We start from the raw sequence: 138086 nt of genomic DNA, 5'->3' as shown, positions 1-138086 counted from the left end.
ATTTTATGTTTTAACAATAATATTAACCAAGAGTAATTTAGGATTTTAACTACTACACTAATTGAAGGTAGTTTAAAATTTAAATTAAAACATATTTTTAATTGAGGGTAATTTGGGTTTTAAAAAGATATTTAATAGTAAAAATATAATTTAATGAAAAAAATTAACAGAAGGGAGGTTTTTGATAATTTTATTAGCTAAAATAGGAGATAAGTGATATTTATCTTAAACTAAATGGTAAAATCCAAATGCTCACCAACCCAAACATTGAACTCAACGCACCTACATGTGTCCAAAACACCAACCCACAAAAAGGAACTACATGTCATCATTATCGAAAGAATAAAGAAAAAGAAGAAGAAGAAGAAGAAGCATTATTCATGCATTAATCACATTCAAAATAAATTTAAATATGTATGGTTCATATGCAATTTCAAAACTTAATAAACTATTTGACGTATATAAGTTACATGTCTCCAAGAAGATGCATTATCCATCTCATTAATTAAAAATTGTTAATTAGGTCAATATTAAAATAAATGTTGTATGAGTGGATTTAGCCAACACAGAGCTGTTCTAGTGGTTGAAACCAACACCTTTTAGTGAAGAGGTCGTCAGTTCGACTCTCGCTCAGGCATATTAATATCCCCATCCGGTTTAATAAATTAAGTTGGTTGGCCTAAGGCCTCAACCCTAGCTTAGACAATCCCTGATTCCCAAGGTTTGCATTTATCAACCGTGATTCACCCTAAAAAAAAAAAAAAAAAAACTTTTTAATTGTTAATCTTAGAGAATCTAATTCTGTCCTTAAAACCTGAAAATAAGAGGACATGAAGTTAGTGAAATAAGAGAAAAATTCGTCTATATGGATGTGTCCATGTATTCTCCCATTAGTATTCTTTTTTGAGATATAGATTAATATTAATATAGTTTTTATTTTGAGATATGGATTAATAATATAGTCTTTAGTTTTCAAAGAAGGTTAGCTAACGTTTATCTATGATCCCTTCTGGGACAATCACAATTGCTGAGGTAACGGCTTCAAAGAAGATGTGGATAGGAGTGATAAACGCATCTAAATATGATATTTAAATTGATATTGGTGTTAGTATTGATCGATATCAATGTCATCATCAATCATATTTTACTGTTTTATTCTTATAAAAAAGAAATTAAACTTTTAGACAAATTTACCACTTTTCTCCCCCTCTTCGTTAACATCAATGACACTTGAACCCCCTCTTACTTAGATAATATCACTTACCTCCCATCGTACTTATTAAAGTTATCAAATACTTCCCTTATGTTAATTTTTTTCGTTAACTTTTAATTTTACTATTAAATATTTTTGAGAAAATTATAGGACACCCACTATTTTAGGGGTGAAACTATCGACCACCCATTATTATCTTTAAAATTACATGGCACCTACATACATAATTACAAATTACCCATAATTAAATTCTGCATTTAAATAGTTAGTAAAATTACTTAAATACCCTTACCCTTGTTTTACTCATTTAAAATGATCCTGCCCAAACCATAGCTTAACCCCTTCTACCCAAGGTTCAAAATATTGGCGATATATATCTCCGATATATCGCCATGTCGCTAGGTAGCGACATGATTCCCCCCACCAAAACGATAAATACCTTAAGTCAATGATACATCGTCGATAAATCATTGATATATCAAAATGATTTTCGACCAAATTTCTATTCGATTTTTTCATTTTTTGTCTTCTATCCAAAGCTCTCTAGAGCATCTCTCTCATATTTCTTGCATTTTTCACCCTATTTTGCTCCGATCTTCGATGTTACGAGTATATCTTGCTTTGTTACTGCCGAATATCATGTTGTTTTTGTCAATCAAGGCACAATATTTGGTATTGAGAGTTTGAGATTTGAGATGATTGGATGACTCTATGTACCTGTATTATGAATTGTAGACTTTAGTATTTCTCTTCATTAGTTGTGTACTTGTATTCTCTTTGCATCTTTATATTGGTTTATATGAGTTTTTCAGGCTTCTAGTTTCACCTGCATACAATTGGGATGTGTCGATCAAGAACATTAATTTTGGTGACGTTTTAGGTCAAAATAACACTTCCAATGTGTTTATTAGCCTTAAATTAGTTTACACGACAAAATTCAGGTCAAATGACCCCAAATACCCCTCGAAACTAGGGATCTATTTTTCATTGACACCCCTCCAAATGTCGCCCACCAACACGGCGACACAGGGCGACATTTCGAACTTTGCTTCTACCTACATCTCTCTTTGGCTATAAGATCAAATGTCTTCCGGGCAGCTTTTGTTTGTCGTTAGTGACTTATGAAAACCCGGATAATGGGAAAACTCAAATAAAAGGGAAAAGCAAGGGATTCCAGAAATGAGGATGAGGGATTTGTGGGATTATTGAAATTACCAGTGCTAGAAGGAGATTTCTAGGGCTATGAAACTTATCCCAGTCTCTTAGAGACAAGATCTTTACTGGGTAGCGAAGGAAATTTGATGAACAATACTACTAGGATCGGATTGGAGTAACAGCTACAGAAGGGACTTGAAAATCCCTAATCACAAACACGGAAAGGAAATAATTTGACTAAATGAAACAAAGAAAACGTACATTGTTAACATCAACAACGGCGACGAAAGCATAATCTTTAAGTTGGTTCTTTGAGAAAGAAGCATAAGTGTTGTGGAGGGTTGTTAACCCGAGAGCCCCTCATGAAGAACCACATACACCTCCAAGGGGAGTTGGAGAGCACTTCGGGAAGAATCCCTTACACCCCCTCGGGGAGTTGGAGAACCCTTTGGGAAGAATCCCTTATACCCCCTCAAGAATTTGGAGAACCCTTTGGGAAGAATCCCTTATAACCCCTCGGGGAGTTGGAGAATCCTTTAGGAAGAATCCCTTATACTCCCTCGGGGAGTTGGAGAACCCTTTGGGAAGAATCCCTTATACCCCTTGGGGAGTTGGAGAACCCTCGGGGAAGAATCCCTTCTACCCCCTGGGGAGTTGGAGAATCCTTTGGGAAGAATCCCTTACACCCCTTTGGGGAGTTGGAGAACCATTTGGGAAGAATTCTTTACACCCCCTCGGGGAGTTGGAGAACCCTTTGGGAAGAATCCTTATACCCCCTCGGGGAGTTGGAGAACCTACCCCTTAAATCCCTTGAGAATCACTCGCGATAGGCTCGGGCAATGAGAGAACCCCCAATATTAAGTCTGAAGAGGCACGTTGAAGACGACCAAGTCAAAAGGGTCAGTTAGAGATAACCACCCATCATGCCCACTCTGAAATGTGGGGAAGTGGATGATGGAGTAACGGTTCCATTAGTCCCACTAAGAAAAGGAACGTGCTTCCTAAGGCAACTCGCCCCACTCTTCAATCAGGGGTGAAATCGACGGAGGGGCTACCTTAGGTAACCACTATATAACCTCCATCCTAAGATGGGCAAGATACGAGACTCTACTCATTTTAATTCTCTACGCTTTGAGAACCCTTTCAGAGCCTTTTATTGTTTCCTAGACTAACTTGGGAGTCGGAGGCAGTCCCCCGACCAACACAAGTTCGGGCTGCTCTAATTTCTTTTGTGAGTGTAGGCATCACATCTACTCATATTACATTAGAGAAGCCCTCAAGATGTCATCCAACTACTCGGCTGACATGAAGAAGGTCAAGACGCAACAATAAGGAAATTTGATCTTTGTGGTAGCTTTTCTGAAACTCAAAGCTCCAACCATGGAAAATGATGTTGTCCTCTATTCTCTAGCTCCGACGACCCTTTTGACACAAAAAACCAAAAAAATTTAAGAGGTAGAGAATGGATGGTTCTCTTTCTGTACTTTTAGATCCTAAGAACACAACATGTCCAAGTTTGCAACATGCTCTTGGGATTATCCTTGAAGGAAGATCATAAAAGTTGGAACTAAGAACCTAACTATTGGGAAATGCCATGTCAGCATTGTCACATCAGCCTCCATTAATTTTGATGATAACAAACACAAATTACTAATGTCTACATTAAGTTATGATTATCCAGCTCAGTGGACCAAACTCACCGGATGCTTAAGCCCAAGTCAAGATCAAGTAACTTGGACAAGGAATTAAGGTCAAATAAACATCAAGTTCAAAGCACAAGAAGATGCGTAGATCAAGTCAAGTTCAAGACTTAGATGAATTTAGGATTTAGGATACATACACATGCACTCGTATGTCCGCATTAAATTATATGCATATCATATCACTAGATTGACCTAAGATATATTAGGAGTGTGTGAAGCTTAGGGTTGGCTAGAAATACCAAAAACCTAATCAAGTTCAAGTATAAACCTTCTTGTGCACTTTGTGCTGCAGACGGACATCCGTTTGGCTAAGGCAAGCTAGATGGACGACTGTCTTGTTCCCAACTTAGTCTAACTACTATATTTTTAACGGCTAAATTTGAGACAGACATCCGTCTGGTTAGACGGACGTCCGTCTAAATTAAAATTTCATAGAAATTTTATACCCATTGGGAGGTTGGGCCAAATAATTGAATGCCTTATTTATAAGATCAACCACCCCCATTTGAGAGTCACCACCTTGCCTATTGAGTATTTACTACCTCACAATTCTCGAAACTCTCAAATTGGTGAACAAGTATTGATCACTTGCCTTCCAACTTCACTCAACTTTGAAGAACATTCTAAAGTTGTCAAGTAAGCTCATTGGAGTCAAGCTTGAAGTGATTAAAGACCATTGGAACTTCATTAGTGGTGCATCTCTTCCATTGAGCATTCATATCATTGCATCACATTCACACAAGGGGTAAATGTCACACCCCTTATTAGGTAATATTGGTGCAACCTAAAGGGGGGGGGGTGATAGGTTGCAATTAGTGAAATTGCTCAATTTTTCGGTTTGATTGCAAAATCAAGATAAATTGAAAGTTCAAATGAATTTAAAGAATAACAAACAATCACAACACAATAATTTATAGTGATTCGACTTTACAAGTTTACGTCCATTTCTCTCTTAGTCTCAAGAGATATTTCCACTAATGATTCTCTTTCAATATAATGGGTAGAGATCAAACCCTTACAATCTTTGTTCAATAGGGCAAGAACACCCTTTATAATCTTTGTTCAATAGGGCAAGAGCACCATCTTCAATCTTTGTTCACGGGTAAGGGCACCCAAAACCAATTCTAGTCTACCTAGACTTAGAATTGAAGACAAGCAATATACAAGATAATGATGTTACCTAACAAGAGGTGTGACATTTTACATCTTGTGTGAGTGTGATGCAATGAGAATGTATGCTCAAATGAAAATGAATGCATCACCAACGCCTTCAATCACTTTGAGCTTGGTTTCCATAAGCTTGCTTAACACCTTGGTATGTTCTTCAAGGTTGAGTGAGGATGAGAGGCAAAACCTAATTGATTTCTTGTAATTTGAAAGCTTGAGAGTACTTGGAGAGTGGTTGATCAATTGGCAAGGTTCAAGGTCTCAAATAGAGTAAATTAGGCTTATATAGATGGTCTTTGAGTGCCTTAGCCCAACCCCCAACGGATAGAAAATAAACATATTTTAGTCTAAATTTTAGTCCGAACGGACATCCGTCTGACTTAGAATTTAAAATTTAGCTGTTAAAAATAGCCGTTGGGGCATTTTTAATCAGAAGGAGCTCCATCTGACCAGACGGTAGTCCGTCTTAGATGGATGTTCGACTGGTCAGACGAAAATTCCGTCTGAGCTACTGTGACCAGACGGACGTCCGTCTGAAGCACATATTGGATAGATAGGTGCAAACAGAGACTTGATTGGATTTTTTTTTTTTTTTTGTATTTTTAGCCAACCTTAAGCGTCATACACTCTCCTAATATGTCATAGGTAAATCTAGTGACATGATATGCGTATAATTTAGTGCGATTATATATGAGTACATGTGAAGGTGTCCTAAGACCCGAATTTATCTAAGTCTTGTACTTGACTTGATTTTTGCATTTTCTTGTGCTTTGATCTTGACGTTCATCTTGACTTTGGTTCCTTGTCCAAGTTTACTTGATATTGACTTAGGTTTTGAGCATTTGATGAGTTTGGTCCAATGAATTGGGTTTGGTCCACTAGCTTTCGTAATGAACTGGACAATCACAACTTAATATGGACATTAGTATTTTGTATTGGTATTATCAAAACTAATGAAGGCTGATGTAGCAATGTTGACATGACATTTCCCAATAGATAATATCTTCCAAATTCTCCATATTGTATTGATTGTTCAATTTTAGTATAGGTTGATTAGAATTGGTAGATGATGCTCTTGCTTTACTTAGAACAAAGATTGTAAACGATGCTCTTGCCCTACTAAGAACAAAAATTATAAAAGATGTTATTGTCCTATTAAACATATATTGTAAAAATTTTTATCTCTACCCATTGTGTCGAAAGAGAATTACAAGTGGAATACTCTCTTGAGGCAAAAGAAAAAAAGTGGACGTAGGCTTACAAAGTTGAACTACTATAAAATATTTGTCTTGTGAATTGATTGTATTATTTAATTATCATTGAAATCTATAATTTAGTTTGTATTTGCAATTAAACAAAAAATTAGGCAAATTCACTAGTTGCAACCTATTCACCCCCTCTAGGTTGTTTTAACACTAACAATTCTATAGAAGAGAAAGATCTAAAACAAAAATCCCTAGAACCTCTGTGAATGTAGTTACCCAATTTAATTTTGGATGGAGAAGCAAAGTTATTAAGAGAAAGGGTTTACAACCATCACCATTGAGTACTTAATTTTTTCCATTTAATCTTCATGGATAAGATGACCTTGAGAATAAGGACAGGAAATGGGTGAGCGTGGTAGACAGGTTGGTCAAGAATTGCGGTCCATGAACTTTAGATGCATAAGATATTGGCAACTGGTTAACAAGTTAGGTAACAAGTTAAGTGCAATTAGCATGCGTGATTAAGATTCAAAACCATCCATTTTGTTTTTAATTAATATTGTAACAAAGATTTGTCGCACAACATCTATCTTGCAGGGGATGATTATATACATACACCTACTACAATAACTGGATAAAGGATTGATTATTATTGCTTCTTGTACTAAAGCTAGCTTAATTACGAAATGGACTTTATTATTTATCAAATAATTATTCTCCTTTCTCACTTCTAACCGTTCTAATAATGTTAATAAGAAGTTAAGCTTAACAAAAGCAGCTTTATAACCCCTTAATACTGTTAGAAGTGACTAGGTAATGGTAATTTTACAAAGAGAAAGATCCAATTAGTAATTGAGCTATAGGACAATGAGGCAACAATAATTATTCTTAAATATCAATAAAAACTAAACATTATTTTGGAGTTATTGAAAAATACAAAGATGCCACGTCTCAATAATTTTAGGAAGTATAAGTTCCTGATAATACAACAACAATAGATAATAAATAATATATTTGAATCACTTCATTGTCAAGGGAGAATAATATGTTTCTTGACATTTCTTCACCCAAAAAACAAAAATAGTGGTGAGACTCACATAAAAATAATAATAAAAATTAATAAAAATCTCAAGGAATCTCATGTGGGTTTTTTTTGGGTTTTAATTATGGTGTTTTGGTTTTAATAATTATTTTAATTGAGGATGATTTAGTAGTTTAAGTGTTAGGGTGATTACAATAATTTAAGGTTTAAAATAAAAAATATTTTTAGCCAATAGTAGTTTGGGATTTTAAAAGAATATTTAACGGTAAAAGTTAAATTTAACCGAGAAAGTTAACAGATAGAGAGGTGTTTGATATATTTGCTAGGTAAGAGGGGAGGTAAGTGATATTATCCAACTAAGAGGGGGTGTAAGTGATATTTGTCCAGCTAAAAGGAGAGGTAAGTGATATTTACCCTATAATTTCTATCATTATATTAGAAAGACGATTGTACTCAAACCCTCGTATTTCTTTTTTTTTTTCCCAGAAAGATGATATTTTCCATAGTAGTACGGCAGTACTGGAGACACTTATTTTATCTATCTAGCTTAAGAGCCAAAATTAGTACACGAAATTAAGCATTGTTTAATTTTTCAAAACACATAAAACAAAATGATTATGAAACCAATCTTCTCTGTGGTTGCATGCATGTTAGAAAACGTTGATTGGATTTACTCTAAACTGAAAATCCTTTCTAATTTGACTTTCAATTAAATAACAAAACGTTGCTTTTATTATTAATAGTAACCGCTTCCTCCACAACACCTCTCTATTTTTAATTTTTCCCTCTTTCTCCTCGCCTTTGTTTTTCTATTATTATATCCCCCAACCCCACCAATTTTTATGTTGGATTAGAAATCTTAAGAGATTGATTTAGTTGGCAAAGACTGACATCTTACATCATGAGAGGTCAATGATTCAAATTACTGTTGAAGCAGTTGTTGAGGAATATGCAAAAACACTTTAACGCTTGTTCTCACAATACTTCTTTTGAGCTGAAACGTACCAGAGATACTTTCATTAAGGTATTTACACATCCCGATTTGTGCAATACGGGTTCTACAATGTCTTCACCTCAAGATCAGTCAACCCAACCTTTAAGGTTGCACCCCAGAAAGATTACTTAAAGTGTATTAGGTTATGTGCACTGTTTCACAGAACAACAACAGGGAAAGAGAGAAAGAAAGATGAGGAAAATTCAATGTCAATAATGAACACGAAAATGTGTTTATATAGAGCCCCAAAGGCTCTATAAGTGCAATGATTATGATATTCCATGACACAAGACTCCTAGGTGAATGTATTACATTAAAAATATCACTTGCCTTGTCGATAGATCCATGCTTTGTATACATACTATGCAAATTAATATGCATATTCATGTAACAACATAGTCCTTCCGCACAAGATTCAATATATATCTATATAATCCTTTGACATTTGCAATCAGATTTAGGCTCGGTTTGTATCGCACAAATTAATAAAATATGCACCCTACTATATATAAACTATATAATCAAATCCTCTCAACCCGATGTGGGACTAAATAAAACCATGAGATTCCAATACGATTAAAACATAAATTTATATAAAATAAAATTAATAAGTTTTAAACATATTTACAACAATTACCTTAGAATTAGAGGCAAAGCTTTGTAGTATACTTAAATTATACATTAAACTACCCTTTTAAGGACGTAGTCAAGGTGTGGATAAACTAGCCTAGATGAACCTCAACTATAAGTGCAATGATTATGATATTCTATGACACAAGACTCCTAGCAGTGTATTACATTAAAAATATCACCTGCCTTGTCGATAGATCCATGCTTTGTATACATAGTTTGCAACTTATGCATATTCATAATCACGAGGTCTTGTGTTTGCAAATGAGTAATAGTTATCCGTTTTGATATTTGTAATTTCAGATTTACAAGGTGCAAGGCTATTGTGCGAATAAGTTTGCTTCGGTTATAGGCACTATAGTTGAAGACGGAGAGTCAAGAGTTGAAATTTCCGTAGAATTCTAATTTTTTTTGGGAGCTGAGGTTCATCCGTATCCATCCGCTAAGCACCCGATTACATCCTCGGAGAATTGATTATCGGATCGGACTTACAACTATCTTTACGTAAGAGGCCTTTCAGATCAAATGAAGTCAACATATTTTGCAACTTATGCAAACCTAGTTATAATCATGAGGGTTCTGTGTTTGAAGATAAAAATGAGCGTTTTGTTGGCTGTAATAGTGGTAAAAAAATGACGATTATCAATTAATAATCGGATACTTTATCGGATATGATTATTATCGGATATCCGATAAAGTTTCGAATTCGAACTCGAATGCCTTCTCTAAATTTTTGATGAGAATCTTCTGTTCTAACCAATAAGAAAACAAGAGAATCTTCCTTATCAAATTATAATTTTTTTTTTCCTTCTAAAAAGTAAGGATTAAAATATCTCACGATACCATGGGATACTAGTCGATACGTATTCATATTTGACCCAACCGATACGATACATCTCGATATGTCTCTCCATTGAATTACACAAAATTCATGAGAATCTTCTGTTACAACCACTAGACGAGACATCTTAAGAGAATCCTTGCCTTATCAAATTATACCATTTTTTTTAACTTTGCAAAAAATATATTAAATCAATCAGGTTTCTAACCTTTTAAGTGACTGCTCTCAGATTCCTTTCAATAAAGTTGACTTAAGAACCATTCAGGGAATTGAAGAACTAATATCTTCAAACTGAGAGTTCTCCACCACCATTTAGAGTGAAGAGAGAATCTCTTCATCTAAGATGATCTTAACAGAGCCAATGTAATCATTACTTTCTAGTCAATATTTAGAAAGATTCAAATTATTATTATTTTTCAATCTACTACTTAATAAAGAGAGGTTATGTCTCTAACGCGTGTATGGATAGAATCAAAAGCCCATGTTGCGATATATCTTCACCACCAACATGATAAAAAGTATCAGTTGGGTCCCTCTCCATTGCATTATTAATTAATTGGATATTGCTTCGCAAAGTGATATACTTTTACCAAAAAAAGAGATATTTTTTTAAGGGTTTAGCCTTTGATCAACTCTTCGATCTAAAAAATAAATAAATAAAAATTGATCAACCCCAATTATAGACTCATGCAAATTAGTGATACAATGAATATTTTATTCATCCAAGTGGACCAAAAAAGATAGCCATTGATGCCGTGGGAAAAATTGGTGTGGGAGTGGATAGACCAGGGTTGCCATTAATGTTATTATTAGGTGTTTTTTTTTTTTCAATCTATCTATGATTGACCAACAAGCATATATGTAGATCTTTCTTTCAGGCTTGCAGATATTTAATAATAATAACGATGGTGTTCAACGGTACGAATTCATCAGATCCTCTCCATGAATATGTCTATTTGTTTTGTGGTGGTACACCAAGTTCTCCTAAGAGACTTGAACACTGGGAGGGAAGGAATAAGATGGCATATATGCATGTATGTCTATTTGTCCCAACCAACAGCCAACCTGCGTCCATGAGTTTGGCTTCAAAACGAGTTTGGGTAGGGTCCCATTGTACTCATCCACTACCAAAAACATGGGACATATGCACAAACAAGGAAGTCATACCAATATTAATTCTCAGTGGCAGCTGATCATCAGCGCAGAGAGAGAGGCAATAATATTGATCGATCTTGATCCTAGTTTTGATCTCAAGGCAATAATATTGATCGATCTTGATCCTAGTTTTGATCTCAATCATGCGCTGCACTATCTACACATTTATGCGCACCCCTGTAATTATTCCCTCAGAGGCGAGAGAGAGAGAGAGAGGAAACAATAATATTGATCGATCTTGATCCTAGTTTTGATCTCAATCATGCGCTGCACTATACTACACATTTAATGCGCAACACCCATATAATTAAATTCCCTCAAAAGGCGGAATCCATTCAATTCCTATCTAAACGATAGCTAGGGCAAGGAGGTCCGTAGGGCGTTTGTGTTAGCAAAAACAACTTTTAGAAATAGTTCGAAGGTTGCGCATCTGAAAGCGGAGAAATCTCAAATTTTTTTCTTTTGACAGAAAATCTCAGATCTGAAAAACCAAAAGATTCAAGATGAAACAAGAAAAAGAATAAGGGTTTTGCAGAGAGAAATTAAAAACAATAAAACAGAAAAAAGAGACAGAGAGAACGAAAGGTCGACTCTAGGTTTGAAATCGTAAATTTAAAAAATTAGAAGATCTCATGATGTAAATTAAAATATTAATATTTGCACTTTAACCTCACATGTTCATTCACAGTCATTGGTTTTTGTTGCATGTGTGGTGCAATCTTAATAGTTAAATGATGTAAGGGTATTTAAGTCACAAAAGTGATTATCCGTCCTTAACTGACTTTTTTGAATACTACAGGAGAGACATATGCAAAGTATGACTTTGTTTTGGACTAAATTTGATTTAAGTCAAACCTGAGGGGTCCAAGTGAAAATTACCCTATATTTATTACATGGACGCATGATGAGGTGGCAGGCAAAAGAAAAAGATCCGTTTGAATCTATGTCCCGACTCCCAAGTCCCAACATCGAATGGTGGGGTCAAATCTAGACTTACAATCTCATGGAAGGTCCTACCACATCCACATCATGAAAGGTACAGATCTATCTTCTTAATGTTCATGTGGGACCTCATCTGGATTCCGTTAAAATCGTCACCCTACCCTAACGTGCCATTTATTCGTTCTAGGGACAAAGACAACCCTCCAGACCCCAGTCTACATCAAAGTGGGCCCTCTTGCACATGTATTTCATACATACACGGATTTAAGTACGGAAGGCCTTTCCACTTTTAGCAATTCGGCCGCGTGTCTTTGCAAAGTTGGGGCGGGAGAAAAATAGTGTAAAAAAAAAAGAAAAAAATACAGTCCTACTCATGGTACCGTGTGTCGGCGATAAATCAAGGTGTTGCTGGGGAGCCACACGACACCTTCCAGCAATAAGATTTTTTTCTAAAAGTCAACGATTTCTCGGCAAAAAGTCGATATATCGCGATAAATTCTCAAAATATCAAATAAATTTAAAATTCAAATTTTGAAAATCTCACATTAAATACTCTCTCTCTCTCTCTCATTTAAAAATATTAAAATATCTTATCGACCTGCAATCTTCCGATTTCTTTCCTTTCTCTTTCTCTGCAGAAACGGAAACATGGCGGACTCAATTTATTTCCTTTCTCTTCTATTTCTTTCCTTTCTCTTTCTCTGCAAAAATGGAAACCATTGGAGCCAGCGAATCTCTTCTATTTCTTTCCTTTCTCTTTATCTGCAGAAACGGAAATCATGGCCAGCGATCTCTTCTATTTCTTTCCTTTCTCTTTTTTGTGATCTGCAGCGGAAACCATGGCATCTCACGACTCTCTCCCGCTCTCTGATCTCTCTCGGTCTCTCCCACACCTGCAGATCTCATCGATTTTTTTCTCAAAAAATCGACCGAAATGTCGCCGGTAATCGTTGTGTCGCCTGTGTCACCAGGCATCGACACGGCGACACCCGACGACATTTCGATCCTTGGTCCTACTCCTACATATAATGGAGTGGAAGAGAATTATTTATTTATTTATTTTGTATGATTTTGAAAACACATTCAGTGAAAAACTTAGCATGCCACCTCTTCAAACAAGTTTTCTTAGTTTAAAGAAGTTTGTTCTGTAATTGTGCTTGGTTTTTTTTTTTTTTTGGAATAAAAGGCGCGTATTATATATTATATAAATAAAATAGATTACAAACAATAGTAAACATGACCACTCCTATCATCATGAACGATGTCACTCAGATGGTGTGGTAGGTGGCTAACAAGCAAAGAAATCTAAGCGTCTTCTTGGACATGGTTAGCCAAGAAGATTGCTGCAGCATTAACCTCACGTAAATTATGAACAAAAACACAATTAACAAAAGCTTCACGAAGCTCCCAAATGTATTCCAAAAGATCACGAGCACACTAGAGACATCAGGATTGTTAACCGGAGTAAGATGGCTTGCAAGAGAAAGCTTATTCGGCTACAGCGTGCCCTAATCCTACTTATGGATTGAAGATAATTCCTTGTATATTGCGGATAATCATATCGAAGGATATCCATTTGCCAGGTTACCTCGGAGTCTCCATGTCCAATAGTACAATTATTGTTTCTACCCGAAGAAGGCTCAGTGCATCCGGGAGGGGGGGGGGGATTGCAAATAAAACTTTCCCATTTGAATCACGACCTATTGCACCATAGCCTCCATGGTTAGAGTGCACAGATCCATCACAGTTAATGGCCATCCATCCGTCTTGAGGCTTGGTCCAGACTAAGTGACGTTCTTGTGGGTGGAAATAAGACATATTAATATCCCACGATTAAAAAAATCGAGGATGCTCTGCACTGTTCATGACTTGTTGATTTTCGTTGCAAAAAAGATTCCGAGTATCTGATAATATACGACGAAGAACCCGTTGAGTACGAACCTCTTCATTATTAAAGATGACTCACTCTGTTTCTAGCCTCCCATATGCGGTAAACAGAGGCAGTAAAGCTGAACCTCCGGATTTGTGACATTAAGGATGAACCTATGAAATGGGTTTGCAACCAATCTATTTCATCTTGCACACTTTCAAATGGATCCCTATGATATCCGTTAACGCAAAGGATTGCCTTCCAAATATCACCCGAAAATTTCAAAGTGGAAGAAGAGACTGTGAGCATGACCTTCACAGTGGATTGCCTTCCAGATATCCGTTAATGAGCATGACCTTCAAGCTGAGATTTCGGACTGTTGGATTTTAATGGTCGAGATTTCGGACCTTTGAATTTCAATGGTTGAGATTATCTAGCTAATTGATTAGCTAGATAATATAGTATTTATTAATTTGGTGATTCTCATATTGTCATAATCTTATTACCATTTAAGTAATATTGATTGAGGTTACCAAAAATGAAAAATGAAAAATGAAAAATGAAAATGGAAAATGGAAAAAAGACAGCAAGAAAGAGTAGAGCATTAATGGTTGGGCCATGGTCATCATGGGCTTGTCAAACATATGGGCTCCATTCCGTGATTCATTGCTCAACTACTTTCCCTGATTGAGAAATCAAAGAGACATTCATTGATTTGATTGATAATAAACTCTTGGATAGTAGTCCTCCTCTCTTCTCGTCATGGTAGCTGGGCCCATTTACCTACTAAGTGCACGACGCCTGTACAGAAGAAATATAGAGACTAGTAAACGAGTTCACTCTACCCAAACAGCTATGTGTGTCTTTTGCTGGAAATCCTAAGTCCTAACTGTCCTCTTCCTCAACCTGGTCTGGCAACTTGCTAATTGGTGGTCTTCCTTCTCTTCTCTTCTCTTCTCTTCGGAATTCAACTTGGGCCTGAGCCCATTAAAAGTATATGGGCTGGCCTTGGATTTTGGTCTGCCCAGTTGGAAGTTGGGTGGGCCTGGGCCAAGGGTAAACCACCCATGCTGGAATGGAAGATAATAAGAATACGACCCGGTTGCAATTGTTAGGAAAGCATTAACAACACCACACAAGCAAGACAAGATTTAGGTGGTTTATCTAGTATGTTTTTTGTTCTTTTGGTTAAAGCTATGATTTTCAAATAGTTTGGGACCCTCAATTCGAAGAACTCAGAAGACCCCATAAAATTTTACATGGTGAAAATTTGTCATCACTGCAAAAGCAATGTCCTGACAATGGTAAAATCCTATATCCATGGGTGGAATGAAATATTATTAAAACAAAAAGTGAGTTATATACTCAGTTAACAGTTAACATTTCTTAGTGAAAGATCATGGCATTTTTTTCTTTCAATGAAAAGTCGACTCTCTTTATTGGTATATAAAATAGCCCTCCAAAACCTCTCACCTTACACACCCTTATTAAAACAAGAAAGGATGGATTCGTTATATAGCGTCAGGTTAACAGTTTAACCCCCCCAAAAAAGGGTTTTTTTTTGGGGTAAAAACTAAAGGGATTTTTTAGTCTGTTGGAAGACGACAGAGTAGACTAAAATGTAATGTATCATAACATCATCTTTTCCTTTTCACACCCAAAACTAAGGGAAAAATGAAAAAACCCTTCGAAAACGCAAATCTCTTGGGGTATTGGTTGATCATAAGCAAATAGCCCTGCCAAATAGCGAGCTAGTTAAACAACATACATATACTTTGAAGGGCATCCAGAAAGTAGCTGTTTTTTGATCATCTCTGAAGATCTATTTAATCTCTTTATGTTCAATGACTCCGGATCATCTCCTTTGAGGGAGAGCACGAGAGTGCTCCCTGACAGCTATTGAAATTATATAGCGCCACATGATTAGGGTGATGGTTTATTTTTTATTTATGTTTTACCATTTTTTACTTGTGAGACCCGCATAGTTTGTGGTTATAAAGCTGTCTGGGGAGCACAAAGTGCTCTCGTTAGGGGAGATGATCCACACGTGATCCAAAAGTTCAAAACTAAGCTTGTGTGTCCAACACCTCTAATGAAGTAGGTATCCCTTTTATAGTTTTCTGTTGATTCTTTGTTCAGGGTAATCATGTAATGACCTTTGTATGTAAATAAATTTTGGAAAGCTAATAATACAAATTACTGGTAATACATGCACTGTCATGGGGTTCCTCTTTGTGAGAATCGCTGAAATTAATGGCCGTTCATAATGCACCTTATGTTCTGAAAATATAAATTGCTGGTAATAATAAATGACCTTTTCTTTTGATCGATTCCTTTTTGCATAATCAGTACTTCTCATTTGGAAAACTAATAGTATAAATTGCTGGAAATTAATACATGCGCTAGCTCTCATGCATTCTCTACAATCCTCTGAATCGATCATTTGGTAGTACTGCTGCGTGAGAATCATTGAAATGGCTAGCTGTCCATTGTTTCTTATGATGGCCCATGAATATAATTCTACATATGATATCATTCAGATCAATTAAACAACAAAAATGGCTTGAAGAAATGAGTTAGCGTGAGAGTCATGAGTATATTTTCCATGCACAAGCACTAATATCCTATATATGGTTTGCTGATGTATGAGGCAAGGATCAAGTCCAATATGATCGGCTAACTCCAGTGCTAGAAAGAGCCCAAGGTGTCTCAGGAGAAAAGACTCTTGGTATATAGCAAGATGATCAACAGTAAGCAGCAGGAGCATATATACCTCAGCAATAATGCTAGAATTGGAAGCTTTAAGAGATGCTGTACAATTATTAACTCTCCACTTTCAGTTACACAGACAGATTCATCTCATTTCAGATTGCAAAATCTGAGATCTTAATTAACCTTGAATGGACGTCCCAATTCTGTGAATTGGACTGCAAGCAGTATATTAATTTGAAGAAATCTTAGAACTCTCCCATAGTTTTCCTTCTATTTCTTTCAGTTTTTGTTAATAGATTGTGATTTACAAGCTGATTTTGTAGCCAAAGCTGCTCTTAAAGCTTTCTCTTAACCAAACTTAATTGGTGGTATACTTAAAAAATAGTTCCTTCGAAGGAAAAACTCTAGGCAATAGGATTGCAAGCAGCTTGCAGACAAGAAGGAGAGGCGGAACTAGGCAAAAAATTAAGTCCTTCCTCCAACGGACAAGGCCCTCCAAGCTAGGGTATCAGGAGGCACTGCATTGGCATGAACTAATGTAATGGTTGCATTAACCTACCTATGTCGTCCTCTATTACCACATCTTGGGGTTAGGGGAGAACTAGCCGCTTGTCCTCCTCTAAGGACACAATATCCTTGCAGTCAAAACTCAAGCAAAATGTAATCAAAACCCCACTCAAGAGCCTCCAACAAACCAGCTCTAATCGCCATAGCCTCCCCCACAGCAATGTCGACCGACCCAAAGGACAATGGGTCCGACACTGCCACACAGGTGCCCCCAAGATGATTCCTAATCACAAAACCCACTCCAAGTCTCCCAGTTTCAGCTGGATTAAGCAGCAAAGCATCACTACAATCTACCTTGACCCATGGTCCATCAGGCCTAACTCATCCACTAGCTATGATCTTCTCCCCTCTGCATTGACTCCCAATGCACCTTGCTAGGCCTCACCCATGATAACTTGGTGGTATTCTCCACCTCCTTTTATTATAGAACCACCCTTTTTAATTGCTTCAAGCTAGGAATCTTGTTCTCAAGAGCCTAATATAATTCTTTAAAAATTTCTTTCTCACTTTATTCTTATTTTTATGGTGCTGCTAGCTTATAGGTAATTCATGTACTCAAGAGAGTTTCTCTCTATCCAATCGCCATGATGATATATACTGAGGGTCTAATCATAACAAAACTTCACTGGAGAAGAAAGAAATCTTCTCCTCTTAAAAGAGTATGATGATTACTTAAAGAGTCTAATTATATGAGATCACATGAAAATGGAATTCTATCCACTTCACTATATGAGAATTTCTCTATCTCTTTCAAGGCAAATCAAAGTTTATATTTCTGCCAAGTGGATGTTATAATATTTAGTCCCTCTTATCTTTATTTATTAATATAATCACTATCTTAATATATTATTTTCTGTAACGTGAACCCTTTATAGCCATGGATGCATTTTTATCTCCTTGGCTGATACATGAAAGATTATAATTGGAAATCAGATTTTGTGATTATACTTTATTTTACTGGTATATATACTCTATTGAGGGTCAATCCAATATAAAATTGCCATGTGTCATGATATAAAACTTTAAAAATTTATATATATTAAAAATCTTGATTCAAAATTTAAAGCATATAACATAATAAATGACATTTCACATGATTGATAGTGACAAAGGCCAAGAAGAAACAAGATGCATGCCAACTCAAAGAATAATTTATTCTTATCCAATGTTTGCTTATTTTTAGGGTAAAGGCTTTCTGAATATGCATAGTTTGGAAAAAAGCAAATTTATGGCAATTTAATTTTTAGATTATAAATATGTATATATATTTTGAAACTGACAAATTGACATTGTTGTCTTATCCTATGGATAAAACACTTAAAAAATGAAAAATAAAGGCATTTAAAATGCGCTTTCTCACAATAGAGTGATGCTTTTACTACCAGAAAATAGGAGAGAAAAACGAAGAAGAAAAAAACAATAAAATAATGCCCACATATTAAAGATATATATATTTTATTTTTTAAGATCTAGAAAAATTGACTATAAAAGGAATGAGATTCATGTACATAATGGTGACAATAAAATTCACTTTACATATATTAAATTAGGTCAGTTGTAATCTCACCCTGAGTTATTAGTTTAAGAGGTTGATGTAACATATTATTCTCACTTAATAGAAATGAAGATGTTAACCAACGGGAGTTGGTCCAAGTGGTAAGCAACTTGGTCCGCTTAAGCAATGTTCCGGTATTGGAACCTTGTGGATGCAAAAATTTCTGCTGGGAGACTCACCCACCACAGCCAGGTGTGTGACCCGGGTTGAACACCGGATTAGTCAGGGCAAAGCCTTGGAACCGGAGTTGGCAACAAAAAAAAAAAAAAAAATTAAAAAAAGAAATGAAGATGTTAGTTGGAAATTTTTTTATGTACATAATGGATGTAAAGTATTTTGATGGAATTCATAATGTAAAACTCACCTCCTCGAATGACTCATATGTAAAAATCCCTACACTCGTAAGACTATAACCAAGATTCATGAGAGGTGACTTCCATATAATATTATTTGAGTATCTTATGTACGAAACCTAAACCCAACTATAGCAATGTCTACCTAGAAGGGGACGAGAAATTCCCCTCACACAGGACCACTGGTGCACTTTAAAACATGACAGACTGTGAAGTTTGTCAGGTAGACTATTCGTATACAACTGAATCTCCAAATGAACAAAGATCAAGCTTGCTAAATAATCAATACAACGATTGGTCTTACAAATCCGATGAACCACCCGAAGATAGATCAAACCATCCCTCAACCTCCAAATATCTTTCACAATTTCCACAACGTATGTGTGTCTTGTATTCTATGGGTCCATGTAATTATGATTTTGGTTGTATTTGTAATTGAAACAAGATTTGGATCAATTACTAGTACTGGGGTAAACTTGTAATTACATTGGGATTATGGTTTTAGGTTTCCCTATAAATAGTCTATGTGGAATAACCTAGTAGACACGGAAGCAAAGGGTAACACTTTGTGGGTGTGAGAGTGGTGTGAAGTTTTTATGAAATAGTGGAACTCCTTTTCTCTCTGGTGGATGTAGACAGGGTTTTACCGAACCATGTTAAATCCGTTGTGTGTTTTGCTTGTGTTCTTCTCTTCATAATTGTGCATCCATTATCCCTAACAAGTGGTATCACGATTCGCTTTGATTTATTGAATCTTTCAAATGGTCAACCCGAAATTGAAGCTACTCTTCAACCAATCTTATTTAATATGTATCAAATATAAAAAGTGATGTGATACATTATTTTTTTTTATGAGGAAGAATAACTATTATATACATGAAGCCTCACCTCACCCCTGATTCCTAAGATATATTCAAACCCTCTATTTGCTTGTTAAGCTAACCAAAAGGGGTTTTTTCTCTTTTTGTTTTGGGGGTAAAAATCCAACTCTTTTACCCGGAAAAAGGGTAGAGATCCAAGTCACTATTGGCACCGTAAAACACTTCCATCACACCCTGTAAGGCTCATGTGACTCTTCGTTTGCTTGCTTACTTTCCCCTACTTTCCAAATCCCAAGACCCAAAAGGTCCCATCTTTTTTCTTCCTTTTCTTTTTGGTTTAAAAAGGTCCCATCTTCAGAACGGCCACAAGGAAAAAATATAGGAAAGGACCACCCTTTTAGTCTGTCTTCAGATAAAAAGTAATAAGGTAACGGTGAAGGCAAACTCCAGTGCTGCCCAGCTCACTTCCACTTCCACAACAAAACTCATCTTTTTTTTCTTTTTTCTTTTGGGTAAACATAACAAAACTGATCATGAAACATACATTGGCACAGGAAGGAGAGAGAGAGAGAGGAGAAGAAGCAATTCTTTCTTTGTTTCTAATTCCTTTCTCCATCATCCTTTGTCTGTCAATGGCGCAAATCAAGCCGGCAAAACCCCACATAAAAGCCTGTCCTGGAGCTGACGAAGCTGGGGCTTATCATTTCAGTTTCTCTTCAGTATCCAAAGCAAACCAAACTCACCTGGGCCACCACCAACCAAATCCCCCCATATTTAACCTTTCAAATCAAATATCAAACAAAACTAGTTTCTCCTCAACCAAACCATGGAAACCCAGAACCCGGAAGCTCTGCAACTCTCTTTTCTGCTTCTGTGATTCAGTTTTGATTCATTTTATAGCCTGAGACTCTCTCTGAGAGAGAGAGAGAGAGAAGCAGCAAAACCATGATCCCTTCCTGCTTTGGGAGTCCTAAGCCGTCGAGTGATGAAAGTCGCGACACCCAGAAACCACAAAACCTGGTCACCTGCATTTACCATACTCACCTCTGCAACCACCCAACCTTACTGACCTTAACCTGGTCCAAAACCCTCTTCTCCCACTCTTTAACCCTCCAAGCCACAGATTCATTCTCGATTACTCTTTCTCTTGCCCCATCAACCTTCTCCTTCTTCCGAAACCGACCTGCTTCAAAATCCATCTCTCTAACCCACCATAACCGCCGAGTCAAGCTCTATTGTGATTTCAGTAAAGCTAATTTTAACCGGAACTCGGCTGAGCCCGCTTCGTCGTTCTACATTGCCATCGTCTGCGATACCCATATCGAATTCTTCTTAGGTGATCTCAGAAGTGACGCCCTGCGACGGATTACCGGAGCTACCAAAATCTCTCCATCCGCCGAGCCTGCATTACAATCCCGCCGCGAACACGTCTTTGGGCGCAGGAGTTTCGTGACCACTGCGCAGATCTCTGGATCGAAACACCAAATTGGGATCGAATGTAACGGCGGAATGTTGAGGGTGAAGGTGGACGGCGAAGTGGGTCTGATCGTGAAGAGATTAGCGTGGAAATTTAGAGGGAATGAGCGAATTGCGGTGGGTGGATCGGAAGTGGAGTTTTATTGGGATGTGTTCAATTGGGTTGCAGGGTCCGGTGGGCATGGAGTGTTTGTGTTTCAGGTAGGGGATGGTGGGGTTTGGCCTGAGATGGTTGACCCAGAGAAGAGATTCATGAGGAAAAGCTTGTCGTTGTCGCCGTCGGCGATATCTTTGTCTTCGTCATCGTCGTGTTCCAGTGTTTTGCAGTGGGCAGAGGAGAGCAGTGATGGAGGTAGGAGTTCTTCTTCTTGTTCTTCTACGAGGTCTGGTGGGAGCACTGGAGGTTTCTCGTTGTTGCTCTATGCATGGAAAACTGACTGAGATCAATCATTCCATGAGGTTTGATGGAGAATTTTATTCTGTGAATTATAGCTAAAGTTGCATTTTGTTTTGAAATTTTCTTTCTTCAAATCAAGAAGAAAAAAACTGTTTATACATACATAAAATTGATAAAACTTTCTCTTCATTTCCATCTGAAATTCTGATCAATGGGTGGCATTGTTTGTGTTGTCGAAAAGGTGAATTGCTTGTGAAGGAAAACAAACACACGCACACTCTCTCTCTCTCTCTCTCTCTGGTGAACTCTGTAAACTTGCAGTTTTCCATAACATCCATGCATGGGCCATGCCTCTCGCATCGGGCGGGAGTGGTGAAAATGGAGTGGAATCGATGTTGGCGAATTCTGATCCGAATCTACCGATTCACAGATCCGATTCCCATGTTTTTTAAAGTTGAAAGTTTGAAACCATGCTGGTTTCGATGACCATTGACTCCGCGATTCAGAGCTGACAGTTGATTCCAGATTGGTTCAAGCTGGATTTATATTGGCGCAAGTTGGACGTGTAGGCTTCTTCCCGCCTACGAGATGGGCCCCAATCCCAATATTTGCTGAGATGGGGCCCACTATTTGCTGGGTGGAATGAAAGGTCCAACCAGTTCGGACCAAACAGTTGGGATTGGTTGAACCAATAAGGGCTATGTCGAACATCCAATTTGGCTGGTAATGGGAAATGTAAAACTAATGTTAAGTAGAATTTCAGTTCCAATTTCCATGGCTTGGTTTTGAGTCCCACAGGTTTCATATAACCCCAACTTCAATCAAGTTTCAGCTCACTAGAGGCTACACCAGATTAAAAGTTCATGAGTTGGATCTTTTATTCGCTAGTGTAGAGGAGTGTACTTTTTGCATATTTTTATCACATATTTAGGAAGGAAGTCTATCTCTAGTCTACTTTGTGGGTGCTAAAAAATGGAGTCCCTTTCTAAATATTTGGTGAAGAGATATAGGTCAAGCATGGTCTTCTCTACCCACTGGACTGAAGATAGAGCTTCAGTTCTGTGCATTTAATGTGCAAGACTACTACAACCATTTGATTGTCGAAACGTGGTCGAGATTTCAATCTAGACCACTCGTTGCATCTCTTGGTTTAAAGCAACGAGTGGTCAAGGTCAAGATTTGATCTCGACCACATTTCAACGATCCAACAGTTGTAGACTGTCCTGCGCATTAAATGCGGACAACTGAAGCAAAATAAGGAGACTCAAAAGGTTATATACCCTTTGACAAGAGGTGGTTCAGTTCCAACTGAATAAGAGAGTTTTTAGAGTGACATTAGTCCAGATCTGCCTACTGTAGAGCCTTAAAACATCTAATCCTAAATTCCTATCATCATGGATTACTCTCCTGTTCCACTGGAAAGGCTTTGCTTTGCTTTCTTTTTCTTTCTCTATCTTTTTTGGGCCCAAAGAAAGGGCTTTTGTTTCTTAATGAAAGCAACCAGTACTCAACATTGCAAGCCTGCATCATCATAAATTCATAGCACCCCTTCCCCATTCTTCTCTCCAGTCACTTGAAAACACTTGAGAGGGGGAGCTGCTACAGGGGGACCAGCTAGCGGAACCCACACCCCACACCCTACTTTGACCAGTACTTCCAAGTGACTGAACAGGACTCATCATGGTTCAGCTAATAAACTGATAAAAGTAGATCACCCTTTGCACTGAGCATGAGGCCATGGATTTATGTACACGAGAAGGACCACAAACCACAATGAGCTCTCATCATTGTTCATCTTTTCAGACACCAAAGCTTGCATAAATGCTATTATACTAACCATGATCCATGAGGGTGAGGACTGAGGACCACCTATCAACAAACATTCTTACTTCCCCTGCAAACGAGAACAGCACCTATAAATAAAGAGAAAGAACATTGACAATTTGACATAGACCTTTTTGTGTTGCATCCAATCATTCCTTTGAGTTTGGAATAATGCTACAGTCCTTGCTATTTCTACCTATTCCAACAAGGTCTTGAACCCCAATTAACTCACCTTCTTCTGTCTTCTTCTCCGATTTTTTTTGTTAAATTAATTAATTTATTGGCCTGGTGGAAGAAAATGGAAAAAGCTACTGCTTAATTTTGCTTATCCATTAGATGAGTGTATCATAGTAGGTGACATCTGCTACTATTTGTCTATTGAATTTGATGAAAGCGTACAAATTTAGAGCTACCAAATTCTACCATGCCAGTCTCTTCCATCTGACTCAATGGAGGCTAGTCTTTAATAAATCGGCTCTAATCAGTCCAAAAATTGATTGAGTCTCAAGAATTTTTCTAACAATATATTAAGTACTCATCATTTTTCCTGCGTTCAACTTTCTTTTCATGTCTCATTTTCATGGGCGTTCAGATTTGCTCTTTAAGAAACCCCACCGCATATTTGGTGAACAGGTGGAATTGCTACTTGATAGATTTTCAGTTGACATGCATGTATTGGTCAAGGTTTATTTCAAGAGTAAGTTCCACAAAATAAAACAAAAACCACTGCTCCTGTTTAGTGAAACCCTAGAGGTTGTTCTCTTCTCTCAACAATTTGTTCTATTCTATTACTCATCAATTCTAGCACAACCAAAACTGCAGGTCCGAAAATTTCAAGCCACCTTTAGATTGGCTAAAGTTAAACTAAATTGAGCCTTACCAACATTTTATTCCTGTATTCTGACCAGAATTCCAAAATTTCCAGATGATCCACAGTACACCGGTTCCAAATTCAATCCTAACTATGTTTCCACTTCAAGTAGTCTAGCACAAGATTTGGAGGATCAACTAAGCATGCTGTCTGCTGCAATGAAAAAATTGACCATCTGCCATATGAAACAATTGCAGTAATGAAATGAATAACCTATGCTCAATATTCTGTGTAGGATCAATATATTACATGTATAAAAACAATATGTGATCTACAACTCAAATTTGTGCAGTTCTCCACATTTCACAGCTATACAATAATGTCATGAGACACTTTCTGGAGATACAGGGTTCATTCACCATTCCTTTGTAAACTAGGAGTGAATATTTGGGCAACTGCTTCAATTGCTGACACATTCCAGCTCTCAGCATGTCTCACAATCTTGCATAAGGAAAAGGATGTTAGATACAAGCAATGTGAATCAAAGAAAATATCAACTGTAATCAACTTCTGCAACTAAATAGAGTTACTCACTTTGAGCTCATCACCTAAATCATAAACTGTTTGCCCTCCAATTGAGATGAGAGGTCTCCAAGGAAGCTTGAGATATGTTCTGGAAATTCAGCCAACAAGAGAGAAAGTTCAACCATCAAATATGGGGTTAACTTCAATGCATGAAAACATAATTCATGTAATTCAATAGAGAGATGACATTTAATAATAACATCCCAAAGCTTTAAGAAACTAGTAGTTCAGATTTTAGGCAAAGAACAAGGAGCCACATTCTCTGAATCAGTCTGGCTTGCATTTGAATTGGGAACATATCTACATATAAAATTTTACTGGGTAGGAACCTAGAAAATTCAGTTGGGAGGTGGATTAGTTGATGGCTATGTATCCTTTTCCAAAAAACTGGCCTAGTTAGTTTAGAACCAACTTAGAGAGGGCGTAGGAGTGAAAATCAGATTAGGAAATAAACAAAACCATAAAAGAATCTAAAAGGATAAGGAGAGGGAGTTCTATGTCGAATAGCACTCTGCTCGAGTCCTCAAGACAGATACCTTGACCTCAGTCTACAACTCTGGTCCACAGACCACAACTTTAACATTGATAGGTGTCTTTAATTATCCAAAAAGTGAGTGAGCTTGCAAGGAGTAACAAAATTTGCGGATGGAAACAGAAGACAACAAAACTTTATTCCAGAGGTACACATGTAGAAAAGTTACTAGCATTTTGCTAATATTTGTAACCAAGCATTTTTAGTATCTAGAAAATGTAGCATGGAAGTGCAAGCACCAGAAGCCTCTATAGGAAAAACAAATGGATGTGGGTCTTCATAGTTCAAAAAAGTAATTATCTTACTCAAAATCATTGACCAACAACTTAATTGTCAAGGAAAGAAAATCGAGTATACAAATACGGAGGACAACAAAACTTCATTCCAGAGGCATTTGTCCAGGGAAAAACTACTAGTATTTTATTATGAGTAGCTAAGCATGCTTTAAGTATCCAAACAACATTAGCTGAGAGAGGAAAGACCAGAAACCTTAGAGGAAACACAAATGGGTGAGGATGCCAATGATTCAAATGATTAATTATCCTATTCAAAATCATGACTGATAATTTAATATGTCAAAAATTGTCGTCATTGTGTGTATATTTCTTTTTTGGGTTGGGGGGGGGGGAGGAGAGGTGGACAATAGATGAGCATGTGTATATGTATAATCCATCCAGAAGTTCATGGTTTTGTATTAATTACTGAAAATAAGCTTTCTCTATAGTCCACAAGTGCAAATGTTTGATGTTTCTTTGTAGTTTGGATGCCTAATCACATTTTTAGTTCAATCATTTTCTTAGTAAATGTCGTGGTCAACAATCAAACCCACCTTAGCTCCCATGTTGCAAGTACAAAGTTTGTTTGAGGATTCATACCCTGCATATAATCAGCAAATATAAGAATAACTGTGCAACTGACAGTTATCAAATAATTTATTGGACAAGAGTGGATAATATAAACATGCCTTTTGGCGGCAGACGAGCACAAGAACATTTTATGGAAAACAAATGCCAAATTTGATATAACCAAATGATAGCTTTAATGAACTTCTTCCTTTTAGGAGTATCTGTCATATAGACATTGGCCATTTAAACTGATGCAGTACATTCATGGCCATGATCATCTGCCATGTATTGGCGTAGTTTTCAATATGGCTCCCAAGCTCATATGGGCAGGTAAGATTTATCTACTTGGTAAATGAGTTTCAACTTGATAACCACTTAGCAATTGAGCAAATGATTCTAACTTCATTACTTCTCTTTCGCTTCCTTTCAATTTTAATGCAGCTTGCTATTTCTTTTCCTTTTAAGCCAGTTGGTATGACTGATAACATCAAGCAGCTCCAAAGTCTCATCTTAGAGAATGATCACCTCCACAGCTCAACCATGAAAGTTCCTTGATAGAAATACAGGCACAAGCGATATACTTCACAACCATATGACATTTAGAAATGAGTAGTATTCCATTAATGGCAATGGTTGTTCCCACCCTTAGGGAAATGAAGAAAGAAGAAAGTAGCCTGAGTTTTTTATTTTGACTTAATCTTATCACATCTTTCAGGGAGTTGGTCATAAATCCAACACTCTATCTAACCCACTCTGTATAACACTTCAAAGAATTTCAAGTCATCAGTTAAAACTGCAGTTCTCCTGAAGTGCAGAAAGCCCAGAAGTTTTCAACCACAAAGTTTAAATAAAAAGCACAAGACTGAATGAACTCGTCACTTTAGTAGTTCTTTAGTGTTCATCCAGAAAGAATTTCTATATTTTCTCCATTTCTCATTGAAGTAGCAGTCTCATCTGCTGATCATAATATCCAAGTTAGATGGGTAACATGCAAACCTAAGCAGCTCTGAGAGCAGGAATGGAAAGCAATGATATCATATCACTCCCTCAACTATTCCAAACAACTTTGATGTAACATATGCATTCTAGACAGTGGAGTTCTTATTACAGCCTTGTTAGGAATGGTAATTTGGGAAAGGAAAGTTCCATCCAGAGTTAGCGAATTGCATTGCACTAACTCTCGATAGGAGAATGAGGCAGTAATTAGGTATTCTAGTCTAATCGAACTTGGGAGATCCTCTCCTATGGTGGCTACTTTGTTTCCTACATAGATTCAACTTGTAAAACAGCCTATATATAGTGAAGTTATTTTGAGGGGTGCTCATGAGTTCTATTTGAGCCTCCACAGCCAAAACCACAAGTTCATCTTCTTCTCTCCTTCGTTCTTCACCTTATTCTTTCTCAAACTTTCATGGTATCAGAGCTGTAGGTCCTCTTATCCCTTTCGATTCTAAAAATTACCAGTACAAACAGTTGATTTTATAGAAAGGAAAGAGATCGTACCTGGCATGAGAGTCGTTTCCAGAAATTAAAGGGGATGCAGCACCTTACGCTGCCACTATTTTGGTGTCTCTCTTGAAGATCAATGCAAGTGAATACCTAGAGTGAGTTTCCTTTTCAAGGGGAGAGCCGTGCGATGACCTCTTCTCAAGATCATTGCCATGATTGATGCTAGAGTTGTGCTAGAATTTGCCATTCTCAGGTGGTTCAATAATTGGTTTGTTGGTTCATTTTGGTTTGACTAGTGTTGAGTTAGTCTGCTGGTTCAAGTTGGTTCTTTTCTAGAATTAATTCTGAGTCTCTCTTCGCTGCCTCCCTCTGGAAGGGTCGGGAAGCTTCGCGATTTATCCACCCGGTTAGTTGGGCTTCCATATGTTAGCCAATATCCAAAGGTGGTTTGGGTATTCGCCGAATTATGGATGTCAATCTAGCTTGCTTCCTCAAGCTTATTTGGAAAATTGCCTCTAAGCAAGATTCCATTTGGGTTCATTGGGTTTACTCTTATCTTCTCCGTTCTGACTCCTTTTGGACTTCCCCTTTGCCTTCCAACCTTTCTTGGGTCTGGCGAAAGCTCCTCCTTTTGAGACCACGGGCCCTCACCGTTATCTCTTCCTTTATTTCGTCTAGTTCTTCCACCTCTTTTTGGCTGACCCTTGGCATCCGATGGGCATTCTCTTTACTTTACTTGGCCCCCGCACAGTTTATGACACTCGCATCCCCAAATCCACCCCTTTGTCTACTTTCATCTCCAATAGCTCTTTGGTCCCCCCCCCCCCCATCCTAGTCTCTCTCAAGTTTGGGAGTCCCTCACCCCCCTCTCCACCACCCCTTCTGACATCACTGTTTGGCTCCCTTCCCCCTCCAAAACCTTCTCCACCTCATCCACTTGGAACTTTTTTCTATCCTCGGCTCCTAAACCCCCTTGGCCCCGCTTGGTCTGGTTCAAAGGTCACATCCCCCACCATTCCCTTTCCCTATGGAGAGCCCTTCACCTAGCCCTCCCCACCCAGTCTTTCCTCATTAGCCGGCACATCCCTGCTAGCCCCAACTGTATCCTATGTTGGAATGGTTCAAAGGACTTAGAGCACCTTTTCTTTCTTTGCCCCTTCTCCAGTTCCCTCTGGAGAAAAGCCCTTGCTACCATTTGGCCCCGATTGCAGCATTCTTTAGGTTTTGCTAGAGATTGGTCCTGGATCTTGAGAAATTTCTTTGGCCCCTCCATTTGTGATCGTATTGGCAAGCTAGTCTTCAGTGCCACCATCCATCATCTCTGGTGGGAGCGCAATCTTAGGCGATGGACTTCCAAATCCCACTCTTTTGACTCGATTTGGAATGCCATCCATTTTGATGTTTGGTTAGGCTTTCCTTTTCCCCCCACCCCCCGGTTGCTAGACTCCCCAAGGAACAGGACTCATTGTTGTCTCCTGCGGTCTTAATTCTCCTTTTCTCCCTTCCATTTGAAGGGTGGATTCTTGTTCCCTTGTGCCTTTTTTAATATAATTATTTATTCATCAAAAAAAAAAATTGATCTCTAGGATTAATCTGATTCTGATTTCTGGGATTAATTTGATTTGTCTTGGTGATAATTGTGGTTGGATATGGGAGATACTTCAAGTAAAAAACTGATGAGCACATTTATGTGTGAAATCTTAGGGCATAAATCATGCATTTTACACACTTAGAGTGGAGCTATCTTAAGTTTTATGTTGTTTTTACAGATTTTAGGACTTTTCAAGATTTAAGCAAACATTTTGAGTTTTGGGTATAACATGCAATTTTACCGTCAAGAGTTCGTTCAAATTCTCAGTGAAATGGGCTTGATCTGGCTGTGGGCTGGGTGTTTGGGACTCCAATATTTTGATAAAGAGACACGAGGAGTCTTGCTGCTTATTTTTTTTCCTATTTGGGACTTGTCAGAGGAAAGGGAAGTCTTTTGAGGAGGAATCCGTTTTGGTGTCTCGTCTGTTTATCAGCCCGCATTATGGTCTCCGGTGTCCATTGACCTGATTTTTGGAGGGGCTTCCACTTCTTGATCCTCTTCATGGTGATTGTGCATTTGATCTCTCTGTCAGTCTGATTGTCGCTAAAACCCTCGTTTATTGAGTCGATAGAACTTTAGCTTGTTCAAACTTTGTCAGAATCATATCCCATGTAATCTAGAATTACTCTATGGAGAGAACTCCCGAGATTTTTTAGCTTGGGAGGAGCATACTTTCTTTTTTCTTTAGTTTATTTAGGCTTTCTCTAGTTTTCTTTGATTGTTTTGTGGGATTTTAGTTTCTAGATTGAATGTTTAGGTTCTATTTTTCTATGTAATGGAACTTCAATTTCAACTTCAAGTTAAAGTTCAAGTTTCAAGTTCGAGGATTCATTTTTCTCTGGGTCTAGCAATTGTAGATCTAGATCATTCTAGATCTGGTTGTTAGGTTTGTTGAGATTCGAATCGTTCGTTCAAATTTTTTTTTTATTATTCGAGATTCAAAGATACAAGTAACATTTGCCAATAATCTTCTCTCCCCCTCCATTCCTGCTTCTATCTACCCCTCCATATTCTTGACTTTAGGATTTATTTTTCAGCATTTATTTATTGTTCTCCTTTCCCCTTAAGTCATTGATCAAAGATGCCTACAGTCGTGCCTCTCTTTGGTTAAGGTTTCCCTTTGCCTTTTATTGCTTTGTTATTTACTTTATGTAATTTTTTTTCTCGCATTTATTTATTGTTCTCCTTTCCCCTGGGTCCTTAATCAAAGATGCCTATAGTCGTGCCTCTCTTTGGTTAAGGTTTCCCTTTTCCTTTTATTGCTTTGCTATCTACTTTCTATATTTTTTCACTCTAATATCCATTCCCCGATCGGTGGACTGTAAGCTACGGCAAAGGGTCCACGGTCAAAGTCATCCTAATTATGCTCCCCTTCCATCGATCTAAAGCTGACACTCGGATCACTTCCCTTTTATTTATTTATTTATTTATTATTCGCATTTTTCCCCTGCCTTTTATTTATGCGTTGGTTATGTTTGTTTTATTTTTTTTAGTCTCAATTCGATCGCTTTAGATGTATGTGTTAGGACCGCTCATTTAGTTTAATTAATTAGTTAAGAATTTTGAATCATTGCACTCTCGCGTTACCATTAAGAGATTAAATTCTAAAGTGACATATCTCCCTGAGATCGATGGTTAGCTACACGATACCGTGCGCTTGCGATTATTTTAATTTAACAAATACCATTACTGAAATTATTTCTTCATCCTCTCATCGGTTGACTGAGAAGAAACTAGAGGGTGTATGAAACTTCCACCAATGGAAGGCTATAGTTAGAATTGTTCTTACTAGATGGGGACAAATAAGATCATTTGACTAAGACTGCACCTAAAGATGATGATACCTGGGCAATTACTGATGCCAATATAGTTGGGCAGATGTTTAATTCTTTGACCAACAATATTGTTGATTTGGTTACTCACTTGCAAACTGTGAAGGAATTATGGGAGTATTTGAATGTGTTGTATTCTAGTCAGAATAATCCGGTTAGAATCTACGAATTGTCCTAAGAATTTTATAGAGTAAACAGGAAAGGTAGAGATATTACTCAGTATAAAATTTATTCTACCTATCTACTCTGATGTCAAAACTATGCAAAATCAGCGCAATTAGCTATTATGAGTTTCTTAGGAGGCCTTGGAAAGGAGTTTGGGGTAGTCAGAGCACAAATTCTTGGCAGTGATCATGTACCCACTTTAGCTAACACATTTTCGAGAGTTCTTCGAGTTGCAAGGGAGAGTATCAACAACTCTATAGAAAATTCAGCTTTGGCAATAGTTTACCACGGCACTTCTAGAGGACAGACACTTGACGAATAGAGCACAGAAAGAACTTGAGGAAATAATACTAGAAAAAATCCGGGTTCATACAATTCTACTTACAGTACGACAAGTTAAGACTTGTCATCATTGTGGTCCTCCAGGACATATTCAACAATATTGTTGGAAGCATCATGGGAAGCCTCCACACATGCTAATGCAGCCACCACCTCTGAACCAGCCTCTACAACCACTAAAGTTCAACACTTCAACCTGAGGGTAATACTGTAAAGATGACTAAGGAAGACTATATTTGTTTCACTCAATTCCAGGCCATTCAACCATAATCTGCCACTACCACCCTTGTTCAGACAAGTAATGCTACCACTTGCCTTTTGATTGCATCTAGCCCTGGATCATTGACTCAGGAGCTTCTGATCGCATGACCTGGGCTACAGGTATATTTTCCTCTTTTGTTCCATCATCCTCTTTGGCTACACTTGCTGATGGTTCCCATACCAATGTTAAAGGAATGGGTACAGTTCAACTCACTCCATTTATTACCCTACCCTTAATTCTTTACATACCTAATTTGCCTTTTAACTCATTATTTGTACATAAATTTACTTCCACTAATAATTGTTTTGTGGCATTCTTTCCTGGATATTATTTGTTTCAAGATCTTACGACGAAGAAGAGCTTGGTAGAGGTCGTATATCAAGGGGGTTATATCTGTTCGAGGATATATCCTCTCCTGCTTGTCCTAGTATTTCCATCCCCCATCAAATACATTGTTGCTTGGGGCATCCCTCTTTGGAAAACTTAAAATTCGTAGTTAAAAGTTTTCGTTCTCTTTCTAAGTTCGATTGTGAGTCTTGTCAATTTGGAAAACTTCATCAAGTGAGTTTTCTCCCTCGTATAAATAAAAGATCAGACCAACCTTTTTCTTTAGTTCATTCTAATGCGTGGGGACCGTGAATTTGATTGTGTATGTTACATTTGCAATCATCGTCTGAGAATTTCTAAACTTGATCCTTGTGTGCTTAGGTGTATGTTTGTTGGGTAGTCTCGGACCCAAAAGGGTATCGTTGTTATTCTTTCAACTTACGAAAATATTTTGTTATTGCAAATTGTCTCATTTTTTGAGTCCAGACCTTTTCTACTTGAATCTTTTAGCTTAACTTATCTCAATGATGATCTATGTATTATTCAAAGTATTTTTCCACAAAGCACAGTTCCTTGACCTCCACCTCTGCTAGGCATCACCAAAGTGTACCTATGCCATCCACAACCACTTGCTCCCCCCCCCTCTGCACTTGCGGTTTCTACCTATGTGCCAACTTCGTCTGCTAATCCTGAGGATGTTTCTATCACATCTGACCTTGATATTCTCATTGCTCTTCAAAAAGATACTCGTCGTTGGGTTCAGTATCCCATTTCTAACTTTATTTTATATTCTGCTTTGTCACCAGGGTTTTCTATCGCTATATCTATTATAGAGACTTATCATGTTCCTAATAATGTTCTTGAAGCCTTGTCTGGTTTTGGGTGGGCTATTGCAATACAAGAAGAATTACAGGCCTTGGAAGACAATCATATTTGGGATCTTTGCCTTTATCCTCAAGAAAGACTGCTACTGGCTATCGATGGATATTCACTGTGAAAGTTTATCCTGCTGGTTTTTTAGCTCGCCTGAAAGCTCGTCTCGTTACAAAGAGATATGCTCAAGTTTATGGAGTGGATTATGGAGATACCTTTTCGCCTATTGCCAAGCTTACATCCATACGCATTTTGATCTCTTTTGTCGCTACCTACCAGTGGCCCTTATTCAGTTGGATGTGAAGAATGCATTCCTTCATGGAGATTTGCATGAGGTAGTGTATATGGAGCAACCACCTAAGTTTGTTGCTCAGGGGGGAGAAGGGTATGGTTTGTCGCCTCTGCAAATCATTATATGGTCTCAAGTAGTCACCTCGAGCATAGTTTGGACGATTCACTTCTGTTGTCATAGAACTTGGGATGACACGCAATGAAAGTGATCACTTTGCATTTTTATCAACTCTAATGTAGGCAAAATCTTTCATAGTTTATGTTGATAATATTGTCATTATAGGAGATGACACCTCAGAAATTGAAGATCTACTTACACGAGAAATTTCATATCAAAGACTTGGGGAAGTTAAAGTATTTTCCAGGAGTTGAAGTCGCCCAATCAACAAAGGGAATCTTCTTGTCTCAACGGAAGTATGTACTGGATTTACTCTCTAAAACTGAAATGTTTGGATCAGAACCCCTAAACACTCCCATGGAAACCAATTTAAAGTTAATGCCAAAAGATGGAACCCTTATTGATGATCCAGAGAAGTACAAAAGGCTTGTAGAAAAATTGAATTATCTGACTATGACTCAACTTGACATTGCCTTTCCTCTCAATGTTGTGAGATCAATTTTTGTCTACCCCACGAACAACACATTGGGATGCAGTTACTCGAATTCTGAGGTATCTTAAGAAAGCACCAGGACGTGGACTTCTTTATACTAATCATGGTCTAGGAATGTTGAAGAATTCTCTGATGCTGACTAGGCTGGATCTCCTATTCATAAATGATCAACTACAAACTATTATTGCACATTTGTTGGAGGAAATCTTGTGTCATGGAAAAGTAAGAAGCAAATTGTGGTAGCAAGGTTAAGCGCAGAATTTGAGTATTGGGCTATGGCACATGCCACATGCGAGATGGTATGGATAAAACAACTACTTCATGGGTTAGGATTTGTTGATTACACACCAATGAAGTTTTGGTGTGATAATCAAGCTACTATTCATATAGCATCCAATCCAGTCTTTCATGAGCATACCATGCATATTGAAGTCGAATGTCACTTTGTTCATGAGAAGTTATAGCAAATCATAATATTCCCCAAGCATGTGAGGACTAGAGAACAGTTTGCAGATTTGTTCACCAAAGCTTTAGGAGTGCAAGGGTTACCTATATTTGTAACAAGCTGGGCATGAGCAATATATATGCTCCAGTTTGAGGGGGAGTATTAGGAAGGGTAATTTGGGAAAGGAAAGTTCCATCGAGAGTTAGCTCTCAATAGGAGAATGAGGCGGTAATTAGGTATTCTAGTATAATTGAACTTGGGAGATCCTCTCCTATTTTGGTTCTACTTTATTTCCTACATAGATTCAACTTGTAAAACAACCTATATATAGTGAAGTTATTTTAAGGAGTGCTCATGAGTTCTATCTGAGCCTCCACAACCAAATCCACAAGTTCATCTTCTTCTCTCCTTCATTCTTCACCTCATTCTTTCTCAAACTTTCAAGCCTAAAATAAATTTGAATAACAAAGACTCCATTTCTTTCTCTCTTTCAACATGGGGTATGAACCAAACCTACACTTAAATTGAAATCAAGATATTGATGCAAGTTCTTCTCTTTGAAATCCAACTAATTCATAAGGTAAAGCAGGAAGCTCATTGAGTATATAATCTTTGCACTCAAGAATAAAATACCTTCTCAATTTTTTGTAATACAATTGATGGGCGATCGAAAAACGGCACAAGCAACTTCAAGTTGCGAGAATAAAGATCCTTACCTGTAGGGTTGAAAAACATACAAGTTAACTGGTTTTTTCTCAATCTGATATGTAGTTTTGAACAGTAACTGCTTCAGCTATTGTCCTTCAAATATCACATCAGGTGAAAACAGAAACCCAACATAAGTCAGATCTTTTAAAGCTTATTAAGGAAACATATTGCTAAAAGTAAGCAATGAGTGGATAACAACCTTCTCCAAGTCAGAGGCAACTAATAAAAATTACATTAAAAGAATATGAGTTTCAGCAGAGTTTCACAATTTGCACAAGAGGATAATTATTAATCAGGGGTAATTCTAAAGATCCCCGGGAGGGAAATAGAGATACCTCCTATGTTACTCGTAATGCAGAAGTATCAACATAATTTCATAGTCATTTGGTCTAAATGCTACATGAAGAACATGAGCCAGATGACGGAATAGGGAGACCTAGGATGTAGAAGATCATAACATGAGTGACTTCGGCAGATTTGGATTCCTATATATCCACTCATGTGGTACTTCATCATACAATTCATATAGGATCCATCTGTCCAGATATCATCATATACATCTAGAAAGCCTCTACATCAAAAGAATATAAGTCTCCGCAAAGTTTCACAATTTGCACAAAGAGGATAATTATTAAATAAGCAGGAAACCAATAACTTCTCATCGTGAACACCAAACTTTTGACAAAACCTCTGTTACTAGTGAGGAATTGAAATAATCTTGAATACATCTTTGTCCATACAATCTGCCTATTTCTACACATGCTTTGAGTGCTTTGACTTTGACCCTTGGCGAATAAGGAGCAATTAACTACAGATGGACCAATTAATTGAAACAAGTGCAACTACAATGATCTGATAAGTGTAAGACAAATGTATTATTTACTTCATGAAACTTTCTTGTATCTTCCTCTGTTTTCTTTGGGGGGGGGGGTTGTAAGAGGTAAATGAAGACCCTGAACCCTTTCATATATTATAAACTAAAAGCACCATGTACTGCTCATTACACTCTGTGATATGAGTCATAAACTTCTGTTAATAATGAAGTAAACAAGCTACCATAATATACAAAGAAAAGACTCCTACCACGGAATTTGATTGTCGGGTCTTCAAAGATGCAGTCATCAGCATAAATAGTAGGAGTGAACTTTCCTGTTACAAATTAGAAAGAAAAAAAAATTAGCTGCCTAGGCTTTATCATGATGAAAGATGCTAAGAAAAGCCAAAATTGTCCACGCTAAGGGATTGATTAATTATTAGACTCCAATATATTGGAAGGGCTTCTCACATATTTTATATACTTGCAACAAGTTTGAAAAATACGGACTGAAGAATACGAAACCAGTGACTCATTAGCCACACACACCAGAGAGGAAAAGGGAAACACAAAATTTCACCTGTAACGAAATAAGCACTATCATAATCCGATTTAAGGATCATCATAACATCATCTATACCAGATATTGAAGGTTCATCTACCTGTGCATATTCCACCCCATTCAATCTGCAGAGCATCACAAGAGTTAAGAGCATTAAGTAGACAAGTGCACGCCCAATACAATTGACAGCCCTGAAGAATAAGCTTTTTCAATACAGATTCCAAACCCACATAGAGTCCAGTGACCAGTTTTGTATTTTTCCCATTTCACGGCATACACAAGGGAATGAGACAAAACCCAAGCAGAGTAAAGAGAGTAGAAATCAATTGTAAGTAGTAACCAATCAAAAACAAGAAATTATCACCGATCGTTGCCCGGGGAGAAGAGCCGTAGAATCTCAGTGACTCCATTAACAGCAATCTTCAAAAGCTGAGGCGTTCGACTGCTGTCCCTTGCACTTGAGTAGCAAAGGAAGCTCTGGGTCCTCGGCAAATAGTTAAGCGGATATGAAGAGCGGGGGAGACAACGAGAATTGACAGAAGAACTGAGGCAAAAGCAAATTGAAGTCGCCATTTTCCTCTACACGGTACAGATCCCAGTATTTCTGTAATTTATGGTTTTAATTAATCCATGGCTCCATGCAAGATAAAGCACGTATGAACAACTACAGTCTTGAGAAATTGATTTCGTTAAAACTTGTTTACCCAAAAAATCTGTCCGTTGGGTCTCAATGTTAGTTTTGATTTTTAATAAACTATTGAGTATTGATTATGTTCATTTAATAAAGGGATAATTACTATTGACCCCCTGTACTTTGATTTTATTACTATTGTATCCCTGTATTTTTCAAAATTACTAATCCAACCTTCAACTTTATTTATAATTACTATTGCCCCCCTATCGTTAAGTTCTGTTAGTTAAATGATGATGTGGCATCTTTATATTTTCTCAAAAACCCCAAAATACCTTTATAATTATCTTTTACTTATTTACCTTATTGTCAAGTTACAGTAGTACCCTTAATTAATTGTGGACAAAAAAAATAACTATAATCCGTTTTATTTTTCAAAAAAAAAATAATAATAAGTAACACCACTAAATAAAGAAAGAATGATTGAATAAAACTCAAATAGAAACCGAAGAGGAAGGAAAATCAAATTCAACTCAAATTGGAAATTGAATATCACCTAAAAATTTTTCAGAATAAATGAAGTTTAGTGAGGGTGGGAAACCAAATTGGATTTGGATTTTGCCAATTTCATTAATTCAAAATAAATGAAATTTAGGGTAAAATTGACATTTAATCTGGTTTTATAAATGGGGAAGCATCGTCTTTTGATTTCTTAATTTTAATGAAGGACAAATTAGACATTACATATTCAAATTTAACGGCAACTTAACTCCGTTATAAGGAAAGGGGGCAACAGTAATTTCGTAAAGAACATAGTTTTATTAGTAATAAAATCAAACTACAGGGGGCAACAGTAATTATCCCTTTAATAAACTATTTTTATAATTAATTTCTCTTAAACTTAGTTTCTTAAACATCCGAATGCTTACCTGATCTTTCATTTAGCAAATGAATAATTCTCGAACCCAAATCCAAATTTCAATTTCTGCACTTTTTTTTACCACTTAGTTGATTGAATTAGAAAATTGATTAGTTGAATTATTCTGAATAATTCTCCATCTGAATAATTCCTGAATCCGAAATAAATAACCATCGTTGTTTCTAATAAATGTTTACTTTAATTTGTATTTTAGATATATTTTTTGGTAGGAATACTTTAGATATGATAACTGACCATAGAATGCAGCAAGGATACAAATTAACATACTTCCAGGCTGCAACAACGGTAGACAGGGTTAAGTTTTTTAAAACTTGACATTGTTCATATACAACTAACTAAAATTTTATGTGATCATTTTACCAATGCTTTCACATCAAGAAGATGCCCTCCATCAAGTGTTTCAATCAGTTGAATTTTGCATTACTCAGATATGAACTACAACCTTTGCCAGATACCAACTGAGGAAGAAATCAAGAAGGCACTATTTTCCATGGGTCCACAGGTCCAGATGGTTTCCCCCCCTCTTTTTTTCAAAATTTGTAGGACTCTGTTAAAAATGATCTTATTTGTTTTGTGGTTAACTTTTTTGCAAATGGTTAAATGAACACTGACTTGAATGTTTTGGACATGTATCTCATTCCTAAAGTCCCCCCACCTAAATCATCTAACCAGTTTAGACCCATTAACTTAGGGGTAATGGCTACTAAAATTATCTCAAGATCTTTGCAAGTAGAATCTCATCCTGAATAAGGTGGTGGCCACATATTAGTCTGCATTCTTACCATCAAGATTGATCTTAGATAATATATACATAGCCCATGAAAATTTTCACTATTTTAAGAAAAATGAAGAAAAGGAAGAAAACACTTATGGCCATTAAATTGGACATGAAGAAAGCCTATCATAGGCTAGAGTGGAGTGGAGCTTCATAGAGAAAATTCTTTTGAGATTGGGCTTTGATGGGTTGGGTTAGTCATGGTATGCATAACATCTACTTCATACAAGTTATTGATTAATGGCCCATCCCCCCAACTAGGGGCATAGGACAAGGAGATCATCTTTTCCTTGTTATTTTCATTTTGTGTGCACAAGGGTTGAGCTCAGTCATTAAAGCAGTGCTCTTGCAAATGGGCTTCTCACCAAGATGGGTAACACTCATTATGAGTTGTGTCACTTCAGTCTCCTACAAACTTCTCATCAATGGCCATATCACACAACAAATTCTTCCCACCAGAGGCATCAGGCAAGGAGATCCCCTTTCACCAGCCGTATTTATTTTGTGTGCACAAGGACTTAGCACTATCATTCAAACGGCAGAGGAAGCTCAATTGATAAAGGGTATAAGGTGAAGTCAAGGGCTCCTACCTTAGCTCATTTATTATTTGCTGATGACTGTTTACTCTTTTCTGAAGTAAAGCTAGATGATGTGTGTAATTTGAAGGCATGCTTAGACTTATATTGCAAAGCCAGTGGGCAAGCCATCAATCTTATGAAGTCTTCCTTGTTCTTCAGTCCCAACACACACGTGAAATTTAGGAGATGGTTTTCAAGAGTATTAAAAATCTCATACTCAACAGGACCCATGAGATACTTGGGTTTACCCACTGAAATAGGGACATCGAAAAAATAAACTTTTAAAGAGGTGATGGATAGAGTGATCCGCCGATTGGAAGGATGGAAAGTGAAGTTACTCTCTCATGCAGGGAAAGATGTTCTTCTTAGGTTACTTATCTTTTCCCTACCCCAATATGCATGTTTTCACTTCAAACTTCCCAAACTTTATCATAACCAGATTAAGAAAGTCTCAGCTAATTTCTTCTGGGGAGAAATGGGTGATAAATCAAAAACTCATTGGGTTTCATGGGACCGGATTTGTCGGCCGAAACATGAAGGAGGATTGGGTTTCAAAGATACCTTCACTCAAAATCAAGCACTTCTTACAAAGGTGGCACATCGGTTATGGAAGAATCCTAACTCCCTATGGGCTAACTTTTACAAAGCCATCTATTTCCCAAGTCAATCTTTCTTAGAAGCAAAGGTGAAACCTCAAGACTCATGGGCATGGAAAAGTATTATGGAAGGCCAACAAATCCTGAAACATCACCTCATCTGGAGAGTAGAGACAGGCCAAGAAATAGATGTCTGGAATGATAAATGGATTCCTACAACACATGACTACAAAGTGGAATCTCTAAAACCACCACACTGTCTCATTAATTCTATTGCAGAGCTAATTGATGATGAATCTAGACGATGGAAAGAAGACTTGTTGCACCAGTACTTCCAATCATCTGATAGAGAAGCCATCAACAAAATTAAACTATCATTGTTTCCTTCCTCAGATTATATATACTGGATAGGAGCCTATGATGGTAGATGCTCGGTTAAAGCAGTCTATTCGGTGTTATGCAAAGAGCAGGACGAAAAGTGAAGGAATCGGCCCTCATCTTCAAATACTCAGAGCAGCTCTACAATTCCAGTGACAGTTTGGAAAGGCATATGGAAAGCCCAAGCAACACCTAAAGTTAAATATTTCTCTTGGAGAGTTTTGGTAGGAGGACTGGCGACTGGTGAGGCTATGCGTAAAAGATCATTCAAGGTGGATCCTATATGTAGTCGATGTGGAGATGGCGAGGAAACTATAGCTCATATTCTCTTTCACTGCAACTTCGCTCGAGCTGCATGGTTATCACACTCCCTGGGCTATAGAAATTCAAGTGTTACTTTAGTTGAAGTAAGTCACTGGTTTGAACATCTTCTTATAACTACAGCCCAGTCGAAGGCCCAACACAAAGAGATGATTAGCAACACCTTATATATGTGCTGGGCTTTATGGACAGCCCATAATGCATTGCTATTCAAACAACAACTGTGGCAGCCCACCGAAGTTGCAACCCACGCAATGGGTAAGGCACAAGAGTACCTTGATTCAAAACAAGACACAACTTTCTTGAACAACAGGAGGAACCTGAATATATTAGAAGATAGACAATCTTGGTCTTGCCTAGCTCAAGGCTACTTCAAATTAAATTCAGATGCTTCATATATTGAAAGTACAGGAAGAGTTGGTTTGGGCTTTCTACTTCGGGACACATTGGGCCATCCTATTTTTGCAGTCTTTGAACCGGAACAGGCATTATCAGGTTTGATGAGTGAAGCCTTGGCCATTCGTTCCGGATTATTCTACACACTTGCAGAAGGAATCGACCAAGTCATAGTCGAATCAGATTGTCAAGTGGTGATTAATTTGCTCACGAATGAGTCATTAATTCCACCCCATGAAATTAGGCCCATTGTCTCTGATATCTTACATCTTAGATCTGCTTTGGAGGAATGTTCCTTTTGTCATATCCCTAGGTTGGTTAACTATGCTGTTGACCACCTAGCAAGGAGGGCTTTGTCGGTTTCGACTACGACTCAATGGCCTGTATCCACTCCTTGGTTGCAAAATTTATGTAACTCTGTAACTTCGGCTCAGTCTCAATAAAATGGACTTCATTACCAAAAAAAAAAAAAAAATCTTGGCCTTATTTTAGAAGTGGGTATCTCTAAAAAACAAACTTTTAGCAAGCTATATGATAGAGTTACCCAAAAGATAGAGAACTGGAAGATGAAGTTGCTCTCACATGCAGGTCAGACACTCTCTTGAGGTCAGTACTCTTTGCCCTCCCCCAATATTCTAGTGCCCATTTTCAACTCCCAAAATCACTTCATAGGCATATAGGCCTTAATAGATTTTTGGGGGATCCTTGGGAGAAAGGAAAAAAGCTCACTAGATTTCTTGGAATAGACTATGTAGCCCAAAGAGTAAATGGGGACTAGGGTTCAAAAAATCAAAATATCAAAATCTTACCTTCTTAGTTAAAGTGGCAGCTAGATTGTGAAAAGATACAAACTCCTTATGGGCCAAATTTTACAAGTCTATTTACTTCCCCAACTCCTCAATTCTTGATGTGGAGCCCAAGGCCTGCCCAAGATTCATGGGCTTGGAACAATATTTTGCAAGGATTTAAGCAACTCAAAAGGCACTTAATTTGGTAGGTTGAAGTGTGATCGGGAATTGATATATGGAATGATAATTGGATTCCTACCAATCATGACTTCAAGGTGGGCTTCCCTAAACCCTTCAATTGCCCTCTCCATACCAATTCATTGATCAAGAAAATAGATGTTGGAATATGGAGGTCTTAAATACTTGGTTTCCTTGCCAAGTGATTAGAGAGATTCTGAAAATGCAACTTAGAATCTTCCTTGCCGAGGACAAACAAGTATGGTTGGGTGCCAAAAATGGGGTCATTTTAATCAAAGTGGCGTATTTAAAGATTTGGGAAGGAAAAGAAATTACTTCTGTTAGCAATAATGGGCAGGTCCCCACATGGGTTTCAATCCTATAATCAACTTGGGATTTTATTTGGAAGCTTCACACCTCACCAAAACTCAAGTGACAATATGAATAAAATGAATTTAACATAGATTTCTAATGTTTGGTTTGCGGTGAATCTATAGAATCATGTGATTACACTCTCCTTAATTATGTGTTTGCCAAGGCTTATTGGTTTTCCAGCCCTTTGGGCTTTGAAGGGGATGACTCTGAGTTGACTGTTGCAACATGGATTGACATCTTAAAGACCAAGAGCTTCTCTACCACAAAGGAGAAAGGTGAATTCCTCACTACTTGTGCATTTTTGTGCTGAGGAATTTGAAAGGCCCACACAATCGTGGTTTTCAAAGAACAGGGTGGAACTCAATTGAAGTGGGCCAAGAGGCATGGAGATCAGCCCAGAAATATATTGAAGCCCATCTGGACATACCCACTAGAACCCAAAAACCAATTGGATCCCCAACCGAAGCTCTTTGAACTCCTCCCCTAAGAAGATCCCACAAGATTAATTCTGATGCCACATGTAAGGAGGACACTGGTTTTGCAGGCCTAGGTTGTATAATTAGAGACCACCTTGGAAGACCTATTGTGGCTCTATCTGAACCCAATTCAACAATTCTGTGCTCATAGCTAAGGCAAAAGCTCTTAGGGTGGCAGCTCTTTATACTTTGGCAGAGGATGTGGACATTGGCTTCTTTGAATCTAATTATAAAGAGTTGGTTTGCCTCTTGAATGGCACAACTTCCCCTCCCCCCCCCCCTTTGATGTGGCCCCCATCATCCATGATATCCTCAATGTGGGGCATAGATTTGAAGAATGTTGTTTTACTTATGTTTCTAGGCAAACCAACGGTGTCGTTGATCTCCTAGCCCGGAGGACCGAGTCGGTGATAGTCTCAACTTTGTGGCTCATTTCTCTCTTTGGTTGCAGTCTCTTTGCAGTCCATGTTGCCTAAGCTTTGCCTTCTTAATAAAATTATTTTCTTACCAAAAAAAAAAAAACGACGTGAGACTTGACACTTAAACAAGACCTTGGCTCTAATCCTAACCCTCAACCTTCACCTAATCACAAAACAATAAAACAATATATAATCCTAGGTTGTTATCCTACTCTTATCAAAAATAACCTACAAGGCCTCATCCTGGTCAAACACCCAACTCTGACCAACATTTATCCCATTCAAGGTCACTACTCTCATCCACCCTCAATGCCAAAAGTATGAACCGAAATCCTTTTCAGTCTCAGGATGGGTTTGGATGAATTCGGACCATGCCAAATTTTAACTCCAAATACTTCAACGTAATTTTTATTTAATCTTTTGGTTTAATATTTTTCTTGAACAATTTTAGAGCAGACGAGACTTTTCTTTTTTTGGATGAATACAGACGAGACTTAATTTTGCTATGGACTCGAATTTAAAAGGTACGAATAAGTTTTCCTTCCAAGATCTTTGAGTTTTGATCATACTTCCAAATAATTAGAGTTTCTCATTTTATATTGAACTGTACCAGAAAGGGAAAAATTTTAAATCTTATTAACCATTTTTTCCCATAAGAAAGATTTACTATCCAACGAAGAAACTTGTTAGTCTTGAACAGGATGAAAGGAAAATGACTTCTGAAACTGCTGGTTGGTGGTTGGTTCATGACCACAAATGCCTGATGATCCCAGACTGCTGGAAATTATTCCACATCAGGAGCCACATGGCCAAGTTTTCTACCCACTTGCTGTCCAGAAGGTCCAATATCCGGTCTGATTTTCAAATACATGTTTATGGACCTATGGTTGGTTCTGTAATCTTGACTCTTTTCACCTCGCCAATCAATGCTGATGACTGCAAGAAGCATAGATGAAGACACAGAGGAACAAGAATAGAATGAGCTTGGGTGTTAAGGCCAGAGGCCACTTTTAGTTTCACAAGTACTAAAAGATCAATTCGGGTCTCTCTGCATTGGACCTCACGGCCCAATCTTAAGAAGTTGATCACAAAGGTTTAATTCCCCAACAGACCCCTTATGTCTATTGCTAGAAGTCAGTCTAAATCTGCAAATTCCAAAAGATACAACATGATATGCAATAACATGGCTAAAATACTATAATTAGCACTGCCTTCAGATTCATGATACATATACATTGAAGAGGTATATTAGGGCAATGGAGACTCCCCAAAATTGTGTGCAGAAAAGAATTGTAACAGTATTGCTTGTGTCCACTATCTCTGTTGAGCAATCTAATTATAGCAACTGAAGCCTTGGAAATGAATTTCACTGGATCAAACCAGACTCATCTCATCTCCAATGTCTGCAGATTCCCTAACCTGAGCTTCATTGGAATCAAGTTGTTTCCGCAGAGATGCTAACTCTTCCCCAGCGTCACATATATAGGATGCAGCTTGTCTGCCTGACAGAGTAGCTCCTTCCATACTGTCAATGTAGTCCTGTAAAAATACATAGATTTCCTTTAATTTCCATGGTATTTTGGGCAAGTTATATAGCCATCAATAAATTAAAATTATAACTTGTGTACCTTAAAGGAATCTAATGTGAGAGAGAAAAAAAATATCCCTACCTCCATTTGTTTCCTCTAAAATCTTTTGTATAATTTCACTTTATGGTTTTTGTCATCTGACAAATTGTTTTTGCTGTACACGACCTTTGACATTTAAACCTCTATTTATGTGAGGGAAAGAATCCAAATATAAGATGAGGGTAAAACCCTCCACAGGTAAAGAGTGCCAATGATCATGACACTATTTTTGGAAGACATTCCAAAGCACCCAGCCCAAGGTTTTACCATGCATCGAGAGGTAGCCACTAAAAGAAAAACTAGAAATTATTAAAAAGAAGCTACGATATTGAAGGACCTCATACAAATAAAGCAACACTACCACGAAATAAATATTCAGAAAGGCAACATCACCTGTTTTGTATAGGAACCAGCAAGGAAGAAATTTTTCACAGGTGTCTTTTGGTCAGGTCTAAAAGGATCCTTTCCGGGTGCCTCCCGATACAAAGATTGCCCAATTTTGACAACAGAAGACCATGTAACTTCTAAACCTTGGGAAGATGGAAACAAGTCCAATACCTGATAAAAGAGCACAAAAATAAATTTTAAAGTTATCCAATTATTCTAAGCTATCCAAGCAAGGAAAACGAAAACAAAAGCAAAATTTATCATGATAGAGGTGACATTTTAGAACATGTCATGGGCTCGCAATGATGATAAAACAATTCTTTTTGGAGTGAACCACACTTTCTTTGATGTATGACAGTTTAGTTGGACCTATGTGTTATTCCTGTCAAAACAACAAATGTAATTAACTATAAATTTCTGCTTTCAAAGCATAAAAGCTTTATCTTCCCAATCTATTTCTTGAAAAAACTAACCAAACCAAGCTTTGAAACAATATTATGGCATTAATTTGGCATATATTCATAGATCTGCAAGTTCACGAAAGGGTGCTGTATATTTAATCAACAGAACTTCTTGTTGTCTGTGCAGAAACATAAAAAACATCCTTCATGCGGCACTGGCGTCGATTAAGGATTTTCTCCTTGGGTGTTGTTAATCTCACTTATAAAAGATATTATAAAAAATATCCTCCGGTTCATACGACAGTAGGAAAAAAGTAACACAAGATTACATTAGAAAAGCACTATGATACTTGTGTGCAAGTACACATGTTGAGACACACCATTGGATGTGCCAAAGATGTAGGTTATGCATAAGGTTTTTATGGCAGCAACATACCTGTTTTTCAACTCTTCTTATGATTTCATCATTTGGCAAGGGCATGTAGGGATCTCCAGGTGTAAGCACACATCTGCAAGTAATAGGAACACAAGTCTAGATAAATAAATAAATAAAATTAATCTTATGGATGGAGTAAAGAAAATCTGGTTGAGGAATTTGTAATTTTCAATATTTTCGTCCCACATCCCAAGAACAACAGTTTTTAAGGGTTAATTCATAGATTGCAAGTTAAAAGAAGTGCAGCAATTATGTAAGAAATTGGATGCTTCTCTATCATGTCTCTCTTGCAGCACTGGTTAAGAAAAATAAAATGCAATCATTCCTCAGAATAATGTAGAGAGAATAGAAATCTTCCTTACTGAAGCAGTGATCCTTGCCCTTGAATGTAATAATCTTCTGGGGAAGTAAGTGCAAGGTCTGCAAAGCAGGAAAAGTCTGCATCTGGGGTGTATAGGAGGTTATCCAACCCTATTGCTTGCCTCAATTGCCTAATGTCAAATCATTCATAGCAGCAACAGTGAATACTCTCAGTGGAAATCATGCAGAAGCCACAATATAGATGGCACAATGAAAATTATTTTAAAAAAAATGTAGATATTCTCACAAACACTGATCCACAAACAATTTCAGTCCAAGCAAAATATTTTGAAAATAACCTTGACTTTTCTATATCTTGTAACTCCGTAACCCAGCCATTGTATCTCAGTTGTACAGTGACAACAGGCACACCAACAAGTTTGTATATGTTATCAAAAAATTCCCACTCTCTCCATTCTGGTGGAAGTAATCTTTTGATTCCAGGGACATCACAAGCTGCCAAAAGGATGAAATAATGAAATTCATTAGATACTTCTATCAAGAACCAACACCCCCAATCCCCCCCCCCCCCAAAAAAAAAAAAAAACCCAAATAAAAAAGAAAACAAAGAAAGTAAATAATACATTAAAACAAGAAAAAGAAGCCTTCCAACTAAATGGGGTCAGCTACATGGATCATTGCCAAACCCTTTTTATATGTTTTCAAATAATTAAAAAAACGTAACCCCCAAAAAAAAAAAATCTAAAAATGCACCTGCAACATAGACATCAGCCTTCACTGTTTTCTTGTTCGTAGCCTGACAGACATGAAAGGAGAACTTAATTAACAGTTTCAGGATGTACCCAAAATTATTAAGTAAAACAGAGAGGCCAGTTACAATTTTTATGTCATACATGTCAGCAGCAGCACATCACGGATCCAAGAATGTGAGTGTTTATTAAGCCTATTTTGTAGCACATAGACAATCCAGCCTTCAAACACCACCCCAATCCCCAACCCCAAAGGAAGGACAAAGATCCAAGGTCTGTCAACTACCGTACCATCAGCATACACTTCAAAGACAACATGAACCTTTTACAGATGGGGCAGTTGTTTTTTTTTTTCCTTTTTTTTTTCAACTAGTAAAGTACCACGTCAATGCACATGAGTATTTGTTGGTTTAATTATAGTTGTGTTGATCACTTGGTGTTATCCACAAACCAAGTGATGAAGTTTACAGTGTCTACCCATCGGACGGGTAGATACACGACTTGGATTTATTTGGTAGTGATGTTTTTCGTATAATTTTCTTCTGAGGGTTATTTTTGTATATTTAGTTCTAATGGGAATTGAGATGCTTGGGTTTTAGTGGAGATGATAGCAATTAATACTAAATTACAAATGATTTTTTTTTCTATATACAAACGCTTGGATCTTTCTTTTTCTTCTTTTTCTTTTTTTTTTTTTTTTTTTTTGGGGGGGGGGGTTGTGGATTCTTTTTAGTAGATTTAATTATAATGGGAACTAAGACCATTGGAATATATGCATGAATATCAAGAAGCACTTCATTTGGGTTTTAGCGGAGAGCATTAATTGCAGTTAATATAAATACATAATTGGAATAAAAGATTAATGAAAACACAGAATTACAATTTTAGAGATAATTAATACACATATTCTTTTGGCGAGGGATTGAGGGTATTCTAGGAATAAAAAATGTAACCATCCTCTATAAGTTCGTGCTTTTATAATAGTAGTAAGATTTAGATTTACAATACCAATTAAAAAGAAAATAACAACCAAAATGTCCAAAGTCTATGCCTGTTACTATTATATTTTGACCCAAATTCTTGTACCCGACATATTTTGGTGGGTGACCCGAATGACCTTTTTGCGGAGATTTGTGGTGGAAGCGGAGGGCTTGATCCATTTACCCGATTGGAGTCTATATATATGTCTCTTATGTTCGCTTACCACATTATTGAGAGATTTGGAATTTTCATTTAGCGTTTTGAGTGAGAGTTCTTGTAACGCCGTTCTTAGCGATTGGTTGTGAGATCTCCTTCTGTGCTTCTTCTAAATAGTCGAAAAACTCTTCTTCTTCACTCGTGGACGTAGCATACCACATCGGTGTGTGAACCACGTTAAATCTCTGTGTTTCTAATTTGTTTCTTTTTCGATTCGCTATATCGTGGCATTTGTTCTAACAGTTACTAATCCAGAAGATGAGAGAGAATGCAAGCCTATTTTAATATTGTTACAAACTGTCTAGAACTCAATAAGAATAAAAACTAAAGCTCATCGGAGAAAAGAAACTGAGAACAGAATTGTCCATCCAACCCGTCTTCTCCCAAGTTTAAGATAAGAAGTTCAGGTATTTTGAATGTTTCTTTCTACTTTCAAGTCATAATCCTAGTAAAAAGACCTCTCAAGGATGTGCCATAATTTTCACCCTTACGCATTGTCAAAGGGCTTGGTGCAAGTTGTTCAATTGTTATCGAGTGGCAGATTCATGTCTGAGAGTGATTTTAACAGATGTATCATTGCAACATATACACAAGGAAATGGTCAATATACACATGGAATAGACTTTTACATTTTTAAGATAAAACAATATATATATATATATATATATATAATCCACAAAGACAAAATGGAGAACCATGTACAACGAGACAAGAAATTTTGATGATTTAGATAATTAGATTATAACTTGCAAATAATCAAGTTCTTTTTCTGCAAATCTCCTTTAATCTCCAATCTCAAAAACAAATCATAGTCACATTGGACTTTAATGGCTGTTTCAACATGTACTGGCTGGTATCAACTATATTAGTATGGATTGATATATGTCAAGGCATATCGGCAACACACCTCAATGCATATTGATACTCAAAGTCATAGAATCCTTTGATGTACATAAGTATCAATATGTACCAGTCAGTATCACATCATATTCAACATATTTGCCAACCGAGACATAGTTTGAGGGGCCAAGATTTGGGTTTTCTGAGACCTCGAGATGAAATCATGAGTGAAACCTGGAGAGTTAAACATCTCGACCAAGATCTAGGTCGAATTGAGATCTGGGTTGAGACCGAGATTTCGGTCCTACCATTTTTTATCAATGCCATACTTCATCGAGTTGAGATTGAGAGAGTCGAGATGTCTTGATCTCGACTTGAACTTGACAGTCTAGACTCGAACTCTACATCCCTTGCGGGTTTTGCTCTTTTGGCTAAATTTTCTTTGGAGAAGTGGTCAAATTTCTCCCTAGGCTGCATCACCACACCATTTAGCTCATCTACCACAACAGTCTAGGGATTTTCACGCCGATCTTCAAGCAAGGATGAGTGTTCTTCTCAAATTTCAAATTTTTTCTTTTCATTTTTTTCTTTCAAAAACTATGTTCTATACTAAGTATTTGGATGCGGATTAAATATATGTCAAACATCTTTGCCCAACCTACACTTTCATGGAAACAAAATTATTTTTCTGTTATTAATCTAGTTTTTGAATTTTTAAGTTGAAAAAAATATTTGGTAAGAAATTAAAATTAAAAACATCATGAAAAATACTTATCTTTTGAAAATGTTTGTAATATACGTTCAACTCCATTGGAAGGACTACAACCTGATGGAGTCAGATTAAGATTCAAGTGACATTTGGTTAAATATTATTTGACACACCCAAGTGCCACCGAGCCCCTCCTCAAGTGACCGATGGTATTCTTGACAACTTGGTGGAGTTGGTTGAACAACATAAAGAAACTGTAGGACTTGAGGCTGGTGGAGGAGGTGGTGCTTGTGTTGGTGAAGCCAGAGTTGGAGGAGTTGCTTGAGTGACTAAGTCATTGATTTTACTCTTATACTCCCATGGCGTAACTTACAAGTACACCAATACTATAATATGAAAATGTGGATAACTGAACATGTTTAATGTATTGTTTGACTTTAAACCTTTATGTTTTCATTTATATCAAGTAATGGTTGTATATTTCATGTTTTATAAGTCTGCATGTTATTCCTTTAGTTTATTGGTTTCAAAGTTAAGGTTGAGTTGGAACTCATTTTGACACTTGTTTTCTCACAAATCTAAGGCCACCAATATGTTTAGAAGGCCTAAAATAGGCTGAATACCCAATTCCAGCCCAAACTAACTCCTAAAACCAGCCAACATGGGCCCTCAAGTTCACGTAAGTTAAACCAAGAAAATATACCAAGTCTTGGTCGAGATCTCGGTTTTTTGGCTGGCCGAGAATTGGGTTGAGATCGAGATCTCAAACATGCTGTGACACTGTTTAAAAATAGAGAAAGAAATCTATTGATGTGTTTTATATTTGTACTAACCTTTACTAATACGTATAAGCCATACGTTATGACCTTCCCCAAACCTCACAATTGTGGGAGTTTCATGCTCTCAATATGATTTTTCTAGACATTACCAAAGGGCTTCTGGTGCAGCTTGTTATAGTTGTTGGTTTTGTGGGGAAATGTTGGACCTTACAAAGAACGTCCATACATAGTTGGGTATAAAGATCTACGTTAGTAAACTTGACAACTTAACCCACATTGGTTATAGGAACACAGCCCTTCATGTCCACCATGGTAGAAGATCTCGCTCTCGAGCAATATCTCACTACCCTGAAAGACCAAGATGGCGAGATCTCAATTGAGATATGCCTTCTTCTTTTTTGCGTCAATTCGGTGGCCCATCTCGGTGGGTTTTAGGGTCCCAGTTGGGCTAAAACTTGGTATTTAGCCTATGGCCTTTTGAACACATTGATGGCCTTGGATTTGTGAGAAAACAATCATAAGTATGATTTCTAAGTCTACCTATAGTGTGAAACCGAAATTTTGTAGGATTAGGGAATGCAAGGTTATACAACATGTAATATAGAACCTTCAAGGCATATAAATGAAAAGCAAGTGTATCAAACACATCAAATAACTTAAATGTCATCAAAATTTCATCCATATGAATATCAAAATCTCGAGTTTCAAGAATAGAATAATAAAATTATACAAACATTAGAAGTTCTATATAAGTCATTAACACATAAGTTCATAAAACAAGCAGAGAATGATTGATCTTCTTTTGATGTTGTAGATGTGCTAAGAGTATTCGCAAGTGAAAATCCAGCTGAAATTCTCAAAAAATTGGGCAAAAATTGAGAGTTCCAATGAGATATGGAAAGATCTAGAGCGAGATATTCCATTTCACAAAACTCGATCTCTATCTTGACTCAGTTTATGAAAAAACCGAGATATCTCACGAGATCTCCCACTATGATTTCCACTCCTTTGCTTTGTAGGTGTAACACCTTGTATTTATATCATACAATTTTAATAATATTGAATGTGATATTGTCAGGTTTTTAAGGAGAAGTGGATTGAATAAGCCAAAGCCATAGGACTAGGTAATATGATTGAATGGAATAGTACTTTGTCTAATGTAACTAGTAAGTGGACCCATAGCTTGTGAACCAGCCTTAGTTATATTAACCCAAGTCTAGTATATTCTTAATAGTGATTAAATGTGATAAAAATGGAAAATTGGACCAAAGTAAACCCATACAGTTTAAAGATGGTTCATTGATGGATGCAATTTGAATTTTGGTTTAAAGAGGGTCCAATGGGTTGTTTTGGGTCATAGTTGAACCAGACTATAAGCCGAACTTGTCTCTTAGATGAGCCCTAATGATGTGAACCACAGCCCAAAACCCAAACCTAAAATGCCCAACCAAAGTTGGCCGAATGCCTCAGCAGTATTTTGGTCATTTTTCCAACTCCTTTGGGGGTCAAGATGGGTATGGTTGGAATCCCCTTGATCCAAGGGTTATAGATCTATCTTAGTTTTTGGTTTGGAGTCCTCTAGGGTTAGCTATTGAGTTTTTGGGGGTCAAAATACCTAATCAAATTTAGAGAGTCCCAATTGGAGTATAAAAATTAAGATTCCTTTTGGATAATTAGCTATCATTTTCCAAGATGGTTTCTTTTATTTGTGGTTGAGTCTTAGGGGAATCTATTTTAAAGAGATTCCATTAGATCTTTAATTATTTATTGGGATGATTGAGATCATTTGTAAGGAATCGTAATCTATAAAGGAAACCCACTTAGGTTGGAGTTATTTAGTAGGCTATAATAAGCCTACTCTTTCTTTGTATTTTCTCATATCTGATTTTTCGAACAAGAACATTTATGTTAAGGACAGTGGTTCCTGTTTGAGGGGGCCACTGCGGATTTAATTAAGTTTCTTCTTCAAAGATCAACACCATTCTTCAAGTTCTAGCATTCATCTCCATTCTCCAACAGCATTCAGAAACTACAGCAGCTTACAAAGACAGCAGATCCCCAGCCCCTTCCCTCACCTCCCACACCCATCGCACCCCACCCCCAGCCCTTCCCCTGCCTGCGCAAGACCCTAAACCGCTCCCCCTTGCTGTCGCACCTCTGGCAGCAGCTTCCCCCAGCCCCTGACAGCCACTAAAATCCTCCCCCTGCCCCAGCGATCCTCCCTAGCCACTTCCCCACCTCTCCCCTACCCTGCTGCCCCTTCTTTCCCTCTCTCTTCTCTACTGACGAGCAGCAGAAAACAGAAAACATAAAAAGAAAAGAAAAGAAAGATTCAAATGATTGCCCAAGATCCACAAAATTTTAATCCAAACCTATTCCCATTTCCCTAAAAACCTTCCTTTCAGCTCTATAGTAATTTTGGAAATCTCAAACCAGCCCATATAGATTTTGTTAAAACCCTAACAAGCCTTAGGATCCCAATTTTGTTTCCTAGTCTTCCCCTCCAATTCCCATCTAGATCAAAATAACCCCTATCTAATCTAAGAGTTCCCCACAACTTTTCCTATCAACCTATATCACTCCTAACACCTTCCCACAACTTTCTTAGATAACCACAAGCATCCCATAATATTTTTTATTTAATTACTGGAAAATTCTGGGTAAACCTTAACTCTAGGGAATTTGGGTTTTACATCACCTAAGGCTCATTCTATAAGCAAGAAAAAGAAAGAAGACAATTGAGGGCTAGAGGTAGACAGAAGAGGAGCTGGAGGAGGAAATCATGGTCTAGTAGGAGCCAATTCAGACCTGAAAAATAGCGATTTAACTCAGGCATGCAAGCTGAACCTAAGGGATTTAGAATTGTACACACTTGAGGGGATTTTCAGCTTGATTTGAGCTCAGACCTAAGGTAAGACTTGAACTATGTATGAGATTAGGATTTTGAGCTCCTAGATACTATGAATGAATGTAGCAACTGAGTTAATTTCATAGATTCAAGACGGTTATGGTCAAATCTGAGTTTCAATGACAGATAGAGTTGAAACTTTGTTTTGATATATTGACCCTCATGTACATTTAGATCAAAAATTTGTTATTATAACCCTAATTGTATGATCTTGGTATCATTTTAAAGGGGCTAGAAGGGCTACAAATGTTGCTGAGTAGGAATTTTCCAAATTCGAAAAGGATCTAGGTAAAAAACCCCATGCAAGCACGACTGAAACGCAGTTTGGGGCTGTCAGGACCGCATTGAATGGCAAGCTGCTCTTTGCTGCCACTCTACATCAGCCTCTTTTGGTTACACTGGGTCCATATGGTTCCTAAAATGCCCTGTTTTACCTAGATTTTACTTCCTATGAGCCCTAGAATGAAGCTTAAAATAAGTGGCACCCGTTTGAGGTCTTAACTTAAATGAAAATGGAGTTAGACATTAAGACTAGGGACCTTGATGTAAGCTTACTTTGTCGAAGTTGTAGACCTTATGGAATGAAATGAAATATCATGCAGGAGAGGTGCCAACAAGAAAGAGGGTGGACTGATACTAGACCTTGGAAACAGGAAAAGGGTAAAACAAGACGAGGTTGGGCAAGTAATATGTATCAACTTATGTTGGAGCTTGGATGTATTATTTGTAATGTTCTTTTATGTTTGATGAGCATGTTAGAATGTGATTGTTAAATCTGACGATGTTCCAAGACTGGAATGGTTGTCACTTATATATGGCCATTTAATAGTGAGTAGAGCGGTAAGATGCTATGGTATAAATTAAGATCATTCACCCATGTTCAATTGCTTCTAGGAACCATCGGTTATACCTTGCACTTAAAAGAGGAGAGCTCATAAATGAAACTGAAACTGGAAATGTTAAAAGATGAAAACTGAAAATGAATAAAAGATATTGTACTGGTGAGTATAGATTTAGTAAGTCCTGGTACCTAGTGTACCCAAATGGAAAGGCATGAAGCAAGACTAAAAGTGGAAAGATAAAGTCTAGGCCGATGATATCTACCTATAAGGGACAACAGGCCTTGTGCCAAGAGACAAAATTTGGGAACTCTTGAGACTGAGATTGAGACAGATGTCACTTGTGTGAATTAGACTAAGGTATCCTCTCTATGGGTGAAGCTTGGGTCTAAGACTTAAAGATGGAATGAAAAGAAAAACTATTATGATAAGAAAGTTGTATTGATGTTTTTACCATTAAACAAAAATATATGGAATGAGTTGCATGTTTAATACACCCTGTTGCTTGCATAGTCGTGCATATTACTAATTGGACTTATGAAGCTCATTACCTTGAATGTCAACAAATGCCTAGGTCCAAAATAAAGGCAACAGGGTTGACAAGAAGGTAATGGTTTCTTGTTCAGTTCAGTCAAATATAAAGCTTACCTTGTGATATATGTATACATCCAGCTCTAAGGAAGGTACAAGGACAGTTATAATTTAAGCTAGGACTTTCAGCACTTCTGGATATATATTGAGAAATAGTAGAACATGTGCCATCGTCTAAGGTGCTTTGAATTTCCTCCTTTATGGCCATGTTTCCGTATTGTTAAATTAATACTCTGATGATAGGCTTACCAAGTAAGGTGAACTGCCACATGCTCCGGTAGGATTCTAGTGTTTGGTCTCCACCTAGCCCAAGAAACTAGGGTCGCGACAGTAGGTCGTCCAATATTGCTAGCATATGGAATCAAGATAGCACCCTTCCCAAAAGATCTAGCTTTTCTAGTAAGCGTTTGATCTGGAAACTGGTATTAGAGAAAGGTTCAAGGTTTGAGTCCGAAGTGAATGGGCCTTTGGGACTTTGTTAGTTTATAGTGGAACAATGTCCAACCTTTTGTAAAATGTACCTACATAACCAGATGGAGATACCTACTTTAGTGAGCTTAACAGCCCAACTGGATACCTAAGATTTTTTTTGGATGAATAACCTGATATCTAAGTCAGTAAGCTTAACAGTGAAATTCACCGTACTACCTCATGACCATCCTCAATTAGTAAGGGTTTTCGCACTAACTAGTATAAGATCATCCCCTTTCCAAAAGCTCAGGTTTTGGACTATTGGAAAGTACTTGGTAGGAAAGCAAGTTAAGGAATATTGCACGATAATTTATGTTTTGGTGACTACAACTTGCATGTCAATTGAGACACTACTATTTTTTTCAGCTTGTCAGTAAACATCACTCATCAAATTGACCGGGAAATCATTGGTTTATGGGGCCAGAATCCACCCTTCATCAGATATGCCCATATGGCTGTTGGGAAAATCTATGTTAATGCCCACAACAATTACAGGTACCCCCTCATGTTTGTTCTCCACTTAGTAGGAGGTTTTCTGCTGCTAGGCAGGCTACCATAAGGAAATAAAGTTATGCCCCAGTCACAAGCTTGGGCTTTTGGTGATGCAAGAAGAAATTGGCTTACAAGGTTCTCTTAGGACCTGGTCCACATGTTGGTCCAAGACCAGCACCAAGCCAAGCCACACCGTGTGGATGGGTTAGTCAGTACCTGGCCTTGCTGAATTTATTTTTTATGGTTCTTTTTTGGGTCCACTTGAGTCCATTATTTTGGAACAACTGTTGGATAAGCCTTTGGTATTCTTTTGAGTCTTTTAGAATTCCAAGAGTTAATTGATTCTCCTGGTTTACATTTCACTGAATGGAGGTATGGGTTCAATATAAATTGGATTTGTTTTCTTTGTATAGGAGATGGGATGAATGTATAGGAACTGCTTTTATTGTTTGGGGTTCTAAGAGTGCACTAATACTTTTTGAGGCACCCAAGAGATTGGCCTCACTCTCTCTCATATAATGAAATTCATGGATTATTTTCACATAGTCGAATTCGTGGGTAGCTGTCATAGCATACAGAACCTTGTCTCCTTGATATAGAATGCTTGTGACTTTAAGTAGTTGTGGAACTCAGCAAGTGTGATTCCTTCAGCAAGCCTAGGTTGACAATTAGGGATACTGGTGAGACTCCAGTATACATCTCTCTATCCATCAACATCCATCTTTATCTTCACTGCCACCAGCATCATCACCATCAGCCAAGGTAACCTCCATATCGGTTTGACTCCTTTCCTTGAAAGCCATAATATACCTATTGTCCATAGACTATAACTCCATAATAGCATGATTAAGTTAGTCTTCTCAACCAGATAGACCATGGTATGCTAAGCCTTCTTGGTTCCCCATCATTTTTAGTAAATCTCAGCATCAGAGAATGTCCTGCCCTGCCCAGCCCGTCACAAGGTTTGGGCTTCAGCTTCTTGCTAGTTTTGGACCAATATGTGGACCAGGTTCTATACAAGAAGCTTGTGAGTCAGTTTCTCCCTGCATCACTAGGAAGGTAAAGGGGCTGCTGAATTTCATTATGCATGTCCAGGGAGGATGCGTAAGTCAGAGGAGGGGGATTATGAGCCTATGACAGTAACAAGCCAGAGCAGAATGATATAAAAACACCAGCAAAGGCTGAAAAGATGAAGACAGCAAGGTTAGAGAGTGGAGTACATTTAAGGATGGAGCAGAAGTGAATGATACACATGACCAGGGAGCTGCTCAATTGCTAATCTATACAGGCTAGAGATGAGCCAAAGCAAAGCTACACCAGGAGGTTAAGACTCAAAGAGCCAAAGATTCTGTTTGTGAGGAGCCAGGGAGTAAGGGCCCCAGCTCCATGGCCCCACCCCACCCACAACAAGTGAACCAGCTATTGAGGTCCTCCAGTTGGATCCTACCCTCTTCCCAAGACATGACCCCTTTTTTTGGCCCAAGACATGACCAGAAGCTCGGGGGGGGAAAAAAGCACTAAGAGATGTGTGGACTAGTAAAGGAGAAATGGGCCAACATCATATGAGATTTACAATGTTACTTGCACACCGTGAGGATGAGTTGATGGAGTATATTGAGGGGCTGCAGCCATGGTACTAAACCTCATCCTAGAAGGCCATTTTGGCCAGACTGAAATTTCTCCAACACATTGCATTTTTTCCCTCTGAGTTGTGCTTGGCCATTTTGGGATGTGGGAGTGGAGAATGTTATAATGGTGGTCATAATATTTGGAGCATTTTAAGAAGGTAGGGCAAAATTTAATGAATGATCCAAGATACTGTATCTTCTTAACACCATATTCAACAATGCAGCCTACTGCATTGATCTGATGTTGAAGGACAGGGCATTGTTGTCAAGGCGTCAGCTGGGAGTCCAAGCCTTTCTGTGCTTTGTTTTCTGGAGTTGCCTTGTTGGTGTCACCTTATATAGTTATATTCACCTCCAATTCTTGAATGCCTCGAGTCGCCTATGCCATCAGCCACAGGGAAAATCAAGATTGTGAAAGAAGTGGTAGAGAAGGCAAAACAAGTTGAGGACCAATGTGGTGGTGACTTGGTGAGCCAAGGCTACATACTTTGTACCAAATTGTATTGCTCTTTAAAGCTTCAAGTTAAAGGATTTTTGGACTTAGGTCCACATTGGCTTCAGAGGAATGGTTTTGAGAAGGCCAGGCCACCACTGCTACTGAAAGTTCTAGGATGACCTCAAGAAGGTCATAAAGACGGTAGACCCATTTGCCACCAAGTTGAGAATGTTGGGCATCACATTAGACGCACCTTAACATTCTTATGGGCAGCTATTCACAAGATGGAGAGGCAACTAGAGACAGTGAATGGACAGGACAACACAAGGTTCAATTCCATCATCAACCTGAATAAATAACGTTTCCACACTCTTGACTTCAAGATACAAATCATAAAATTATGCTCATTTTAACATTTCACTGCTGTTCCTTTTCAATTCTTAATTGCAATACTTCCCTGATATATCAGCAAATTCCCACAGTTTCTAAATTCTCAAAAGAAACCCCATCAGAGTCGAACCCCAAGTTAAAAATGCTACAAACTTGGAAGGATTGAAAATTAAGTCCACTCAGCAAACACTTTTGGCCACTCATCCAACAGTTCTTTCCATTAAAAACTCAAACTCTGCATCCATATAAACCAGGCAACAAAGGTACAATATGACAGGTAAAATAAGAATGACAAACAATAATTTGTGCAAATAGTGGCCACTCATCCAACAGTTCTTTCCATTAAAAACTCAAACTCTGCATCCATATAAACCAGGCAACAAAAGTACAATATGACAGGTAAAAGAAGAGTGACAAACAATAATTTGTGCAAATAGAGAAACTGAACTGTGGAGGAGGTGCCTAGTTGCAGGTTGGGTAATAGTATTACAATTTACATCTATCAACTATAATCCTGGAAAGTTTCACTCAAGAGAATGGTAGTTTCTAATATAACTCTAATAATAATTAAATGAGCATTTAATAACCTATAAAAATAAAATAAAAAAATGGAGTAGTAATCTACCTTAGACATCGCAAGACCTGTTATGTAAGTGTCTCCACTGGGAGACCTATCATAAAGTAACTCTCTACATCCCCACCTGAGATGAAACCTGTTAGAATAGCAAAAGAAATTTCAGGCACTTTAACGTAATAAAAATGAAATAAGGTAAGGTTGGGATGCAGGATGCAGCTTAATCAAAGTCAAACAAGAAATAAATCAATTTTCATGTTCAGACCTGCCCCCTTTGTCTATTATATACTTTCTAATTGGCCCACTCAAGTACATATCTGGAGACCCCTTGAGCATGCGCAGGAGGGACGCCTCTGTTTTTGTGGCAAATAATGAGAATATAGTAAGCATACAACGAGCACTGATATTATCACAGTCAATAAATCCTAGGGCATATGCAACCGGATCCCACATCCTTTTAATACTCATGCGTGTGCCACCTTTGGACAAGAACCAATCTGAGAAACTAATCTGCAGGGGGAAATGAAGGTTTCAGTAACATTAATTCACCAGGAAACATAGTACTTACCAAGCATAAGCAGGGACAGATGTGGACCTATTTTTATTTTCTATTAAAATAACTAAATAAGCCATGTTTAGGTAAATGAAGAACCTGCATCCACTGAAGTTTTCAAGCAAATTACTTTTTACAGTTGAGGTCAAGCAATATCAAATGACACCTAAAGCCACTATAGAGATAAGATAAGAGGATCATGCATACGTTATCCAAGTTCCGTATATCCCTCATTGCTCCATCTGGATCAACAAGAGCCCGAACAACAGGGCTTAGGGCAAGGGCCAGAGCATTCCTTGCTTTATCATAAGTCTGCAGTTAAATGAGACATCAGAGAACATTCATCACATATATGTAAGTCAGAATGTCAGATAAGAAGCATGTGCCATAGCCATCAATTCATTTCATCAATTTCATAAACTGATCAAACAGGATTCTTCTAGCTAACTCTCATTTGATTCCCACAGGATCCAGATTCTAGAGCTTAGATCAGCAATCAACAGTTGAAACCTGTTCAAGGGGATCACTGGCTAAGAAAACTGCATTCAGGTCTTAAAGTTTTAAATCACCTTAATCTGATTTGTTGATAGAAATGCACGAATTCCATGTACTGGTGCTCCAAATGGAAACCGAAAGTCGAGTTCTGCATTAGGTAAAAAAAAAAAATAAGAATGAGAAATCGGAGTGCACTACGGTAAATATGACCAAATTATTTATCTGTAAGAATTAAAGCATACCACCAATCTGGCCATCTCTATTTATAAAAGTATGTGTATGATCCTTTACAAGTAAATTTTTGTCTGCACCAACCTATATTTAGCAGAACCCAAGAACAACAGTCAGAGATATTATAACTTACAAATGTCTATTCTAAAGAAAGTAAAGTTCTATTTCAATTGCTGACAAGAATCAGTAGAAGAGAACCAACTTTCTTAAATATCTCCGTCAAACAGTCAGAAGTCAGTACAGGAAAACCAAGGAGCTATCTAATGCGGACACTTGGTACAACTATAGCCAAGACTATTTAAATAACAGAATTTCCTCTATGGACATAACTCTGGTTATTAAAATACCAAGGTTGCAAATATTGATCAAAATTATCTAGACCATAAGTATATCATATGTAAGGGCATTGAAATACTGTAATACTTTATAACAATAAGGGAAAAAAAATTAACAGGTTAGAAGGTTAAAAATATAAAGAAAAAGTCTGGGATATGTTTGAGGTTGGCCAGACTGATGGTCCTAAAAACAAGGAGTCAAAACCAAACATCCAACACACCCCATAAATGGATATCAGATTGGCCAGAATCACAACTATAAAACAATAAAAGATTATAAAAAATGATTTTATAGGCCTAAAAGTAGCTTAAAGACTGTCCTAAACCCTGGCATCATAAACAAAATGCCAACAAAGATAGATTGGGAAAGATGACGATATCCACCATGACCAGTTTATTTATCTGGACTTCTATGAATGTTAAATATACAATAAGTGTACAGCAATCCAATTATTTTTAACTGTATAACATTCAATCATTTGTGGACCTTTTGGTAGACAGGAACTCCTTTTTAATCAGAAGCATGCTCTCTATGATGAAAAGAGGTGACCATCTTCATAGACAAGGTCTTTCACTTCCAAAAAAATAGTGCCAAGTAAATAAACAAATGTTTTTTAGTTGACGTCTTTAGACATCAAATGCATGCTCTCATATTCTTTCTTATTTCTTAAATCTAATCCCAGGTTTTCTTAAAAATTTAACTGTTATTTTAGTAGAGTTTGGAGAGGTGCAGTTATTACAATAATTCATATCCTTCATTTTTTTCTTAAATTCATTGCTTAGTTTCTCAAAAAACTTACACTTTTGAGAAAAAATGGGGTCTGAACTTTGAAGAGGTTCAGTAATCATGATAAGAATGAAAAATATAAAAATAAAATAAATGGTAAATGACAAGAGCCAATAAAATTTGTTGCCACCAAAACCACATTTGGTGGGACTTCATTTGCAATGACCTGACAAGGATGTGCTCCCCCACCCCCCGGGGCTCCCCAACCTAAAAACCCCCAATCTTTGTACATTGGATCCACCGCTTGCTTCTCATTTTGGTGAGCGACACTCCTGCCTTGTACTTCTTTTGCTAATATTTGGCAGGGTGCCCCCTCTCTCCCCTTCCACTTTGTCTTAGTTCTTGAGATCCTTTCCTGCAGTATGCAACCCAACACTGACCAGCTTCTCATCTTCCCAATTTCCAAATATAAAGCCCTCAAGCTCACAGGCCCTACATTGTGGATGACCTCATGATCTTCTCCAGGGCTCCTCTATCTCAACTATCAAGTCCTATTTACATATTCTTGAAAGCCTCTCTTCTCTGCATTTTAATCTCCTTAAATCCCACCCAACACTTCCTTTTCAATGTAGACACTTATGACTTAACCTTGATTCTTGCTTTGAGCCTAACCTTAACCACAAAACAATAAAGCAATGCATAATTCCATGTTGCAACCTTACTTCTACCAAAAATATCCTACAAGGTGGTAGGGTTGGCAAAGCCTGCCAGGCAGGCCCAGGCCAAACACTCAACTTCACTTGACCCTACCCCACCTTGAGGGCTAGAATCTTGAGCCTAGACTAATTCAAGCTCAGGGCAGGGCAAGGCGGGTTTGAGCCATCAAGACCAAAGTTGCATCCCAGTATTTGGTCCGTCCCTCACCCTCCCCACTCCTGCCTGCCCTTTCTTGTTGGGGCCCCTCTTCCCCATTTTTGACTAGCCTCTCATCCTTGCTTGAATCTATTTCCTAGCTCCCTTATTTTAATGGCCTCCTTAGCTACTTTCCAACTAGGAACTTTGGTAGAGTTCATGCTCCAACCATCCTTCGGTACAGCATTGTTAGCTTAAAGGTCATTTAACCCCCCCCCCCCCCTAGCTTCAAATTTAGAGAGATCTTAACTAATGCCTTCACACCAAGTCCTTCCTCCTCCATAGACAACTGCATGTTTCCCTTGACTCATGTTTTCTCTTGGAATGGTCTAGACTCTAGAAGACATTGACCACCAGTTCTTCTCTTGTCCCTTCACAGCCTTGGTGTGAGAAAAAAAGGGCTGGATAGCTTCTGGCCTAGTTATAGAAGAATCCTCCCCTTCCCTAGAGAGTGGAGATGAAATGACATGACCTTCTCAGCTAGCTCTACTTCTGATACTGTCAGCAAGCTTATGTTTAGTAATACCATCTCCATCCATCAGGATGAAGTGGAACTGGAGATGGTTTCCATCTCCAGTTCTTCGATTGGAAAGCCATCTTCTTCGATGTTAGCTTCAAACTTCATTTGTTGCTTCTTCGTTATGTAGTTGATACCTCAATGAACAAGTCCATTGTAGTCTCCTATCTGCTTCCTGCATACAGTCTCCTGCCCTCACTCTTAGAGCCAGGAGCTGCTTCCCCTATCCCCACACTGTCCCCATGGTTTGATAACATGTTAAAAATTATCGGGATAAATAGATTGAGGATATCCATGATCCACCTACCATTCTGCACAAGCAATATTAAAATATACATTTCAGATTGCTACATGGGAAACTAGAAAGAGGGTAAGATCTTTGATTATACAAGATAAATTCATGTCGTGAGAATCAAGTGAAACAAATAAATAAATAAGCAACTCAGTTCATATTAGCTCAACTTTTTGTAAGACCTTCAAGTAAGACTAATAGTCTCTGAAGATATGACGCTAATTAGATACTTTACTAATAGTCTCTTTCAAACAGGCTTAATATAATGGAGAATCTGGTAGCATTTTTTCCCAGTAGATCACCTGCCATTACAATAGTAGTGTCTTTGTAGAATTTTTACTCCTGTCCTTCACAAACTAAGTTTCCTATGTATATGATGGATACACCCTCAACCTCCAATACAAAATATTTCTCTTTCTGGTAAAAGAAAAGTACTTTTAGAAGCATAATGTATAGATATTATGGTCTCATACATTCATACTATGATTGATGAACAATAAATTTTCACCTTTTTCATCAAGCGGAAAAGATTACTATAGCAACCAAAGAAAACATGTAGCCCCATCTCAATGTGGTTCCCATGTTTATCCAAAAATGAACCCACTTTACCACCAATGAAAGACCTCGATTCATATATATCAACCTGTAGATAAACCAAAACAATCATTAAAGTTAGTTTCATAAGATTCAGAATACAAGAAGCATATAAAGCAAAAAATATTCAATGGAAATGCCAAAGGGAAGGAACTCTGTAGGACTAGGTAACACATACTTCAAAACAATGAAAAGCTAAAAAAGAGCTGTGAAGATCTAATGGATCAACCAGTGGACAGGCAATTAATCCAAAATTTATATATAGTTTATTTTTAGAACATCACTGTTTTCACTATCTGTCTGTACTCCTTCCAGGATAAGACATACATAGAGGCCAAAATATCACCACTGGCGCTAGTGAAGAGACATGAATATGAAATCAGTGCTGCTTAAAGCCAAACCTCATGGCCTTGATCCAGAAGCTCCACTGCAGTTGACATGCCTGCAAGTCCAGCTCCAACAATTGCCACTTTTAGCTTTGGCCCTCTATACTGCTCAGGTTCTGGTGGAAACAACCCTTTTGGAGCTGAAAGACAAACATAAACTTAAAAAATCTCACGGTAAAACTACAAGGATAATGCAGCCCAATTTAGCAAGTGAAAAGGCCGCCCTGAAAAGTAATGAAATTGAATTTGTTCTTCTTCTGAGCTTAAAAATTGTTAATATCACAATGCCCTGGGAAATTTCTGTTGGCTCAAAGCATAAATAGTGGTTTGGTGACCAACCAATAAATAAGCTAATTACAAGAATCACATAGTTACACAGCATTGCCATGAAATTTTTTCTCTTGATAAGGCCTTCTGGTTTCACTAACATTTGGAAGAAAGAGGATGTTGGCGGTAGGATAAAGGCCTTCCAAAATGCATATACAGTCTTCAACAACATAAAAATCATCGACGTCTAAGTTCCCAACTGTTTGTCAAGTACGCTTGGGTTCTGGATGTTGGGAAAGCAAGCTACTATGGATTGGTCCAGCTTCAGTTTTTAATCATGTAGGATGATCGGCATTATGGGAATCCGATGTTTGTAAACACCCTATTGTGGGGATTCCACGATGAAATGCTAACTTTGACAACAAAAAGCGCGTAGCCTAAAACAGCCTAAAACAGCTGAATTTGGATTCCCGAGATCCAGACACTTCGATAATCTGATTTCCTCGAAAACAGTTACTACTAAATCAACTAAAAAGTCTCACAAATTTGAAAATTCCCCAATCACTTACAAAAATAATAACTTTCCAAACCCCAAGCTTAATTTGACACTGAAACACTAAGCAAAAAACACATCCAAACAGAAATTCAGTGAAACCACGGGCATCAGACAGAAGCGGTACCATTAACGCTCATGTTGGAAACATCTGTATCCAAGGACGACCGAACTTCAAACCTCATCTTCTTCAACTGTACCTTACCGTGATGAAGAAACATGGCTGGACGCACTGATAAACCCGTAGAATCGCAACGGAAGGCGGTGAAAGTAGCGGGGAAACAGGTCGAAGAAGCCATGGCCACCTAAATCAGCAAAAAGATGAGAAATAGAAGAAGAAAAACTGAAACCCTCCCTCTATAATTGTCGTGAGAGATAGTTTCTTCTCATCTTCTACCAAACAATGGTCGGTTAGGCCATGCCTTTGTTCTTTCACTTCGGTTGTGAATTGTGATGGTTTATTAGCAGTTAGGCGGGGAAATCATGGCGGGTGGAAATTCTGGTAACCTCACACACCTTTGCACATATTTCAAAAAGGAGACCCACAATAACACATTCCTCTCCCCCGGTCGGAACTTAGTAATCTTCTCTGGGATGAGCAGTTACTCTTAGTTGCTGCCACAATGCCATTTTTTACCTTGTTTCCAAAAAATAATGAAGATTCTTTGAATGGAGAAGACAGTAACTAATTATTAATTAATAATAATGCTATACTCTAATTTCCCATTTTAGCTCACTCTGAGCTGCACTAATACTGTGCCTTATCTCAGCCCCACTATTATGAGAAACTTGGAAGAGGAAGCACCACGAGGTACAGCATCGCACACCGCCCACCACCAATTTCCCTTTTTTCTTAACTTTACTCTCCTTTTACCAATAAGATTCGGATTGTGTGGCATGTGTTATCTTTTTATTATAGTTTATTTATATATTATTATTATTATTATTATTAAAATAATCCAAAAGGCATCCAACAACCCTTAATTTCCCATTTTTTTATATTTTTAAAAAAAATAAATTAATCCACATGCTTTGATACTCTTGAGTTGTCTCCCCACTTATAATCTTTTTCCCTACCTTCCACTTCTCTATCTCTCTTTTCAAAGTTGATTGAGTCATGCGTATTTTGCATGATCAAGTGAGATTGCTTGAGTCACCGTCGTATTTCGACATGACGACAAGTTTGATCCAATGATAAAAATGACTCGCTTGATAGTCCTGTGTAGCACTGAACTAATATTTATCCACTTTTTCTTTAATCTCTCACACTTATAGCACTTTTAAAAGTTGATCATCATTTATTATTTATCAAATTAAAATATTAAAATAATTTTTTCTATAAAAGACTCAAACGACCCGTAGAATTGGATTTTTTTTTTTTCGAGACTTTGATCCAATGATAAAAATGACTCGCTTGATAGTCCTGTGTAGGACTGAAGTAATATTTATCCACTTTTTTCTTTAATCTCTCACACTTATAGCACTTTTTAAAAGTTGATCATCATTTATTATTTATCAAATTAAAATATTAAAATAATTTTTTCTATAAAAGACTCAAACGACCCGTAGAATTGGATTTTTTTTTTTTTTGAATCTAAAGAATTTATATATAGGGTGGGGGAACATTACCAATTTAGGTGCCGCCAGATGAATGCGAACCCAGGACCTCCTCCCCATGGGAAGTTAGGCTTTTTAACCGCTCTACTAATCCACCATTGGCACGTAGAATTGAATTTGATCTCTCAAAATGGAGAATGAACCATTTACTCTCATTTTGATTTAATACCTTTGAATTCAGCACTGCCTTCAAGAGAACCAGAGTTTGGATTTTAAGATCAACCATAACGGAAATAATAATTAAGATAAAATCTTTTAATTTGCTCGTCAATAATATTTTGTTGGTTTCTTCACAAAAAATTACGCTTTGAATTTTTTTTTTTATTTTTTTTGGAAAATTTTCTGAGTAGTTGTTAGATGCAGAACTCACTCTAGCATTTTGATAAGTTGGGAGAAAATAATAATAAATAAATAAAAGAGACAAAAAAAAATTCGAGGTGTTTTTTTTTTTTTTCTTTTTTGTCTGAAATTTTGATTATAATAGATTAAAAAAAAAAAAAAAAAAACTCAAGCGGAAAAGATTGCACCCTAACTAGAGCAGGAAATACAATGAAAGGAAGGGGTGAAACCCACCAAGTTTTTGACAAATTCAGCATTGAGAAGCTAGATAATTAGCTAAGAAGTTCTCTTCCCTTGGAAAGGACATGAACTAGATTGAATAGAACTTAGAGCAAAGCAATTGGATAAGTGAGACAACCACATTTGTTGCCCAGTCGATGGAGCTATCCAAACCATTCAACATAGAGACCAAAGGGAGACAATCACAGAGAATCCTTACCCTTTAGAGCTTGGGGGTGGAATTGATACATTTATATTGGGGGTAGGGACTATTACATATACCATAGGGAGACTTTAACTAGTAACTTTTTTTACTAAGAGATGCTAGTCATTATAAACTGAGCAACCGATGGAAAGATTTCATAAAACATTCAATTGATCCAAAAGGCTTTCTTTTTTTTCTTTCACTAAAGTTCTCTGAATATGTTAAGAGATTTCTGAGGATCCTTTTGGTTTTTCATATTTTTTAAGGCATAAAAATGTACTAATACTGACAATGCTTATTAAGGTCCTATAGGATAATTTGGTGTCAAAAGACGTCTTTGCAAGGGGATCCAACTTCTTCAATATTTATTATTGCAAAAGAAGTTCCATATGGGGTGATATGGATGACCCATAGTAGATCGAATCAATCGACACCAGAGTGAACCAAACCGCCAAGTCCTGGTCCAATCACGTACAAGCCAAGGTGCAAGTGCTAAGTATCGTACGCTCTTTAAGCTGTAACTAACTTCCTTAAAGTTAAGGATTGGGATCCTAACTAGGTTGGGAAGTTCCAATTGCTCATAGAGTCCAGATCAAACTCCACAATCATAATACGAGTTAAACTCTCTCTCAACAGATAAGACTCTATTCTTTCTCCCACAAGTTAAAGTGCAATCACAGAGTTCAAGTCAAACTCCATCACCACACATCCAAGATAACCTCCTAAGCTATAAATACTCACGCCTTCATCACTATCAGGTACGCATACTTGAGTTATCCTTACTAGCACTGAGAATTGCAACTCGCTTTTCTTCATCAAAAGTTATATATTTCACTAACTTGATCATCGAAGGCATTATTTGATCAACCCGGTTGAGCACATTTTTGCAACTTAGTTTGTTTCCACTGCTGTAATACCCCCCATATTTCTAACTCGAACCCGAATTACAAGTTCGAATACCTAAAGCTTTATCCGGAAGAAGCTGTAGGCCATCTAGATTGAAGCCCAATATTTGGCCCCAAAGCTCATGGATTTGGGTATGGTTGGTGTTGAACTTGTCATATTGGGAACCGGAAGAAGATCCAACAAGAACTCAAAAGAAGATCCAGTTGGAACCTAGATGGATTGGGTTGGTGGATATCCAGTGCGAAAAAGGTCGAGTTGGAGGATGTCTATGAGCAAGGTAAGACCCCTCTACCTGTTGATTAAGGTTGTAGCAGACCTCGGGATCAACTGGGGTTCAAAACACCCAAGTACTAAAAAGTACTAGGGGCGGTTGCTTAAGGCGGACAATTGGCCAAGCGATTGCCACCCTGTGGTCAATTGGAAATTTCTATTGAAAAACTCTAATTTGTCCTAGACACCCTATTTAAAGCATTCCATGACCTGATTTCGTATTATTTTATTCTTGAAGGCTGTTGTGGACTGAATGAAGGTAGAGAACACGTGGTTGGTGGAAGAAACCTCTTTTCATAGAGAATCTATGAACTCTTTTTTACTTTTGAATCTGAGTTGAGATAAGTTTAACCATTCTCTTAATCTATTGAATTTTGTCTTATTAGAGAGTAACTATTGCTCCCCATAGTCTTAACATCTTTCTTACTTTCTAAAACTAAAGAACACATGATTTTCTTCTTCGTCTCTCTCCCCCGCTAGTGATGGTTGGGATTAGGTTACTTCTTTACTTTCCAAGAATAAGACTAAAAAAGAATGTTGAGATAAACAAAAACAGCTAATGAATAACAAGAACAAACACCCGAAGGTTATCTTTTCTTGGGTTCGGTTGGGTTGTTCTTCCATCGACGATCTCAATTAGATCATGCCAAGAGGAATGTATTTTTATATCCAATTCAATGGCAAATCCTATCGAAGAAGATGTTGAGTTGTGTTGTCTAAGTGACCTCTTTGGAGTTCTAAGAACATAGTTTAGACTTGGACTGATCCAAAATCAGATCTAGGATGGGTGGTCAAAAGTATGAATTTCAGACTTGGAATTATGCCTAAGAATGAAGCGGTCACTTAGGCAGTCAATCAACTTTACCAACTGCCTTAACCAACCGGTTGGTTTCCAAAGGTTGGGTTGAAGTTGTCTTTGCCTAGTTTGAATCCCAAACTCTAATGTAACTTTATAATCTTAATCGAGGGGTTTTCTAGGATCTGCTAGGGTATTTGCTTGAGAGATCTAGCACGTTTTTCAGTACTTTTCTGCTAAACAAGTAAGGATACAATTGCATATGCAACTGAATTGCTTATCATGATAATTTGATAATTGTTCTAAACTCATTGGTGATTTTATATCTTGTTGTAGTTATTGTCTTGCTTGTTAATGATTATGAAAGGTGATTAATGATTATTGTTCTTTACATCTTTTGTGGAACGTTGTTGAATGATGTGACTATGAATTGAGGGAGTACCTGACATGGTGCTTCTTGCTTGGGATATTAAGGGCTATCGTATGGGAAACTGTCCTCTAGTGCCCCCAGCACCTTTATGGTTGTTGTCCATCATGACTAGGGAGTCTAGATGCATGGTTAGGTACCCTACTTGCTACTACCCTTTCAACAGGGGAATTGAAGCGGAGTGACTCATGATGGCAGTTACGTGACTATGTGTCATCCAATAGAAGTATTTAATCCATGAGGAGATTCAGTGGTCCACTATTTAGCATAAAATGATAGGGTTGCATATATTAGGATTTGGCTCATAGGAATTCAAAAGACGGCTTGGGTGTGTTGTGAGGGGACATGAGAGCTTCCACCCCAACAATATGTGGATGACCATAGAGTTAAGGAATGTTCTTCAATAGAGGTAATCAATCCATAAGGATTTACATTTCCTAGGTGGAGAAGGATACTATACCAAAAGGGCACTAGGCATGAGAAAAGATACTTAGACCAGATGTAGTGTATTACTATAGGACCTTGCATTGGGCTTAGAATCCCCAGCATACGCCAATACTCAGACAAATAGTTGTGGTGAGAGTATGGACCTACACCCTAGCCATGGTTGTTGATAAGGACCATACCCCTTACCCGGGATCCCCAAAGAGGTAGCCAATCGATGAGAGATCAGAGTGACTAAACCTACCCAAAGGAGGGGTGGTGTTTACCTTAAAGCATGTTTGCCTAGATAGAGACTGACATGGTTATTCCTCTTAAGTGTATATTAACATATCGTCATTTTCCTTATACATTATCATGATGTCATGTGATTTTGGTTTATATGTGATTGTTGCGTTACGGAGTTCATTAGAACTTATCCTTGTGGAATATCTTTGCTTTTTTCATATGCCTTTGTAGAAACAAGAGAAATTCCCTATGCGTGGGAGAATACCTCTAAAGAGGTATTGGAGATGCTAATGGGACCTGGTCATGATCAACACAAAGCTTCTTGCGGGTGGATGGAGTGCTCTTCGACACCTATTAATGGGAAGAGAGTTTAGGTTGTCCGCCACTTGGATTAGGCGATGAAGGAGGGTCTTATGAATCTTTTCATTGAGAGATATGACTTAGAATACCCTAGAAAGCTACAGAATAATAATAAACCATGATGAGATTTATTTTTGATAATTTTTGCTTCCATTGATACTATTCATTTCGATTCATTTATTATTCATTCTTGGACTTTGGAACTTTATTTCTTTAAATTAAATATTGAATTTCTCTCTTTGCTCTTGATCATGGGACGTGTATCTTATTTATTGTTGATAATGTGATTGTCGATCTTGTGGCTGTGGATCACACCCACGGGTCATTGAGGCAAGTCCGATATCATTGGGTGGGGTGTAACAGTTGCCGAGCATGATTTCGGGGCGACAAAATTGGCGCCATCTGTGGGTATCTGATCAAAAAGCCACTATGCGCACTAGGTCAGGATACAAGTTGGGGATGACTCAAACGAGGACGACTAGGAGGTCAATAAAGAGGATGCACCCAAAGGAAGGGGAAAAACTCCTCATAATGATGCCCTAGCAAGCTCCTTCAATCAACTTGCAACCAGTGGTCAATTATACAAATTACGAAACAATTGCTGGAGATGAACGAATTAAAGCATCCGTCAGCAAGTAATTCTCCCAGGAACTCCCAGCAAGCTAACCCTATAAATTTTGACAAAGCACAGGGTGATAGAGTTGCAAAACAATGAGATGAAGCAGCACCTCCTCTCGATCAATCTCCACAACCATCTCAGATAGTTCGAGAAAAGGGAAAAGGAAAGGTCTGTGAAAAATCCCGACCAACACATGGGGCAGCGTCCAAGGACCCTCCCCCAGGAGATAATGATTACAAAGATCAAGAAAATAGCTCTCCAATCCACCACTATAAAGTAGGGATAACAATGAAGTCAAGGCCAAAGAAATAGACTATGATCAACGATTCGAGGAACTTGATGAAAAATTAAAAAAGTTGAAGGATTCAGGTAAGGATGCCCTATACTCCATACGGAAAGAAGATCCCTTTGTTCGGGCTATTTTGTAAGTAGACATGCCCAAGAACTTCAAGTGCCCGACCTTCACTATGCAGACTTGCTTGACCGATGCCACAGGCAAGCTGAGATATAAAAAACAATTGAGTCTAGAAAGTAGGAACTAACCACTGAGGAAAAAGCAAATAAAAGAAAGCTCCAACAAAACAGGAGTTTGAACGTGGCTCCGACTAGAGGTGGATGGCCATAACCCAAGAGACACTCATAGGGAACATACACTCCTGTGAATTCTACTCGATCAAAGATTCTAATGCCAATCAAAAGCTAAGGCTTACTCAAATGACCGAACAAGCTTCAATCCCGACCAAAGGAGCGTGATAGAAGTAAGTACTATGAATTTCATAAAGATCACGGTCATTAATTGCAGGCAGTTATAGGAGGAGATTAAAAAATTAATCTCTCAAGGACATCTGAAAAAATATCTTCAAACAAAACAAGAAGATCCTCAATTACTTGTCAGAGACAGAAAAAGGGCAAGGTCGATGAGCAGAGAAAGAAGTAGAAACCCTAGCAGAGGTCAACCAAGGGACGGAGACGATAATCAGAAGAGAAGACGAGGTCCCCAATCTATACGTTGCTTGGTGGTTTGACTAAAGAATCAGGTAGGCAGGAAAAGAGAAAAGCACAATATGTTGGCAACGATGAATTGGAGAAGCTTAAAACTAGGGTTATCTTAGAACCCATTACTTTATCTTCAAAAGACATGTAAGATGTCAAGACTCCCCACGACAATGCTCAGGTGATCAAAGTAATTATGGTTGGGACTAAAGTACACAAAGTTATGGTTGATAACGGTTCATCAACAGATATACTCTCCCTGGAAGCTTTTAGAAAACTTAAGTTAGATGAGAAGATGCTCATCCCATGTGGTGCTCAATTATATGGATTCACAGGATCATCAACTTGTGCGGAGGGAACAATCAGGTTAGACCTACAGGTTGGCAAACTCCTACAAGACAAGATCATCCAATCAACCTTCATGGTTGTCAAAGTGAGTGCAACTCCGATAGTCATCAAAACAATTGAAATAATAAGTAAGCTTCTTCAATGCAGGTTCAATTCCTTGATGGCTTTGATTTCAAAGAAATCAATTGCAAAGAGGGTTGTGAGCAAGCATACAAGAATACCAACACCAAAATCATGAGCTGAAATTAATCAACCAATGCATCGAAAATATTGATGAAAATCAGTTATAAACTTTAGAGTTTATCTACAAAATTGTCAAGCATGGACCTCCAAAACCAGTCGAGAGGATAATCACACAAATTAGTACCAAAAAAAGCTGATTGAAATATCAAAGCCACAACTATGTTTGGATGTGCATGGAAACTTACCTTGTAACCTCACAAAGCCTCTAAATAAATCATGTTATAAACACAGAATATCTACATCTAAAGCTGAAAATTATTCCAGCCACCTTTCAATCAAAGGATGGATCAACTTAACCTAACCAGGAAAGCAGGAAAAAAGAAGAAGAAGAAGAAGTAACAATATAACTGATATAATGATATCAACAACTAATGGTAGTAGTAATAAATTATAAAAGAAAATCAAGATTCATAAGAGGTAAAACTACATATATTTGTTTTCATGTCCCACGAACCCCGTTCAGGCTTTACATGATCCTAGAGAATCACCTTTCTTCAAATAAGGATGTTGGAGGAATGCATGTAGCTGCTGGCATTTTGGCAACCAGAGGTGGCATGAACACAAATAGTAGCTGAAGCATCCATCCGAAATTGTCAAATTTAATTTGATCACTCTAGAAATAAAAAATTTGACCAAAAAGAAAAGGAAATAAAAATTACAGCTTATATTTATAGATTTTCAAGAGGTCTAATACAATTTGAGAGACAAGTAATTGCCCTTTAAAAAAAGAAATAAAAAATTACAGCTTAAAGACAAAAATTAAAAAAATATATAGCTTAAAGACAAAACTTACTAATTTTCTAGTAATGACGCACGTGTGATGTATTCTCTGAAATCATTTCTCACGACTGAACTATAGGTGAGTAGTAGATTAACTGTTTTTAAAGGAAGAAGAAGACATGGAGTTTGATCTAAATTAATACCGTCCACATTGTGTTTGTTCAATGTAAGGAAGAATAGAAATTATTTTACAAGATAAACAAACAATATTTTGTTTTCATCCACAATTAATGAAATTTCACCAAGAGCCAATATTTAATGAACATACACAATAATCCAAAGCTTTAGTAGATCAACAAACCTGTGGAATTGAGTACTTCCAAGTGTTTGGAGTTGTCAAACCAAGTGTCCCAGAGCTGCCACCATGATATGCATTTCTGAGGGCAACCATACCAAGATTACCACTATATAGTTGATGCATCAGCGATCGGTAATTCATTTGCCTTAGTTCCAAAATTGACAAAATATACAACTTGCATTTTGTTCAAGCTTAATTAGTAGTAGCATAAACTCTTCTTCTAATAGCATCACATATCCCTAGGTACAACTAAGCACCCATTATGGTTGCTGAACTCGTAATAGGTTTAAGGCGACACAAAAATATGAAGAATCTATAATTTGTAACTAATGAACAGTCCATTCTTCTTTAATGCTAAATTTTCATTACATATACTTTCTTACACAACACATACTAAAATGCTTACTGCCACTCTCAACTCCAATTGTAAGTTCTTAACCACTGCTTCAAAAAGATATCAGTTTACTTTGATCAAAATTTATACCCATCTAATAATAAACTTTCTAACATGCAGTTTGCATGCAGGATCAGGCTACATCATAATACACTTATGATAAGAAAATACACAACAATTGCTTTCTGTTTAAGCAACTCTTTAAGTGATCTAAGACTTAAATAACTGTATTTGTTTCATCAGAAAGGGCTTTCTTTTAAGTTTATAGTAAGATAACATAGTGTGCACAGCCATGAAGTTCCACATGTTCTGAACAGTATGGCAATGAAGTGGCTCTTGGCAGAAATTTCATCCTTGTCGACCTCCAGATTAAGATGCTCTCCTCCATTTTCGTCATTTCCTTTAAATTGTCAATGAATTTCATAAGAAAATGAATCCAATCATTTAGACAATATATATATTGGCAATGAAGTGGCTCTTGGCAGAAATTTCATCCTCGTCGACCTCCAGATTAAGATCCTCTCCTCCATTTTCGTCATTTCCTTTAAATTGTCAATGAATTTCATAAGAAAATGAATCCAATCATTTAGATTATATATATATATATATATATGCACAAGTATCTAGTTCTACTAAAAGAACTTAGTACATTTCCACATAATGACTGAAACCATTCCATGTTTCTATTTGGAATGTTATAATCATCTTGTTTAACAAAATTGTTGATTATATCATCAAAATTGGAATGACAAGTCTTTCTATGGAAGACATATCATCAGATGTGGAATGATATATAGATAATAATAACATCATTGAAACATATTAATTTGGAATAATAAATTAATCAAGCTTCATATAAAGGTTGCTAGATCATCAATGTGGAATGACTTTACAAAGCTTTATATTCCACAATCTTACCAAATTATCTAAAATATGTATATTGTCATGAATGCTAACAATGGCTAAATCATTGTAAGGGCATCTGCCATGTTTTTCTTTGATCTTACATCAATTAAAGAGATCACTCCATGTTCAATAAGATAATTCAGCACGGCCTGTCTTAGCCTAATTTATCTCCTCTTACTATTATAGAGTGAGTTATTAGCTATCATTGTCGTTGCTTGATTATCACAGAACAAACTCAAAGAAGTTACCTTCAAGTTAACCAATGGAATATCCAGGATCAAATCTCTTATCCACTCTGCCTCATCCCCTGCTGAGGCTAGAGCATATAATTCTGATTCCATAGAGCTCAGAGCAATGCAAGTTTGTCTTTTAGATTTCCATGCATCAGCTGCTCCACCTAGTGTAAAAATATAACCACTAGTGGATTTGTTGTTTCCTATATCTGAGCACCATGATGCATCGGAATATCCTTCCAAAATTGGAGGATGACCAGTCTAACAAAGGTTATAGTTTGTAGTACCCTTAGATATCTCATTAACCTTTCAAGGGCAGTCCAGTGTTCTGTACTAGGATTACATGTGAAGCAACTCAGCATGCCTACTGTATAGGCTATGTCTGGCTTAGTGCAACTCATTGCATACATGAGACTACCAATCAGTTTAGAATATTCTGACTGATTCACAGCTTTACCATTATTCGGTATAAGCTTTTTGTTATAATCATATGGTGTCTCTACCAGTTTGCATTCACTGTATCCCCATCTAGAAAGTAGTTTTTCGATATAACTGGATTGGCTAAGGGTAATTCCTTGCTCAGAAAAACTTACTTTCATACCAAGAATGGTGTCTACAACACCAATATCCGTCATGTCAAATTCTTTAGCTAAGGTTTATTTGATGTCACTCACTACAGAATGATCAGAACCAAGAATTAGCATGTCGTTTACATACAAGCAAATAATTACAACCTTATTCGACATAGACTTATAGTAAAGGCATTTATCAGAGTTACTAGTTTTAAACCCAAAGCTCTTTATTGTTTTGTCAAATTTTTGATGCCATAATTAGGTGCTTGTTTAAGACCATATAAAGATTTGTTTTGTTTACAAACTTTATGTTCGAGACCTTTCATGACATACCCTTCAAGTTGGTTCATGTAAATTTCTTCAATTAGGTCTCCATTGAGAAAGGTTGTTTTTACATCCATTTGATGCACAACATACTGCTCAATAGATGTCAAAGCAAGAAGAATTCTAATCGTGGCTAGATGGCAGACCGGTGAGCAGATATCAAAGTAATCCACCCCATTGACTTGAGTATAGCCCTTAGCTACTAAACGTGCTTTATACCGAACTACAGAACCATCAAGATTTAGTTTCTTCTTCAATACCCATTTACAACCTACACTTTTGGCACCTTTAGGTAAATCAACTAAGGTCCATGTGTTATTTTGTTGTAAAGAGTGCATCTCATTATCAGTGCCTCCTGTCCATAGCAAAAAATCCCTATATCTCATTGCTTCCTTATGGGTAGATGGATCATTCTCTAAATGGTAGGTTAGATAGTCATCACCAAAATCTTTGGGTACTCTATCTCTTTTAGAAGTACGCCTAAGTTTTGATTCAATGATCAAACTGGGATTAGTATCAACGGTAATTGGTTCAGATTCCATTATCGATTCTGTAACCATTTCTGTTAGACCTGGTAAGGTTTTGCCTTGATCTCGAAGAAACTTATCTTCAAAGAACACTGCATCCCTAGATTCTATCACCACATTGGTTGATAGATCCAAGAACCGGTCTGCAGCACTATCTTCTGCACATCCTAGATATACACAAATGTTTGTTCTAGGTCTTACCTTTGGTCTTTTTGGGTATTGTATCCTTACATAAGCAATATAACCCGAGGTTTTTAAGAGGTCAATTCTACAAGGATGTTTGTACCATAGTTCATATGGAGTCTCAATCAATTTTGAGTGTGGTAATCTGTTTAGAATGTGATTCGCAGTTAATGCTGCTTCTCCCCAATAACAAGAAGGCATGCCAGCAGTCAACAACATGGAGTTCAACATTTCTGTTAACGTATTGTTTTTACGTTCAGCTCTGCCATTTGATTGGGGTGAGTAAGGTGCAGTAGTTTCAAAAATTATACCTTCAGAGGCTCAAAAAGTTTTGAACTCTTGTCAAAGAATATTCACCTCCTCTATCACTTCTAAGTCGTTTAATTTTCAAATTTAACTGATTTTCAACTCTACTCTTAAAAATCTTGAAATTTTCAAATGCTTCATCTTTTGATTTTAACAGATAAATATGACAATATCGTTTATAAAGGTAATTAAATACTTCCGTCCTCCTCGAGTTGTGAATATTTTAAAATCACAAATATCATAATGTATTAATTCTAAAAGTTGTGTGCTTCTAGAAACCTGACGAAAAGGTTTTCTAGTAATTTTTGTTTGGGCACACACTTCACATCTGTTAAAACCTTTAGAGGTATCTAATGGTATGTTAAAAATTTTGGAAAAATGGACCATCTTCTTATAGTTCACATGTCCCAATCTATAATGCAATATAATAAGATCAATTAAGCTTGAACTAATATGGTTTATGGTCTCATTTCCTAAACTTAGTTTATACATACCATTAATTAGATAAGCACGTCCAAAGTAGTGGGAGTTAACAGTTAAAGTTACACTGCCACTATGAAAAGAAATACACATGCCGGCATTGCATAAAAGGCTAAGTGAAATTAAATTCTTTTCTAAATTAGGAACTACTTTAACATCTTTTAAAGTTAGTTTCTTACCTGAAGATAGAATTAGATTTGCAGTTCCTCTATGGGTTACCATGGCTGATGTGCCATTCGCAACTATTACAGTCTTTGAAACCTTGATGTTGTCACTCAACAAGTTTTTATTTTGGCAAACATGACATGTAGCTCCTGAGTCCAACCACCAATCTGAAGAAGTACTGGTCTTGACCTCCTTTGCGCCCACCAAGGCTACAAAGTGTCTGGGCTCAGTATTATCAGTCATCATATTGACTTCTTTCTTTTTAGTGTGTCCATCACTCCTTTTTGGTAGTCTACATTCAGCCGCATAGTGTCCCCACTTTTCACAGTTGTGGCACTTGCCCTTCTTCTTGTTTAAAATAGTCTTTTTGGCCTCCAACTTCTTGGGTTCACTCTTGTGTGGCTTGGTTTGCTTAGAATTATACTTGGGATGAGTGACCATATTCGCAGCAGATTTTTATCTATTCACCATCTCCAAGTTATTTCTAAGTCTATTTTCATCTTTGATTCGTATGAACCGTTTGAGATCATCCAGCCCCACCTGTACCTTTTTCCTATACATCTTAGTTTTAAATGAGTGTCAGGTCGATGGTAACTTGTAAATAATTATCCCAACAAGAAATTGATCACAAACATTTATTTTCTCAGTGACTAGTTTGGATCTCAGATTTTCAAGATCTGTAACTTGAGGAAGTATTTCTTTGTCTTCAACAAATTTGAAGTCCAGGAATTTGTCTACTAGATGAGTTTTGGACAATTCTTCCTCCTTTTTATATTGAGCATCCAGGTTGTCCCATATTTCTTTTGCACTTTCAAACTTGCTGTAGGTTTCTGCAAATCTATCTGACAGGACATTCAACAAGTAGTCTCTGTAGAAAACCTCATCTTTTTTCCATTGTAATTCATTGATTTCCTCAACAGTATTTTCAAAAGAGGATTCTACTGTATGAAACACATTCAGATACCTTAATCCAAACTGTGTTTTCCTTTTCCAAGCATTAAACTCAGATCCAGTAAAGGTCTGCAGTTTAACCATTTCAAGTGGAACAATATCCATTATAATCTTGTGCGAAAGAGTTAACTCACTCTAAATTGCAGATAACTTCGAGTCGAGCAGCGTTTGATCACCTTTTTTGAACAAGAACTTCTCAAGAAAGCTAATGCTTTTAAGATTGTTAAGGTTAGGGTTTAAGCACGAGGTTGCTTAAAGCATTACACCCCGAGTATCTAGTTTGGAATACCCAGACTGCTGCTTCCAGCTAGTATTTATAGAATAAATACCGAATTCTATTGGTAATTGGACTCTCCTACAAAGGCCCATTACACCGTTAGATCGTAACTAATCTGATGGCTCATATTAGAACATAAGTTGAGTATGACCCAAATACCTCAACAGTAAGTTGGGTATAACTTGAGTACCTTAACCTAAGTTGGGTATGACTCAAATACCTCAACAACAAGTTCATTCAAGGATAATCTTATGAAGTCGAGTTAAAAAGACTCAAAACCTTATTTCTCACATCAGCAGGTTGAAGCTTCAAGGTTGATCATTTAACAGGTAGAATTTCAACCAAATGAAAGCTACAATTCAACCAAAAATAGGTTACACAGATAATTCAAGCTTGTATGAAACCATGGAGAATCAACGGATATTCTTTTTCTAAACTCTCACACGAGACCCATTTTTCGAAATGTATACATCCACAATTTTGAAAAATAGAAACATGAAAAATAGGGACTCACATCCTCTGTAATTTCTTTCTCTACAATTCCCTCCTAAGATTGTGCCATGTGACATTAAGTAATCCAATGGGTACCCAATTCAAACTAAATTCGAATTTTATTTAAACCCACTCATAAATTCAAATTTTATTTAAACTCTAGTTTGGATTGAGTGACCGTTGGATTACTTAATGCCACATGGCACAATCCTAGGAGGGAATTGTAGGGAATTGTAGGGAAAGGAATTACAGAGGATGTAGATCCGAAAAATAGTGTTTCAAATTTGACTCCAAAATAAAAGAAGGAATCTCGAAAATGTCACTGGAACCCAGCTGTTTGATTTGGTTTAAATCAAATACCAACAATTGGTACGGCAAGTTTACATCACCAAATATGAGAACACGAAACAGGCTTAGTCTGATAACTTACCTTGGTCTACAACTATAGGGTTGGAGTAGAACCCACAAACAAGGCATCTGAATATAGCTTCCCTGATTTTAGGTATTATGGAACTACAACGGATGATTACCTTTCATAGAAACCATCTTCTCGATGTCTGATCATATGAAATCCATAAGCATTAGAAGTCTTAATATGATATACAATTAACTTTCACAACACTATTAAATTAAAATTAAAAAAAATAAGAAAGGGAGCTAACCAGATGGTTTAAGATTCCTCATGGGAATGGACGTTTTGAGGTTGAAAATTCGAGCTTGGATGTGCTTCTCGAACAGAGGTTTGATGCGGCTAACCAAATTCATGAGAACAATATCGAAGATTGTTAGCACCTCGAGTGGGTAACGAACCATCTTGGTGTAGAGGTTGGAATCATAGTCGTAGACATCCTGAGCATCAACGTCAACTGATTCCCCTTCCATATCAAGAATGTGATGAATTGCCCTCATGCATTTACCCTCGGTGTGAGATGGGTGGTTTCTAAAGTGTCTCGGGAACCGGAGAATGGCAGCATTAACATCGTCCATGTTGATGTTGGTTCCCCAAAAGCATTGAAGGGGCTTCTTCCACATCGTCACCTTCTCCACCCTTCGAAGACGGTGGTGCATCATCCGTCAACGTGGGAGTAGCGATTGGGGTAACCCTAGAGCCGTTCCTCCTAGACCTCTTACTTTGAGTACTTGATGGGGTTGGAGTCGCATCCATGGCACCAAATCGAGAGGGCAGTGGAGAAGGTGTGAGAGATGTGCGTCTTCGCCTTCTGCCATTAGAGTTGCCGCCGGGAGATGAGATGGTGTTACCAATCGGACTTGAGTATGAATCATATGGAGAAGAAGAAGGCCCTACAATCAAAACTTCTCTTAGGGTTTGGTACAAGCATGGACCTTAACCGCCTCAACGTTTCTTCTTCCTTATTGCTAAAATTCTAGAATTCAACCAATTAATTAAATTCAATTTTATTGGAGTATTAAATTAAAGGAACGTTTCTTCTTCCAATGTGGTCGGGAGTTGTTTCATCTAATATTTCGTAGACTTTATTAGTTATTAGAAAATAAATGTGTCTAATTGATTTGTTTAATTGACGATTATAAACATCATTTATTAATAATACAAATGTCTAATTGATTGAATACAGAGAGGGTATTGGAGGAAAACAAAATGTAGCCATGTCCTTTGAGTTCATAATTTTATAATAGTAGTATGATATGATAGTATGATATATAAACTTCAATCAGGTAAACTGGACCCCCTATGGATGTTAGAACTAGAAGACCAGAGGCACAATATAGAAAAACCAATATTAGACAAAGAGAAATAGAATACAAATTAGTATACTTTATGTCAGAACCACTTACCCGAATGAAATAGAAGAAGCGTAAACAAAACCAGCACTAACTCGAATAGGGTGAGTTTAGGCGTACATACAATACTTTTCCTTAAGGTATTTGAACGCCCCCTTTAGTGTAGATTGGGTTTGACATTGGTGTTCTCACTTCCAAGATACAACAACTCCTTAGAATCTGAAGGCCAACACTCCAACATATTCTACTTGCAGAGGAGATATGAAGGTAATAATATACAGCACAAGAAGGAGGAAAGCAAAAAACGGATTTTTTCTTAACTCTTTAGAATACGAAATTTCTATTTTTTCAAAACCATTAAGAGAGCCATTGTTCTTAACTTTTCTTCTATTTATAAACTTGTATGGACACCTATATCAGAGAGTTACATTGTACCTAAGGTCACCTCTATAGGGAAGAGTTATGACTATGTGATCAGTCACCTCCCTACAGCAAGACCCAAAAATGGGTTTTCTAGGTTGGATCATAATCCACGATCCACGACAAGTCCCAAGTCCCATCATAGACATTTAATATTATTTATATAATATTATAATGCCCCATGGCCTGGTTAGACTAGGGTCCATGGACCACAACCGCAACCACGCCCGTCTCAGCCCAGCTCGTCGCATGTGCATGATCCACATTTAACTCTCTACCGGCATACACCCCACTTAGGAGCAATCAACATATATATAATTGATATATATATATATATATATATATATATATATATATATATATATATATATATATATATATATATATATATATATATATATATATATATCATTAGCTCATTAGCTCCATCTAGTGTGGGACTAAACAAATATGGTAAATATCTTATATATGCCGAATTGTCAAAATCCTTAGATCGGAAACTTCACATCCAAAAGAGTCCTATAGAAGCTAGAATTAAACAAGAGTCCTAAAACAACATTAGCAAGATAGAGTTTTAATGTTTTGAAACTTTTTTAAATAATATATTATATTATATTATATTATTATTTATTTATTTTAAAAACAAAAATCCAACATATGGACCTAAGCCCTCCATTTCTACCTGCAAACGGGTCATTTATATCATTGTTTTCCAAACCAAGTACAAGAATTCAAGTCAAACATAATACTTTCCATTAAACTATTGTTTTGAATAAAACTTTTTTTTCTTTACCTATATAGTTCTCCTGTGTTTTGATTTGATTGAACTAAATAAAAATGACTTTGCTCTTACAAAAGTAGGTAATATATCATTTTATCTTGTTTTGTGCTGTTTTTTTTTTTTTTTTGGGTAAAATGTTTTGTACTATTTAACCTCTTAATATAACGAATAGTCATTTTCCTCATTTCATCCGTCTTCTTTTTCCTCTTTTTGCAATTCATCATTTTGGTCTTCATCCCTTCCCATCTTGTTCCTTTTCCTCTTGCAACTTATCATTAGATTTGAGTTTTAAACACATAATTACTTTGAGTGTTATATCTAGTTTGAAATACTTAATTAATTTATTACTATAAGATTATTATAAGTTATTATCAAAAAGAAAAAAAGATACTATTGTAAGTAATATTAGTGGAGTGTTTATTTAATGAACTCTCCCATGAGATCCATTACACTCCAACTTCTTTTTATTGTTTTATTATTATTATTATTTTTTTATTAATATCTGGGATTTAAGAGAGTCATATCTAAAGTTAGTTTCTTTTCCTTTCTTCATAGTTTTTTAAGGATATGGTGCGTCAGAAGTTTCGGGCTCAATAAACAAAGAAAACCCTTTGCACCTAAACAGATCTAGTCATGTTCCTTTGAAACATTGTGGCGAATCAATATGTTTGTCATCTATTTTAATTTTCACACTTTTGAGTTCTTTTGTAATAACTTTTTTTATTATAAAATAAAAGTATTAATAAAGCATTTACAAAGGTAAACTTGAGTTTCATTACATTCTTCCGTTAAAGTAGATGTTATTCTAGCTAATTTTTCAAACCAAGATTGGAGCATTGGGGATTAGAAATTATCATACTTAATTGTCTATATTGTCTTAGCAACATTCATTAATATAGGTATTTGTGTTAGAGGCCAAATTCCTAAGATTGGTTTTAGTAAGAAAATTGATATTCCTTGTAGGTTGCTCACTTGCTCCATATCTCTCTTATTTCAAAACCCTCTATTGTTGCTTCTTTTACCTTAGTTTGTAACCTTAAAAGTGTTGCCTTTAAGATCTCCACCATCTGCATTCTTTCAAAATTAATAAACTGTAGATGTCCATTTCCATATATCCCAACGCTCCATCTTGCCGTTCCTCACTCTGGTTATGTATCCCTACACACATCAACACATTATTATTAGTTCTTGGTATACCGGCACCAATTGTTTTCATTATGTTATAGTATATTGTCATTATTTTGTTTTGGTGAGTTATGGTTTGTGATCTCCACCTCATGTAGCTTTAAGGCTATAATCTATTGGTTCAAGCTATTTAATTCAATGAATTAGATGTTTTTTGTTGAAAAACCCTAAAGTCTATTTCTTGCCATATGTAACAACAAGATATAATAAAAACAGAAATAAACCATTTAGACTTAGGCTCTTTTTGGTATCAATTATCATTGTCAATTATGAGAAATTTTCATTATTTTAAATTGTTTGGCATCTATTCTTAATTTTATTTTTATTTAAAATAATAAAAACCTCAAAATCCATAATGAACTTTTGTCCATATGGATTATAATGAATTTCTTATTTTCTTTGTGTAGTTTACGTTTATGGAGATGAGGTAAAATAGTCAATACACTTCTTTTATAACAACCTACTTTTCCTTCTTTTCTCACTTGTTTACTATCATTTTTAACAATTTTTTATCTTAACCCAAACTTATTTTTAATTTCATAATTTATTTTCAATAAAATTCACCAAACCATTTTTCATTCTTGACTAATTGGTTCTTGTCTTTTTTTTTGGCTATGAGATGATTGTCCGCCTTAGATTTACCCAAAAGCGAGCCTAAGTTATGACACCAGGAGTGATGAATCACTCCAATTTTCTATAATAATTTGATGGTACAAATTAAGGAGAAAAAGGGAGGGGGGAGAGAGAGTTTCTTCGACATTTTTGATAATGCAAGTGAGAAAACTCAATTTTCTAATGCTAATAGCCTTACTTTGCTTCGAGATGCAACGAAAAAAAAATAAATAAGGAAATTGGGAAAATTACATTCCACATTATAAAGAGAACCAATTTATGGCGACTTTGACTTTCGAATCACTGTAACAGATAAGGGAGGAAATCTTGGTTCTTAACCTAGTCTTTGAAACTTGAAGTCTAAATACATTTGTCAGAGAAAAGGGAATAACAATGTTTTTTACTTTTGGCCACATCATCACCAAAATACTAGTTGGGGATTTGCCAATTCGTTCTATGGAGAGGTCGAGCATGTCATGGTTTGTATCAGCACGCCAGTTTCAAGTATATATATTTTTTTGTTTGCCAACCTCGGTTTTTAAGGCTTTGCCCTGATTAATTAGTGTTCGACCCGGGTCGCACACTAGTCTAAATCAAGCTTTGGTTGATCTAAGCCATTTATCTGCTGAAATTTAATACAGAATTAAAAAAAAAAAAAAAAAAAAAAGGTGCACCAGTCCACTGAGATCTTGGTTGTTTGTGGCTTCATTTTGTACTCATACACCATTTTCGAAGCTATGTAGAGATATAGTTAGTTATTTTGGATTTGAGAATTACTGTGATGGAGAATTATTTGGAATAACTCGATAAATCAATTTTTTGGTTCGGTAAAAAAACGTATAAATTAGAATTCGGATTCAAGAATTATTCATTTGTTAAAAAAATATCGGGCAAAAAATTGGATGCTTGAGTTGAACAATTATTAAAGAAATTCAAAATAGGAATATAATTGTAGAAATAGTAGAGAACCCAATATACTTGGGATCTTTTGTGTGGTAAAAAAACGTGAAAATGTTCACCCTAGCTTCATCTTTTTATTTCATAATCTCACTGCCATTATCATTGATTATTTACTCAATTAGGATAATAAAATGTCAGTTAATCTTTAATTTGAGTGGTCCCATCTTAAACAGGATTTTAGAGTTTTAAGCCATCAGGGTAGAATGGTAGACGTTTGCTCTCCTTACATATCCTGAGTCTTTTTTTTCTTCAAAATCCGTAGCCATAAATGAATTACTATTATATTTATGCAAATAAAACTAAACTCACATTGTTTTAAGTACCAAAACTAAATTCTGTTAAGTTTCGAATCATAAAACTAGTCGAAACAATATTTTAATAAATTTTTTAAAGGCCTGTTTGGTTACTTGAGTTGTAGATTTAAAAAATTTAGAAATTTCAAATCTATAGACTTCAAATCTCTAGAGTCATGATTCGTAAAATTAACTGTTTGGTTAGTTTGAATTTTTGGAATGAAATTTCTAGATTTATCTTAAAAAAATATTTATTGAATTATGGTTTAAATCTTTAACGCTTTGATAATATGGGTGAAATCTCTGGATTTCACCTCATACCCATAAATCTACAGATTCACGTTTTTAGTGTAAAAATGTGAATCTTTAGATTTCATGAATCTAGGGATTCACAAAACCAAACAGGTAAAAACCTCCTATTTCGCCTTGTGATCCTGGGGGCTTTGAGGTCCGATTTTTGAAATCTCTGGATTCGCGTAACCAAACAGGCCCTAAGAGAATTTTACCCCTTTCCATTTGTCTCCATTATTATTCTTCTTCTTATGCCTTGCAATTTTGGTCAATCCCACATCTCTTAGGTTGCGTTTGTTTGCAAAAGTGGGGTGGGAAAAAAAGGGTGAAAAAAAACATGTGAACTCCATGTGTAGTGGGGTGAAGGAGAAGAAAAGGAAATGAAAGGATTTTGTGGAAAAGTGATTACTTTTTACTTTTATCAACTTTCCCACAAAGTCCTACCAAATATGTGGGGTTTTAAAATGAGTTGGAGTGAAAAAGATTTGCTCCCACATCATCAGACAAGCTTTCTTGAATTAAGAAAGTTTATCTCTTACTTTCTCACCCCATGCAACCAAACAATCTACCATTTTGAGATTTCAGGAAAAAGTGAAAAATCTACACTTTTTTCAAGAATTTTCTCACCTCTTTTTTTCCACCCCACCTTTATTCCAATAAACAAACCCAACCTTAATGTCAAATTTCATTGTGATGACATGAAATAATGATTTTTTTTTTTACGTAAAGATAAGGCTCCTTGAATAAATAAATTAGCCAAATGAAATTAAGACTCAAAATGTCATTTGACATGCAGCCGTCGAAGAATTAACATAACATGGAAACCTGATAAGTTTAGCATTCAAATAGAAAAATTTCCTTTGCTAATGAGGGGTTAGTCTAGCGGTAAAAGATCCGTATTTCCACGAGGAGGTCGTGGAGTTCGCACTAGGCCTGTAAACAGACCGGATTCGGCTCGGATACACCAGTATCCGAATCTGATTAGTAAATATGTTATCCAAATCCGAATCCAACAAAATTTAGAGAAGGCATCCGAATCCGAATCCAAAACTTTATCGGATATCCGATAATAATCCGATCTGATAAAATATCCGATTATTGATTGATAATTGTCACTTTTTTACATTTTTTATTATAAATTTATAATTTCCGATAAAAGAATACCGACTATCCGAATCCGATTATCATCTATTTTTAAAGAAAAAATGTTAAATACTTTACTCTATCCGGATAAAAATTTATCCGGATATTATCCGATCCGATAAGCAATTATCCAAATCCGAATCCGGTTGCTTAACGGACGGATACGGATATTTTCCAATAAGAAAATTTTCGGATACGGATACCCTTAAACGAATATGAATGCGAATTTGGAGGCGAATTTCGGCTATCCATTTACAGGTTTAGTTCGCACCCACTCGGCTGTACTTATATAAGTAAATATTTAATTTCTGAATTGATAAAGAAAGCTATACTGAGGATGTAATCGTTGTGCTAGCCTGATGAACCTCAAATCTTAAAAAAAAAAAAAAAAAAAAAAGAAAAAATTTCCATGTGACTAGTTCCTAGTAATTTTCTTGGTTGGTTATCGATGTTTTCTTTAAAAAAAAAAAAAAATAAATAAAATTTATTGATGTTTTCCCAAATATAAAAAGAGGCAAATAAAACATTAATTGGAATATATAAATTTCAAGTCCGTGGTCCCCCTGTTACCATCGTGGCGTAGCCACATAAGGCAGTACCTGCTTCACACTGTTGCTGCTGCTCTTTGCCTGAGAAGTGTTAAATGACTGTCCGTTCTTCGAAGCCACTGTTTTTTTGGAAACACCATTGCTACTTTTGCATTTGCTTTATTCTCACCTTTCATGGCGACGAAGATGAGTATCGCTTTCTTACCTCTCTCAATCGGTTCTTCTTTAATCCACTTTAGCTGGCAGAGAAGGATTTCAGTGAGGATTGGACTAAGCTGAAGTTGAATACGACGTAGGTAAATTTCTTATCATGTTTTGTTTCAGATTTTTTCAATGCTAGAATTTCATGCGCAGCATTGTGTATTTTGTCTCTCTCCATTTTTTTTTTATTCGTGTTCCTTTCTCCTCCTTTTGTTTTAAATCTCTTTTTATCTCAAGCATGTAGTTTTTTCCCGATCAAGAACGAGGATGGATTTGAGAAGTAATCTGTTGTGTGAAATTACTTATTATTCTCCTGATTCGAATCATTTTGCGAGAGTTTGTTTAATCTGTATCTGCATGTCACTGTAGATCGTTTTATCAGTGATTATGGTTAATCTGCGTATGCTGTTTAAACGTTGCTCTGCTTTCTCTGGTTCGTTATTCTTTATCCGACGAATCCATTATTTTGATCCGTCTCCTCTTCCGCTCCCAGATTTCCCCCTATCCAAATGAGACTACCTCTTTTCCATATCTGATGCTTGCTGTTAGTTGCTTTCGCTCTCACTGTTATTTTGTATACTATTGTTATCATTATTTTGTTGTAATTTCTGTTGACGCCTAATATTGTCTATCATCCGCAGCACCTTGCTTATTTTTGTCTTGATTTTGCTATAAAGTTTGTGTTTCTTGTTCTCTTTCGTTTCTGTACATCTCTAGCTGGCGATCGGTTGGTCTAATTCTGATTTTGGGCAAATTGTTTGTTCATATGTAAACCATATTTTAATCGCTGCTTGTTTTTTGGTTGGAGGTTTAGATTATGCCTCATTAGTTAATTCTACGCTTCATTTCCTTTAATAATGTCCATCGTCGCCTTGAGATCTTTTGGTAGAATTTATCCGGCGATTCGGGCTTGTCTTGTCTTCCCTTCTTGTGACCTAGTTGCAATAGGCTTTAGTATTCTCAATTTCATTTTGGCTTCTTTCTCTACTAATTTGGGCCCCTGTTTTGTTGGTGCGTGAATGTTTAAGGGACTCTACTGCCACAACGAAACTTGGGGCTATTAGGGTTGTTATTTAATTTAATTTTTTATTTTTAATATTACGTTTGTATTAGATCCCTACATCGATTTTTTAAGGGTAGATAAATTTATATAGATCCCAATCCTGGAGTCATAGAGTTGATTAAAGCTCCCTTGGATTGCAGGGGTATTGTGAAATTACTTGTTATTCTTCTGTTCATTTATTTATTTGTAAGAAAATCTCGAGTTGTTAATCTCCTGAGCAATGGATCTCTCTTTCTCTGTGTCTTTTCTTGGTCTATTAAATAGTTTACTATGGTTAAAGTAGGTATAGGTATGGGTGGATATTTTATATGGTTAATGATTTTGGGGTTGTGGCATCATGTAAACTACCTGATGAATTCACCGTAAGTATATTTATGTTTTTATGTCTTCTTGACCAATAATAGATAATATGCTTTTTATCACTTGAATTCCATGCTGTGGTTTTTTTTTTTTTTTTTAATGTTATTGAACTTTCTACTTTTCTGTTTTTCCATTTGTTTCTTGTGAAAATGAGGCTGTATTCATATTTTTTTGAGAGGTTAGATTGAGTACTGTCAACCCCACCCTCCGGAAAGGATAGTTTTGAATGTTTGTTATTTCGGGGGTGGGGGTAGGGAAGAAGCCTTTATTTATGTTTTGTATATATCTATATGGAAATGGAGTAGAACCAAAGATTCTTATACTACTATGGAGTAGAATTGTTGATTTTGCCTTTTTTTTTTTTTTTTTTTTTGTCAGATGGATCTGCTGTCTGACTTACGCAGAGTTTATCCAAATTTAGGAAATTCCCTTAAGAGTCTTGTAGAGCTTCAAGGTTACGTTGATAATCTTGGGGGTGGACCAACGCAATGCATTAAATGCAACACTCATTCAATTACATAATTCACCGGGTGTTGCAAGGACGACGTTTCTAGTACTTGACAGGAGCCTTCGAGATCTTCGGCAATTGAGGCGGGAGCTCCTGGCGGCTCCTCCTTTGTCGCCTCTGCTGCTGCCGCCTCCTCCTTCACCTTCGCAGCAGCCTCCTCTGCCTTGCCTCCTTTGGGGCTGCCACAGCAGCCTCCTCCGTCGCCTCTGCAGTAGTCTTCTCCAAAAGGAAAAAAGAAAAGGCAAGAGGTATGTGCATTATTCTGTTATTTATGTATGTGATATTAGATACGTCAGTGCATATAGGAAAATTTGGAGAGAACATTTTGAGATATGATAATGTCCAACGCTATGAACCTAGTTGAGGGGATTAAAAGAACCATAGTCTTTTAACATTGAATTGGTAAGGAACTCATGGTATGTTCTAAGAAAGAGTTAATTGGAAAATAAACAATTATTGTTCAAATGAAAAAGCTAGAAAAATCAACAATTGTAATTCATGCAGCTGCAGTTGCAATTGCTACCGCGTCCCCCTCTCCTAAAATCTTCAGGTTGAAATCTATTAGGAAGCCTCCGCTGATGTGGTGGAGGAGGAGGCTGCGGCTGAGGAGGCGATGGAGGAGGCTCCACAACAGCCTCCTCCTGGAGCCTCCTTCGTCGCTGTAGCAGCCTACTCTGTCGCCTCCACCGCATCAGCCTCCTCCTCCGCCACATCAGCAGAGGCTTCGATAGATTTCAACCTGAAGATTTCAAGAGAGGGGGACGCGGTTGCAATTGCAACTGCGGCGGCCTGAACTGCAATTGTTGGTTTTTCTAGTTTTTTCATTTGAACAATAATTGCTTATTTTCCAATTAATTCTTTCTTAGATCATATCATGAGTTCCTTACCAATTCAATGTTAAGGTTATGGTTCTTTTAATCCCCTCAACTAGGTTCATAGCGTTGGACATGATCATAAAATCCCAAAATGTTCTCTCCGTATCTAATATCACATATATGAATAACAAAATAATGCACATACCTCTTGCCTTTTTTTTCGTTTTGGGTAGAATATCCTTGTCTACTATCTTTTTTGTGTAATGATAAATATCACTATGAACCCCACTGAAACAAATTCATGACTGGAATTAAATCAGCCCTCTTTTTACTGGTCAAGCTTTCCATTTGAAACACATTTCTTATGCAACCCCCGCTTTTCTATTTTATTCCTTCTGCTTTTTAGTTACAATTTTTATAGGTAGTTAGGGTTTGGAGAATCGTCTAATATTCCTAATACATCATCAGCATATACAAAAAAGATTATACTCATCACACGGCAGCAACATCCAATACAAGACTCAAATGACAATTGGGGGCGTCCCCCAAAAACAGAAAAAAGAATAGAACAAATACATTCCCCCATGAAGTTTGCCTGTACAATGTGTACTGGTGCCACAGCTGATTCAGCTAGTCATCACAACCATGCTCCCCATCCAGGAAACAATTGACACAATCGTTCTGGATCAATTGCATCTTGGATAAGTTGTTGAACCTACATTGATGAAAGTATTAGAACATTCAGATCTTAAATTATTGTTGACAGGTCTTCATCCTGATAAAATTGTCATGCTCAAGTCACATACGGTAACACATTGGTGTGAAGTGACCAAAATCTAAGGTCTTCTGACTCTAATTCTAAGCTTAAAAGAATTGTAAAAATAGACCAGCCACTCCAGCTTTTGAACCCGCTAAATAAATGCAGAAAAATACCATGAACAAGAAACGTATAGGCTAATCATACAATTGTTTGCCTAGTTAATGTAATTGCGGTTCCAGATAAGTCAGTCAAAAGCTATGCACAATCTGGCTAGCAAATAGATGTAGGAGCCATTAGTTTTGCAATTCTCGCTTTTACAGGGTCCCAGGAGGTGTGCACTAACATGGTCCAGACCTTTGGCAGCTTTTGCAGTTTGCACAAAGTAACCACTCTCCAGGATGGAATTTGTTGCGGCCAAGATTTTTAGCACCGCATGAAGCATATGTTAACGCTTCTTCTACCATTGTCAGCTAATGATCAAGTCTTAAGGCCATAAGAAATTCCCTTTCCAATGAAACTAACACTACTGTTATGAATGAACAGGTGGTCAATCGGGAATTACCTGACCATGCACACTTCTCATTTCAACTTCCTCAGACCCATCTAGCTTTTGTTTGACACGCATCAATGCACGGGCGCATCTTTGTTCCTTTCATATACATCTTGGGAATAGGGGTGTAAATGGATAACCGAAATCCGTTTAGGGGTGTCCGAATCCGTCCGATTACTAATAGGATGCGGATATGATATACCCACTTCTTACCGATTATTATCCGTCCGATAAAATTATCCGATTAAGTTACTTATTTAGATTTATTTTTCTTATTTTATAAATTTTTTATCTGTGACATGTGATTATTTTTCTAGATTTTCTACTAAAATATTTATCAAAGTTATTAAATTTATAAATTTTAAACATAGTCCTCACAAATAAAATGACTTGTATTCTATCTGTATTCATGCCCATTTAGAAGAATTTACTTAAGAAAATAACTAATTATCATCAGAATCTGACTGAATCCGTCAAAAAACTGATAGATATTATCCAAATCCGTCAGGATATAATAAGATGCGGATATGATATTACCACTATCTGATCCGAATCTGGTCCGTTTACACCCCCTACTTGCGAGTTGCAGACTCTAGCAAATTTGAGTCAATATCACCTTCTGTTTTGTGAGATAGAGTAAGAAAACAGGTCAAATGGGCATAATTAGGATTGAGCACTGCCAACTTTCAGAGCCAAGTTCTTTTGTGTGCCTCCCATTCACTGGCCTTTTCACTTATAGTCAGCCTCCATTTATTTTCAACCATTTCTTCAAATGTTTCACATTTTCAACTACTTTTAATTGATTTCAGTAACTTCATTTCACCACGTGGTAACCCCCATTGTAGCTAAAACATGCAAAGCAGTGAGTCCCTCTGCCTTACCCGCGCAAAAAATCTGAACCCCACCTAATCTGCCACGTGGCAGATACTAAGGCCACCTAGGAAGGTCTTCCAAAGCCTAACATAAAAATATGAGAGGCTAACTACTTAGGCATTCCTTGAGTTATCTGACGATCGATGAACCTGCCCTGTGTTTACAATTACTCATGCCCAGTCCATGAGCATTTCATGGTTGGTTATCCGTGAAACACAAAGAATTACAATTTTCGCTACCAAAAGACCCTTTGATAATTTAATGTGACCTATAAACCCTTGATTAAAATGCTCATGCACTTAATCCCAATCTCCATATCCCAGGAAAACCCTAATTTACAAATCTAGTCAATTGCCCAACAAACGTGAAGATGAGGAATTGACTCTTGTCATTTCTTTCTTAGTTTCTCTTCTTCCATCTCTCCCTGTCTGATCTTTGCCGTCTCTGCATTTCAAACTTCAAAAATCTTCCTCTTGATTTCTTGAAGTCAATGGGCTTTTTTTCATCGTAAATGTGTCTTAGTTTCTTCCTATTTCTGGCAAGTGGCTGCGTATAAGAAGAAGAAAGCTCAATGTGGCTTCTTTTTTTTTTTTTTTCAAGCTCTCTACTCTAGGAAAGAAGACCTCTTAGTACTTACCTTTCTATGATGATCCTCTGAGTATTTATAGAGCCGGAGAAATTATTAAGAACGCTTGATATCGGAGTCTGAGTTGAACTCAAGTATGGACTCTTTCTCTTCTAGGATTATGTTACTCGTATCTCAGTTTATGGAGTTCAATATGGATTCTATTAGTGGCTTGGATTTGATCCTCTTATCTCTAATTTTTAGGAGTTTGGATCGAGTACATTATCTTTAGAATATCTATTGCTTTACATATTGTTTGATTGTATTTTTGGTCGATCAAATTTATCTTTGTTTGGACTGACCAATTTATTATGGGTCATCACATCAAGTACTAATTCAGACTTTGAAATCGAAAGAGAGTCTAACTACCTAAGGCAAATCAGCCAGCTAAAAAGGAAATAGATCGATCAAATTCGATGATCACTAAACATTTAGGTTAGGTTGTAAAAACCCTAGATCCACCCAAGGTCAAAGTAATTGATTCCTACCAAGCTTCACCCTACTCTTAATAAGGATCTTCAAATGCCCAGAGTCTTCTTCCTGTGATGTGAATACTAATTTGATCATTGTAGGGAGCCTCCAACCTTCCTAGGTCATCAAGGCCATATTCAAACGCAAAACTAATAAAATTATTAGTGTTTAATTTTTTTATTTTTTCCCCCTTTAGGAATAAGATCAAATGTTCCTATTACACAATGACGGGGTCACCAAGGGAGAAGCTTGTTAGCTGTAGGGGTTCGGTTTTGGTGGAGTTAGAGACACCGTTCGGGAAGAGGACGGATTTTTGTAGGTTGGCACAAAGATCAGAGAGGGATTCATAGAGGGTAAGGAAAGAGAAGATAGATAAAGTGAGGAGTGGAAGGGTTTGTAGATCCTTAGGCTGTCGAAAGAAGCATGGTGGGTGAGGTTGAGAGCCTTACACTTACAGATGGGGGGAGATGGGGTTCTGATCAGTCTTGGTTTAGATGATGGAGCAGAGGAACTCAAGAGCCATGGAGAAGAGGAAAGGGGAGAGAGGGCACCCTTGTGGGATTCCTACCCAAGAGGGAAAGAAGCCAATGGGAACCATTGACGATCATAGAGAGGTAGGGGGAAGAGTTACAATGTTCGATCCAGGGATGAAAGGATTAGGGAACCCGATAACAGCTAGGACATCTAGGATAAAATCCTAACGGGTTGCGTCAAAGGCTTTGTGGAGATCAATTTTGAGGAGAGCTACTGGAGAGTGGGAGAAGGGTTAAAGCCTAGCATAATATCAACACAAAGGAGAATGTTGCCACCAATACTACAGATGACGAAGGTAAATTGGTTCTTGTTGACAAGGGAGGGGATGACGATCCGGATGCCATTGGCTAGCACTTTATCAATGAGCTTGTAGAGGAGGTTGCAAAGAGAGATGGGCCTAAAGTCAGAAAGAGAGGTGGCTCTTGGCTTTTGGAATGAAGCAAATAGAAGGTTTCATTAATAGAAGAAAGCTAGGAGGGATTGAAGAAGCCCATACTGAAGCCGCTTGAGCCAGGGGCATGATTGGGCTTATGGGAATTAATGACAGCAAGAATTTCTATTTTAGAGGGAGTCAAGGAGAGAGTCAGGGATGAAATTATTAATGAGATTGGGGGGAGGCAAAGGCGGGGGGTGGGGGTAAGGGTGTCGATTCGGTACGGTAACGGTAATTCGGTACGGTATGGTACGGTATTGAATTTGAAAACCTTAAACCATAACCGTACCGTACCATATTTAAATGGTACGGTATGAAAACGGTAATTTAAAAAACGGTACGGTACGAAATCGGTATGGAAAAACGGCACTGTTTGGTATACGGTGCGGTTTTGTTACGGTATTGTATGGGAACATACCAAGTTTTGAACATGCAAAAAAACACGATGTGAATTATAATAAGCATACATCAACGTACAGTGACTTGTACAACCACACTACCACAATCAGTGCAGAAATTCATAACATCCTTCCCCACTCTCCCTTTCTGAGTACTCTCTGTACTTTGTCTTTGACCCACTGTTCTTCTTCTAATCCAAATAAAATTACCTACTGGAAGTACAATTTCATCAACTAGAAACAGATAAGAAGAGAAAGACCTATATATAATATAAGTGCTTAAGCTCTCACTTATTAACAAGAAGTGGATCAAGAACAGTGAATGGATTGAAGAAGCAGCAGCAAGTAAATGACTGTTGCAATGAAGCCGGCGATAAGAGCTCAAGTTACTCTGTCGCAGCACTTGGGAACTTGACCACAGATAGGCCACCAACCAGCGTGGCTATTCCCTTTGTTACCCACATATGCAATTGCTAAAGCTGCTGAAATGCTTGAGCTGAGCAACATTGCCATGATCTACAAAATCCCATAAAAGAGCAATTTCATTAAATCTATCCATTTTTCAAATTCACAAACTCAAACCAAGAAGAACAGAGGAGTTGAATTACCACATCAAGTGCCACAACCAAGCGCCAAAGGAGACTCTCTTTGGGAAGGAAAATAACCAGCAACCCATAAACACTAACAATGGCATTCGTTAACTGTAACCTCTCTGTTATCTCCTTCGTTGATGCGGAGAAGCTTGAAGCCATCAGCATAAGCCTGCAGCAGATGACCATAAACATCAAAAGCAGGTTCCAAAGGACATCAAACTCGATGCCAAACAAGGGAAAGTAGGCTCAAACATGTTGATATACATAAGAACTAACATCAAATTCATGAATATTTCATCAACAATTACCTTGTAAATAAGTATTCTAAGCAATCCAAGGGCACCAGCAAGGTGACAATCAGCCCACCGAACCAGAAAAAGAAACAAATGCACAACAAGCTATAAGACAATCTCAACAGCCGCTACCTCTGCTCTCTGTTCTTCTCTTCGATTGTGACGAACAAAGGAAAGTTAGTGTTTAGAATTAGGGATTTAGGGTTATAGTTATGCGGTATACGGTATGAAAAACGGGATTCGGTATTCGATTTAGCGGTACGGTAAACGGTATTTACCAACGGTATGACACTGTTTACCATAACCATACCGTACTGAATGACCAAATTCTGTAACGGTACATACCGTACCAAATTTCAAACGGTACGGTTTAAACGGTTCGGTACGGTACGGTACGGTTTAACGGTTTTTTAACCATATTGACACCCTTAGGTGGGGGGAACATGGAGAAGTTGGAGATCATCTCCACTTAATGCCATCAACATTCTGAAATGCAAACACCATTGGCAAAGTTGTGAGTGGGGATCTAGTTGAAGTTGTGGAGAGTAATAGTTGTTGAAGTCCCTAGGCATCTTTCTAGATGTCCAGACCAATTTTAGCCCAAAAAATGGTGACAAAAAAGGGGCTGGAAATGGAAGAGCTAGAGAAGGAAGGCAAAAAGAAAAGGAGAAGAGAATGCATTTGGAACTCAAACAGCACACAAGATAGGGCTTATTTCCCTCAAATGTCGTCCTTTCCTAGCAATTGGTCTTGCCTGGGTGCCTATCAATCGCTAAACTTTGGTGCTATGAGAATTGCAGTTCTCTTCTTGCGGCTGAGATACCCAACATTTAAGAAAACTCCGTATGGCACACTTCTTGTTTTAACTATTATGTCTTTGGGTCTTAAAGAACGGTGACAGTAGTCAGGCTTAACCAGTTTTTGTTTTTTTTTTGTTTTTTGGTAAGAGGCTTAACCAGTTTTAATCATGTGAGTTTAAACATACAACAATGTGAGCTGAATATAATACTCGAAGTATGCCTAGTATTCGTATTTATATGTATTACGGTACTGGTATTTTTTTTATTTTTTATTTAGAACTTCTAGAATATTGATCCTTGTAGATCGTTGTTGTGATGGTAAAATAGTAACTGGGAAGTTGTTGTAAGACTTGAAAGCTAGTGTCTCTCAATATTCATTAGCACATCTCTCAAATTTTTTGATGGAACACTGAAGCCCTCGACTCTTAACAAAATTTTCAATTCAGTTAGCTGATACTTGCACAAATCATGTTTCACCATTTATCTCGATCCATGATGTACTCACATTTTTTCCTCAGACACCATTTAATAGTTATTTTGAGATTATCCTTTGTGTTCTGTCTCTTCCATCAGGAATATCATGTAACTCCTTATTTGTGCATTTGATGACCTTTGCTGTAAACACTTTAACCACTTCAAGCAGTTACCTGAACTTACCACCTACAGCAGCAACCTTGATTATTCTGAATGTTCTCTTTTTGTATTACAAGTTGGACAATGCTTGAGCAGCTAGCCTGCTCGCTGAGCTTATATTGGTTCCTTGGAAGTTTTATAGCCATGACTGTGAAGACCCAGGATTGAGTCTCCTCCCCTTCAACTTGAACATGGAGGAACCCTTTTCTTGTCCTCTTTGCCTTCCTTGTCTCTATTTTATCTTTTCATAAGCATGAACTCTAGAAGGTCCAAGTTTATTTATTTGCTCTCGAGGTAATTTTCTTTTACCATTTTCCCTCCAGGTCTAGTGTTCTATGCTTTCATGACCCTAAAGAACCAAGTTTCTTTTTACCCATGGAAGGGTCTCTCCTTCACCATAGGGGCTCATGGTGATCAGATTGACCCCCCAAAGGCATTTTCAAACCCATACTGGGTTGAGCCTTCCTCCATAGGGGGAGGGAACTTTCCTCATTCTAGGTGATACACCCTACTGGAAGAGAATCCTTAATATTTACCCTACTATTTATTAAGATCAGAAAAAGTCTTTAACAAGGAAGGAATCAGGGAAAGCTGAGATTTTTGAAATGATCTTGGCTAGAAACTTGAAAGCAAAATAGTGTCTTCACAAGAGGGATTCACATCCTCTATAATTCCTTTCCCTACAATTCCCTGTAATTCTCTAATAGGATTGTGCCATGTGGCATTTAAGTAATCCAATGGTTATTCAATTTAAACTAAATTTGAAATTTATTTAAACCCACCCATAAATTTGAATTTTATTTAAACTCTAATTTGTTGGGTAACCTTTGGATTATTGAAATGCCACATGGCACAATCCTATTAGGGAATTACAGGGAATTGTGGAGAAAGGAATTACAGAGGATGTGAATCCGAGTGTCCAAATCTTTGATCGCTCAAATTTTTGACTACGACTTAGAAACGATTACTGGAAATTCGGACTAAAGGCATGAGGGTAATAATATTTTCCCTACTACTTATTAAGATTAGAAAAGTCTTAACAATGAAGAGATTAGAGAAAGCTTAAATAAGAAATGATCTTAGCTAGAAAATTGAAAGCAAAACAGTGTCTCTATTTTGACTACCACCTAGAAACAATTGCTGGAAATTTGGACTAAAGGGCACTAGGTTGTTATTCTCTCTTGTATCATCATATCCATTCAACATTTTTAAGTAGTTTGTAGGCTGTTATAGAGAATGAACTATACCTATACCTATACCTATACACTCGAGTTGTGAAAATAATATTGGGGGAGATAGGTTAAGCAACTGACGAATTAAATAATATGGTTTTGTGAAACTTTATCAATAGTTTTATCATAACTTAAATTGTATGTGACCAGCTAATCCAAATCAATGAAATGAACTTAAAATTGTATGTGAACAGTTAACCCTAATCAATCAAATGTAAATGATGTACGAACCTGATATCTAAATTTCAGCTACAAAACCAGAATAAACTTGGACATGTTGATTTCTTCATGCTAATGACATTTATTGCAATTTACGGAACAATTAGGGTCTCTAAAATGACTCCAAAATTTAATGTATAGTTGGAAGACTAGACTCCATACTAATTACATACCACCATGTATTGCTTTTGCTTCCTTAGAAAAAGAATGGGTTATCGATATCAATTTATCAGGACATTTTTCTATTTGTGTGGTGGTAAAATTAGGCCAAATTTTCATTTCTTCAATTTCTGCCCTTGAAGTTTAAGAAGCTTCCTATTACCCCATGAAAATAAGATAAAATTAAATTTATGAAGCTTCCTCAAAATTTAGCGTTGTGTTTAAGTGCCCCACATTAATGTGCGGCATTGAGCCACGGTCCGACTTTTTGCAGGCCTGTTTCGAAAGGTATTTCAGGTCATTTTGACCTGAAATTTGACGTGTAGTCTAATTTGAGGCCAATAAACACATTGGGAATATTATTTTGACCTAAAACATCGCCTAAACTAATGTTCTTAATCGACCCATGTCATACTATATGCGGACGAAAGCCCTGAAACTAAAAATCTAAAAACTCATAAAACCAAATCATCTAAAGTATACAATCCATTATACAAATACATAGTCATCCAACCATAGAAAATCTCGAACTCTCAATTCTAAGTATTGTGCCTAGGTGGATCGAACTCCTGTGACTTAGATTGTCCCAGTGATGCTCCCCCAACAATCTCACATAATGATCCCATGTCATACAATATTGATAGTGGTTCAGATAATCATCAACTGCACCTCTATAGCGGTGATCTCCGCCCCCAAGAGAACGCCAATTTGAGGGAAGTGAGAATATGGTTGTGGAAGGTGATGCATGCCTGGTGATGCTACTGTTGGTGCCATGGTCTTTGAAAGTGAAAACATGGCCTCATGAACAAACAATGGCCTCCTCTCGATACCATGGTCAAAGTAAGTATCGCCACTATTGGCTCGCAAGTGCCCATGATACGAAGTACTAGAGGGGATACTAATTCCCATATCATATTGTCCATGTGAAGGAGGGGCACCATAAATACCCATAGGCCAATAACCTGGTGTGGAGCCTACCGACTCATCCAAGCTCATGGACCCCACCGCTCCTGCTAACTTGGCCGCCTGATCCCAAGGATTAACATAATCATAACCACCTTTGTGTTGTTGCTGGCCCTCATGGCCCCCCCTTAGATGGTGGCTCGGCCTTATATCAGGATATTCATGACCACACTGATAATCACCACCATGATCATAATCCTGGGTGGCATGTGAGAAATGAATCTCCCCGGTGTATCTAAGTGGGGGCTGCTGTGTCTCTGGTAGTGGAACATGTAGACGCTCTTGAAGGCCTCCACCACCACTGTAAAACCCCCCATATTTCTAACCCGAGATCCATATTCTAGGTTCGAGAACCCGAAGGTCTAGTCGGGTGAACTTGTGGAGTATCCATTGAAGCCCATGATCCTCCCATCTGGATCCTTTATCCAGAGCCCCCGGCGGTTTGGTGGGTCGGTGTTGTTCGGGATGTCCGGTTGGGTAAGATCTCCCCCATCTCCTATTTTGGCTGGTTGGCCTTGGGTTCACCCCCTGTAAAGCACCCTTGTTGGCTTCATGGGGCGGTTACTAGTGGCGGTCGCCACCTGCGCCGCCCGTGCCGCTCGGTCGCTGGGATTTTGCCCTATTTTGCCCCCGCTTCTTAGGCAACCTCCGTCTAATTAACGAATACTTTATTTGTGGTTGCTAATTTGGGAGGTTAGCGGCTGCGGGGAAGATCCGAGAGTCTCGGGTCCGCGAGCTTGGAAGATCGCTTCTTTCCTTCTCGACTCTTTGGCGTGAGGTATTGATTAACCCTTCGTTCTTTACTCTCTTTGTCCGTTAATTGTATTGCCCTTTTCCCTCGTCTTTGTGATTACCCCTTGGATTTTTAACTCTCTTTTAATCTACTTGAGATGGAATACCGTAAACGGAACCCTGTTTCCGTGAGATGGTTAATCCATCAAGGAGGGTTATAGGTAATCTATTGATGGTATGGTTGTTTCCCCTCACCCTTTTGGTTTGGGGTGTTTGATTCGAGACTTAGGTCAAGATTACTCAAATCCGGTTGAATTGAGTATCGGCCGAGTTTCGGATTGAAACTCCGTTTTTGGGGCGGTCACTCACCTGCGCCGGCCCGCGCCGGGTGCGTGACCTGGTTTTGGTTCGATTCAAATTGATTCATGTGACTTATATTTTCTAATAACCCCGTGTTTAGGTGTTTATTGTTTGAAGAAGTCTTCTAATAGTTACTGGATTCCATTTTACGGACATTCTAATTATATGCAAGTAGGACAATCTATCTTATCTATCTACATATACTTGAACATGTTAATCGATAGTTGTAGTCTTAATTTCTATTGTTATATGTCGTAGTTGTATTTAATTTTGATATACTACTGCTGTTTGCCTTGATTTCATAATTACCTGGTGTTGTGATGTTATATGATTATGGTATTGGTATATGGTTATGATAGTTGGGGTGTCCATTTTGGGATATCTTGGGTGATATCGGAAGGTCGTGGAATGGGACACATGCCGGTGACCTTCAGACTATCATGATTAATTGATGACATTATTAGGATGAGTCTAGATTGCATGGTTAGGTACCCCACATGCTACTACCCTTTCGGTAGGGGGATTGACCTGTCGCGTGATGACGGTGATGTGACCTGGTGGTCCACCGTTAGTCATATAAATGGTAGGGTTGCATATGTTAGGGTTGGGCTCATGGATGTCCAAGGACCGGACCGGGTGTCGTGAGGAATCATGAGAGCATCCGCCCCATTATGTGGATGACCATAGGGTTAGGAGTGGAGTTCACGGAGGTGCCGTCCGTGAGGATTCTTGCTCGTCGGTTGCGAAGGATCTGCCGAGTTGGTTGGTGCCATAGGGGATGTATCTGGACTTCATGTAGACATGTAACCATTATGACCTTGCATTGGATTAGAAACCCCGACATGCGCCAATACTCATTACTAATGGTCGTGGTGAGAGAGTGTTGACTTAACCCCTAACCATGGTTTGTGAGCTAGGTGTGGACTTTCCCTTTTTCCCCGGATCCCATAGGGTACCGCCTTGCCGCCGGATCGGAGTGTTGAGACTTACCCGGAGGAGGGCTGGTGTTTATCTTAAGCATGTCAACTGTTAGAGACTTGCATAGTTAGAAATATAGTATCATTCATATTTTGCATTCATATTACTTTTGTATCATGGCATTATTGGATGATGGATGAGATTTATGATTGTTTCTTACTAAGTTCTTTAGAACTCATTCCTTTATTCTTTGTATGTTTATGCCTGAGAAGAAGGATTTATATTCGAAGATGGGCTGGTTTCCTATGAAGGAACCATCCCGTATGAAGAGTGTGGCACCGCGGGGAGATGGAAATAGCATGTGCGGGAGTTCCCGGGTGCGTGGGTGCGCTTATCGCATCGGTTGATGGTCGGGGCGGGTGGTCGGGGCAGGGTGGAGAAGATTGGAGGACCCCTCACCTTATTAAACTTGAGTCTAAGTTCATTGACTTAGAAAAGCAAACTGGAAAGAAACTGATATAAACACTTTTGAATTATTCTGTTGCCTTCATTTTTGTTTTATTCTTTATTTCTTTCCTTTGATATTGGAGTATTTTGGACTCCTGTAATTCATTTAATTCAGTTATTGAATATTCTATGCTCTTGATTATCTTTAATTGTCTTAAATATTGTTGATAGATTAAAACCTTGGGTCTTGTGACGGATCGCACCCACGAGTTGTCGGGTGGGTAACCGGGACCGACGGGTGGGGTGTGACAACCACCACCACCACCACCACCACCACCACCATCATCATCATCATCCCTCGTAGTTTGACTAGGCGGGAGTGTGTCATCTGGATAGTCATCATGCCACTCCTCCGTGCTTGGTGCCACCATCCAATCCTCATCAGCAGTGGCAGCTGCCTTTGCATGTTCCTGACCCTCTCGAGAGGCCATAAACTCATCCACATCAACCCTTGCAGCTCGAGCTAGGTCTGGGTTAGGCCTCCCTCGAGGTTGGTCCAACACTGACTCACCCCAATCCAACATCCACTGAGTGAGGGGATCTTGTTCATCTGCGCCCACATCAAATATATCATCTAGATCAATGTACGCCCTATCATTCTCAGCCTGTTCCTTGACATGTTGCAACTTCAACCTTATATTATAGTGACAAAATGCCAGATCATTCAAGTGCTGGCTTCCCAACCGGTTCCTCCTCTTGGAATGGGTCATGCTGAATGTACTCCAATTCCTCTCACATCCATAGGCAGAGCAAGTCTAAGATAGGAATGTACTCCAATTCCTCTCCATCCTTAATTTGCTTTAAAGTGTAGAGTTATATCGGTTAGGGAAAAACATTGGGGATTCGAAATCCCAAAGATCTTCATGTATTCATAGTTAAAGTTTTTGCATTAATTAATAGATCTAATTTAAATTTAGTTTTGTTGAATTCAATCTTAGTAACTTGGCATTTTAGTTCCCCATAGTTCGACCCCATACTTTCTGCTAGCTAGATTAGTATAGGATTTTAATTTTTATTGGTTAGCGACACGATCACTAATGGAGTGGACTAATGTGTCTAATGCAAGTCTAACTCTTGGGTGCTTGTGTTTATGAAACATAAAATGGGGTGTTAGTACATTAGGATCTCAATCTTAGGAAACATCAAGTTTGTGCAATTTGCTCCAAGTAATTTAATTCTTTTTGATAAGAGTAATAATGTAATTGAATATAAAGTATATATAAGTAATATAAACTTGGGGTTATTTTGTGGCTTTTTGAATATATCAAAGATGCCACGTCATCCCTTAACTAAGTGAATTTAACCAAAAAAAAGAACATAACGGAAAGAGGCATTAGTAATTACAAGCAAGTCTAAGGTTAGATTGGTAATTTTAAAAATACAAAAAGCAATAATAATTGTCAGGGTAAAACATTTCGGTGAAATTTGTCCAAGATTTGGCGAATATCGCCTGGTTCGGTGAGTAGCGAACCGAAACATTCACTGAAAAACGAGATTATTCAATCTTGTCGAAAAATGGTCGAACCAGCAAAATATCGGCAAAAATCGCTGATGATCGAATTTCAAAGAAGATGAAGAAGACGAGTTATTTACATTTTTTAGTTTTGTGGTTGAGTTACGTGTGTTATTTGAGCCACATGCGTGTCTCTTGTTAAATCACGGAATTGTAAAAAAAAAAAAAGATTAAAACACTAAATGTAATAATTGTTCTTAAACTTTTGCAGGCATGTGTCGACACGAGCTTGGTTTGCCAGGTAGCGAACTGGCGAGATCAGGTGAGATTTCGTACCTTAATTATTGTCCTTAAAAATTAGTGGGACCACTTTACCCAAAAAAGAGTAAAAATAATGGGACCAATCCAAAAAAACAAGAGGCCTTTCTTCTGGTAGGAAAAAATCAAGAGACTTTAATTTGCTTCACGTGAAACATGTCTACCATATGTTTATTTTATTTTATATATATATTTTTTCATATTTTGGTCATCTTGCCCTTGGATACCTTTTCATCGGACATGATTTGGTCGTGCGGTGCGGCGCTCACTCACGCGAATTCGAAAGTAAATGCACGCGATGTGACACGACCACGGGGTGTGCTCCGTCCTCGTACGCCATTTGGCGATCAAAAAGCAAGCATGAAAGGCAATGTCCGAACTCCGAATACAGAAGCACCAATCACATCACTGCGCTGAAGGTACAAAGCTTGAAGTTGTAACGTATGCAAATTCCCTTGCGAAGGCTTACTCTCATCTGAGTTTCCTTTCTATATGGAAATCTTCATGTTTTGCTTATAAGACGCCAAAAGCTGCCCTTTAGTCTCTGTTTCTCAACTGTTGTGGAACTTGATATTGAGTTTCATCTTAAAAATTCTTCATCAAAATTTGGGTTTCCCTCAAATGGACGGTTCAATGAGTTATCGGCCAAGGATCATGGTGACCAACGATGATGGAATCGATGCGCCTGGTTTACGTGCTTTAGTCCAGGTCTTGGTCTCAACTGGTCGTTTCGAAGTTCAGGTCTGCGCCCCTGATTCGTAAGTCTTCTGTTATTCCAATTTGTTTTGTTAATTTTCCCGCTTCTGACCTTGGATGGGTGTTCAAAAGCTTCGTGTTACTGGGATCAAATTGTTTAGCAATTTGCGATTTTTCTGGTTTCCTTGGACTGCTATGCTTCGATTACTGGAATGCATAGAGATATGTCATATGCAATCTTTATAATACCTTATAGTTTTGGATTCATATTCTAAGGTGGTCCGCAATGGAGAGTAACTTTTCACACCTTTTGAAGGTAGAAGGAAATGGATTGGACTGACCAAGTCGAGCGTATGTAACTAATGCTGTCTCCTCCTCTCCCGAATTCTAGTGCTTGTCAAGCCATAAGTGATTGGAATATATATTCTGAAACTCATACCCGAGTTAATTTAGTTCTGTTTCATTGTCAACGAAATTTCTCTAGTTTCTAATGGCCATGGTACATTTAAATCAGCTGGTAATTTTACTTATCAACCACTGACTAACGCTAGACATAATAATTCTTATCTAGAATGTCATTGTACCCAATAATGGGAGCGTTTTCTCCAGCATTTTAAGGAATATTTGTTTCAGATATCGAATTCTTATTGTTTGAGCTCTCATAGAGAGTCTGGAAGCCTGTATGTGTGGCATCTGACTGATTGGCAGTGCTCCTTCCTTTTCATATCTGCTGTTGCAAAATGCAACATGCGAAGTACAAGAACTTCCTTTATGAACAGATCGATTGTGTAGCTTTTTGTCTGAGTTTACAATTTTGCCAGGGAAAAGTCTGCTGCAAGTCATTGCATTACTTGGCGTCATCCTCTTTCTGTTAGCAGAGTTGAAATTGAAGGAGCGACAGCTTATGCAGTCTCTGGTTTGTAATGATCTAGTACTTAAATTCAACAATTTTTTGTAGATTTTGGTCATGAAAGTTGTCTCTACCCTCTGATCTCCACAGAAGTCTCTCTCCCCCCCCCACCTTCCCTTTTTTGCAAATATTTTTTCTGGCAGACTTGTGGAGTGCTCATTTGTGATAGTATGGGTAACCATATGCCCCATTGGGTCTTAAAACAATAGTGTCCTGGTGCACGAGGCTGCTTCTACTGCAGGCAAGGGGTGAATGTATAGAGCCTTAACCTCCTGTTTTTCCGGAAAGGCTGTTTTGAAGCTTTATGCTACATTCAGCAAGTTGGAATGGCGTAACTTAACTGTTACGCCAAGGCTCACCCACCATTACTCTTGCAATCTGACTCTATTCCTAGAAGTTGTTTTTCTGAGGGTCTATCTAATTAAGACATGGATTGCAGGAACACCAGCAGATTGTGCTTCTTTGGGAATCTCCAAGGCACTCTTCCCTGCAGTTCCTGATCTGGTATCTCTCTTGTCTTTTATTTTTGCCTTTTAGTTTTAAGACAAAATATTACCATCCTGACTAAAATATTTCTATATTGGTGTAAGGATTAATAGTGAGAGAATCCTACGTCTCTAGTCATTGTTAATTGTTGAATATTTCTATAACCACCTGGGTACTAACCATGCCTCGTAAAGTTCTTTTTATTTTCTCAGTTACTAGTATTCTCCTGTCTTTACTCGCAGGTTGTCAGCGGCATCAATATGGGTAGCAACTGCGGGTATCACATGTTGGTAACATCTCCTTTATTTTCCTCCTTTGAGTTCAGGTCTTTATGACCTAACTGTTATGAACCCAATTTGATTAAATTAAAACATGTTTTGAGAAGGAATAAGCCTTCAAAAAATCTTTGTGTCTTTTGTTGTTTGGCTGGAGGTGAAAAATTGTCAGAACTTGGGAGATCCACTTACATCAAGAAAATGAATTGATCTGTGTAGGAAAGTAATAAAATGCCAACCATGGACACTGAAGAGAAGTTTCTATCACGCAATTGACTCAGTTCAGCTAAAGGGAAATGGAGTGGGAGACCTTAACATTGTCAACTGCCACCTAATTGTTGCCTTGCATCACCTTAATGACATAATATGAGGCACTTACCAACTTTGCATAGCTCATACCCACATAATCTGGAGTTCCATACTACCAGCATAGTCAAATCATAGCATTCATCCATTACCATTACATGTCATACATAGTCATATCATGATTTTCTTGTATTGTTCTAATTGTTGGTTTTATTCTCAAGGTTAAAAATACATTGGAAGGCAAGGATCCATGTAACCTCCCCATTTAGATGGGATAAAGCTGAGTTGTCATTGTATCTTCAAGGTTTCAGACTTTTGGGTTTGACGGATAGTTTTCCAAATTAGATATGGATCCAAAAAATAGAAATCCTTTAAAAACTGGGGAATATTATACATTATTATAAAAAACACGAAACTTTTCAACAAAACTCCAGGAAGTATTAACATGTGTTGGTGGAGACCTTCCCTAGAAATTATCTTGACTTGGGACCAGCAGGCAGCAGCAAAAACCTGCACGGTTATCGGCATATGTAGTACACTGGTGTTAAAAAAAGGTTTATTCAAATTTCGGAAATTACAAGTGTTTTTATTTTTCATCTGCAACTAGAATACATGTTTGATTGTTTTTAAAATGAATTTTGATTGACAAGCACCGAGAAGTGAATGAAAAGGAAGAGTTTAAATTAACACCAACTCACTTGAAAAAAATGCTGTCCAACCCCTCAGAGATAGATTAAGAGAAAGTATGAGGAGTCCAGCTTTTCTTATAGCAGTAGATTTCCAAGGACCTAAGTTAGAACCTATTTTCTCATGGACTATTTTACGATGGTTTCATTTTGTGGGTTTTGTACCATATCTTTAATCTCATTGAGTTGTTAAATTGTAATTAACAGTGAAAATACCTCCTACATGCGAATCGCTGATTCTTTTCAGAGGACGTATCACGTATGAAAGTATGTAATTAATTTAAGCATAATGAACTGCACTTGTAATCTATTACGTGCTTAGATTCTGGATTTCAGTATGCATTCTCCATTTAGGTTTTTGTGCTTAAAACTTGGTGGCAATAAATTCAGTTGAATTAGACCATCATTATATCTTTGTCTTTGTGTGTCTGCGAATTAACTTTGGATCTGTGGTCACATTGCGCATGCAGATATATAGACAGACATAAACATAAACACACAACTTTTAGTTTGACATTTGAAATGATGATTAACTATCATTTCTGCTTAGGGCTTCTATTTGATGAACTTCTCCTGTTTCTGGCTTGCAGTGTCTATTCAGGGACAGTGGCTGGTGCTCGAGAGGCATTCTTTTCTGGTGTACCTTCGATTTCTTTGTCATATGATTGGTATGCAGACTTCAATTAGCCTTATGTAGTGGACTATGGCTGGCACATGTCTTTTTATCTAGTCTTGCTGTACACCCTAATTTATTACTGTATTTGATTGATCAAAACAGTAGCCAAATAGGACCTTCACAGGGAATCAATTTCAGATTTAATAGACTTAAGATGAAACAGAATTCAGATGTGAAAGAGGGCTGAAATTAGAGTGGTATTATAAGGATAATAGCATAACAATACGGGCTGAATAGATTTTTAAAACAGGGGCAGAACTATGATGAAGAAATTGAAAGGACAATATAAGGGATTTGAGAATAATAATGTAACACCTAGGCTTCACACCGCAAGGTGAATTGATTGGATCGAACATCAACCTACCTTGATCAAACAAGAGGATTCTCCATAGAGAAGGAATGCTAACAAAGCAATTTGATTTCAATTGATTTGTTGTGTCTTCACCTTATACATAAGTCTCTTTATGTAGCATTCTAAAGAGACATAAACATGAAGGGTAACATCCAACCACTAGCTAACACCACCTATCTATTAATAACTCAACTACTACCTAACTCTTGACAAAGGAAAACTCCTTTGACAATGAGTTCTTTTATTTTCAAAGCACAACTCCTTTTATTGACTTTTCAAGAACTAGACTTGGACTTAGGTCTAGACTATGAAGATCAAAATATGTGGACTAACTTTAACCCCCTAAAACAGTCTTAGCCCTTGAAAGCCATGGGCTGATTCGGGTGATAGATTTAGGCCTTTGACGGGCCTGACCCATTCCCAGTGGGATTCTTCTTTCTTAAATATGTTTTCAATTCTACATCACACCCCCACCCCAAATGGGCCAGGTTCATAGGTGTGACCTAGTACTACTCAACACCAGACTCCCCTTCGGACTATCCATGTGGTACCATGACCATTCATTTAAAATATAGCACATAATCAAAGGCAATGTTAAGGAGGAAAGTAACATACACGGTTAAATGTAAATAAGGAATTCTAATTCTAATGATGATAAAAGTATATATCTCCCTCCAACAATTTAATTACATATCCAGTAAAAAGGAATAGTTTAACCTCAAAACATGAATAGAACATGTATTCTCTTGGCTCGATGGTCTATTCTCCAGTCTCCATCAAGATAATCATAAGCATATGCCTCTTGCTCCTCAAAGGCATCTAGATCTGTCCCAACATCTAAAAAGAAGAATCTCTACGGGTTGAGTTCCATCGAACTCGTGAGGGGAAAACACACAACAAATAATGAGTGCTCACTAGTCATGTAAGCTCTACATGGCATACAAGATGCAACAATGTCAATATGCGAGTCTTCTATCTATAATGTCACGAGATAGAAATGGAGCCAACTTTGTAAGATTAGCCCCAATAACCCTATTGAACTACTGGATGCCCCTCATAGGCTTACCTTTGCTTTGGTAGCTTACAATGCCACAATTTAGTGAATAGTGTATTGTTGTTGTCTTATGATCCTCATAGATTCAGCACTTGCTTTAGAACCACAATCAACAAGGTGAGTGCTCTTTCCCTAACACCCATTGTGCAACCACATCGGGTCACATAGCACTTTAGCCTGGCTAGGAGTGGCTGTGACTTGAGAATTCCTTGGCCATCATAAGTAATCTACTCATCATGCTACGCAATAGTAAAGGTCACTAACCCTCACACATTCGGCCTTGCTTTGGGTTTGCAACCTAGCAACCCTATTAGCATTACTTTGGGACCCCCTCACAGATTTGGCCCTTATTTTGGAAAGCCCTTTGGTATACGAATAAATGATATGCCATTGTTAACTTGTGGCCCCTCGCAGATTTGGATCTTGCTTTGGGAAGCCCTACTCAGTACTCACAACATCTCATCACACCCATCACTTTTCCATTTTCCATTTTCCATTTCCTCACCTCGTTCATAGCTTAGACAAAATTCATAACAAAAAGGGAAATCCACACCATGGGTTGTCTCAACCATGGTGGGAGATCTCGCTTGACATAGCAGCGGGGGGGGGGCGACATCTGCGGATGGGAGATCTCGCCACATCTCGTCGAGATCTCACCATATCTCACCGAGATCTCGCCTCTCTCGCTACAACCATAAAAAATTGCCAGAAACTTGATTTTTTGTCGGAATTTGTTGGGGATTCAACTTTTAAACATCTTTAAGACATCAAATTTTTATCATTCAAGCCTATTTCAACTAGATCTACAACAAAGGTAAGATTTTCCCCCAAATTTGAATTTTTTCAAATAGAATATTCTACAATGGGTGTGTGAGTTTAGAGTAAATATATGTTGATCCACAAGCTTTGATCTAACTTTCATGGAAACCAATTTAATGTGATATTTAAACCTATATGTGACATACTATAGTGATGAGTTGACTTGGGAGTCATATGTGGCCATCGTTCAGAATCAGTTGATGCAGAATGCTAAGTGATACTCTTGCTGTCTTGCAGTCTTGTAATCTTATTACTCACATACTCTTGTGATTGTGATTGTGAACTTATGGATTATGATTTATGACTTACTAAAAGTCTAAAACTTCTTATGGTTGTAAAATTTTGAAGCCATTTAAGTTCTTTGATAGTTCGATGTGTAATGTATTTAATACTTTATAGTTGATAACATGAATTACTTGATATCTCTACATTTTGGTTTTACACATAGGGTTGACTTAGAAGACGTAGTTAGGGTTATTTTCTCACAATTCTAAGGCCACCAATGTGTTCAAAAGGCCTTAAATAGACTAAATACCAAATTTCAGCCCAACCGGGGCCCTAAAACCACCGAGATGGGTTACTGAGATTATGCCAAAATTTTGGTAGATCTCGACCGAGATCTCGCCATCTCAGCGAGATCTCCCACCATGGTCTCAACCTCAATGCCCTTATGGGTAGGGCGTTAGCATTTTTCGATTTTGCCTAGCCATGCATTCTACATGATGCCATGTATGCAATATGCCATTTATGCAAGGATGTACATGTTCAATTCCCATGCTGACATTATTGGATACACCCTTGCCTTATCAATCCATATTCATTATATTTTTTCTAGTTTCATATCTTAATTCCACCATCATATCCATGTCAATTACTGAGTAATAACAATTTATTTAATTTTTACCAATACCAATCCTTCCTTGCCATGTCAAACGTCATGAGTCTCTTCCTTTTTGCGTATGGCATTGCCACTCCCTTTGGTAGCATCCACTAATTTAAGACTTAATTTGAAAGCCATATTTCGACCTGAATGTTTTTGGGATGCCCCTAATAACCAACGAATGGCAAGTGCTTTTCCTTGTGTAGATCCTATTTCAATGGGAACTTGATGAGTCGATCCACCTACTTAAGGGTATCATATAGATAAACTCGGTGTAGCAGAAATGATGATGTAAGATGGATAAGTGGCAAAGCTAGGAAGGATAAGATAAGGAATGGTCATATAAGAGTTGGTCAGGGAGTAGCTCCAATAAGTGATATTCTATGAGAAAGTCATTTGAGGTGGCATGACCACATTCAATGGAGTCCTTTGAATGCCCCTATACGGAGAAGGGATGTAATCTAGATTGAAGGCATTAGAAGAGCTAAGGGCAGCCTAAGATAACCTTAAGAGAAGTGGTGAGAAAGGATATGCATAGCTTAGGCCTTCTATCTAGCGTGGCCTTAAACAAAGATGATTAGAAGGCAAGAATCCATGTAGCCAACCCCATTTAGTTGGGACAGGGCTTGATGATGATGATGACCAATATACATCATTATGCACATGATTATTTCCCGCTTCTTACCTGATCTCATTTCCATGGTCCTAATGAATGCATGAACATGCTACAAATAATATTTATGCTCAGTCACATGTTATCACGAGCACATTTCAAGCATAAAGACAAAACCCTAGGATCTAGCATATCATTCCCCTCACTATGGTGTAGGATGGAACTTGCTTAAATTGGGGCGCAAGCCCCAGAAATATTTCCCAACTTATTGTGTCAATCCCTAAACTTGGTATTCAAATGTTAGTAAGCATTTCCAGACTTTTAGCCCTACTTTGGACTTCCAATTGTCATTACAGCTGCAGCCGGTCTATTGGCTGAGAGACTAGCTGGTTGATTGGCAGTTGACCCGCCAATTGATCGCCCTGTAGTGCTGTCCAGAAATGAATTCGGATTTTGGGGCTTTTAATCCCCATGCTCCAGTGAGTCTCTCCTCGATTCAATCCATCATTTCTCTAGTTTTTAAGCATAATTACCCTATCAGTTGAATATAATTTCATTGGCATGCATAATTAACCCTAAACTTGATCATTAGCACACTAAACATGGTCCTAGGTCCATCCTTGCTGATATTACAGCATATGAGGCTTACTGTGCTCCTCTCAATGAGGGGATTACTCTACAACTGTCCACTTTCATAAAGCCTTTGAATATCTCCTATTTTTAGGCCCAAACCAAGGAATTCTACCTCTAGATCATGAAAACCCATGGAAAGTAATACAGAGCAGCAATGTTTACCTGATTCTATAGTTTATTGCAGAATTCCAGCGTCCTTTGGAACTCCAACAACATGTAGAGAGCAGCAATGTTTACCGGACTATAGTTTATTGCAGAATTCCAGCATCCCTTGGAACTCCAACAGCTAGATTCCAGCTCCCCTTGCCTCTTCTTTCCCCTCTTTAGCTCCCAGTTTTGTAAAAATAGATTAAGGGTTTTAGGTAGGGCTTTAAGGTAGCCTTTGAGTACATTTGGGACATTTTGGATCGGTTTCCATGCGGTGGATTGGCAATCGACCGCCCCCTGTTTGACAACATCAGGAATTGACCTTGCTCACTGTTTGTACCATAACTCCCTCAATACTAATCCAATTGACTGCCAATCAACTGCCCCCTGTTTGACAACATCAGGAATTGACCTTGCTCGCTGTTTGTACCATAACTCCCTCGATATTAATCTAGTTGACTTGATTCTTTTTGCAGTGTTTTCTAGACTTAAAAGTGCTTTATTTCATGTGAAGGACACTCAATCTAATTCCTTCTCTAACGTTACGTAATCTTTGTTGGAACTCGGCTGTTGTGCAGCGGCTGGTTAATTGGGTGTCCAGTATTGTCTTTGTGTCTGGATCCTACGTCACACCAAAGGGGTTAGAAAACTAGGTAGGGGAATGATACTAGCTGTTATTACTGAGGCTTTAGATGATAGTGTAGCTTGGTGTGTGATTTGTCTTCTGATTGGTGAACACAACCATCTTTTCCTGATAGAAGTTGGCTAGTCCTAATAAATAACCAAAGAATAAAATTAAAAGATAGCTGAGAAAATGTCAAAAACTAACATGCCAAACCTTGGTAAATGTAAAGAAGAGATCTCTAGCTCTTCGCAGAGTCTTACTCTAAGTAGATTTTTTTTGAATGTCTCAATGAGTTACTACTTTTGAATCATAAGAATACATAATCTTTGATTCATAATCCAGGTTCTCTGAAGCAGATTTCAGAATTAAAAGATATTTCAGTGTTTTCAGTCTTTTCTGCGATGTTTCCTTTCTTTAAAAGTTTGAACAAAGTGACTTGTGTCCAGCTAGGAACAACAGGACTAATTTCTTTGCCAACTTTAAAGTCAGATCTTCTTGGTTTGATTTTTGATGGTGTGTTTTTCACCACACAATATGACACCTGTATATTGTTCTGCAATCTGAACTGATCCAGTTGAGGCCATTTACACCAGCATCAAGATGACTCACCCAATACTCAATCTAGACTTTGATCACTTAAGATACCTTTGCCAATCACTAGGGACTTAATGGTACAATTTTGAAATCTGGATTCCCACCAAAGGGAATTACTACTAATCTATTGATCAGCTATCCAGGCCTTTCCTAAATTAACACTAAATGAGGCTTTTGTCTACTTCCCTCTCCCTGTTTTTTTTCCTGAGTACAAAATTTTAATTCAACCAAGCCTCATACAACTAATTAGAGTCTGCTACGTGAATCTTATTTCACCATTTGGAGCTATTTAGAGCAATGGCAAGTTTCTTTTGGTAAGAGCAGTGGCAAGGTTGATTATTAGTTATTAGTTTATGTTCATTTTGGGGCCATTTGTGTTTTGGTCATGTCTCAGTATGGAGCCACCTCCAGCTCTAAATGCAGTTAAAACAAGCCTCTGCCAACATTTTTATCAGTCACCATTGATTCCTTTTCTCAGCTAAAAGATATTTTGACATATAAGTCTTTGGTTTCAGTTTAACACAATGCTCCGGAAGGCATTGCTAGAGAAGAGCCTATTTTGTCCCTGTTAACCACATTTCATTGATGAATATCTAGGGGAATCTACTGGTGGTATCAACAAATGCAAGTGTATCCTTGTTGATATTTTCCATTTCCCAGTGGGACTGTGGGACTAATGGTAACTCTCAACAATGTAAGGCCCTTCCATGTCTTCGGGTTTGAAAGAAATGAACTACTAAAGTTGTGTATGTAAATGTTTATATGGTATTCTCTTTTGTTTATCTCTTGTTAATCATTTTCTTTGATAATAAAACAACAAACATTCATTTGGGTTTCCATTTCCACTTTGTGATTAAGTTGAAATTGAATTTGCAGGGTTAGAGGTAAAAGCAGTATTCATGACTTCAAACTAGGCGCTGAGGCTTGCTTGCCCATTATAAATGCAATATTGACTCAGCTGAAAAATGAAACTTATCCTGGAATGTGTTTTTTGAATGTGGATTTGCCAACAACCATTGCAAGTCATAAGGTACTATTCATAATCAGATTAATAATCTATTATGATGCTAGGAAGATATACTTTTTGTGTCATGACTCTTCACAGATTTAATTGGAAATTTTCAGCGCCACCCCCTGAGTAACATCCCAAAATTAATGCCACCCCTTGAGTTTATTATCAGTGATACTCCCTAGTGAGTGAAATTGTATCATTGAGACCCCCTGCTGTTAGTTAATCTGGGTTAAATTATGACGTAAGCAAATTAGATTTTTTTTAAATAAAAAGACAAAATTGCACCTTTAACAAGAACGAGCCAATGCTGCACCTTCTTCCCTCTTCGTCTTTCTTTAACCACCTCCTCTCTCTCTCTGTCTCAACCTAAATCTCTCTTGGGTATTTAATGGGAGTTTTCAGCAACAGCAGTTGTGGAGAAACCTTTATGCTCTAGTTCTCATCTAGAATTATGCCCTTTACCATCTTAGGCGTCTTCCCTAAGTTTTCCTTTCTTTTCCTCCTACTATAGTACTACTCTCTGCACTTTGTTTAGAACTTAGAAGTTGGTGGGCATTCTGTACTAGCTACATGTAAATTTTTTTTCTTCCCCCCATTTTAATTTTAGTGTGTTGATTCAACTACCAGAGCTGTTTTTAGGAGTTGATTAAAGGAGAAGGTTTCTGGGTTTTACATTGTAGCTCATGGATCTGAATCGCACATTCAGCTCCCAAACCCAGGCTTTTACATACTTCTGATTTGTTTTTCAGTTTGGTATTTCAGGCATTGAAGTTGTTCCCAAATGGAGAGGTGGGTATAGTGCTGCCTGCTAATTTGTCTTGATATCACAAGAACAAGGCGAGAGTGAGCCGGCCTTTTAGGAAATGGCAAGTAAGAGAGAGAGGGAGGGAGGGAGGGGAGGGAGGGGGGAGGGGGAGAGAGAGAGAGAGGAAAAAGAATTCATTCAAACATTTGTGAAGTTACAAAGGGGTGTGGTTGCAGGCTAAGGAGGAGAAGATGGGTGAAGGGGGAGTTTTTCCACCCAGACCTATTAGTTAAGCTCCTTCTGGGTAGGTACTGAACAAAACTAACTGAGACTAACAGTGTTAGTAATAGGGGGTCTGACTGATAAATTGGGTAACTCAAGGGCTGCCATTAATTTTAGGGGGTAACTCAGGGAGTGGCACTGAAAATTTCCCAATTTAAACTTTCTTAGTATGGCTAAAGTACTGTTGTTGAGATCTCGAGATGTTATTTTTGGCTGTAACTGAGCTGATAACAAGTCATTTGTTATTTATTTATCTATTTCCATTGATCTAAATCAGGTTATCAGTAAGGGAGTTGCTGATAAACATCTTATTTCCCTTGATAGCTCGAGCTTTTAGATAGACAATTATAAAATGGTATCGGGTTACTTGACTACTCAAACTTTTAGTATAAGCGGTTGTAACAAGGATGATGGTTGCAAGAAGAGTATAATAAAAGATGCTAGTAGGTTATTTACAGCAGCACACTTGTCTGCAAGCAAATCAGCTTTAAGGGTGTAGGGAGGCAAAAATTCAAGGGAAACTCAAGTTTCGACCAATTGAAAATGGGAAACCTAGGTGGGAAACTGGGAAATTTCGAAGAAACTTAAGACTTTTTGTGCAAGTTTTGACATGAAGCTTCAACAGGTTTTAGTGAGTATTTTAGGGTGAGACTTTGCATTTAAGCTAATTAGAGTATAAAGAACACATTGGCTGTATTTTGCAAAAAAAAATCAAGGTAGATATGTCATTCAATGTACATAAAATCAATATAGAGTTGTTCGAGAAGTACACTATAAACTTAACTACTTAAGTACATAACATTCAATATATAATTTCTAACTTCAAAACATCAAATACAAAGTAACTGACATTAAAAGGAAAGTATAACTCAGTGCTAAGAGAAGTGCCAAGAGTGGATCCATTCTGTGAGCTAAGTAGTACTATGCCTGTAACATCCTCTCATCCAACCAACGAACATAGACATCCCATGCCATTTTATACCTATGGTTGTCAAGGTAATCGACAACTGTAACTTTATAAGTTTGGTCATCAACATGCCTAAGATTAGTAGTCTGAGGGAATACTCAATTTGGATAGGGAAGTCCTGATGGAGGGGGTATTTGTCATGGTATTTGGGGAAACATGAAAGAAACAAAAAATTGAAAATTTGGGAAAGCTACAAAACTTGTAGGAAAAAGTCCCAGGTTTCCACGAAATTTTCCAAGTTTTCCCAAAATTTCCTAGGTTTCCACGAAATTCCCCATGTTTCCACAAAATTCCCCAAGTTTCCACGAAATTTCTCATGTTTCCCACAAAATTTGGGAATATTTTTTTTCTCTCTCATGAACCAGTTGGGTTGAACCATGTATTGATAGGTTTCGAGGTTTCGACGAAATTTCAACTGTTTCGATCGAAACTTGAGATTTTATTTAGTCCCCAAGTTTCTCGTTTTGACGTTCCAAAAATGGGAAATTCGCAAGTTTCGACCGAATTTTGTTCTATGGGTATCAATATGGGTTGGATCTTGGAGAAAGATCTTTTCTTATGTCTTTATTTCTTTTCTTTTTGGGGTTGATAGAAAAGAAGGATGAAATAATGGGGGTATCACTATGGGTTGGATCTTGGAGAAAGATCTTTTCTTTTTCTTTTCTGGGTTTGCCGCAAGAAGGGGAGGAGAAAGGGTTGAGACGGTTTTTTTTTAGGGGGGGGGGTTGTAGTAGGGGAGGAGGAGCTAAAGTAGGGCTGCAACAGGGCCAGGCTTTTGCAATCCCAAGCCCTTGCAATCCCCAGCCCAGCCCTATATGTTCTAATCTCGAGCCCATTCCCACCTTGACCCTAGTTCAGGGCCAAGGATTATTGTCCCTAGCCTTAAGCCCTACAGGGCCAAGCCAAGCCCATTCCCGCCCTAATTGGCCCTAATTGGGCTGGGTTGGCCCCCTGTCCTTGGTCCTAAACTTGCTTGGCTATGGCCCTGACCCTGGCTGGCCCTGATTGACCCTATCTTGGCCCTGGCCCTCATTGGCCTTGTCCCTAGCCTTAATTGGTCCTATCCTTGGACATAAAATATCAAATGTAAATTCATTAAAAAAAAAAGAAAAAGTATCACAAGTAAACTAAAAATAAAATTCTTAGAAATATAAAATGATTCAAGCTCCTACAAAATGATAAAATAATCAATAAGTTGATAGTATTTCTTTAAACATAAATAAATTCACACGCCATTATTCTATATTGAGCTCTGAAATTCTCCCATTGCTTTGGTGATGGAAATTGAAAACCTCTCCCATTGATATCCTTATTCAACAAAAAAACCCATATTCAAAACCTTATTAACAAGTAAATCAACGATAATTTAGTATTGATATTTTTTTTGTAGTTAAAAGAAAATGATATTTTAGTTTCAAACACAACTATCTATCATAATGAGTTTATCTGAAATATCACATTGGAGGCAAAAGAAATATGTCAATATTCATGATGAGAAGTTGGGGTGTAGATTTGTTAGATATTAATTCTTTATAAACTAGTTTTATTATTTATAATATATTATCTAGCCTTAGTCCAAAAAAAAAAAAAATTCAATGTTTTTTGGAAACTAAAAATGACTTAGTTTGAAAAATAAAAATTACCTTAAAAATAATATAAAAAGTGAACTCATAGTTTAATATGATCAAAGTGATTGAAGGTCAAAATCGAGGCTTATAGTTATATCAATGTTAATATAAAGATTAGGATAAAAATCTAGTAATGATCATGGTCAAATTAACATTAATACTAGAGCCAAATTTAGGGTCATAAATCAAGATCAGGGCCAAAATCAGATGGATTCTTACTACATTGGTAATGAAGATATAATTTATTTTTATTAATTTTCTACAAAACATGATTTCGTTTTTAAAATTTGACATGTGTCAAGTATTCACCCTTGTGGATAAGAATTAATTCATCTCCATATGGGTGGAGGGTCCAGACTCAAATCAGGGCCAAGATCAGGGCCAAGATTAGGGCCAAGATCAAGGTCAAGATCAAGGCCAGAATTAGGGTTAAAATTAGGGCCAAAATCAGGGCCAGAATTAGGGCCAAAATCAGGGCCATGATCAGGTCCAAGAGTACGGTCAAAATCAGGGACGGGCTCGGCGGGCTAGAGAGTAATCCCATTCCCAGGCCCGCCCTTGGCCCTAGTTCAGGGCCAGAATATTTTGGCCCTAACCCGCCCTTAGGGCCAAAATCTTTAGCCTAAGCCCTATTAGGGCTCAGGCAGGCTTAGGGCGGATCAGGGTTGCCAGGGCCAAACTTGCACCCGTAGGCTAAAGGGGGAGTTGTAAGGAGTAGAGGAAGGGTTGGGGTCCTGGGGGTGTCGTGGGGGCTTGGGGAAGCTGCTGCCAAGGTGCGGCAGCAAGTGGGAGGGGCAATTGGGACTGCACAGATCAGGGGAGGGCAGTTGCGGTGGTTAGGAAGGTGAGGGAGGGGCTGGGGGTTGCTGCCATTGAAGGTGAAGGGGTGGGGGAGGCTTGTGATGGTAGGGGAAAGAGGGGAAGCGGCTGGGATTTCTTTACTTGGAAACTTGCTGGAAATTCTGGAATAAGACACAGTACTGGAAGAAAAGTGGTAGATAGCTTCCGTTGCTGATCTTTTGAAGAAGAAACATAACTCAAATCCGCCATGGCCCCCTCAAACAGGAACCACAGTCCTCAATTCAAATATTCTTGTTCAAATAATCAGACTTAAGAATTACAAGGAAAGAATAAGCTATTTATAAGCCTACTAGAAGACTCTAATCCTATTTCCTTTACAGACAAAGATCCCCTTACAATTAATCTCAACCATCCAAATAATTAATTAAAGATCTAATGGAATCTCCTTGAAAATAGATTCTCCTAAGACTCAATTACTAAAGGGACTAATTGTAAATAAAGACTACTAAGAGTATGTCTTTAAAGAGGAATCCCAAAGACTCAAGAACTTATCTTTAACTCAATCTAGACTTCCTAACTGACCAAGACTCTTCTGAAATATAAAAAAAAGGAAAATTCTGAAAATTAGAATCAGCAAATGATAAGGGATAGACTGACCAAAATACCCCTCCAAGAGGGTTTGGCCAGCTGTAGAAGTGCCAATTTGGAGTGGCCTTGGGACCCACTCCAGGGTTTTAGCCAGCAGCAGAATTTTGGTTCACATCAAAGTGTTCAGACTAGGATTGGGCAAGCCTTGAGGGTGGAAATTTCTAAAATCAGGCAGAAACTAGAGCTGCTTAAACAAGGAACTAGTAGATTGATTTCTGTAGAAAAAACCCAGGGTGCAGCAGAACCAAGTGGACTGAAATTGTGCTTTGGATTCCGATCTTCAGCAGCAAAGATCATGGTTCGAGAACTTGCCGGCATCTCAACACATCTTGGTCTTCTGTGAAACCAAGAGAAAATGGGATAAAAGTTTATAAAACAACATCTATTTGAGATCTCAATAATATTTCAGTATCTCCTGAGATCTCAATATTTACTATAATTACATGGAATTTTATATAGAATACAATATATGGTGTGAAGTGACTCAAGTGAGATAAAAGAGGAGTTGACAATGTATATGTTTAGATTGATTTACTTTATATTTTGACATTTCTAATGCGTATTTCAAGTTGTACATTGATTGCATGTTTCGATTGCTCTCGATTATTAAGTTTTGTGTAGAGTAGGGCATTTTAGTACGTTGTGGCCGCCAACCTGCATCAGAACTCAAACTCCTGTTGGACTTCAATTTTGCAAAATTTGATAGTGAGATTATGTTTTAATGATCCAAAAAAGGCTGTATACCAAGTTTCATGATCAAATTGGGTAAAAAACCTGCTGAAACCATCAAATGCCCCCCCCCCCAAAAAAAAAAAAGAAAAAGAAAAGAAAAGAAAGAAAATGGGAAAAGATAACAAAACCGGTGCACTTAGTTGCTGAGATCTCGAGATCTTGATCCATTTTTGGCTGACCAAGTTGGCAAAGATGGAAATCTTCAAAACTGGCTAGCAGCAGCAGTTTAGTTGTTCCCTTGATGGATAAAACAATCCCAAATAACAGAAACAGAACGTAACACACAAGAAAGAAGAAAGCTTGACATACAGGTTGCTGTTTGGGCTTTCGCAGACCTGGTTCTCTCATCCACACTCCACAGCTATCTCATCTCCCAAAGTTGATCACAAGAACTTCTTGGATCAAAATTGTATCCTCCATAACATGGTTGCAAATTAACAGGTTAGGCAAGAAGATGCCATCATATTGTTTGGAGAGAAAGATCAAGACTACTATTAGCTGTCATATCAACTACATCTTGACATTGCAGCATATCAAATAATTTAGTTTCTCATGTCTAGAATTTTGTGCAACAGTATCGTAGTGGTATAGTTATCCTTTCAGGTAATGTCAGTCTCTACACCATTATTTACTACAGTTTCTTCATTTACTCTATTTTGTCATCCATAAAAAGGAATGTGATACTATAAACTTACCAAATTCTACTGGGATTTTTTTTTTTTTTGGGGGGGGGGTGTTTCCTTTTCATCGTTCTTCTTTCTACTTCCCACCCGCACCCAAACTTTTCTTGCTAGAGATATAGCTGTTGCATTGTTGATTTGGTCTACCCTCTTTTGTTGTGCCTGCTATAGGGATATAGAGTGACTAAACAAGGGAAGAGTATTATTAAAATGGGATGGAAGCAGGTTATTTCTGCGGCAGAGGGAGGGAAAATGTTATCAACAATGACAATGGAGGCTGACATACCCACACCAGAAGCTACCAATATGGATGCAGACTCAGCAGGATCAGAAAAACTTATATTCACCAGAGAAGTGAGACCCATTTTATTCTTGCTCATTATTAATTTACTTTAATCTCCCCCCCTCCCCAACTTTAATGATACTCTCCCAGCATTTGCTTATGTTACTCTGGTTTCTCTTATCTGGTATTTCTCATTTATTTTATGTCTGTGCATTTGGATTTTCCTCCTTATTTTTAAGCATAATATTGATATTTATCTGGTTATTATGCAGAATCTCCAAATCTAGAATTGTAAATATGGATAATCCTTACTGGAGAAGCTATATTGCTGTTGGATTTTATTTGTCTAGCACATGCTACTTTAGATGAGCCATCTGAGCTCCACTATCATTGTTAAAAAAAGGCTAATCAAAATCACAATAAAGAATAGAGGAATGCTCTCAGTTTAGTAACCAACAACTGATCAAAATTCAAGCTAGTATGATTTCGTTTTCAAGAACAGTAAATTTTAAATCATCTGGAGAAAATAACTAAGAAATCAATTTAAGGGGCTCTTGATCTGCTAAAAGCACTGCCAGCTATTGCATGTATCTTTATTTTGAGATTTTATTGATAATTGGCATCAGAAAATAGCAAGAGCCAAATATGTTGCGAGCATGAGAATCATGTTCATATTTGTGCTTGAAATCCTTCAAGTTGCTGCTTACATGTTATGTTTATGGAACAATTGATGTTTCTCCCGTCATTGATGATGAACATGGTAACATGAGCAGTATTAGAAGATTGGTATGGGAAGATGTGACTAAGGGCACAAACACATACATTTCTGAAATAGATGTGCTAAGTATATGGAAAGGATTCATCAGCATTGAAGCTCGCAAGAGAGGTGGCATCAGTTCCGGGTTTCAATTGATGAGAGAATAGGAAGCCAAAGGGGTATAGTGAAAGGGCAAGCAAAGAAAAGGTTGGGGGGGGGGGTAGTCTTCTTCTCTAGAGGAGCAAAGGGACATAGAGACAGGAATGTGGCAGTGCTATGGTGGCACAGTAGGGAGTGGGTGAGGAGACAGTTAGAGAGGGCTCTCTAGGTTGTGAAAGCCTGTCTAGCAGTATATCCTTTGGACCATGGTTGTCAAAGCTTCCGCCTAGGTGCCTAGGCTCCTAGGCCTATCTTTGGATCAAGGCGACTTGGTGTCACCTTGCTTGGTGTTGCCTTGGTTTTGATTGCCTTTTGTTGCCTCGCCTTGTCGCCTTGACAACCATGCTTTGGACTAAACTAGATTAGCCTAGGGGATAGTAGGAGAGGTGAACCTAATATGGAGCCAAGCGGAGTGGGTGGAGAAGAGGCCTTTTTTTTTTTTTTTTCCCTTTTCTTTTCTGGAGGGGGAGGACCCGGAGGAATTTATCTTAAGGAGGGTAGCAAGTTAGCAAGAGGGACCACATCTGGGCAATGTCGGGATGGAAAGGGGGGGAGGGGTGCACTCTTAAGTTAGTGGAGATGAAAGAGAGGGAAGTATCCTTGGGAAGACTGGAGGAGTAAAGTGCTTTAGCTCCCACAACATGATAGAGAATCCCCAGGGGGTGCTAGGGGTTGAGCCGAATGAGTATTTAGAGTTCACAATTCAATGGATAACGATGGCTTTTGATGGGTGGGTTTTCTAGAAGAGGCAATAATGAGATCACGAGTATTTTATAAAGAGCCGACAAGGAATTCCATTAGTAACTGGCCGTTTAGATCAAGGTGTATGTGGCTGATAGGGCCAAATTCCTTAGATTGAGGATTTGAGGGGAGGGTACAATCTAGATAGAGTCCTTCTAAAGGAGATACAAATAAACACAATTAACCTAGAAACAATTCTCCCTGGAGGAGATCTTCCAGATGGGTTTAAGGAGGCTGTCAATGTTATAGTCGCAAATGTGCTTGATTCCTAGCCCTTCTTCCTACTTAAGTTTATAGATTGTATTCCAATTGATGGATGTAGGAACTTGGAGGTTTCTTGGCCTTTCTAGAGAAAGCTATAGAAGAGGGATTTTGATAGCTTTGATAATGGATCTAGGGAGAGTGAACATGCCACATCAATGGATGTTGGAGGATTGGAGGACAGATTTATCATGGTTAATTTGCCCATAGGAAGGGAGTTATTTTGATACAATGTTATTTGAATAAGGCTTTTAGCCTTCCAAGATCTCTAAGGCTAGACTAATTTCTAAGCCCATATCTTAATTTCAAGTATGGCGTATGGGATGATTTAAAATGGATTCCTCGATTGGGTTTAAACTAGTGGCCTCTAAATTCCCTGGTTGGGTTAATTGGAATGAAGTAGTACCCATAGAACAAAATTCGGTCGAAACTTGCAAAATTTTGACCAGAAGTTCCCATTTTGGGAACCTCGAAACGAAAAACTAGGGGACCGGAAAAAATCCCAAGTTTTGATTGAAACTGAAATAAGATATAAGAAAAGACTATTATGACTCAATTTAGGAGAATTTATATTAACCAAAGCAATTAAATAAACTATTGTCATACTTAACCTAGGCACTAAACTTTTGGGCCCATAGATTACACCCGTGACCATACAAACATATTTAACAAAGGCTTGACACACATAACGATCAATGCCAGGTTGATTTCTGAGGAAAATAGGTCAATTCGGTGCTGGATCTGCATCATTTTATTTCTAGAGCATGAGACGTTTCCCAATGTGATCTAGCATTGAGGTGCAATGGTGGCCCTTGAGGTGGATAGGGATAAGGGGGAGCAAGTTATTTGACTGAAAAGGCACCCGGGGAGAAATCTGTGAGGAGGAGAGAGTTGGAGACTTCCTCAAAAACTCTAGAGAGGAACACTTTGGATTTTGGAGGTTGACCCTAAGGCTAGACAGATTTTCAAGGAGGTCAAGACAGGACATGATGGAGGAGAGGGAGATGAAATTTTACAGAAGATTATGAGGTTGGTTACAAAGGCATGATGGGTAAGATTGAGGATTTGCACTTAGGGACTGGGGGGGGGGGAAGATAAGGCGGCGGTCGGTCTTGACTTGGAGACTACGGGAAAGGACTTCAAGGGTGAGAGTGAAGATGAAAGGGGAGAAGGCGTATGTTTGATGGATGCCACCTTTAGAGGAGAAGAAATCTATTAGGGAGCCACTAACAGTGATGGAGAACAAAGGAGAAGAAATATGAGTGTGGATCCATTGGATGAATGGGGGAGGCTAATGCATTTGGAATGGGACCTCAGAAATAAAATCTCAACAGAGGGAATTGAAAGTTATATGGATGCCTATTTTGAGAGCCACCGGGGAGCTGTTCTTAGGTTAGACCCCTTGACAATCCCAAAACATAGTACGATGTTACCCATAATACTATGGCAAAAAATGAAGCTCAATTGGTAAGGCTGACTAAGAGTGGAACCACCTCTTCTAGGCAGTTGGCAATAATTGTGGCTATAGATTGTTAAAGTAAATTGTAGAGAGAGATGGGTCTGAAATCCAAGAGAGAAGAAGCACCTGCAAACTGAAGGAATAAGCGCAAGGAAGTTTGGGTGATGTGGGGGTGTTGGGTGGGATTTAGGAAGAAACTCTTGATAGCTTTAATGAGGTCAACCTGCGTGTGATCCTAGCTGGTAAAAAAGAATCCCATGTTGAAGCCATTTGTGCCGAAGGCGCTATTGGATTTCTGAGTGTGAACAGCTTTGGTTATTCCCACATCAAACGAATAATACTCAAAGCAGACTAGAGGGCCGGGATTGGAGAGGAGTTAAATTTGTTGAGGGAGTGTGGGATAAGGGCTCTAGGGGTAGAGATGGGATTGAAGAGAGTGAATGGGAGATAGCTTCATCCTTTATATCTGAGACATAGGTGTTGGGTGAACCACCACTCTAAAGAAGCAGAGTGATGGAGTTGAATGTAACCCTAGCTTTGAGAGCGATAGAAGAAGGTTGAGCTGGGATCCCCAAGCTTAAGTCACTTGGTGTGGGGATTTTTAGCAGAGGAAATTTCTAGGAGATTATCTCCATTGACAGCCTTTTTTCCTTGATGGTAAGGAGTGGGTTAAAATTGTTAGAGAGAAGATAGGATTGAATGTGGGAAAGCTCATTGCGACATTTAGAGACACGAGCGGTGATGATTCTAAATATGGGGTTCAAGCTTTAAGTTCCAATTTAACAGAGTGGAGCCTGTTAGCAAAGGCAAAGAGGGGAAGGGTATGGGAACTGGAAGGTTTAGACCAGTTAGTAGAGACGGCAGGAAGGCATATCAAAGAATTTGAACGGTTTCAGACTAAAGAAAATGTGGTGTTGGGTATGAATCTTAAAAAGATGGTGTTTAGAAATGCTAGGAAGGGAAAGGTTGGCATGGGAATTGGGTAAGTGAGAGAGCCAAGCTTCATTATCCGGGAAATGATCCTGGCCACCTGATGAGGGCCTACTTGCCAATTTTGGCTTGTGAGAAAAGAGCCAGACCCATGCAGATCATTTACGCCCAAATTATCAAGACAGTCATTTAAGGCATTAACTGCTTACTGTTCCATGCAGTTTCCTCCATTTTCTCATGATTGAAAAGGATGGCATCAAGTCACCTCTAAGCCCCCAGGGGAGTAAAAGATGACAGCATGGTTCAAAATCTTGCAAGATTTCAGCAAAATCTCATGACATATCAACCTTGTTGAGACTAAAAATGGTCTGAAATGAGATTCAGTCATTTGCCAAAATTTTAATATCTCACCCCGAAATTTTGGTTAAACTTTGAATTTTCAAGGGTTGTGTTAAATAAATTGTAATTCATATTTTTTAAATTATAATTGAGATTTGACTAGTTATCAGTATTTTTTTCTTGCATTTTAATGAAAGTTTCAATGTTTTCTTGTATATCCTATGTTTAAATTTGTGAAAATACATGACCCAGTTTCGTCTGCTACACCCTCCTCTGCCTATTGTATCTCCCTCCACCCACAACTTGCTACCACAACCTTGCCTTTTCTATTACGATAGCCCGCTCCATACCCCACATTCTCCCTTGAACTCTTGGCCCCAAACCTTTGCCCCATAGCCACTGCTCTGTTTCCCCCACTCCGGCAGAATATCCTCCCCATCATTTCCATCCAATCCCTTCCCCCCCCCCCCCAAAAGTCTTGGAATCCTCCCCCTATCTCACTCCCTTAGTTTTTCTTTTGTATCTGTCATTCTATTATCTCTTTCCCGCTCCTTCCCTTGTAATTACTCCCAGCCATGAGACTCAAATGACAGAAAAGTTGAGGGAGAATTCATTTCTCTAGAAGGCAGCAAAGAAGAATAGCAGGTTTTTCATTTGTTTTGGACGCTTCTATGGTTCATTTAGAAGCAATTAATGGAAATGACGTGGAGAGAATGTGGAATGGGATTTTTCTGAATCATCTGTTATGATATTAAAAGGCCATAACCATAGCTGAAGGTTCCCATGTTTAATGGGGGCTGAAATGGGTGAAAATAGAAGGTTCATGAACCATTGGTCCCGACCTCACCTGTTCTTAGCCCAGGACATCTTATCAATCTACTCAACTAGTAGCCGTTGTAATTTAAGTCTATATTTCATCTCCAATATCTCCTGATTTTCGCTTTAGACCTAATATCCATTTGTATAAGGACTGCATGGCCTGCTGTCTTTTTTGCTGAAGTGAGGGAAGTCCTGATTCTTGCATTAAAGAAGCTAAGACTGAGAATGATATGACTCTTCTGTGAATGGTCTGTCTTTGGCTCTTGGCTTGATTAGCTTTGATGACAAGACAAAGCTGCAGGAGATCAGTTGGGGTAAATCATGTCTTGGGCAGGAGTTGCAGTAATTGGGTAGTTGGAGTAACTGGGGAGGAAAGTGAAGGTTACATTTAGTAATATAATTTAGGTTGCACTATATTACAAGATTACTTTAGTAGACATTCAGTTGAAGTCTCAACTCATTGTTGGATGGAAAGTTTGGTTAGTGGTCACAAACAGCAGCACCTACTATTCGATGTTTACCTGACTAGTTTTATACTAATTGCTACATGTTTCTGGCCCACTAATAACCTTTCTAGGACTCTAGACATTTTCTTTTAGAGTTAATATTCCTTTAATTTTCTTTTTCTGACATTTTATTAAACCTAATCACTGAGTCTTCCTGAAACAGTCTGTTCTATTTCCTGCACTTGTAAACTCTCTCATATGTGTGTATATGTAAATTCATCCTGAATTGAGTCTTTCAGGAAATTGCTAATAATAGAAAAACTTAAAACCTAAGACTAGATGTGGATTTCAATATGTATTTACTGTGCTATAATTCTAATGGAGTAAAGTTGCAAAGCATCAGCCATGCAATTTCCAAGCAGATAGCTCTTGAAAATGTTCCCTTGCCAAAAAATGAGGTTGTCCATATATAATTGTTGACTATCAGAATGCCAAATAATTAGATGTTATAAAATTACCAGGCAATGCATGAAACTCTGATCAGGAAATAAATTTTATATACATTTTCCAGGATCTTAACATTAACTCTTTGATTTTTACATTTTTTCCTTTAGATCATTGGTCCACAATTTGAAGCAGAAGATAGTCAGGATTCAGATTTCCTGTCTGTTAAAGAAGGATATGTATGTAATTTTCACCAAAAACTACTTCAAAGTGATTGGAAGTGGCCACCAATGATTAACGTGGTTTTGATGACCCCTTTTCAGATTACAATAACTCCCATTGGCGCCCTTTCTCGTGCTGAGACAGATTGTGAGGCCTATTTCAAAGATTGGTTGCCACGTGTGATTGAATGCGCATCTTCATCAGCCTTATGATGTTGTGAGTTCTTTAATGAAATCAAACATATTGAACCTATGTTATGTTAAATTTTCTCTTTAACGAAGCCTTTGAAAACTCAAACTTTTTCTGTTTTACTTGCATCACCTTAGTTCGCATATGCTACTACTTCTCATAGATGTAATTGTGATTAATTGTTTTTCTTCACTCTTTGGCCACATTTTCACTCATGTGCGGTAGTTGGTACTTCGGTAATTTGGTAGAGTGGTGTCTATGACTATAGTTCATGTGCAGTAATACTGACTTTGTTATTGTTCAAGACAAGTTTGTACGTCGTAATTTGTAAATAGTCTATGGTCAAAACTTCCAGGTCTTTAATTCATGTTTTACTAGTCAATTGGTGCTTAATTACTTATGAATTATTTCTCATATCATTCAAAGTTTCAAACTGTTGAAGTATATACACTTGGGCTATTTACTGTTCACGACACTATTCACGTGAACAGTAAAAAATCTGTTTTTACTGTTCATAGTACTGTTCACGTGAATAGTAAAATCTGTGTTATTGTTCACGTGAACAGTATATGCTAGTGATGCTACTCTACTTTCTATTTCTAATGTTGGAGTCTTGCTACATAAGTTTTGGGAGTTTTTTAGAAAGCATAGTTTCTATTTTGGTAGTAGTTTCTATTTTCAGAATTTTCTATTTTAGGAGCTAGGAAGTTACTAAAGTTGTAATTTTTTGTTTCCTTTTTCTAGAGGACAATTACTTGTCTCTCAAGTTGTATTAGATTCATTAGAAGCTATAAATAAAAGGGCTCTGTGATTCTAGACTCTTAAGCAAGAACCACGAGCCTCTTCTACTAGTTCTTCATTTCTCCTCTTCTTCTTCTTCTCTCTTTTCTTTGTTCAAGTTCAGCTGCTGTTTTGATTATTTAATGCTTGTTTTCTAACATGGCATCAGAGCAAGTTTAATCAACTTAAGGACCGTTTTCTCTCTCTTGGCTGCCTTGTTTTTTTCTTCTTTTTTTTCTTTTTCCTTTTTCTTATCTAGGGCAGCCCCAACCTTCGCTGCAGTAATTGTGCATGGCTGTCCTTCTTCTTTAACTTTTGAAGCACCAAGTATCTATGTATTAATATTACAAAAAGGCCCTAAGCTTTCTGGGGATATGTCTACCTATTTGATTCAATTGAGGCTGCTACTACCCTTTTTTTGTGTGCAAATCTGAAGTTCAATCTACACTATACTAATGTCTTGGGATTCCTCTTGATTCTTGCAAAGATATGCCCATAATTCAGATTGCAAGACTTAAGTATTGTCTTCCATTGTTTGTGCTATAAGTTTAGTTGCAAGTCGTATACTAGTACCTCTGTTTCATTGAATTTCTCTCTTCTGAAAAATCTTGCTGCTACCTTCTTACTTTACTATTTATTCCATTGTTTATTTCAGAATCAAGTTTAGCCTTCTGAAAAAATTAAACAAGTCTTAAGAAAAAATAACAATGATGAAATACCGTATGACAATTTGACATATGGTGATCTTATTAGTCTAATCAATGATGAGGCTATAGCCCTCTGTATTGATTTACGACTTAAAAAATAGATCCAAATGGAATCTAAGCATTACAAAAAAGAATTAGGTGGGTTTTGTGACCAATTTGGCCTTGCCCCCTTAAAAAAGAATCCAAGATTAAAAGATTTGATAAACATAAATTTAAATATAAATATAAAGAAAAATATAAAAGAACTTTTGAACCACCCACAAACCAATACTATCAAAAACCCCAAACACACAAGAAACAATTTAATAAATTCAATAAACCACAAAAAACTCAACAATTGAAACAAAAATCACCCCAACAAAAAATAATGGGAAACTGTTTTAAATGTGGTAAACCCGGTCACATTGCTAAATACTGTAGAGTTCGTCAACAAATTAATTTGATTATTGACGATCCTAATTTAAGAGATCAAGTTAACCAATTATTCGTTGAGGATTCTTCCTCTGAATCTGAACAAATAAATCACATCACTTCCCAGACAGATAACATGTCTGAATCAGACAATATATTATTCGCCTGCAATTGTGATACTTTGGGACAGTGTAATCGTCCCCAATCTGAACAAATCTTTATGATAAAAAATGATACCATTCCAAGTTTCTTTCTTGATTTTGTTGACCAAATCCAAGACCCGATTCTTAAAAAAGAATATTTACAAAAGGCTAGAGATTCCTTGGCCCCCGAATTACCAATTCAACAATCAAATCAAAATTACGACATAAACAATGTTCTCACCCGATTCCAAGCTTCTGGCTCGAAATCTCAACTTAAGAATGAGGATTCTAGAATCATACGGTTAGAAACTACAACCAATGATTTAAAATCTGAAATTAAACAAATTAAACAAGAATTGAAAATACTTAAAGCACAAGCTGCTAGTAAAGAGATTAATTAAACTAATCATTCTCTGGAAGAGTTCATAGATTTTATCAATCCTTTTGGAAATTCAATTGAACAATTTATCCAATTAATTGCTAAAGTCCAATGCCAGCAGTGGCATGTCCGGTAACTTTAGTTATTTCCGGGTCTTTTACCAAATCTGTAATAGCCTTAATTGACTCTGGTGCAGCTTTAAACTGCATCCAAGAAGGTCTCACCCCTACAAAAGTTTTTGAAAAAACTACCCAGCGTCTCTCTGGAGCAAATGGTTCACCTTTGCACATAAATTATAAATTATCTGATGTTCATATCTGTAATGATGGGCCTTGCCTTAAACAGATATTTATTTTGGTTAAAAATATGAATACTTCGGTCATCCTTGGCCAACCTTTCATAGAAATGATCAAGCCTTTCAATGTTACGCACAATGGTATTAAAACTAATCTCAAGGGTAAAGAAGTCTTCTTTACTTTTCTCGAAAAATCTCAAACTAAAGAAATAAATCAATTAAAAGCCTTAGCTATCTCAACAGTTAACCAAATTCAAACAAAAGAACAACATCTCCAATTCCTTCAACAAGAAATTTCTTATGAACATGTTGATGAAAAAATTAATTCCCCTCTTGTTCACAAACAAATAAATAAATTCAAAAAATTATTGGAACAAAACCTTTGTTCTGAATTCCTTGATGCATTCTGGCATCGCAAACAACACATTGTTAGCTTACCTTACAACAAGGAATTTAATGAAAACAATATCCCAACTAAGGCTCATGCCATACAAATGCCACATGAATTACAAGAAACTTGTAGACTTGAAATAGAAGATTTATTAAAAAAGAAATTAATTAGGCCCAGTAAATCTCCTTGGAGTTATGCGGCCTTTTATGTCAATAAAAAAATCTGAAATTGAACATGGTGCACCTAGGCTGGTAATTAATTACAAGCCTTTAAATGAAGTCCTATAATGGATTCGATACCCTATTCCAAATCGCAGAAATCTTATTGGAAGAATTGACCAAGCCAAGATCTTCTCCAAATTTGATATGAAATCTGGATTTTGGCAAATACAAATACATGAACAAGACAGGTATAAGACCGCTTTTATGGTCCCATTTTGTCATTATGAATGGAATGCAATGCCATTTGGTTTGAAAAATGCTCCCAGTGAATTCCAAAATATAATGAACAATATTTTCAACCCATACCAATCTTATACTTTGGTCTACATTGACGATGTGCTTGTCTTTTCTAATAGCCTAGACCAACATTTAAAACATCTCTATAAATTCTACCAAATAATGAAAAACAATGGCTTAGTACTAAGTGCCAAGAAAATAGAATTATTCAAAACCAAAATTCGATTTCTTGATCATGATATATATATCATGGAATCATTATCCCTATTGACTAATCAATGGCCTTTGCTGATCATTTTCCTGACCAAGTTCTTGATAGAAAACAATTACAAAGATTTCTTGGTAGCCTTAATTATGTTTGTGATTTCATTCCGAACATTGCTCAAATTAGTAAACCTTTATATGAGCGGCTAAAGAAAACTCCTCCTGCTTGGGCTAATACCCAAACTCGAGCAATTCAACAACTTAAACAATTAGTGAAAAATATTTCCCTTTTATCTATTCCCAAACCTAACATCCCCAGAGTTGTTGAGATTGATGCCTCTTACTTAGGGTATGGTGGCATTCTAAAACAAATTGATCAAGGCAAAGAATTACTAATTCGATTCGCCTTAGGTGTCTAGACCAATGCTCAATGCAACTACAACACCGTCCAAAAGTTTTATCAATTGTTTTATGCATTCAAGCTTTTGACTCAGATCTTTTAAATCAGAGATTTTTTGTTAGAGTTGATTGCAAGTCCACCAAATCAATTTTGAAAAATGATGTTAAAAATCTTGCATCAAAACAGATTTTTGCCCGTTGGCAAGCATTACTTTCTTGTTTTGATTTTGATATTGAGTATATTAAAGGAGAAATCAATTACATTATTGACTTCTTAACTCGTGAATTCCTCTAGGGCCAGAAGTCTATTAATCTTATAATGGCTCCCCCCTAAAGAGTCCTCTCTTTCTATAAAAAAAAACCGAGCCTCCTATAACAAAGCTCCTCCAGCTCCCCCACCAAATCAACCAAACACCCACTTGGTGCCATATTCTCATGTCACTGCAGGAATCCTCCCCCTTCCTTCTTCAACCAATACCTCATCAATTCCTAAACTTCTTGGGTCCCTGCAACTATTCAAACTCAACAAACAAACAAACCCGATCTGAGTCTATCAGATCAACAGGTAAAAGCCAATTTGTGAAAAAGGACTATATTGCCCCCTCTCGTCCCAATTGAATCCGTTGGACTGAAAATGGGATAGAACTAGTACAAATCTCCAGGCATCTTTGTTTTACAAAGATTGGAATTACCACTCGGCAAGCCCGGCTAGAGATCAACAATTTTATGAATATATCCTTGTTGACACTAATTTTGTCATTCTAAAACAAAATTTTGATCAACAAGACAAATCTTTGGTGACACACAATTGTCATCATCACTCTGGAACAATGGGGAAACCATCCCCTTGACCTAAGGACATTCCCAACTCCTTATGAATCAGTCCCCAAATATAATTACTATGATTATATGGAAGCATGGACTTATGCTTTCTTTTTCCAGAACAAAAAGGGTCGACATTCATGGTTATTCGCCTTTGACCACAAGTTCATAGGAATGTTTCCCTTGTGGTTTAACCACTGGTGGGAAGTTTATGGTCCTACAACAAAAATTCTACCAATCAAAGTGGAAGAAGCTTTCACCCTCTTCTACTAACACACAGTTGTGGTCCCCACTCAACCTGATCTCCTTAGGTTCTATAACCATTGTAAACATGCATGGATTATGTACAAGGATTATAGTATCATTGAACAGTACTCACGAAATCCTGGCTCTTCAGTTAACAACTGGTCTTTCCCTGTCCTCGCCAGGAATTTCCACATCAAATGGTGGGATGCTTGCAACACTAGCAAATGTGAAAGGCAAACCTTTATCAAATCTCTGACTGGGTTAGAACCAGCCCCAACAATTGCATCTTCCTCAAGCTCACAGAAGCAAAGCCCTTCTCTTAGCTCAACTCGAAGCCCAACTAGCATGGTTGGATTCAATTGACGAAGATGATGAACAAGATAGCAACAACAATGATTCGCACTCCATTTATGAATCACTCAACCAATGCCAACTTGCGGGATATGCTTAAGATCCCTTCGTTGAAGTTGACCTACTCACTCAGCCTCAAGAATCTGTTGCCTCCTCTTCCGTTGTCCGATCATCAATAGGACGTCGTGGAGGACGAGGATGAGGACGAGGTTGACCCGCGCACCAAAAATAAATTGAAAAACAAGTCCAATATCCAGGACTCGAAGCTGGATATACGTCAACCATGACGTCAACAAAAAATGGTACGCTAGCCTCGGTGTCAACACAAGCCATCTTATTGAAACAGGGTGCTAAAACTGTTTAACCCATTGACTATTCTGATCTGAATAGTATGGCCATAACCCGGCTGGTTCAAATTGGGTCCCACAAATCGTTACTATTCCTAGTTAATGAATAGTCAAGCCAAAACTTGGCCGAGTTAAATAGGGTTACTATTTGGACCAATTCGTATGGGAGAACGTGTCTCAAACACGTGGAATGCCCTGATATGGTCTTTGAAAAAATAAACCAATCCTGCGGCCGAGATCCCACCGACAGATCCAATGGATGTTGCTAGACCGCATCAAGTTACTTTCAACCAAAAATTTTCACTATTCATCAACAGTGACAACGCACTATTCATGGACCCCACAACAAAAAATTCAACTGTCGGCGCATCAACTTTCGACGTGCTATTCACGGGACGTACTGTTCACAGCACTGTTCACTTGTGAAAACCAACTCGTTTATAAATTGATTTCATCCCCTCTTGTTCAGGGGACGGATTTTCGGGACTCATTCTCTCTCCTTGTTTTTGATAGTTCTCTCTCTCCTCTCTCTCTTGCTTCTCATGTAATACCAACCTTGCGTGGTTGAAGCAAAGTCGGAACCTACTTGTTCCACAGATCCTGTTACTGGTATAAAAAAGAGGCTAATAATCGGATTCAGAAATAGGTAATCGGACATTGAAAATCGGAAAACAAAATTAAAAAAATGACAATCACCAATCAATAATTGGATAGTTTATCGGATCGGATTATTATTGGATATCTGATAAAGTTCTGGATTCGAATTCGGATGCCTTTTCTAAATTTCTGCTTGATTCGGATTTGGATAACGGTTTTTATAATCGGATTTGGATACTGGAGTATCGGAGCCAAATCCGATCCGTTTACAGGTCTATTCAGAACCAACCATGCCCATTTGCCCACCAAAACATCTGAATTCCCAAAAAAGAAAAAAACACCATTTGGCTGCCTATTGCTTTCTTGGTTTCTCTTTGATTTTGCTTCAGTTGTATATTATTCGACTTACACTCTTCTTTTTTTTTTTTAAATGCTCTCTTAGTGGGAAAAGAATACCAAGAGAATTATTGTGGTGAGTGGTCTAGGGCAAGGTTTGATAATTTTACAGCATGGTTATTTCCATGCTTGTTGAAATCGCAATTATAACAGAACTTCAAATTTCCAACCAGAATCTGAAGAACAAGAGAACATAGGAAATGGGGGGCTGTCAAAAGAGATTAACAACTGATAGCTGCCTCCCCCTCTTAGATTTTATGTTTTAGATAGCAATCTGAGTACATGATGTTGGAACTAAATCCAATAAAATTCGCCCTTCTATATAATTAAAACACATGTAAATAAAGATAGCATAAACATGGTCTGATTACATGCTTGTTAGGGTTTTCTCTCGGAGATCCACTCTCTTTAATCTAGTGTTTTAGACTTCACATTCCCTCTTTTAGGTTTCTGCCCATTTCCTTTCTTGCTTCTGCAGCCTCTTACTCTCTCTTGGAAATATATGAGAGAGATGACTCCACCATTGGGGGACTCCCTTTGTTGTGGTTACAATTATTACAGTAAAACAACTCTAGCACTCCTCCTCAAGCTGGAGCATACATAACAAAGGCTTTGGCTTAGAATGGTAAGATCAAAAAATTAAGACCAGCACCAGTCTTGAGCATAAAGAGCAGTTCTGGACACTAGGGAAAACCAGAAGTCAAGAACTTCATTCAGGTAGAAGTATCAAAACACATCAGCCAACTACTGTTTTAGTGAAAAATGTATTCATGTTTAATCCAATCAACTACTATCAAAATAGCTGGTACTGAACATGACACAATTTTGTAATAGGCTTGGCAGTAACAACAATATTAAGGGCAATTCATAAAATGGCTAGTTGTATGTATGCATCTTCTCAAAGAAAGGATATAAGTGCAGCATCCAACCGCTACATAAAGGCTGGCAGTGGGTAGGAATTTGCAGACAAAGCCTGACAATGAGCCCCCAGAAGAGGTTATTGAGGACCAGATAAGCATCATTGGTTATTGCGGACCAGATATGCATTATGGGCTATTCAACCCACATGGTTAGTGTAGGTTGTTGTGGACCAAGTGAATAGGCAGTGTAAGTGACCACAGTCCAGGTTAGCAGTATAGATTATTGAAGATCAAATAAACAGTTTAGGTTACTGCAGACCAAATGTTGTTGTTGAGAATGAATATGATCTTCACAGATAGAATTTATTGATGAGGAAAGAAACAAATAATAGTAATCCTCACATAAAAAAGTTATCATGCATTGGCAAGCAGATTAGAGAATTCTAATATTCAATCTTCCTCTGATGTGTAGCATTACAGTTGGACAAGAATGACCACCAATTGTCAAGAGTAATGCTGCAATAATCTTAATTATCAGGAGTCTATTGTAGCATTACAATATTTTAGTTATCAGGATTTACAGTATTTTGATCATATTTTACTGGTGTGATCTTGTTAGTTCAAACTCAGTTTGCTGATACTGACATAAATTTGCCTTGTATAGGATCTCCAGGCATGTATTCTTGCAAGTTCAGCCACTGCTAAAGACATTCTTTGGGTGTCCCAACTATGCTTTTATTATTCCTAGCGTACAGTCTGGAAAGTCTACTTCTGTGTAGAACAATGAGGGATACATGGCATACATGTGAAATTTATTTTCCTAGTGACTTTTGTTTGTCTATTATAATAAACTGACTGACTTTGGAATGTAAAATTAGTGTTTAAGATATTTTCAGTGATCAATCTTGTTTCTTCCATAAGTTCATTTTCCTTAATTCTGCCTCCAGTGTGAGGAGGGAGGAGTATCAGTCGAGTACTTCATTATGTTGCTAGGAAGATTTTGGTACAACTTTCTGAACTCCTTTGCTTGTAGTTGGTAGTACTTTTCAGGAGAAAAACTGGTGTTAGTAGCTTCAGCGATGTTGGTACCTAGCTTTGCTCGGGGAAGTAAGCAAGGATTTTCATTCAGAAAATGGTCCAAGGTAGCTCCATTTATGTGAGACCAATAAACTAACTACTGCATAATGC

At 37.6% G+C, this 138086-nt stretch overlaps 5 protein-coding genes across 7 annotated transcripts; 2 read left to right on the top strand and 3 right to left on the bottom strand.

The window, feature by feature from the left end:
• The first annotated feature begins 20481 nt into the window (after positions 1-20481).
• Positions 20482-22355, top strand: LOC149028574 (uncharacterized). The gene has a single exon (XM_089148769.1). It carries the CDS (start codon positions 20871-20873, stop codon positions 21840-21842), a length of 972 nt encoding a protein of 323 aa, XP_089004895.1. The 5' UTR covers positions 20482-20870; the 3' UTR covers positions 21843-22355.
• A 2068-nt stretch (positions 22356-24423) lies between these two features.
• On the bottom strand, positions 24424-37367 carry LOC149028573 (adenine phosphoribosyltransferase-like protein, putative (DUF2358)). 3 transcript variants are annotated; one of them, XM_089137782.1, is made up of 8 exons: positions 37029-37367; positions 36683-36789; positions 36372-36437; positions 35214-35296; positions 26577-26616; positions 26380-26426; positions 25028-25106; positions 24842-24934 (listed from the first exon to the last, which is right to left on the bottom strand). In XM_089137782.1, the coding sequence occupies exons 1-7, from the start codon at positions 37235-37237 to the stop codon at positions 25047-25049; spliced, it is 612 nt and encodes a 203-aa protein (XP_088993908.1). In that variant the 5' UTR covers positions 37238-37367; the 3' UTR covers positions 24842-24934; positions 25028-25046. The 3 variants fall into 3 exon arrangements, with proteins under 3 accessions (XP_088993900.1, XP_088993913.1, XP_088993908.1); XM_089137774.1 differs by lacking the exon at positions 26577-26616 and having other exon boundaries at positions 24424-24934; XM_089137787.1 differs by lacking the exon at positions 26577-26616 and having other exon boundaries at positions 24828-24934; positions 25042-25106.
• A 7293-nt stretch (positions 37368-44660) lies between these two features.
• On the bottom strand, positions 44661-65896 carry ZDS (zeta-carotene desaturase). Its single transcript, XM_089137764.1, has 14 exons — positions 65280-65896; positions 64348-64472; positions 63861-63995; positions 60581-60653; positions 60413-60486; positions 60051-60155; positions 59556-59800; positions 59342-59429; positions 47441-47483; positions 47026-47182; positions 46729-46857; positions 46367-46439; positions 45536-45700; positions 44661-45053 (listed from the first exon to the last, which is right to left on the bottom strand). Exons 1-14 carry the CDS (start codon positions 65449-65451, stop codon positions 44889-44891), a joined length of 1749 nt encoding a protein of 582 aa, XP_088993890.1. The 5' UTR covers positions 65452-65896; the 3' UTR covers positions 44661-44888.
• A 30072-nt stretch (positions 65897-95968) lies between these two features.
• Positions 95969-96639, bottom strand: LOC149028571 (CASP-like protein 1C1). Its single transcript, XM_089148757.1, has 3 exons — positions 96538-96639; positions 96245-96398; positions 95969-96152 (listed from the first exon to the last, which is right to left on the bottom strand). The coding sequence occupies exons 2-3, from the start codon at positions 96392-96394 to the stop codon at positions 96018-96020; spliced, it is 285 nt and encodes a 94-aa protein (XP_089004883.1). The 5' UTR covers positions 96395-96398; positions 96538-96639; the 3' UTR covers positions 95969-96017.
• Positions 96640-105139: 8500 nt separating this feature from the next.
• LOC149028570 (uncharacterized) lies at positions 105140-137852 on the top strand. The gene is made up of 10 exons (XM_089137747.1): positions 105140-105574; positions 106334-106428; positions 106862-106926; positions 107151-107194; positions 108766-108843; positions 115445-115598; positions 122235-122417; positions 128872-128940; positions 129025-129139; positions 137563-137852. The coding sequence occupies exons 1-9, from the start codon at positions 105438-105440 to the stop codon at positions 129133-129135; spliced, it is 936 nt and encodes a 311-aa protein (XP_088993873.1). The 5' UTR covers positions 105140-105437; the 3' UTR covers positions 129136-129139; positions 137563-137852.
• Positions 137853-138086: the final 234 nt, after the last annotated feature.

The sequence above is a fragment of the Hakea prostrata genome, chromosome 1 (assembly GCF_041222555.1).
Source record: "Hakea prostrata isolate BN-2017 chromosome 1, UWA_Hpros_2, whole genome shotgun sequence".
In the NCBI taxonomy this organism is placed as follows: Eukaryota; Viridiplantae; Streptophyta; class Magnoliopsida; order Proteales; family Proteaceae; genus Hakea; species Hakea prostrata.
This window is presented reverse-complemented; position numbering and strand designations above follow the sequence as displayed.

Bases quoted from the DNA above. Each gene is read 5' to 3' on its own strand.
- LOC149028574 (XM_089148769.1), top strand. From the start codon at position 20,871: ATGATCCCTTCCTGCTTTGGGAGTCCTAAGCCGTCGAGTGATGAAAGT.
- LOC149028573 (XM_089137774.1), bottom strand. From the start codon at position 37,237: ATGGCGACTTCAATTTGCTTTTGCCTCAGTTCTTCTGTCAATTCTCGT. The intron at 36,438-36,682 runs GTGAAATTTTGT...AATTTGTAACAG, and splicing joins TAGTGCTTATTTCGTTACAG to GAAAGTTCACTCCTACTATT. The intron at 35,297-36,371 runs GTAGGAGTCTTT...TCAACCCTACAG, and splicing joins CCCGACAATCAAATTCCGTG to GTAAGGATCTTTATTCTCGC.
- ZDS (XM_089137764.1), bottom strand. From the start codon at position 65,451: ATGGCTTCTTCGACCTGTTTCCCCGCTACTTTCACCGCCTTCCGTTGC. The intron at 64,473-65,279 runs GTACCGCTTCTG...TTTGTCTTTCAG, and splicing joins TTCCAACATGAGCGTTAATG to CTCCAAAAGGGTTGTTTCCA. The intron at 47,484-59,341 runs GTAGATTACTAC...CATGTCTGTCAG, and splicing joins CAGGTCTTGCGATGTCTAAG to GCTACGAACAAGAAAACAGT.
- LOC149028571 (XM_089148757.1), bottom strand. From the start codon at position 96,394: ATGCTGATGGCTTCAAGCTTCTCCGCATCAACGAAGGAGATAACAGAG. The intron at 96,153-96,244 runs GTAATTCAACTC...GGGATTTTGTAG, and splicing joins TGGTTGTGGCACTTGATGTG to ATCATGGCAATGTTGCTCAG.
- LOC149028570 (XM_089137747.1), top strand. From the start codon at position 105,438: ATGGACGGTTCAATGAGTTATCGGCCAAGGATCATGGTGACCAACGAT. The intron at 106,429-106,861 runs GTTTGTAATGAT...CATGGATTGCAG, and splicing joins GACAGCTTATGCAGTCTCTG to GAACACCAGCAGATTGTGCT. The intron at 128,941-129,024 runs GTATGTAATTTT...ACCCCTTTTCAG, and splicing joins TGTCTGTTAAAGAAGGATAT to ATTACAATAACTCCCATTGG.